The following is a 144,179-nucleotide window of genomic DNA, read 5'->3' as shown; positions in this document are numbered from 1 at the left end:
GTACGATCATATAAAATAGGACGGAGTAATAAAAGAAATAAAATAGAACATGAAGAGATTAACATAGTAATTTGGATCTAGTTGCCCCAACCATAACTTCGGAGCCTTTTTGATAAGGTAAATAATTTTATTAATAATGAAAACCCCTGTATACAAGCATTATAACAAAAAGTAGAGGACCTAAACTCAGGGATCTTGAGATTAAATGCCACCGTTTGAAATGAATCAAACCATTCAATGGCTTCTACAAATATACAAAAGACGAAAAATTTGAGGTAGATGTTGTACTCACACCCGGAGCGGAGAAGCATGACGCAGAGTTAAAGGTCAGCAGAGGAGTAACAAATGATTTTCCTAGCATCCCTGCACCATAAAGCACAGGTTGAATGAGTGGATTTAGAGAACGTTCCAAGACCTAAAAGAAACGCCGAAATTATTCACAGCCCATAAAAAGAACAAAGATAGGAACATGTAAGGATATGGCCATATGGGACTTCAGAAATGCACTCAGGAATTGAAATTTTCACACCATAAAACTATTTAAATCCAAAACCTATATTTCGCTTAAGCAAATAGAGTATAAAACAACTATTGGATTTGTTTGGAACGTAACGTAAGGGCCCACTATAAAATAACCTTCTCCCATAGATGCCATGAGAACAAATCAAACCATTATTGTATCATGGTATTGCAGCAACTACTATCAGGTACTTAGAATCAAGAAATGCTTATAACAAATAGAGTATAAAACAACTACTGAAATTGTTTGGAACGTAACGTAAGGGCCCACTGTAAAATAACCTTCTCCCATAAATGCCATGAGAACTCAAACCATTACTGTATCACGGTATTGCAGCAACTACTATCAGGTACTTAGAATCAAGAAACCTAACATACAGAATTGGTAATCGTGTCCGCATTACCGAGACAATCTTTCGCGACAAATTAATACTTTAACCGAACCTTTATACAATTAATCTTCAAATGTGTTTTTAACCATTAACTCTATTCAAATACATAATCAAGATTAAGCCTTGGTTTCATCTCATCCTACCAATTCCATATGCATCGACCCGCTACCTAAAGCCACCTTTCACTTAAACAACTACCATAAAATAGAGCAAAATCCATAGTCAATAGAGAGCAAACTCAAAATGGACAGACTTTAAGCAGCAATCTTCTCTGAAAACAATTACTCTGACCCAAACATAAGAATACCTAAACAAAAGGTAAACATCAATAGATACGCAAAGCGCGTAACTAAAAGGGATAGATTCATTGGAGGGGGGGAACCGCAACCCATTAACACCACCCCACCCCACCCCTCACCCCCACCCCAAAACACACACATAGACACACCAACTAAATACAAGAATTATCAAACTATGTGAAGGAATTGGAGAAAAAATGACAAGTAGAGCTTCCAAGGCATAAAGAGTTCACACGAATGAGTGATTCAAGAGCCAGAGCCAAGATTTGAAGTTTATGGGTTCGGGCACAGGGCCGGCCAGAGGATAAGGCCTCTAAGGCCATTGCTTTGGGCCCCATTTTCTAATTATATTATGTTTATATATTATTTTTTTAACAAAAAATTATTAAAAAGTATAGTGTAGAAACTATGAAATATTTACTCCCTCCATCTTAAAATAATTGGTATCTTTCACTTCTCAGGAGTCAATTTGATTAATATTCGAAGCTAAATTAGATTTGATTAATTCAATATATTAAAAGTTAGATATTTAAAAACTATAAGAAAAGTATTGTAAGTTGCAATTTTTCCTACATCTTAAAAATGTTAGATCAAAATGTATACGACTTGACTCTTTAGAAATGAAATATGACAAGTATGTTGGGAGGGAACGAGTATAAAAAAGAAATTCTTCGAAAATATGATTGATATTAGTGTTGGAAAAGAAAAACAAAACAATGTAATAGGAATAACTCATTCAGATCTTTACATTACCTCTGAATATAGATTTGTTGAGCCGCTCCTGTTCAGGCATATAGTTATTTTAAGTTACTGAGTTTTAGTTAATAATTTGTACATATTTATAAATACAAAGTTTAATTCAAAGTTACTAGGTAGTGCCCAACTCGTAAGTCGTAACCAAGACACTGGCTCCGCCGTGACATGAATCACAATAATTTACAGATACCAATTGGACAATCCCACAAAAAAACACCTAGAACTCCAAAACAAACAAATTAAAAAAGCTAATCAAGCAATCAATTCATAGTTAGAATTTATGAAATCTACCTTAGATTCCAGCCCTGCTTCAAGAATAAATGGGGATGTCAGGAAGAATACTCCAGCTGAGCTCAGGTAAAAGAAGAGAATCTAACGGCCAATCTCAATTGAGTTGCAAGAGTGGACCAAGCTATATGTGATGTGTGAGAATGGGACACGAAAACCAACTACGTCCTTTCGCTCCACTTGGTGTGCCTGTTTTTCAGAAATGAAAGGCTAATAAGTCCCACGAAAACAATACTCGTGAGAAAGACTCCTTTTAACTAATTTCCTCAAAATACACGCAGAAATATTAACTATGAAGGATTTTTTTATTAACTTACACTTATTTATGTATAAATTATAATTTCTCTCTATTAAATATTTATTATTTTCATTAATGATAATAAAATAGAGAAAAAATAATAAATAAGTTATAATTTCTCTCTGTTAAATATTTATTATTTTCATTAATGATAAATTTCTACTAAAAGTAAAATAGAGAAAAAATAATTAATTGTGTCTTGAATTCATTGTGCCTTGAATTTCTAAAACACCAAATAATTTGAGATAACTATTTTTAGTAACCACGATAAATAATTTGAGTCTCTACGTTCCAAAACTGGTTGTCTTAGATTCGAATTACGAGGATCAAACTAACTAATTTTCAGTGTGAGTTCAGACATAAAATATTTCATTATTTTTGAAATAAAATTTAAATAGTTAGAAACAACATAAAAGTACTACTCCTACTATTTAACATTCAAAATATTTAGAAAGTAGTTGAAAATATTATGGTTAAAAAAAATATTCTTTTGCCTGTCTAGATAGTAACTAAGATAATCTTTTTGAGACAGAATGAGTAAAAAGAAAGCCATTAAGTTAGTAGCGCCTGAGTTATCTTAATTTTTCGTTTAAATAAATAAATAATGCAAAGGGTCCCATTTGTTTTTTTGGTTTTCTCCCCAGTGTTCGGCATCTGCAGTGGAGGAAGATTTTGCACGGATTTCCCTTCAAATGTACTAGTCTTTAATTTTTGTCCTTCATATCTGTTGTTTTTTAATGAAATATTCAGACATGCTTCGCTCAATATGGGTTATGTACATTTTTATCTTCAGAATGCCACTGATCCGGCCAAATTTGCTCCGAGCGTACCATTCCCAAATTCCTGCAAGAAGCACGTTATCATCAAGAGACCAAAGAAGGAAAAGGGACGTGATGTGGCGGATGATTATGGCTTAGAGCATCCTGCTATTAAGAGGAGGATGGATAGGGATGATGGCGCCGAGGGAGGTGGGGGTGCTATGGGCCTTAGGCCGAGGGCTAATATGAAGAAAAAGTCATTTGGGACTCATTCACGATTATGTATATGTAATTTAAGTTGTATAATTTAAATAAATATTATAATTATATTTTTTGCACATGTATTTCTTAATGATGGATATTATCTTAATCTTTATTATTAACCTTTTACTAACTTGTGTAACATCCTAAACTGATTGTACAAAATAAAGACCTCTACATACTCAAAACAAAATTATGCATTAACTAAAAAATAATGCAGTTAAACCTAATTATATGTGAATAACTACTTAAGCAAAATTATGCTCTATAAAAATGGCAAAAAACTTACTTCGGACAGTTTACAACCCAAAAAAAGGCGACTTGGGATTTTAGGCTGTCTTGAACCTATAGTATTCTCCGCACAAACAAACGTCGGGTTCTATAGAAAACATTGAGGTTTTGGACTCTTGAGACATGACTAAATTTTTGCCAAAGTGTGGAGTAAGCGTGAAATGGAGAAAATGAAGAAATGGACTAAGTGTGCACAATTTTTGTGCGTTAAAGTAGTTAACTGGATCATAACGGTATCCGTCCAGTTGACTCTTTTAAGCACAAAATTTGTACGTTAAAGGTACTTTTTGTCACACACAAAAAAATTTGTCAAGTTCTTTAATTATTTTACTCTTTATTTTTTGGGTCATTTAGGTTCCGGACTCTTGGTGAAGTAGAAGTAATACGACGCTAATACGGCATTATAGTTTATGACGTGACATTAAATACGACTGTATTAAAATTTTACTATCCGCAAGTCAGTAGCAATAGTGCAATTGTCCCAAAAAATTATGCTTCTATTTCATTAATGGAAAAGCTTCATGTCCTGTAGAAATTAAATTATGTAAGCTTATTTTCTCAAACTACGCATGCATAAAAATAGCATTCAAAATAAGAGATAACTGTCTTAAATTACGTTCATATGCAAAAGATATCTTTCAGAATTAAAATAGACAAATAAACTAACAAGCCACACATGGAGAAAATTGAAGAAAAAACTGCAAAACCTAGCAAAAAAACGCAAAGAGAAAGTCAATTAATTAAAAAAGAGATCCACAGTAGTAGCATTTTTATATATTTATCAGTTGTCAATACTTTTCTCATTTAGAGCTTTCATCGAGCCAACTTTACTGACACACAAGGCCATGGAATTATGGAAGAAGTGACATAGGATTTTTGTTTATTTAATAGGAGTTTAGTAGAAGCAATTATTTCATCATATAAATAAATGAATTATTATGATAGAGACGTATGGATCCATCCTTTTAATAGGAGTTTTAAGGAATAATTATTTCTTTTATGTTGCGTCTTTGACTTTTTAAAGTGAATGAATTAAATGAAAAGAATTAGGGAGAAAAGTATGAGAACGAATATAAACAAAATCCTTAATCATAGCGGGGTATTACATCACTCCTTATTTTCAGGATTATACAAATTTATAGATAGATTTGATCTCTTTATCAGCGTACATTAGATATTCAATTTAACTATGTATACTGTGTGAATTTCATATATATTTTTTGTCGATGGACAATAGGAAAAAAATACTTTCTCAAGAAAATTGAATTAGCAAGGAAGAACAAGAATTTGATCCAATGTTCGTTACTCAAGAAAAGAAAAATGGCTCCTTATATTTGTATAGATTTAAAGCATTTCCTTAAATATATTTCTGAGCAGTTTTGGTCCTTTAAGTTTGTCAAAATTAATTTTTTTTATTTCTGTTAAATATTTAACAAACTTTATCAGTTAGATTTGACAGAATTTGAGAAAGAAAAAGTTTAGCCAGAAATAATACTTAGGAGGCGTAATTTTTGCATTTTTAGTCTATTTCTTGAGTTTGGTACACTTTTTTAGGCCGAGGTTATGCTATTTTTGGTGTCTAATGCAGCTTTTGTGTTGTAATTACTAGAATTTGATGATACTTTTTGGTTAAATTTTTTCTTATAGTTCTACTCAAATCTAACAAACTAAATTGATGAAACCAAAATTGTTCACTCTAGATAAATCTGAAGGATCAAAATAGTTCAGAAGTATATTTTAAGGGACTATTTCGAACCTACCAAAACATGAGGAGCTATTTCGAACCTACAAAAACATAAGGAACTGTTTTTCGTCATTTTTGCTTCATCATTCAGTGACAAAGCAAATGAAAAAAAAATGCAGGGATGATTTATAATATTATATTAAAAATGGCTAGAGAATCAATTTTATTGGTTTTGATAAAATTATCTCAATTCGAATAGGTTATAAGTAGAATTGGTCCCTTAATCCTCCTTTTTTTTTTTCCACTTAATGGAAGGCTAAATCATTTCATTAAGTGCATTTATTTAAATTAAGATCTAAGCATTTATTTAGTCTGAAAAAATCTTGAACAAAATCTTAATATGTTAAGATGTATTTTTGTATGAATAATTTACCTCTACTCTGTCAACAACCACCAGCTCCACACCATCCCACCTTCCTAACCCCACACACCCCTTCAACTCTGCCCCCACCCACCCCTACCTCCTTTCCACTCTTCACCCCACCACTACTAACCACCTCCGCTATCAAAACCACCACTATCACTGTCCAGTATGAACCACTCCCCCCCTCCCCCGCTCCTCCGCCCCAACCCCACCACACCATCACTAGCCATCTCTGCCATCACAACTGCCCTTACCCTCCCAACTTCCTCCCCACCCCCCACCCCAATACCCACCCACTCTCCACCCCTACGCTGCTACCCCCTCCCACTTCCCTACCACCCACCACCACTAACCACATCTCTGCCATCACAAACCGTCACCATCTCCACTGTCACCCACCATCATCGTCGCTAACCACCACCGCTGACAATCACTACTGTCAGTCGCTACCACACCTACCACTTCCATCATTATAATTATATCCACGTCCACCGTCATTGTCGCTACCACCACAACTATCAGCCACTACCATCATTGCGACCAATCTTACTACCAACCACATGTACCATCATAACTAACACCGCTGCCAACTACCATCAACACCACCGTAAACCACCACAAATTCTTTAGCCACCACCACTACCAACCGCCACCGTCACGCCAGTCAATGCAACATCAACCAGCTCCGTCATCACAACTATCACCGCCATTACAAAGCATCTCCACCGTCATTAGCGAACATAAATGTTTCATTTTTTAATAAAATAATAATTTTATTGTATTATATTTATATTTATTTCTAATATTTGGTTACTTTTTATTTGAATTGTATATTTATTATATTTAAATAAATACATTATGCACATTCAGATGTTGAAAGCAAACAGTCTTAATAATTCAGTATTCAGATCTAAAGACAACATCTGAATAATTTATATGTACATTCAGATTCAGATGTGCTAATCTTAATGAAAATAAATAAATCCTTAGTCGTTAATTGAAAAGATATTTTTGAACCGCACTTAATCAATAATGACAAAACTATTTTTGGCAAAATATTAAAATAGAGGACAAAAATTATTCCTCTCCAGCTAATAAAATAATCTTGCAAAGATCTATTGAGAGTACTAATGTCCAGAAACGGAGTAAAAAAGTGAGGGAAAAGGTAATACATGTAACCCCGGCGGGGAATCCAGTGGTTTTCAGAAAAGGACAACACGAGTTTTATGCTTTCCATTTTTGCTTTTTGAAAAACACATTCTGCTCTTTCTAATAGTAGTAATATAAAATAATTTCTAAATCAAAACCATATTGAATAAACAACACCTCTCCGATCTACACTCCACCACTGTTCCGGTGACTCAAAAACCCCATAATACCCCTAGAAAAACCATAATGCAGGAATGGCTCAGTACAGACAATCAGGGGGTACTTTAGGTATTACAAACATTGGTAGTGGCGGAGTTGTACGGAATGGCGGCGTCACATCGGATCATATCTCTGTAGGGATTCGTTCAAATAAGCATCATCACCACCGTCGATTTAAGTCGAGTAGCCGCAAGATCTCGATTGGTGCTATCATTGTTATACTCTTCGTTGCCTTTGTTGTTTCTGTCTCTGCTTTCTTTTACTTCACTTCTCAAAATACAGGTAACATTATCTCTTTTATGTTACCCATTTGTTACTATGTTGTTTTTGGGGAAATTGGAAATGCTAGATTTTGTTGGGTTTTTAGAGTTTTTTTGGGGAGTTGAAAGTTTTAGCTAACTAAGCATTGGCATATTGGATGTGCTACTCCCTCTGGTCCATTTTACTTGTCGTCCTTACTAAAAATAGATGGCCCCTCCGTCCATTTTTACTTGTCCAGTTTTGGAAAATGAAGAGATAATTTGCCATTACATACCTGTTTTACCCTTGTTATTAATTATTGGGTTGTATACTTCACTGCACGACTTTTAAAGTATGTTTGATTGATTTCAATCATTAGATGACTTAGTAACGATCAAGAGTGATATAGTAAAATTGTGATTCTATTTATGGCTCCTTAAGGGGTGCGCCAAGTTAATACAGGACAAGTAAAAATGGACAGAGGGAGTAGTTTTCATTTTAGAAAATCAAGATACAAATAGTTTTTAGTTTCCACCTTTACCCTTACTCAATAAATGTGGAGAGAGATTAATGTGGTGAAAACGAGAGTACGAATTTTGTTATACATGTATAATTTCTTCTTATATATTACCGCAACTGACTACAAATTATGTTACTATTTTGTTTTTGGGGGAAATGTGAAATGCTAGATTTTGTTGGGTTTTCGGAGTTATTTTGGGTACTATTTCATAGTTTATTTATTTATCAAAACTGGAGGTTTAATGATTTGTGCCAAAGTGGTAATGATAAATCAACGTGGCCTTTTCTGCTGTTATAAGTAGCTTGGTTTTTCGGTAGTTGAAATCGAGTTAAACTGAAGTAAGAAGATCAGTCTTTTTATTGGATATAGTTTCTTAGATTCAACTACATTTAAGTATCACTGAGTTAGGAATGTCATTTTATGACCTTATTATGAGGTTGAATGTTCACAATTGACCAGAACGCTAAGAAAATGTCGATGATTTGATAAGTAACTATGAGCATTTATTTAACAAAAATTGGGTTTATTAAGTTTTACGGTACATGTTACTTGTAGAGTATGGTGTATTAATTGACAAAACTCACTGAGTGAACTAAATGAATGCTGGAACTGTGGAGAAGCACTCTTGAGAGCAAGGGGTTTTAATTATATGGTGAGTTAAATAAGTCAAAAGTATATGCACTGCAAATTTAGTCACAAGAAAAATGAAGGTAAAGTAAGATTACACAGATTTTAGTACCTAAGTGCAGACTATTCAGATATCTAGGCTCAACCTTTAGGATGATTGACAGTGAAGAGTGCTACAGGAGTGCTTTGCTAATAAATATGCAGTGAGTTCCATAGAATGGATGTGAGAGTAGTAATATGATGTGGGAGTTAAAGCCCCAACATGTGCACGAGATATATTAGCTTCCGGGATGCATCCCAAATTAATATCCTGTCTTCAAGTATGAATCGACTTTTACTTTAAATAAGCAAGAAGGATAGTTTAATTTGAGTTTATGAAGCAAAGTATTTATCTCTGAGAAAGAATTGGCAAAAATTGGAATTATCTATGAATTTGGGTTCATGATCTAGAATTTGTGTATCTCTTGAAACTTTCCTTATCCATTTTTAGAAATTTCCGATTAGAGATGAAACATAATAAATGTAAAACTTAGATGCGCCCACAGGGATTTGGTTTAATGGTAAGAATATAGCATGTGATGTGGATTACGCGTACATCATGAGTCCGAATCCCGAGGGTAGAGGGGCGGGCCCATTATCTACCAAGTTCCAAACCATGCATGCCCTCGGGGATTTTTGGGTTACCAAAAATAAATAAATAAATGTAAAGTTAGATGCTCTAATTAACTTGTTAAAGTCAAGAATCCAAAAAAGGTTGACTATGGATGTAAATATAAAGAAACAGTTCGAACAAGCAAAATCTGCAAAATGTTTAGCTGCACCTTTTTTCATTGTTTTGGACAATTAGGCTAAAATCTTCCAGTTCCGTTTTAGAAATATATTCTCCAATATTTAGACAGTTTCCCCGTGTGCTGTTGCAGAGTTAGATAATAATCACTTTCAAGATGATGGTGATGCGGAAAATGATTCAGATTTTCTTACAAATGTGACACGGACACAAGGGAAGGTTCTCCAATTTGGACATGGTTCAGTAAGTCATGGCCGGGATTCTCGTTATTGGGATAAGGATGACAGGAGAAGGGATGATGATTACAATGAGGAGGATTTGGAGCGGAATCCAGATAGTGACTTGGATAAGGAGCAAAGTCCTCCCCATGAGAAGAGAGGTGATAAGAAGTCGCTCTCAAAAGGATTGCATCATGGTGGCAATGGTTTATACAATGAAGCTGGACGCGATGAGTTGAAAAAATATGAAGCCAAATATCAAGCTTCCTTGGAGAATGCTGGGCACTCACAAGATGGACATCATTTGACAGACCAGCAATTGGATGATGCTAACAAGGGAAAGAAAAGTGAAATGGTGGATGCTGATGATGGATATGATGATGGAATTGACTTAGAAGATGCACATACAGACGGATATGATGATGTCGGACATGAAGATTGGGATCATACTGTTGCTGCCGAATCCCAGGACATAAACGAGAGACATTCTTCCGATACACATGTTGCTGGAAATAAAAATCAAAATCATGCCAAAGAGGCTGGTAAAACATCCAAGGACTTTTCCAATGAGGAATCTTCTTCAAGTTCTCATCACTCAAAATCTAATGCAAACTCTGGACGTGTCAGCTTCATTGAAGGTCACCCCTCAAAGAAGTCTTCGTCAGAAAAGCGGCCAGTATCCAGAAGGAAGTCAAGGAAGCATGGTAATGTTATTTCCTATTTTAGTTGGTGCCCTGTGATTTTATTTTTATGATTGTTTGTCTTCAGACAATGTGTTGTACTCCTTGAGTCAACTTGATGTTTGAATTTTTTGATTTTAACATGAACAGAGAAAAGATGCGCCTGGGGACATTGGAACATTTATCATTGGGACTTGCTTAAGCGTGCTTTGCCCCTTAGTTCTTGTATAACTACCTAATAAAATATGCTCCTTATTACTTTTAAAATAAAAGATAAGGCAGTTTGATATCCAACCTCTATATGCTGGAATAGTTCTCATAGTATATATCTACAATTTGAGCTTTCTTGAGGAGGTCAATAAGAGTCTAATCTTGGATATTTTGCTAGATTTAGAGAAAGATTTTAGTTGAGTTAATCTATAGGATTGGGACATCAAGCTAATAACTGTTACTCGTAGTTAGTTGTATGCAGTCGAGGGGGAAAAAAGAAACAAGAGAGAGCTGTAGCTTTGCATCTTTATGTAAAGCATATTGAGCTGCTAATGATAGTAGTACGTCATCAGCACTTCAGATACTGTTAGTAATTTGTATAATAATCATGAAGTTAGGTATTAGAGTATATTGGTCATCAAAAATTTAGGTATTAGAGTAGACTATTATATGATAAATCTCGTCTAAGAAGTAGACTGACATTGCTCAAAAATCTCTTTGTCTAGCCATCTCACTGTACTCACTTTTCAGCCAGCTGAATCTGCTAGCTAGATGTGTGATTTCATCCTTGCTTGTCACAATCATCATGGTCTGGTGCTGGAGCGTATTAGCAGTCTTTCATGTGAAAGTCTAGATTTTTGGATCTTGACAAAGCAGCAAGCCAGGATTCAAACCCTATTTTGTCCCTTGTATGAGACATCTGTTTTCAGATTTCGGGATTTCCAAACATAAGGAATTTCTGTAATTTCTTGCATTTAGCAATTTAATATCGGAAACAGCCTCTCTTCCCCACAAAGGTAGGGGTAAGGTCTGCTTACATCCTACACTTCCCAGACCCCACTTGTGGGACAGCACTGGGTATGTTGTTGTAATACAATGAGTTTATCTGCAAAATCTTGGACATCAGCCCACCTCACCCCTTTTCACTTGGGACTTAAATAGTCATGCTTTACAATTGCAGCTTGTGAGATGAAAATTTTGAACGCTAGTGCTCTTCTTGTGGAACCTTTGGAAAGTCGAAAGTTTTCAAGGTTTTCGTTGCAGTACACGGAAACAGAGGACAAGCCTGTTGACGATGCAAACTGGGAACCAAGATTTGCTGGGCATCAGAGCCTGGAAGAACGGGAAGAGTCTTTTCTTGCACGCAATCAGAAAATAAACTGTGGTTTTGTTGGAGGTCTTGAAGGAACTTCAAGTACTGGATTTGACTTGGCAGAAGATGATGCAAAATACATTAGCAGTTGTCACATTGCTGTAGTTTCATGCATCTTCGGAAATTCAGATCGCTTGAGAATACCAGTGGGCAAAATGGTATGAACAAATTCCTTTCCCTTTTTAACCTGTACACATTTTAGTTTCATAGTTTTGGGCTGAGATAACAACTTTAGATGTTCTTTTCCAGGGATACTAACTCATGAAACTTTGTCTATGTGTATATGGGTACACACATAGCAAAATCATTTTTTCATGTTGTTACTACGAGGAACTCATGCACACTTTTGTTAAACTGGTCAAAAGCTGACAGGAGAAAAAAGAAGGTTTACTAGTAGAGTAGTGCTTAATCTCATTTAGATCCTTAGGGTAAACCCTATCAAGATGTATTCATATAAGATGTTCATATGCTTAAAGAAAAATAAAATATAACGTAGCTCCTAATTCGCATTCTCCAACTTATAAAATATTAAGCCATTGTGGCAGTTGACTAAGAAGGAATTTAGCATAGCACCCTGCACCCAACAGAAAAAGAGAGAAAAACATATAAATAGTCTCATTTTTAATAAGGCGTCTGAACTATTGCTTTGTCCGAAAAATCCAAACTACTCCCTCCAGATCAAAAAGAATGTCCATTTAGTCATTTGCACACCCCTTAAGAAAATACGTCATAGAAAAAAATAGGTATTAGACTAAACTGCCCCCAATTAAATAGGTATTGACATTTAATCACATAGCACTTAATAGGGGCAAATCTGAAAAAATAAGGTAATTCTTTCTTGATTTGATAAGTGGACACTCGTTTTGACCCAAGAAAAAAAAGGCTTAAAAAGGCTAAGTGGACACTCTTTTGATCCAGAGGGAGTAATACTTATGTAAGAAATTTTAAGTTTATTTCTGTTCCTTGAATAATTTTTACCACTAGTATATTGGTTGTAATTGTAGTCCAAACTTATCACTTCGGATACCTCCTGATTAGTAGGCTTTATGGCAGTCTGAAAGCGGGATGGAGGACTAAAAATATCACTCTTCCGTTTTTAGCAATAGTAGCTACTCTTTTGCCCTTGTTATGTGACCTTGAACTTGAAGAACCGCCCCTAAGACTATAGATATTCTCCTCAACTCCAGACGCCCTAGAAACAGTACCCCAATCAAGATCACATCCCTCATATACTAGTTCCTCTTCTTCATTTTGGGGGCATCCAATTAACCATTCATTTGCTTCGTCAATATTATCCAACAGAATTGGATCAACGGTATTGCCAACATCATAACGACGTCTCAATGTTCTATTGTACTTAATGTACACTAGATTGTTGAGACGCGATAGTTCAAGCCTATTCCTCTTTTTGGTATGAATCTGCGCATAAGTTGTAGAAACTAATTAGTAGATACTAATAATAATGTATATAGAAATTAGAATATAATAAATCTTCTTCTCACATGTTCAAACACGCTCCAATTTCTCTCGCATCCGGATGCACTACAAGTTAAACTTAATACTCTTATGGCAAGCTGTTGCAAGTTTGGAGTATGATTACCAAATACCGACCACCATTCAGCTATAAAAAAAAATTAAAGGTTTAATAATTATAAATAAGTCAAATAACTTAAGTAAAGCTATAAAAATAACTAAATCAACCCACTTACAAGGGGATGTTTTGTCTCTGTTTCTTATAGCCTGAGGCATACCAAAAGTCCCCAATGCATGTTTATACATATGAAGCTCTTTGATGAGAGCATCTTGTGTTGCATTAGGGACCATCTTATCAACACATTCAAGGTAACCTTTCCACACTTCTGTTGATAAAGTCTTATTTTGATAATTAGTGTAAAACATTCCCGGGTTCAAAACATGGCCTGCTGCATGCAAAGGTCTATGAAGTTGGTCCGTCCACCGCCGATCAATGATTTCGAAAACTTTCTCATATTGCTTCCGATCACCATGAAAACCCTTTTCAATAGCTTTTTTGGCTCTATCCATTGCTTCATAAATATAGCCCATTGATGGTTTTTTTTCTCCATCCACCAAGCGAAGCGCTACTATCAAAGGTGAACCAACTTTAAGTGCCCTAACAACATCATTCCAAAAAGATGTAGAAGTAAGATGTCTGACAACTTCTTTTCCCAAAAGTTCCTTTGCAAATCTACTTTCTGTCCATTCGGTTGAGAAGATAGTTCTCAAGTTTTTCTTTTGCATGTAAAAAGATTGCAAAGTTAAGAAGGCCGTTGCAAATCTTGTCTTAGCCGGTTTCACCAAATTTCTTTGGTTTGTATATCTTCTCATCATGTTCAACAACAATGGTCTCATTGCTATGTAAGAATGTATCTTAATGGCCTTCTGAAAAACTGTAAAAGGATTATTTCAGTAGCTAAGTAAGCTAAGTAATCAGTAATAAGCATATAGTAATATAGTATAAGCTATAAAGAAAGTTAGAGCTATTTTTTTTCACCTGAAGCATACGGGTTTATTTTGAAGATGTCACCAAACATCAAATTGATACAATGGGCAGCACATGGAGTCCAGTAAATGTGCGGGTACACACCCATTATCATGTCACCGGCTTTAACATTCTCGCTAGCATTATCGGTAACAACTTGTATAACATTTTCCGGTCCAATTTGCTTAATAGTCTTCTCAAACAAGTTGAACATCTTGGTGGAATTTGTAGATTCATCACTAGCATCGACTGACCCAAGAAACACACCACCTAATGGAGAATTGACCAAAATATTGATGATCATTTTTCCATTTCGTGCTGTCCACTTGTCCATCATAATTGAACACCCAAACTCTGTCCATATCAATTTATGTTCCTCAATAATCTCATCTATCTTCTCCACCTCTTTTTTTAGATGAGTAACTCTAATTTCGTGATAGGTAGGAGATTTCATTCCTGGGCCATATTGTCCTATGGCCTCAATGTATTTATCAAAACTTTTGTGATTTACACAATTAAAAGGGAGCCCTGCATCATATACCCATACTGCAAAAGCACTTACAGCGCGATCTCTTAGCAACTTCTTGGATGCATCAGACGCTGCCGTGCTACTGCTTCCCTTCCCCTTTGATGTTTGCGGGTAATAAAGATTCATGGGACCTTTCACATTGGCAGTCCGTGCCGTGGATGATGCATTGGATGACATTTTTTGTGTTTTTGAGGGACGAGGCCTCATTTCATCATCTTCATCAGAGAGATTAGCCAAGGATGGTTGGTGCAACATTTGAGTTTTTAACAATTGTTTACTTTCAACATACTTTTTTACTTCTTCCCTAATTTCAGGGGGACAAGTTCCACATTTTTTTACATTTCTGTAACCACCAATCAAATGTTGTTTGTGTCGAGTAATTCCTCCATTGAAAGTTTCTCGACAAAAGATACATGTGACTGAATCTTTTGTTGGGCCTTTGGCACCATAATTCCAACCTATGTCTTTTTTGCTAGCGTCCGACGATTCCATTGAATTTGAACCTACTGTTTATAATTGTATAACAAAATTTAAACAATTATTGAACAGAAAAAATAGGAGCAAAACAACCACTGTCTCACTGGTCCAAACAGAGGAAAAAACAGAGGAGAAAAAAACAGAGCAATTAACAGAGGTGAAAAAAACAGAGGGTAAAAAAACAGAGGAGAAAAAACAGAAAAAGAAGAAGAGAATAGAAGAAGGAAAAAAAAAAAACCAGAGGTGGCCGGAAATAGGCCAATTGTCGCCGGAAAAAAAAGAAAAAGAAAGAAGAAGATCAGACGAAGAAGTAGAAGTCGAAAATACAGGAGGAAGAAAGAAGAAGAACTGAAGAAAAACAAGAAGGAGAAAGAGACATACCTGAAACCTTGAAGGAGAAGAGAGGAGGAGGCAAACAAAAAACCCTAGCTGCTATTTTTATTTAAGTCCTCCACTTCTTTTAATTGTTTTTTTTTTTAAATTCTGGTCGCCTCGCCTTTCCAGCTCGCCTCGCCATGCGCCATTAGCGCCTTTTTAAGGTCTGCTCGCCATGGCCATGAAAGGCGCAACAGCCACGCCTTGCCTCGCCTCTCGCCTTTAATAACACTGGAAAAGACATGTGGAAACTACCACTAATTAATTACTGGTAGTTAGGGCAATTTTGGTACTTTGCATTTATTTAGCTTGTGTGTCAAAATTCTTCATTTATTTTTAAATTTAGTGTCCACTCAAGCACCTTCACATAAATTGAGACAAAGGAAATAATACCTTTTCTTATAAAAAGAATATCAGTCTACTATTCGGGTGCAGACCATGGAGGAGCATTATGAAGGTGTAGGAGGAGTTCAATAGCTAAATTTCATTTAGGGTAAGCATGATTAGTACAGGGTCACAGTTGGTGTGAGAGAATGTGTTGAGGCTTGCCTTCTCTCTCTTATACTTAGTTTTCAAGCCAGAGAGAGATGACAGTATAATAGATTCGACGGACTCATAAGTGGTGGATTCATTGGGATTTAAGATATTAGTAGGAATCTACTAGACTGAGGGATTGACAAATTCGAAAGCTTGGTGGAACTCCTCTATAAGCAGAACATATCACATATTGGCCCGTTTTCATGGAGATGGGAGCAAGGAGAGATGATACGTTCTCAGTTTAACTCAAACCACCATAAAAGTCGAGTTTACCATACCTATCCGTTTGGACTCGTAGGGCCCAAGAAAGATGTGCTTCTTTGCATATCGCAGCAAAGGGAGCAGTATGCCGGCTGAAAACCTGAAGAAGAGGAGGATTACTTTTGTTAGTTGGTAATTTTATGTTCGGGTGAAGATGTAGCCTCTTGCTACATTATTTGGTAGAAATGCTTGTGTCGATGATCCTGAATTAGTTTGTAGTATGGTTAGCTATATCCGGTACAATTGAAGAGGTGCTGCACAGCTGGGCCTTTATAAGAAGGAAAATAAGACATAAGGTGTTGGGATGTTGCCCCTGTAGTCCTCATGCAGGGTATATGAAAGGAGAGAAATAGGAGAGTGTTTGAAGGCTATAGGATGACCATATAAAGAATAACTTCTTGTTTCTAGTCTCTTTTTGTGTACCTATAAGGTTCATGTTTGTATAAATGATTGGGTGTCTTTTGTTGAGAATGATATCTTGTTGTAGGTTCTCTACTTTTCGACATAATGCTCGCATGTCCTTTTCCGCACATCATGAAATTATTTTCCTCATTTAATAAGTCACTTCAGATACCTCCAGTTGTGATCTCCTTAAATATATCACCCATCCGTTTATTAGCAAGACCCTTATCGTGGTTACTTTTCTTGATAAATACCCCCATCCTTTTACATCTTCTAAAGTCTATTTTCTCTAACGGTAAGTTACCTCTTAGACGAATCGAACTCCTTCCGGTCTTATATTGTCAATATCATGCTTTTAAAATTTCTGCTTTCTTCTTTTATTTGGAAACGTAAGATCCAAAAAAGAGCATGTACATGGTCTTTGCTTCAGGGCTCATGGTCTTTGCTTTAGGGCTAGCTTTTCAATTACTTTTTTCCATTTCAAAATAGATGACCATGTTTGACTCGACATAAAGTTCAAGAAAAGAAACTGTTGATACATAGGCTGTTGAAGAGTCCCACATCGGATGAAAAAGGGACGGGTGGTCTCCTTGTATGGTCTTGGGCAATCCTCCCCTCTTGAACTAGCTTTTGGGGTTGGTTAGGCCCAAGATCCATTTCTTTACAGGTATCAGAGTAGGACCCATGCCAATTCTTGTGTCATATTAAATGCCACGCTCCAGATGTCCGGCCCTGGACATGAGGTGGGGTGTTGAAGAGTCCCACATCGGATGTAAAAGTAATTGGTGGTCTCCTTATATGGTCTTGAGCGATCTCCCCTCTTGAGCTAGCTTTTGGGTTGAGTTAGACTCAAGATCCATTTCTTTACATAGGCTAAATAGATGTAACATATAAAAAGTACCCTTAAAATTAGCGCTTTCAAATACAGAAAGGTGTCATTTTCAAATAGATCTTGTGGCCTTTTAAAATAGAATAGAGGGAACATGTTTTATTCTTGAAGATACAAATGTGCAAGTGCTAGTCTGTTTACTGGAAAGTATTCATATAAAATAGAATTCTAGTTGATCATGCTGTTTGGCAGTTTCCAATCTGCTCCAGACACATTTAACACGAAGGACTGCAACTTCGAAAAATCCTTTCAGTAAATGAGCAAATGGCCAGCATATCTGTTTCTTTGCACATAATGCCCTAGGCATAGAAGAATAAATAGAGATGTGAGCCTAGAATAAATAGCCACATTAATAGTTACCATTTTCAAAAAACAAAAATAAAATAAATGGCCACATTAAGTACAGTGTTACAGATGAGATTGTGAGCCTATTTATTCTTCTATGCAATGTTCTTAAGGCTGACTGAAGGTCAAACCATAAGCCTTGCTGGTCAACATTTTACTGGTTTGGCCAGTTAATCACCGGTCAAACTGGGGTGGAATTAGATAATGCTTTTTTATTGAAAAGAATATTAGATTGGCTTTAGCAAGAGGGTGTTTTCCCCAGGTGGAGTTCCACGTCTATGCATCAAACTCGTATCTTTCTTTTGTGTATCTTTCCCTTTTATTTCACCCTGTAATTTCAACTTCATCACCCCACCAGAATCCTATCTCTCTTAACCCTATCCTCGAGCCTTTATATGTAAATGTGAGAAAATCAGACCAATATACATCTCTCCCAAACTAGCTTTGTCGATATTGACCAATAGAGCTGAGAAGGCATTTTGTTAGCACCGTAAGCAGTTTTGTCCTTGCTTTGCTCTTCTCTCTCTCACTTTTGAAATTCTCCTTCAAGATAGAGTAACTTCTTAGCCATGTTAAAAATTTGTATTTAATTTGGATCAGTCTTTATATTCAAGAATGAAACTCAAAACTGAAGGAAAGACCGAAAGAACATGAAAAGCTCAGAGAGTCACAACTGGTTCTACAGGTTTTCGGATTTTTCTGGTTTGACCATTTTTTTCTTTGTGAAAAATAGACGTGTAAGCCAACCAGTTGTGTGGCAACTTCTGTGTTAAACCAGTTACAGCACCATTTCTGAAAAACGTTGCTTCTAGCTTTTTTTTTTTTTTTTTTTTGATTAAGCACCGGGTGTCCGAGGCTCTTTGAGCCCCGACTAATCCCGGGGGTGCACAGGCCCTCGGCAAGGAGTTTCCCGCAAGTGCACCACGGGTAATTCAGGGTTTGCTTCTAGCTTATTTTGGTTAGGTTTATAATGCATCTAGAAGGGTAACTATTTTATAGAATGTAGAGTCTTTTGCGGATGACGTACTTATCAAAAGAAGAAAAGAAGGGATAGCAGACTGCTGTGATTCATCTGTTTCTGGTTCTGTAAACAGCTTTTGTAGTTGCTAAACGAGATTCTGAATTATTTTTACCTAAACTTATCATTAGCTGCATTGTATGACATTTTCTTAATTTAAATTCCTTTTCCAGGTCTCCCGTATATCAAAGAAAAATGTTTGCTTCGTTATGTTTGTGGATGAAGCTACTCTAAAAACTCTTACAGCTGAAGGTAAGATGCCAGACAGCATGGGCTTTATAGGTTTATGGAAGATCGTTGTGGTAAAGAATCTTCCTTTTTCTGATTTGCGGAGAGTGGGAAAGATACCAAAGTTATTGTCTCATCGGCTCTTTACTTCAGCCAGGTAACTGGATGCAATCTTGTATATTTGTTTGTGGTATGTTACTGCTTATATTGTTCTTGTATGATACCATGCTATCGCTAGTTAGCACCCAATATTCACTTCCAAATCAAAAAAATAATAGAACGAAGAGAGAAGGAAAAAATAAGGTTCTCAATGCTTCTAGTCGTATTTCCTCCAGTGCATCAGTATACCAGTTTCATTAACATCTTTTTTCATCTAGTCAAGAATTGGCGCGTGCTTTTTTCTAATATTAGATTGATGATAGCATCTTTTAATGGTTAGGGTTTGAGCTGGAGATTAGTCTCACTGTAGGAGCAGAACTTCAAGTCAATAATGTCTTTTTTGGGTTTAGTGTTTTTCCATTTTTAAGTGGTGAAACAATGTGTTGTTTTCACCATTTAAAAGACTTCACCACCTAAACTATGTCCGGAAAAGTCAGTTATGCGACTGCCAATGCCATAACTATTCACTATTCAGAGGATTTCTGGTGCTAACTTTAAATTAACTCATTGTTGCTCTTAACCTTAGGTAGCTATTTGCAGGATCCCATAATTTGCCTGGGTTTCTGCTTTTCCTTGTTTGCGTGGATGGAGTTGGGAAAGATATAACATAAAATGTTAATGACGCAAAATCATTTCTCAGCCTTCATCTTGCTGCTTGCCTACCCCCTTTTCTGCCCTTTCCATATTTATCCAACATGTAGTGGAGCCTTGCATACCCACTGTCATATGATTTAGACCACATTACGTGTAATAGAATGCATTATTATCTGGGAATGGTTCAGCAAACGGTGAGCGATGAGGTAATCTAACTCATTAGTGACATCTGTACTCTGTTGTGGCAAGATGGACTTTTGATGTAGTTTTAGTAACTTGCAAACTGCTCTTTTATCCTCTCTTTTGGGCCTTCCATTTCTATGCGTATATTGTTTGCTTGAACTTTCTAAATTTCTGTTCGCTTATTAAAAAGTTGAGATGCTTGGATGTAAATTGCTTATTAAGGCCCCTCTCCCTGAAGAAAGAGGAGATGAAAGGGAGAATATCTTGATAACTTGAAAAAAAAAACCCAAAACGTTTTACAAGCACTTCATTTGATATTATGCAGGTATTCAATATGGTTAGATAGCAAGCTTCGCCTGCAGCTTGATCCCCTACTCATCTTGGAGTACTTTCTGTGGCGAAAAGGTTATGAATATGCAATTTCCAATCACTATGACAGGCATTGTGTGTGGGAAGAAGTTGCCCAAAACAAGAAGCTTAACAAGTACAATCATACTGTAATAGATGAACAATTTGCATTTTACCAGGCTGATGGATTGCAAAGATTTAATCCATCTGATCCAAACAAGCTTCTTCACAGCAGTATGGTTTACTATTCCATATTTAATTTCATGCAATACCTTTCTGCTTCTGTTTTCTCATTGGCAAAATGTCGTTACATGTTTCTGACAGATGTACCAGAAGGATCTTTTATCGTGAGGGCTCACACGCCAATGTCAAACTTGTTTTCTTGTTTATGGTTCAATGAGGTTGACCGGTTTACTCCCCGTGATCAGTTGAGTTTTGCATATACATTCTATAAGTTGAGAAAGATGAATCCAGAAAAACCTTTTTATCTCAACATGTTCAAGGTGAGAAATTTAAGTCGCTTCCAATCGAAATTTTGGAAAGAGACAACCTTCCCTTTTTCCCTTAACACTTGGTATGTGCATTGTAGGATTGTGAAAGGCGAAAGATAGCTAAGTTGTTCCGTCACAGATCAGATGAGAAGAGGAATATGATCTCTCAACGTGAGACAGAGTAAAAAGCAAAGAGACCTCCTCCTGGTTTTGGGTGGATGATTCATTTTTTTGTTATATGCATCGCTATATTGTACTTGCTTGCTGGAAAGAGTTCATCGTGCCATAGCCATTGTGATTTGTCTGTTGTACATTACCAAAATTTTCTCTGGAGAACGCGATACACATCCCAACTCTAACGACTCAAAGCAATGCAAGGTGGATTCTGCTGGAAAGAACACATCACAAGCATTACAGCTTCCATTCTATTAATTTCATTGCCTTGACCAACTCCTAGTGTGAAGTAATTCTATACATTTTCGCTTGTAGCTACAGGAGTTGGTGAAATACCTGATACGATATGTATTCTTTTTGTATGAAGCAGAGTGCCAATTTATTGTTACTAATATTTGACCAATTGATACCATTACTCATATTCAATTTATAGGCTTACTGTGACGATTTTAACATTTACTATGACTCCTTGTTTGCCCCTTGTGATCGGCCGACTTACGATAAGCACTAAAGCGCACTCTACACAAATCTTCATGAATGAAAATTTTAAATTGGTGAATGATGATTAAAGGACTTCTTTAACACAATTTTGAGTGGCTAGTAAAATTTGAAGTTATATTGTTTTTAAATAAAGTTCTTTTTTAGATCGACTAAACAAGAGAGTACGATTATGACACATAAATTGGAACGTATGGGGTATAATTATATAATTGATTGATAGTTAATGAGAAAATTATGGTAAAGATGTTCGACTCTCAAATTGTAATAATGCCATACAAGGTGGAACAGATATAGAGTTCTATCTTTATACCAACCCTCACCCTTCAGAAATATACAATAGTGTAGAGTATGACTTATTTAAATTCCATTGCTTTTACCAATCATGTGGAGCAACTTATTCCTTCCTTTTAGCACCTCTTCAAATATTTGATTAACTTGTGATTCAAACTTCTCTAAACCAGCCTTTAGAGCTGTAGATTTCTGCAGAATAACATCTTTATTCCTCTTTATCTCTTCTTCATCTTCTCCATATCCCCTTTTTAACTTTTCTTTTGCTTGCATTATTGCATTCTCCATTTCTTTATACTCATAAAATCCTATTCCCCCTCTCTGTCCATCTTTGAAATATCTCTTCTGAAATTCAGTAGCAAGTTCATTCACTGAGTCTTTGAATGACTTGATTGGAAAAGAGTTACAACAAATCCTATCAACTTCCAACTTATAATTATTAGTTGGATACAAAAAAACACTTAGAAGAATGAAAGATAATAAACTCATTGCAACTCTAATAGTGTAAACCAAACTTGAACAATCCCTTTGCATTTCTTGATAATTCAAGCCACCATATTGAATTCTCTTGTTGTCCCTTTGTACTACTGATTGCATGTTGGCAAATGCTTCTGGCTGATAATTATTCAGATTCTTGATTGTAGCATCAACTGTTAAATGATACATATTGAACTTAAAACTTGATGACTTCAACATGTTACATAGTTCCATGATGTTCAAACTCTCATTCATGTACAAATTCAACAAATCATTGATCCATGTAAAGGGTACCTTTGATTTCTCCAATATGATGAGAAGAAATTCAGAGTGAAGTTTTTTCAGCAGAGTCATGGCTTGTGTGCACCATTGAAGAGTTAAAGAATTCTTGGATAGTGATAATTGGAGATTCTTGATTTCAGTGGTGAAAGAAGCAAGGAGAGCTATAGTTTCACTATTTGTAACATGAAATACACATTTTCTTTGGTGAAATGGAGAAAGACAAGCCATGAATGCCCTTCCCATTAGTTACCTATTCTAACACAAGGGAAAGATGCCAACTTTGGGAGATTATCAAGGGGTGGAGAAGTAGAGAGGAGGTGAATTAGTAAGGTGGAAAGAGATTTTTTTTTTGGTTGGGGGGGGGGGGGGGGGGGGGGTTGAGGGGGAGGATTTAGTGGAAGGAGAAAGATGTAATACATACATTCCTTGTTCGAGATTACCATCAAAACTAGCTTTTTAGAGCTTTTCCCCTTTTTTCCTTGAGAATAAAAAATGAGATTAGTTATATACTGATATTGTAAAAAAAAATAAAAAAATTCTAGGTGTAATTTAACTAGTTATAAGTTATAATTGGTTATCATTCTATTCCCCGAGTTACCTTATTAGGCTTGTTATGAAAAGTTATATTTATTGTAGGTTAGGTTAACCTGATAATTATATATACAATTAGGCCTCTTCATAACGGTCATCTTTTATAACAACTAAATTTTTTTTGGAATCGATTTTTTACGTTATGTTATTACTATATATTTTCACTATAACAACACTTCGTTATAGCAACAAAAAAGTATCTGAACAAACGACGCCGTTATAAAGGGGTCTAACGGTATATTATAAGAGCACAAAACTTATAATCATAAATATTTCGGGGTGGTCTTTAATTTTGCCCCATTTGTGGTCTTTAATTTTTGCCCTTCAGCACTTTTCGAACGACATAAGTTTAGATTTCGTTCGGCATAAGTTTATATCTCTTTCACATAATTTATGTCGCATAACTTAATTCCTATAGAACTTATGCCGAGAGCAGCAAAAGTTCAGTTTCCGGAGATAAATATTACAGAATTTATGTCGAGTGAAGCAAGTCTAGATATTTTTATTAAATGAGCAGCAGGGCTAAAAATCAAATATCAGTGCGTTTGAAGGGCAATCCGTGCAAAAAACTTCAAATAAAGAAGAATGCTTGGAGATAAAGCCAAAGCCTTGGCAAATTTTATAACTTTTGGTTAAACAAAAAGGAAATGGAAATAAACACAAGGAGGAGAAGTCACGCAATGTGGTGGGGGAAGAGGAGGATTTTACTAAGAAGGGGATTTTATCTCAAAAGGACACATATATAGAATCTATCCTTTTCCACTTGAAAAGTCCTTTTTCTTTGCTTGCTTAAACACATTTTTTTAACTTTAACGTGGCTTTTTGTCTAACTTGTGTCTTTTATTGTCTACAAATTTTGATAGGGACTTGTCACCTTTTTTCTTTTAGAAAACAGTAGTCTTTGAGTTAAAAGATTTAGCTCGGAATAAATAATTTTGATAACAATTTTTCTTATTTTTACCATTGAAATTGAATCCCATAATTTAGTTTAACGTCAAAAGTTGTACTCCGTAAGATCAGATTTGATTTTTGAAAAACAAATTTAACATATCATTATTATTTTTATCACTAAATAGAGCGAACAAGAAAATGTATTCAAGAGAATAGGTTTGACTTTTAAAAGTCAAATCTTCATATTCAAAATAGTATTACTGAGCAAAAAAAAATTGCAATTTAAGTGCTTGACATTAACTCTTGTAGAAAGGGATAAGCCTGGTAAACACAGAAAAATTATTAAAAGATAATGTTCAAGATTAAGCAAGGATTATACACAAGATTATTTATTTGTATCAAGCTTTCATGAAGTGCATTTAAAGCTTAGACCCATTCGTTCTTTTTTCTCGAATAGATTATCAGAACTTCGACGGGAATTCGAATCAAGGGCCTTTAAAATATTTTTAGGGTCAGTTGATCTCTTTTTTGAGTTGAAATGCATTCATAGATAAAGATGCTGAGCACAACTAATTTTACTCAGCCGCCATAATACTCCAATGCGTATTACTTTCATATTCATTTTTTAAAATTCAAGCATGCGTCTCTTAGCAAAGTTTCCAGTTTAGCTCTATTTGTTTAGAACTAAATTTCATCATTAGTTCTGGTTGCACATACATGATTAACTTGAGGAAGGATGAAATTCCTTTACTTTTAACTAGAGGTCTAGCCCTAAAAATGGAGAGACTTCTCGTTGAGTGTGCTTCTCTCTTTACCTTTTGCACGATTTATCATACAAATAGATTTCTAAAACTGGATGCATAAAGCAAAAAATAAAAATTGAGGAAGGACAAGCAGCTTCTTCTTGGTGTTCGTTAAACTTCTGCTTATAGAAATATTGTCATAAGTTGATGCAGAATTTACTTATTTCAGAAAGAATGACATATGCAGAAAGTAAATAGATGCATGTATTGCGTCTATTAAAAGGATTAAGTGCGCACTATCCTCGGCATTGATGAGGAGAAAGATTATAATCTGATTTTGTGGTTGATTTTAGCAATTTTCTTTTTACTTACAGGGATTCAAAACCTTCAAAAGGAAATTGAGCGTTACTTTACACAGAGTTCTTGAAAAAGGAATAATTTTCTCAAGGTAAAGTACAGGCCGCTGAAAGGGTTATTCTACAACAACCAAAGATTCTAACACTCCCTTCAATTTTTATTCTATCTTAAGTTTTTCAAAGAAAAGCTCACACGAGAGATGCGGGACTTCAGCTTAGATGATCCACCGAGTGGTCTTACTTACCATTCCCATTTCAAGTGTTGTTGAACCAACATCTAGTTGATCGTCCTTTCAAGTGTCTTCTTGAACCAATAACCTTACATGTATCTAGTTGATCTTCCTAATGCAGTTAACGTATGTGTAACTTGAGAAAGAAACAAATAGCTTGCGAAACCTGAAGAAGTAAACTAAAACATAGTTACAACATGGATTGTGTGGACTGCAATCTAGCAAATGCTTCTTCCCCCCCCCTTTTGTTTTTCTTTCTTTTGTAGCAAATGTTAGATTGCAACTTTCAGGAAGCCTCCCTTTAAGCATCTGATTAAGCACCGATGCATTAGTCCCAAAAGTCTATCTGCAACTACTTTTCTACTGCGTGATAACTTAAAATCAAGAGGATTATAGATGTGTCTTATAGATCAGTTTCTTTATACTTGATGTGTCTTCACGCTCCCATAATGCAATAAACCACAACTCCCCACAGACAAAAGGAAAAGAATGTCTGGAAAGAGAAACTGGGAATGAAAACCCTCCTTTATTTCTTCTTTCAAAACTTTCCTTACTCGTGTACCAGAAGTAAGAAAATAGCAAAGATAGTACATACCAAACCCACTGACTCTTGTGCCGAGCCATTGCAGCTAAGCTCCTTCTGGGATGTTCATTTAGAAAGCAATGCACCACTCCACTTAAATGGAACTTGGCAGATAGGAGGGACAACCATATGTCAACTGGTCCGCTGTACTTGCGCCATATGCTAGTGCTAACCTGAAAATGATTAATTACAAAGCTCCAACTCCAAAACTTAGACCACAAAGATGTGATTGGCAAAGATGCCAACCATAGTCATAAAAATGCAAAACAAATTAACATCTGAATTCTTCTAGCTATGATATTCCCAAGAAAAAGATGAGCTGAAATGAGACGAGATGGCCAGTCTGTCAGAATATATATGAGCTTAAATGAGACAAGATGGCCAGTCTGTCAGAATATATATAGTTGATGCAAAGATGTCTTATTTTGCTAGCTTTTTGGTGCAACCTGGTTATTGTACAGGATGTGGATGCAATCACAGATATAATTCGCGATCTGCACGATCTGCAGTTAGGTGATGCAAAGATGTCTTATTTTGCTAGCTTTTTGGTGCAACCTGGTTATTGTACAGGATGTGGATGCAATCACACTGGCTTAGTGTAAGCTTTTTGTATATGGCGGTTTATGGCCTTGTTTATGAAATGAAATGCATTTACTTGATCAAATAAAAAAGAATATATATAGTTGAGTTGAGATTGAGACGTACACGTAGTTGTTGATGTATGATATTCCCATAACAACTACACAACATACCCAATGGAATCCCACAATATGGGGTCTGCGGAGGGTAAAGTGTAAACAGACCTTACCCCTACCTAAGAAGGTGGAGAGGCTTTTTCCGAAAGACCTTCGGCTCAAGAGAAAGCATGGCCAAAAAACTGTCAGATAAGGACAAGCAATTCAAAGCAATATGAAAATGAAAATACCGAAAGCAAAAAAAAAAATGATAAAATGATTAGGGAAGTAGCTAGAGAGGTGTTGGGGGTCTCGAAGGGTAGTCGTGGTCGGCACCGAGGGGACTGGTGGTGGAATGGAGGAGTTCAAAAGAAGGTGGAAGCAAAACGGTGGCGTATGCGAAGTTGGTAGACAGCAAGGATGATGAAGAGAGGCAAATGAATAGGGAATTGTACAAGATGGCGAGGAAGGAGGCAAAGTTAGCGGTTACGGCGGCAAAGACAGCAACTTTTGAATGCCCGTATGCCGAACTAGAGGACAAAGGCGGGGATAAGAAGTTGTACAGACTAGCCAAGGCGAGGGAGAGGAAGGCGCGCGACTTGGATCAGGTGAAGTGCATTAAGGACGAGGATGGTAGGGTACTAGTGGAGGACGCTCTCATTAGACGGAGATGGCAGTCATACTTCCACAAACTCTTGAACGATGGAGGGGACAGAGATATTGTGTTGGGAGATTTGGAGTACTCCGAGAGGTGTCGTGATTTTGGATATTGTAGGAATATAAAGGTTGAAGAAGTTAAGGGTGTTGTTCGTAGGATAAGTAGGGAAAGAGCGACCGGGCCCGATGAGATTCCGGGGGAATTTTGGAAGACTGCAGGCAGGGCAGGTTTAGAATGGTTGACTCGACTCTTTAATGTCATCTTTAAGACGACTAAGATGCCCGAAGAATGGCGATGCAGTACAATGATTCCATTGTACAAGAACAAGGGCGACATTCAAAGTTGCAACAACTACAGAGGGATCAAGCTGCTAAGCCACACTATGAAAGTGTGGGAAAGGTGAGGAGAGGCGTGTCTATCTCAGAGAACCAGTTTGGATTCATGCCGGGGCGCTCAACTATAGAAGCTATTCATCTTGTACGGAGACTGGTGGAGCAATATAGGGAGAGGAAGAGGGACTTGCACATGGTATTCATCGACCTAGAAAAGGCATACGACAAAGTGCCGAGAGAGGTTCTATGGAGATGCTTGGAGGCTAGAGGTGTACCTGTGGCGTACATTAGGGCGATCAAGGACATGTATGATGGGGCCAAGACCAGGGTAAGGACTTTGGGAGGAGACTCAGAGCACTTCCCAGTGGTGATGGGGCTGCATCAGGGATCAGCTCTTAACCCATTTTTATTCTCCTTGGTGATCGATGGATTGACGTGGAAAATTCAAGGTGAGGTGCCATGGTGTATGTTATTTGCGGATGACATAGTCCTGATTGACGAGTCTCGCAGCGGGGTTAACGCTAAGCTGGAGGTTTGGAGACAAACTCTGGAGTCTAAAGGGTTCAAGTTGAGTAGGACCAAGACAGAGTACTTGGAGTGCAAGTTCAGTGATATAGTACAGGAAGCTGACGTGGAAGTGAAGCTTGGCACCCAGGTCATACAGAAGAAAGATAGTTTCAAGTATCTTGGGTCTATTATACAAGGAAATGGGGAGATTGATGATGACGTCACACATCGTATTGGTGCAGGATGGAAGAAATGGAGGCTTGCTTCCGGAGTGTTGTGTGACAAGAAGGTGCCACCGAAACTTAAAGGCAAGTTCTACAAAGTGGTGGTTAGACCAACTATGTTGTATGGGGCGGAGTGTTGGCCAGTCAAGATATCTCATGTTCAGAAGATGAAAGTGGCGGAAATGAGAATGCTGCGATGGATGTGTGGGCACACTAGGAGTGATAGGATTAGGAATGAAGTCATCCGAGACAAGGTTGGAATAGCCTCAGTGGAAGACAAGATGCGGGAAGCGAGGTTGAGATGGTTTGGGCATGTGATGCGGAGAGATGAAAATGCCCCAGTGCGGAGGTGCGAGAGGTTGGCCAGCGACGGTTTCAGAAGAGGTAGAGGTAGGCCGAAGAAGTATTGGGGGGAAGTGATTAGACAGGACATGGCGCATTTCCTGCTTACGGAGGACATGACCTTAGATAGGAGGGTAAGGAGGACTCATATTAGGGTAGAAGGATAGTAGGTAGTCACGTTTATCCTCCCTTAAGAGTAGTTATGTTGTTCTATAGTTTCTTGTCTCTTAATTTCTGCGAGTATCTGTTGGTTTATAATGGCTTATTTACTTTCATTGTTTTCATTTTCATAGTTATTTATAGCAGTTAATTCTCCTTTTACCATGACTTTCTTGCTTTGTTATTCCTTGCTTTCATATTGTTTTTGATACGCTTGATCATATCTAACCTTTTGTCTTGTCCTTTTTTTTTTTTTTTTTTTTTTTTTTCTCTCCTCTCTTGAGCCGAGGGTCTTTCGGAAACAGCCGCCCTACCTTTCAAGGTGGGGGTTAGGTCTGCGTACACTCTACCCTCCCCAGACCCCACATAGTGGGATTATACTGGGCTTGTTGTTTGTTTTTTTTTGTTTGATCTTATAAAAAGGGGCAGTAGCTACCACAGACAAATAAGATAATCGAAGTACAAGAAACAACCGATAAAAGCGTAAATCAAAGGACAAGAAACTATAGGGCAAAACTGTGAGTATTAGTACAAAGGGATAAGCGGACCTACTAGTCTTCTAACCTAATTTATATCCTCCATAAACTTCTATCTAAGGTCATGTCCTCGGTAAGCTGAAATTGCGCCATATCCTGTCTAATCACACTCCTCCTGAAACCGTCCATAGCTAACCTCTCACACCTCCGCACTGGGGCATCAATTTCTCTCCTCTTCACATGCCCAAACCATCTCAGCCTTGTTTCCCGCATCTTGTCCTCCACCGAGGCCACTCCCACCTTGTCTCGGATATCTTCATTCTTAATCCTATCTCTCCTAGTGTGCCCACATATCTATCGCAGCATTCTCATTTCTGCAACTTTCATTTTCTGAACGTGAGAGTTCTTGACGGGCCAACACTTTGCCCCATACAACAAAGTCGGTCTAACCATCACTTTGTAGAACTTGCCTTTAAGCTTTGGTGGCACCTTCTTATCACATAGCACTCCATAAGAGAGCCTCTATTTCATCCACCATGCACCAATACGGTGTGTGACATCATCGTCAATATCCCCGTTTCCTTGATAGACCTAAGATACTTGAAACTTCCTTTCTTTTGGATGGCCCGGGTGCCAAGCCTCACTTCCATGTCATCCTCATGTTATACGTCACTGAACTTGCATTCCAAGTACTCTGTCTTGATCCTACTCAACTTGAACCCTTTAGACTCCAGAGTCTGTCTCCAACTCTTCAACTTTGCGTTAACTTCGCTGCGAGTCTCGTCAAGCAAGACTATGTCATCCGCGAATAACACACACCATGGCACCTCACCTTGAATTTGCCGCCTCAATCCATCCATCACCAAGGAAAATAAAAATAGGCTAAGAGCTGATCCCTAGTGCAACCCCATCACAACTGAAAAATGCTCCGAGTCTTCTCCCCTTGTCCTTACCCTAGTCTTAGCTCCATCAAACATGTCCTTGATCGCCCTAATGTACGCCACATGTTCCAAGCATCTCCATAGAACCTCCTTTGGCACTTTGTCATAAGCCTTTTCTAGGTCGATGAATATTATGTGTAAGTCCTTCTTCCTCTCCCTATACTGCTACACCAGTCTTCTCACAAGATGAATGGCTTCTGTAGTTGAGCGTCCCGACATGAATCCGAACTGGTTCTCTGAAATAGACATGCCTCTACTCACCCTCATCTCCACCATCCTTTCGCACAGTTTCATAGTGTGGCTTAGCAGCTTGATACCTCTATAGTTGTTGCATCTTTGAATGTCACCCTTGTTCTTGTACACAGGGATCATTGTACTTAACCTCCATTCCTCGGGCATCTTCACCGTCTTAAAAATGATATTACACAACCCGGTCAGCCACTCCAAACCTGTTCTGCCTGCACTCTTCCAAAATTCCCTAGGAATCTCATCAGACCTGGTCGCTTTTCCCCTGCGCATCCTACAAACAACCCCCTTAACTTCCTCAACCTTAATACTCCTATAATACCCAAAATCACGACGGCTCTCAGAGTACTCCAATTCTCCAACACAATGTCTCTGTCCCCTTTTTCGTTCAAGAGTTTATAAAGTATGACTGTCATCTCCGTCTAATGAGAGCTTCTTCCACCAACACTTTACCATCCTCGTCCTTGATGTACTTCACTTGATCCAAATCACGTGCCCTCCTCTCCCTCGCTTGGTTAGCCTGAACAACTTCTTATCCCTGCCTTTGTCCTCCAGTTCTACATATAGGCGTTCAGAAGCTGCTGCTGAAACTGCTGAAACTGCCAACTTAGCCTCCTTTCTCACCATCTTGTACCTTTCCCTATTCGTCCGCTTCTCCTCATCGTTCCTGTTGTCTACCAACTTCGTATACGCCACCTTCTTTGCTTCCAACTTCTCTTGGACTTCTCCATTCCACCACCAGTCCCCTCGATGCCCCCTATGGCGACCTCTCAAGACCCCCAGTACCTCTCTAGTTGCTTTCCTAATGCAACTGGTCGTCCTATCCCACATACTGCTCGCATCCTATGAAACTAAAACAAAAAATCTACAAGTAGTACCAAAAGTAAAGAGACAGGGGAAGAACTCACAAGCTCCCAGGCCTCAACTTCTTTATGTGAAGTATCTTGCCAAAGTTTTCTGCATATAAAGAGACCACTTTATAAAAAAAGAGCTACAAAATATGGAAAATGAAGACATAAATTAGAGGTGCTACCAATGTGTTTTAACAAAGTAAACATTTCAAGGAAATTTAACTTCAAAAAAACTACTAATTCTAAGCCTTACAGCCTTGCATATTTCACTACCAAATTCTAGAAGACTAGTGGGAGAATTATACTACAACAACAATTACGCCTCAATCCCAATCCCAAGTTGGAGACAATTGTATGAACCCTCACTAACCACGTTGCCCAGTTTAAGCTCATCTCAGGCCGATAATATACAAAAATAAAAATGAAAAGAAATAAAAACTACTAAAATTCTCTATAGTTTATGCTGGTATATGAATATCTGATATGACTAAAAGACTCCAAGAATTATAGGACCTAAAGTAAATGTGCTAACATAACTATCATAATGGGAGAACTATGGTTAAGTTAATTTGTTGAATCTTGAAGAAGATTTATTATGAAGTCCTACATCTAGAGCAGAGTGTCCAACTCATCAAAGTTTTCCATGTCATACAAAATACACAACATGTTATTGGCATGTCAATCAATTTTAGATTCAACAAAAGAAAAGTAAAAAAACCCTTATAATGATGCCTGTTCAAAAAACCTAATCAAGTACAAGAGATATCAAACTAGAAAGAAACAGGATCATTATGAAACTTTGCTAGTACTTATTAAATATCACTGTCAATACTAAATAACTCTCTTCATAACATCTGCAAGAGCACTTCCAATTAATACCAAAACATAGTGACTAATTTCATTTGCAAAAGTACTACCAATGTCTACCAGAATATGATGAATAACTTACCGTACACCTTGATGAACATCTTGATGGTTACAGTGACCTGAGACTCCATAATTATCAAAAGTTATGACCTGGAAAGCAAATGTCCATGAGATGAAAAAGTGACATAAATAAGATTTCCCTCTGCTCACAAATAACCCTAAGGCAACATTTTGGATAAAAACAACAAGAAAAAACAGATATTACAGAATGAAAAAGTGACAGCAAATTTAAATAAGATTTCCCTCTGCTCAAAATAACTCTTGACTTGACTTCTTTATTTACATTGAAGGAAGAAGATTATTTTCATTCTTCAACTAGGGGGTTTTCCATTGGTTCAGTGAAATCTCTTGAGTTGATTTGCTCCTCTACCTGTAAAAGAGAACAAAAAATATTATCTATACTCATGGTGGTCAGTCTTGCCGTGGTTTATTTTGTAGTAGTTGAGCAAAGGCTTCAAAGTCATAGCCGAGATCTTGAAGCACAGATGAAATTCATCCTCTCTATGCCTTAAATTTGACTTCTTAAAGAAATATAGCCGAGATCTTAAAGTGCAGATGAAGTTCATCCGGTGCAACGTCTTAAGTTTGACTTTTTGAAAAAATATAAATTCACCCTGTACTACACTGAAGTTCGACTTCTTCAGGGTCTTCTTCGATGAAAATCTCAAGTGCCAAGTTCTTAAAGTGCGGATCAGTGTTTTGGACGGCGCGCGGCGACTAAAGGCGACAAGGGCCTGCGTCGCCTTAAGGCGCGGCGCGCGGCGAGGCGCTCGCCTTTTTGAAGTGCGGCGCCAATAAATACCAAAAAATTAAAATATTTAATTGCATATGTAAATAATCAAAATCTCACTAGCAATAACATATTAGCAAATATTTCAATTCAAAAATTAAAAGTAGATAGTAGATACTAAAAGTCTAGAACTTGAACGAGTCAATAATTCATAAGTGACAAGACAAGCAAAACAACCACTGTCTCACTGGTCCAAACAGAGAAAAAAAAACAGAGGAGAAAAAAACAGAGCAATTAACAGAGGAGAAAAAAACAGAGCAATTGTCGCCGGAAAAAAAGAAGAAGAACAGACGAAGAAGTAGAAGTCGAAAATACAGGAGGAAGAAAGAAGAAGAAAGAAGAAGAACTGAAGAAAAACAAGAAGGAGAAAGAGACATACCTGAAACTTTCCACTAAGAACTTAGTGGAGCTTTTATTTATTAAATAAAGAAAACAAATTAGTGTCAGACAACAAAACGGGAAAAGGGGACATGAAAAGAGTCCTCCACTTTATTTAACTTCTTTTAATTTTTTTTTTTTTTAATTCTGCTCGCCTCGCCTTTCCAGCTCGCCTCGCCATGCGCCATTAGCGCCTTTCTCGCCATTGGCGCGCCTTTTGAAGGTCTGCTCGCCATGGCCATGAAAGGCGCAGCAGCCACGCCTTGCCTCGCCTCTCGCCAAAGGCGAGAAGGCGCTCGCCTTTAATAACACTGGTGCGGATGAAATTCATCCTGTGCTAGCCTTATGTTTGACTTCTCGAAGAAACATAGCCGAGATCTTGCAGCGTGAATGAAAATTCATCTTGTACTATGCTTAAGTTCGACGTTTTCAGGGTCATCAGAAAATCTCAAGAAAACCAAGGTCTTAGAGCATGGATGAAATTCATCCCATCTACGCCTTAAGTTTGAATTCTTCAATAACATAACCAAATGTTGAAGCGTGGATGAAATTCATCCTGTACTACGCCTTAAGTTTGGATTCTTCAAAAGAATTCTTCTTTCCAATTAAAAAAGCACAACAAAAAGGAAACACAAGTAGAAGAAAGATGATTACCTGCCAAGACGTTTCAGATTCTGAAATCAAGTTAAAAAATTCTCCTCAATCAATTCAGTGAGATTTTAGCCAAGATTTTTTGTGAGGATGAAGCCCCTAAAGTCTAGTTTCCAACAATCCAAACGATTCTTTATTTCAGTACTTCCACATCAAGATATAAATTTTTCGTTAAGGTGCGTAATCTGAAGAACCAAACATGGCAGTCTGACGGGAAATTCCAAAAGTTACTAGGAACTATCCTGAAGGGATCTGATTTCGAATCTTGGATATGTTGTAGTCCTTTCTGTCTAGTTTCGGGAGAATCAAGCGACTTGCAATTTTAGTGTTCCTATATCAAGATATAAAACTTTTGAAGAAGCTGTGGAAATCTGAAACTGTTGGCGTGACATAACTTAAAGCTGGCTTCAAAACATCATTTGGAATGATCCTGAAGGAGCTTAATTTTGGACTTTTGGTATGTTGAGATATTGAAGTCTTGTTTCTGGGAAATCAAACAGTTCACGATTTAGATGTTTCTCCAGTAAGATATAAATTTTCTACCATAGACGTGCTTAACTGTGAAAAGAGCGACAAAAGTTCGAAAGAAAAAGGAAAAGAAGAAGAGGACTTGCTGTGAAAAAAGTGACGAGTGATGCAAAATCAAGACCAGCTCATATAGAGGTTGGGATGATGGAATTTGAGAAGGATAAGGTTTTCAAAACCAAAGAGAATTAGGTTCTCATTTCTCAAAAGTCAAGTGGAATAAGGTTTCGAAAGAGATTAATATTTCCCAGATGTGCAAGAAAATCCTAAGGGCCTCAAAATCCGATACGTATGTGGAAAACACAAAATTGCAAGAAAAAAAATTCTTTCTATCATAAAAATATTTTGAAATTTTTTCCTTTTGATAAAGGGATTCAAATCAAACTCCCGAATTACAAGTGAAAATTCAATTTTCACAAAAGAATGGAAAACAAAATTCCTTCAAGACACATAAAGGCCTAGATGGAATATTGTCTTCAACAGGAATTTCAAGGCCCGTCTTCGATTTCAACAACTCTACACCTCGACAAGTCTTGAAGTAAGGGGTGATTGTAATTTTTTGGATCCAAATCCATAAAATAACTTAGATTATATTAAGTTTTTTTATCAAGAACTTAGATTATATTAAATTCAAGATATATTAGTCCAAATAAATATTACGGACAAATATATTGGATTATTTATTTAAGTCCAATTATTTAGTTAATGGTCCGATTTTGTTGGGCTAGCCAATATGGGCTTCAAGTGATGAGCCCACTTTGTTAAGCCCAAGATGTCATCTTATCCTACAGATTCAGTTTGGCGTCACGAGCCAAATGACGTGCCACGCCATGTCAACTGAAAAAGCCAATAGGATAACCCACATGCCAAAATGACATGGTATAAGTCAAATCAAGAGGCCGATGAGAATGTGTCACATGTACAAATAACATGTTCTGGCCGATCAAAAGTGGGTTCTGTCACTCTTTTAATCTGATTGGTTGGTGATTTAAGTCAGCGAATCAAATGAAAAGAGTTTGTGCTCGTCACAACCCTTCCTCCTATAACTATAAATAAGGCTCATCATAATTCATAAAACAGACCATAATTCATAACAAGCAAGAAAGAACTCGTGGATCAAATAGTAGAAATTTCTCTACAAGCTGCAAGCATTCAAATGTTTAAGCATTCCACGATCTTCAAGCCATTAGATTAAGTACATAAAATTCAAGATCAAGCTTCAAGCCTTTGGATTAAAGACATAAAATTCAGGATCAAGCTTCAAGCCTTTGGTCAAGCTTCACTTGTACACGTGGAGTATATTTTTGGCTTTTGATTTGACTAAATGCCATGTCATTTAGCATGTAAATGATCTTATTGGCTCATTCATTTGACTTGGTGTGCCTGTCATTTGACCTGTGACATCAAATGAGCATCTAGGATAAGATGACATCTTGGGCTTAACAACGTAGAGTCATCATTTGAAGCGCAAATAAAATAACTAGGAGCCCGTTTGGATTGGCTTATAAGTTGCCTATAAGCTGTTTTCAGCTTTTTTGAGTGTTTGGCTGGCCAGCTTAAAGCCATTTTGTGCTTAAAATAAGCCCAAAAAATTAATTGGGTTTGTTTGACTTAACTTATCTAAAGCAGCTTATAAGCTGAAAACAGCTTATAAGCAGCTTTTTTTAAGCCCATCCAAACAGGCTCTAGCTCAATAAAATTGGACCATTAATTAAATTCATATTTATTGGATGGACTAATTAATCCAAATATATTAGCCCATAGTATTTATTTGGACTAATATATCTTGGAAGTTAATAGAGTCCAAGTTATTTTATGAATTTAAATTCAATAAATGTTAAATGCCTACAAATACCCCTACTTCAAGATTTGTCGAGGTGTAGATTTGTTGAAATCAAAGACCGGCCTTGAAGTTTCAGATGAAGACAATTAACAATTTTGGTTTTATGTGACTTGAATGAATGTTTTAACCGTTTAAAAAAAAAAAAAAAAAAACTGAATGTGAAACACTTGTAATTCAGGAGTTTGAATTGAATCCCTCTATTGATAAGAAAAATTCAAAACATTTTCATGATAGAAAGATTTTTTCCTTACAATTTGTGTTTTCCATATCCTAATGGGACTTTGTAGATTCCTAGAATTTTCCTTGCACAAGTGGAAAACATTATGCCCTTGAAAACCTTATACTACAAGACTTTTGAGAAGTGAGAACCTAATTCTCTTTGGCTTGAGAGATTGTATCCTCTTTGATTTTGAAAACCTTATCCTTCTCAAATTCCATCCTCCTAACTTCTACATAAAGTGGTCTTTAGTCTTGGTTTTCCATCATCCATCGAAGGCTTTCTAACAAGTAAGTCCCCTTCTTCTTTTCCTTTTTTACTTTTACACAACTAAGCACTTCTGTGGTAGAAAATTCATAACTTGCTATAGAAACGTCGAAATCATAAAACCTTTGGTATTCCAGAAACTAGATTTCAAGATCTATAACATATCCAAAATCTAGAATTAAACTCCTTCAAGATCGTTCTAGATGATCTTTTGAAGTCCGCTATAAATTCTGTCACGCCAACAGTTTCAGATTTGCACCGCTCCACCAAATGTTTTTTGTCTTGATGTAGGAATGTCTAAATCGCAAACCTCTTGATTCTCCCGAAACTAGAAACAAAGGGCTACAACATATCAAAATTGGGAGTCAAATTACTTCAGGATTATTTTGAATTTTACCTTCACATTCTGCCACGTTTAGATTTTCAGCTTGGAGCATCTTCACTAAAAAATTATATCTTGACGTAGAAGTATTCAAATTATGAATCATATTGATTGCTAGAAACTACACTTCAAGAGCTTCATCCTCACCAAAAATCTTGGTCAAGTCTAGGAAAATTTATTCAACTTGACTTCAAAATCTGAAACGTTTTGGCAGGTAACCACCTCTCTTCTACTTGTGTTTTCTTGTTGTTGTTTTTCTTCTTATTTTGTCTTTTTCTTTTTGTAGGCAAAAAAAGGGGAAAATTCTTGTTCAAAAGGATGGCCCATGCATGAAGAAACTAGTTTTAGGGTCAAAGAGACTAGTATTGTCTCCGCCTTAAGACTGACAAATTACAGCTTAAGGTGCGAGAGACTAATTGCTTCCGCCTTAAGACTGCAGATTAGAGCTCCTTTTAATAACAAACCCATGAAGCAACCAGCTTAGGGTGTGAGACTAAAATTGCCTCCACCTTGAGATTGCAAATTAGAGCTCTTGTTAATGACAAATCCATGAAGCAATCAGTTTAGGGTGTGAGAGACTCAAACTATCTCCACATTGAAACTGCAAATTAGAGCTATTTTATGAAAAATCTATGATGAAAGCAGCTCAAAGTGAAAGAAACTAAAAAAGATTGCTGCCTTATGACTGGCAAATTTGAGATCCTCTTAATGGACGAACTATGAAGAAACAGCTTAAGGTCTATCACATTAAAATTTGCACTTGTTTCGAAGGTAGTTGGTATATTTGGTAGACACCAAGTAAGGAATATGTAATCCATTGTATTGGGTTCTCTACTTAAAATCCAGAATGGTAGGCCTAAATGAAGTCATAGCGGATTCTTCCATATAAACTCCAATTAAGTAGAGGGTAAATCAAATCAAATTGATTCATGGCATCTGAAAATAGAATTATGGAAACTATATTCTTTATATTCAACCAAAATGAACAAATAATTGAAGGATATATCTTCAGATAAAAAATTTAATCTAGCGAAGTAGAAAAGCCACTTATACATGAATTCAACGGGAGGAAGCTTAAATTTAAAACAATCGAAGAAGCACAAGCTACTGAAGATTAACCGAGAAGGCCATCTTAGTTGAGCAAGATAATTACTGAAATAACTTACCAAATCAATTGCGGAATTGACAATTTCCTCCTTGATAATCTTTGACAATAACTTAGAGTTCCATGATTTGCCAAAACCATCCTAGTAAAATATAGGCATTAGAACTTTGCTCAAACATTAAGAACATAGAGATATACTATTCTGATACAATCAGAATACCTGTAGATCTGGATGGTCAAGGACTTTCACTTGCTTTTGTGGAACCTACATGAGTAAATAGAGAGCAGAAAGATCAACGACTCATATGACTAGCTTCACCAACATTTTACAAAAACTTCTGTTATAGTAATTCACAGAAATAGAGGAATGCAGGGACAATGCATGAAAGCCGACATAATAGATCACAGATCTAGCATTAGTGCATCGCCCAGATTTCTATTCAGATAAAATTCACATTACCTTAAGCACAATCGAGGCTAAATAAAGTTCTTCTTTTCTGACATTGCCCATACCATCTGCATTACCTATTTTTCAATACAATGCGACAAAGCAGAAACGAAATACTGAAAGTTAGCATCAGTAATAGACTCTTGGTTATCTAAGATAAAGATTTGCTAAAGAACAGTTCTAGATTTGTGTTCTGATCATACATAAGAAATGCAATAAATCAAATTCAGAAAGTGAACCTCGGGTTTAACAACACTGCTTCAACCGGGTTGAAAAAAATTGCTAAAGTATTTCAACTGGTTCAAAAATCAACTTTCCATTTAAGGTTTACTTTTTGCATCTTGAGACATATATACGATAACCAACACACACATGCCACTCAAAACTTAGGCATAAAAGTAATATTTGATTCAGCATCTGCAACAGAAATTGAAATATTCTAAGAGCCTTACCTGTTGACATGCATAATATGTGCAAATTACATCCTCTCGAAGAGAGATAATTAATGGTTGGAGTAAAGAACCTGCAGTATAGAGTAGAAAGCACCATAAGTCATTATCATCTTAACAGTGATGCTTTGTACATCAAATAGATACAATATTGATTACTTAATAACAAGATTTCCTAAACACTAAAAGGTCATTGTATCATATGGGGGAATTGATATCTATAGTTAGAGACACGTTAACAATCAACTAACATCAAGAGTTGTGAGCCTTCTTCCCAACTATATTTTTAACACAAGCTGCAAAGAAAAATATAGTCCAGGAAAGGATGCTTCTCTTAGAACAAGCATAAAGGAAATTTGATAAACATAAGAAAAAGAAAGGACTAGAATTTTCTTAGGTTGTAAATTTTCATGTATCAGGACATCATGTGCTTAACAAAACAAACCAAACCAAAAAGATTGAAATCATAATTTGTATAAAGACAAATCATATTTCAGTTCTTTAATGACCTATTTAACAAAGGGCCCACGAAATTTCTAGTCCACCACGTTTCAAGATGGGCTTACGAATTCATGGGACTTATTATTCTGTGATATGCGTTCAACTATAGCTCAACTAATTAAATTTTGTTTCAGCTGAGCAACTTTGCATAAGTGTATAACTAATGATACATAGGGCTCTCATAATCTTGATCAAAACTACCATATAGTTCCAAGTGTCTTAGCCTGCAACTCCAACTACAGCCATTCAAAAGTTTGCTTTGCTCAGAAAATTCATGACAGGAACAAATAACAACTTAAAGTTAAGACGTTAAACCTTACATAGACTCGTCATCAGGATGGGCAATAACCAACAAGACATTTCTCTTGCAACGAACTCCACCTGATACATAAAAAGAATATACATAATAAGAAGTGAAGCAATTAGCTGCAGAACAAACATTACAGGGAGAGTTGTATTTGTGTCTGTATTCAGATTTTAAAAGAATAGTGCATAAAAACACTGAGGCAGCCAGTAAATACAAAAGAAAACAAGAAAGACAGTTGGTAGAGAAGTCACCCCATACCATCATTTAAAACTTCAACTTGTGAGGCAGACAGAGATTCGTGGAGAATTTTGAAGAGTGAAGCCACCCACAGCATAACCAATGTAACGATGATTACTAGCCACTCCATTTAATTCTTTGCTGGCAGAACTACAGATAGCCAGAATTGTATCCGCATGTAAATCTGAAATGAGTTGTATTACTAAAACCCATTATGGTAAGTGAAATTGGTACTTCAAAAGGAGAAATCAAATACCAATAATTCAAGAAGATCATGAAGAATACCAACCATAAACCTTACAAAAAACAGTATCCACTACATCTGACCCCACTGCCTTACAAGCTTTTGTGTCAACACTTATTCAAAGGAAGTAGGATGGAATGGTTTTTTGGGTGTAATCTGGCACAAGCCTTGTGTTCTTTCTATTTATACTACTACTTACCAATTTCAAAAACCAATATAGGATGGAAAAAGCACAAGTCCTAAGAACTAGGGGCCAAAAATTGCAATTTTGTTTTTGCTCGTTACTTCCTGATGATAGGATATGGATTAAAAACGTCCACATAACTATATAATCTGAATTTACCTTCTGAGTGTCAAACGTGATAATATTCAAGAGTGGAGGTAACCACAGATAAATGGACTTTATTCTTACCGGATGACGTGATAAGACCATATATAAAGACTACAAGGTTATACCAAGAGAAGTTATGACCACCTAACAAGACGGGTGTTCTTGGATGTAAGTGAAATAGAAGAGTAGAACAGGAGATTTAGTGGGAACTAAAAAGAAAAAGCAAATAACTTCCTCCGTTTCATTTTATGTGAAGGTGTTGGACTGGGCACGAAACTAAAGAAATTAAAGAAAACTTTTGACATGTAAATCAAATATATGCAAGGTACTAAAATTATCCATTTAAATGAAGTGGTGTTGGGAGTTTACATGAAACCATAGAAGAGCTGCGATAACCCCCCCACCCCCCTCCAAAACTGATCGGATAGCTGCTTGGTTTCTATTTCCCCTTCCAAGGCTCAGTTATACAACCAAATGAAATAGAGAGGCAAAGAGCTTCTGCCCTTCATACCTCTCTATTTTACCCAGCAAAAGACTTGATTTCTCCTAAATAGCTTTCTCTCTCTTCTCTCTCCTCTACCCTCAACGGTAACATCGCCTCTCCCCCCCCCCCACCCCACCTGCCACCACATCCGGCGACCAGGTAACGCCGGCCACTTTTCCAGCCAGATTTATTTTTTCTCCTTCCCTTTTCTTCATCTCCTATTCTTCTTCTCTTCTCCTTTTTTTTTCTCTAGCTGCTGTTGGCACTGCAAGAACTCAGTCGCGCCATCGCCGGAGAATTTTCCGGCAGCCCCCTCTTTTTCCCTACTGTCTTCTTTTTTTCCTTTTTCTTCCCCCCCCCCCCCCCCCCCCCCCCGCCCTCTCTTCTCTTCTCCTGTTTCAGGTATTTGGGAACGGAATTTCAACAGTGAACAGTACCTCAGACGTTGAACAGTAACAGTGTTTTCCGGCGGCGACCAGGTTCAGTTCAACTGGAGTTGGTACCTCCGGTTGCTATATCCATTATTTGTCCATACATTTGTAGTAACATTTTGCTAACTTTAGACTTTTGAATTTATTAGTTCATACTCTTTCTTGTGGCTTTGCTTAGTGATGGTAGACTAGGGTCATGTTCTCGTTCGGGGACGGGGGCGAGGTTTAGGAGGGGTAAGTGGGTTAAAGGAGCGTCTAGGCTGAGAGTAGGTTCTTGGAACATTGGGACGTTAACGGGGAAGTCCATAGAGCTAGTTAAGATTCTTAAGAAGAGGAAGATTAATATAGCTTGTATCCAAGAGACCAAATGGGTAGGTCCTAAAGCTAAGGAGGTAGACGGGTATAAGCTGTGGTTCTCTGGTAGGTCGAAGTATAGAAATGGGGTGGGCATTTTAGTGGATAGTGAATTAAGGGATCAGGTGGTAGAGGTTAGGAGGGTCACTGATAGGATGATGTCGATTAAGGTGGTCGTTGAAGAATTCACTTTGAACATTATTAGTGCATATGCGCCACAAGCGGGCTTAGGCGAGGAGGAGAAGAGGCGCTTTTGGGAGGATTTGGACGAGTTAGCGGGAGGCATACCGCCTACTGAGAAGCTATTCGTGGGAGGTGATTTCAATGGACACATCGGGCCTATTTCGGGAGGTTATGATGATGTGCATGGAGGCTTTGGCTTCGGGGACAGAAATGGAGGAGGAGTCTCACTTTTGGACTTTGCAAGAGTTTTTGAGTTGGTGATAGCCAATTCGAGTTTCCCAAAGAAGGAGGAACACTTGGTAACCTTCCGTAGTTCGGTGGCTAAAACTCAAATAGACTTTTTACTCCTTCGGAAGGATGATAAAGGTCTATGCAAAGATTGTAAGGTCATTCCGAGTGACTATCTTACAACCCGACATAAGCTCTTGGTGATGGATTTAGGGATCAAGAGGACGAGGAAGAAGAGGGTCGTGGATGACCGTCCTAGGATCAGATGGGGTAGTTTGACCACGATTAGTGCACTGGAGATGGGAGAGAAATTGAAGGATATGGGGGCCTGGGATAGTCATGGGGATGCGACCAGTAAGTGGGATAAGACGGCTAGTTGCATTAGGGTGGTAGCAAGGGAAGTGTTGGGGGTCTCGACAGGTAGTTGTGGCCAACATAAAGGAGACTGGTGGTGGAATGGAGAAGTTCAAGGGAAAGTGGAAGCAAAGAAGGTGGCGTATGCGAAGTTGATAGAAAGCAAGGATGAGGTGGAGAAGTGGACAAACACGGAGCTGTATAAGATGGCGAGGAAGGAGGCGAAGTTGGCGGTTTCGACGGCAAAAGCGGCAGCTTTTGAACGCATGTATGCTGAACTAGAAGAGAAAGAAGGGGACCAGAAATTGTTCAGGCTAGCCAAGGCGAGGGAGAGAAAGGCACGTGATGTGGATCAAGTAAAGTGCATCAAGGACGAGCATGGCAAAGTATTGGTAGAGGAGACTCTCATTAGACGGAGATGGCAGTCATACTTCTACAAACTCTTGAATGAAGAAAGGGACAGAGACATTGTGTTGGGAGATTTAGAACATACAGGAAGGCAGCGTGATTTTGGGTATTGCAGGAGTATTAAGGTTGAGGAGGTTAGGGGTGTTGTTCGTAGGATGCGCAGGGGAAGAGCGATCGGACCTGACGGGATTCCTGGGGAATTTTGGAAGAGCGCGGGGCCGGCAGGTTTGGAGTGGCTGACTAGGTTGTTTAATGTCATCTTTAAGACGGCATTGATGCCCGAAGAATGGAGGGCGAGTGTAATGATCCCTCTGTACAAGAATAAGGGAGATATCCAGAGTTGTAACAACTATAGAGGTATCAAACTGCTAAGCCATACTATGAAAGTGTGGGAAAGGGTGGTGGAGATGAGGGTGAGGAGAGGTGTGTCTATTTCAGAGAACCAGTTCGGATTCATGCCGGGACGCTCAACTACAGAAGCCATCCATCTGGTGAGAAGATTGGTGGAGCAGTATAGGGAGAGGAAGAGAGACCTACACATGGTATTCATCGACCTAGAAAAGGCTTATGACAAAGTTCCAAGAGAGATCCTATGGAAATGCTTGGAGGCTAAAAGTGTACCTGTGGCGTACATCAGGGTGATCAAGGACATGTATGAGGGAGCCAAAACCAAAGTAAGGACAGTAGGAGGAGACTCAGAGCACTTTCCAGTTGTGATGGGGTTGCATCAAGGATCAGCTCTTAGTCCGTTTCTATTTGCCTTAGTGATGGATGGATTGACACGGCAAATTCAAGGTGAGGTGCCATGGTGTATGCTTTTCGCGGACGATATAGTCCTGATTGACGAGACTCGTAGCGGAGTTAACGCTAAGCTGGAGGGTTGGAGACATACTCTGGAGGCTAAAGGGTTTAAGCTGAGTAGGACCAAGACAGAGTACTTGGAGTGTAAGTTCAGTGAAGCACCTCAGGAGGCTGGCGTGGAAGTGAGGCTTGGTACCCAGGCCATCCAGAAGAAAAGTAGTTTTAAGTACCTTGGGTCTATTGTGCAAGGTAGCGGGGAGATTGACGATGATGTCACACATCGTATTGGGGCAGAGTGGATGAAATGGAGGCTTACTTCCGGAGTGCTATGTGACAAGAAGGTGCCACCAAAACTTAAGGGCAAGTTCTACAAAGCGGTGGTTAGACCGACTATGTTGTATGAGGCGAAGTGCTGGCCAGTTAAGATTTCTCACGTTCAAAAGATGAAAGTTGCCGAGATGAGAATGTTGAGATGGATGTGTGGCCACACCAGGAGCGACAGGATTAGGAATGAGGATATTCGGGATAAGGTGGGGGTGGCCTCGGTGGAAGACAAGATGCGAGAAGCGAGATTGAGATGGTTTGGGCATGTGAAGAGTAGAGACACAGATGCCCCAGTGCGGAGGTGTGAGAGGTTGGACACGGATGGTTTCAGACGAGGTAGGGGTAGGCCGAAGAAGTATTGGGGAGAGGTAATTAGACACGACATGGCGCAATTACAGCTTACCGAGGACATGACCTTAAATAGGAGGGTTTGGAGGACCCAAATTAGGGTAGAAGGCTAGTAGATAGTCTCGTTATCCGTTCTTATTAGTAGTCGCAGTATCGCAATATAATTTTGTGTGCTCCGATTTATGCAACTATCTGCTATTTCCTGTGCTTTGATTATCCTGTGGTATCTGTGTCGATTGCATTATTGATTTTCCATGTCGCTTTGAATTTCTTAGCCTTATCTGACTTTTTTTTATGCTTTTATGCTTTTCTTGAGCCGAGGGTCTTTCGAAAACAGCCGTCCTACCTTGGTAGGAGTAAGGTCTGCGTACACTCTACCCTCCCCAGACCCCACGATGTGGGATTTCACTGGGTTGTTGTTGTTGTTGTTGTTGTAGTGTTTGGGATCCTTGTCTTGCTCTTAATCCCAATGTATCATTCCTTTCATAAGATAGTAGTAATAGACACAACCCCACCTGGTGTCCTAAGTAAAATAACAAATAAGAGTGTTCGTGATTCCTCCGCCCCATTGCGGTGGCCTTGCCTCATAAATCCCATTAAATGTATGTAAGAATTCAAGCCTTCACATGGCTGATTTAAAGCCAAGTGTTCAGCTGTCTTTCCACTTCAAAAGTCATTCCATTTTCCAATATTACATCTTTTTCCCATATCCTGTTGTACAGTACAACAAGAACAGGGCAGCAGCTATACTAATAGATATGCTGCCATGCTTCCTCAAAAATGTGATAAGATGTAAAGGATTACTTAGGATTCACCCTTCAAACCATCGCTTATGTACTCACTTTAGTGGACTTGCTCCATCAATTTGTGCTCCTTGATGCTCATATATATCTTATTTGTTCCTACAACATATAACCAAGTTTTTCTTGGTCTTTCACCTTATACAAGGCCACAAATACGACACGTACAATCAGCTGTCACCTATAAATGGTTTTGGGGTTGAGTCACTTAACACGCTTCATTAAGATATTTAATTGGTCCAAATAAATGTCCAAAATTTACGGGGCTTTACATGACTTTAATTTGAATATCTTCATGCTTATTATCCTCGAAAAGCTCCAAACATGAATTAACATTTCATGTTGTTCATCTTGATTCAGAGTTGCATCTGTGTTTGTTCCGCTTTCTTTCCACCACACATAATTTGCTCTTTTCAAATGTTTAGTCTTGACTTGCATTCTTGAGTTTAATTTATTTAAACTCTGGAAAACGTGAAAAGAAGGTTGGTTTTGCCTTCCATTGTATTACATTTGGTTTATTACAATTTGCATTCAAATTGTTTAAGAAATGGCCCGAAAGAATACTGTGCATGTTTACCCGCAAGGGTGGCCTAGTTGGTTGAGCATGAGGCTTTCATAATGGAGGACTCAGGTTCGAAACCCCCTGCCTACGACAGCAAAGGATTTGCCTTCTGGGTCGAGCTCGTCACATGGGGCTTGCCTAGCGCGGGTTATCTCTCCCGTGTGGTTTGCGAGCTATTGCACAGGAGCTGGGTTTACCCTGTGCGTACCCAAAAGGTAGCGGCTGCGGGTTCTCATGTCATCAAAAAGAATACTGTGCATGTTTGACGACTCTGTTATAGTTCAGAGCTATAGTTAAATTTAGGTATATGTATGTATTGCTCTAAAAATCAAAGTATTCTAAGCCATTAATTTATTTGCTTTTGCTTTTCTTGTTTCGGAAACAGCCTCCCTACCTCTCGAGTTACGGGTAAGATCTGCGTACACTTTACCCTCCCCAGACCTCACACTGTGGGATTTAACTAGGTACGTTGTTGTTGCTTTTCTTGTTCCTTTCCTGACAGGAGTTTAGTCTAGTCAAATAGACCCACAATTTGAAGCAGTCCGTCATGCATCGCTACCTTTAACACAAAGCTGCTATCGGCATAGAGTGCAAATAGTTTATGCTACTTGGTTGATGTTGGATTAATTCGATTAATGGTATCTTCAGAAGTGAAGAAAAATATTTTCCAATTTCCCATGTTCGGTTGGTCAAAGTTCTGGAAAACATTTTTCTAGGAAAACAAATTCCATAAAAATGAGGAAAATGACTTCCCCAGTGGAAGTAGTGGAAGTAGGGAAAATGACTTCCCTAATGAAAGTAGGGAAAACAAGTTTTACAAGTGGCATTCCACGTTGATTGTGTCCTCCCCACCCTCCAACACACCTCATCCTGACCCCACCCAGTGTAGCACCCATCCACACACCCCTACCCCCACCACCACCTCCCATAGTATTTGTAATTTGTCTATAAATGCTTTTAGGATAATTTTTTTTGCTTACTTACCGAACACAAGAAAATAAGTAAGAAACCCCACTTATTTTCCTGGAAAACATTTTCCATTAAAAACATTTTCCTTCATACCGAACACACCCTAACTCAATTTTCAGTTCTAGATAGACTAACTGGTCACTGAACTGAAACTAATCTATCTTTTGAATAAGACCTTGTTTTAATCTAAGATATCCCATAATTACCAATCAAAAAGAGAAAACGGTAAACGTGGAAACATAAGGAATACACTTAGCCAACAGCTTTGGCCAGAGAGAGAGAGAGAGAGAGAGAGACCCTACATTCAATTAATTAAGCGAAAATTACGGTCACATACCATTCGACCATCTAGTTTACAAAATATGCACATTGTGTATGGGTAGTGTATAAAGTATACTAAATATACATACCTATACCTATAATATAAATACCTATACACTACCTATACGGCCGAATTGTATAGGCAGTGTATACTTCGGGGCGGAGCTAGGATTTTTAGGTTTCAAAAATATAAAGAAGTAAACACACGATGAAGCCAAGGGGATTCAACATGTACTATATGCAACGAGAAGCCCAGTAGAATCCCACAATGTGGGGTCTGGGGAGGGTAGAGTATACGCGGACCTAACCCCCACCTTGAAAGGTAGGGCGGCTGCTTCCGAAAGACCCTCAGCTCATTTGAGGAAAACAAGACAAAAAGTCAGATAGGGACAAGCATATCAAAAACAATATGAAAACGATGAATAACAAAAGCGAGAAAGTATGATAGAACAGTCCGGAAAGAAAGGAGCATTAGCTACCATAGATAAATAAGATAATCAAAGTACAAAGGCCCAACAAATATAAGCAGAAATCAAATGCAGAAATCAAATGGCAATAAACGAATGAGCAAAACTACAACTACTAGGGTGAAAGGATAAGCAACCTAGCCTTCTATCCTAATTTGAGTCCTCCACAACCTCCTATCTACGGTCATGTCCTCGATAAGGTGAAACTGTGTCATGTCTTGTCTAATCACCTCTCCCCAATACTTCTTCGGCCTCCCTTTACCTCTCCTGAAACCGTCAACATGTACTATATATATATATATAAAATAATTTTAACCTTGTATATATAGTGCAATTTTTCACCGAATGAACCCCCTTAGTCCAACCTAGCTCCGCCTACTTCAGCCATGTTTGGTAAACAAGATGGGCTAAGTGTACATTTAGGTAAAGTTTCCCTTCAATTAAACTATTCCTTCTATCTGTTTAAAATTTCCATGCAAATTCCCTCATTATATAGCATTATCCCTGACAGGGTTTACCATATTATGTATCTCAAAATACCACAATATAGCAGCAGATGTATTTGAAAAAAGGATCATAAAAAGACACAGAAGAATTCAAATCAGAAAAGATACATATGATAGATTCACAAATTAAAAAATAAACATGTAAAAAGGAGAAAGCAATCAGATTAAAAACAAACAATTAAATTGTTACTCATATATAACATCAATTTAATGCGTTCACAACAATCAGCGACATACAAGTGTTTACTTAAGTGTAAAGGAGTGATATTAAAAGGAATGAAAGTAATTACCTGAATATATATAAATTCGCAACACAGGAATAGAAACTGAGAAAGAGCGGGCAAGGGGAAATCGGCAGTGAGTATAGAGAAAAAAAGTGGAAAGAAAAAGAAGTAGCCAATGGGAAAAAGAGAAATCTATTTCGATTAAATTTGGGATTAGTATATCTCAGGTTGCTTTAGATTTTCAATTTTGGGATTGATAATTTTGGATCCCACGTTAAAGGTGTAATAACAATTTCAGGATTACTAATCTTGGAATAAAAAGAACAAAATGGCACATTTGCCCTTCTCCTAAGGTTTTCTTCCAATTTTTTTAAACAAAGATAAGGTTAGAATTGAAAATAAAAGTTTATCGTAATTTATCTACTTTAAATTAAATACATGTTTTATATTATACCCTGTATAATCTATTTTATCGAATTGACCAAACATCTACCAAGAAAAGTATATTCACTATATATCCTGTTGTTATTAATCTCACGATATTATTAGGAAAATTACATGGTGTAAACATTTTATACACTGGATTTACCGTACATAAATACATTTTGAACAAATTGCAATTCGTGGCTATTATTTGTATTTTGTAGAGAATAACGACTTCACAGCTCGTAAAGCATAGTCTGGTGCCTTGCTCGGTCCCTTGCCGGAGGTAATCGTATCACGCACTCCTAAATTTGGATTGTCAAGAGATGACTCGCCAATTACAACATTTGACGGTGGATATTTCTTCGTTCCAGAGCTCTGATCTGGTGATGGTTTCCCCCGTAAAGCTGACGGAGGTTTTCATGGTGCGGGTGAGTTTATTTTCAGGTTAATTTGTTCGAATCTACCAGAACCCGACCCGTTTTGTCAATGGTTCTCATCGGGAACGAAGATTATTAATGGTGTAGCTTCTGACGAGGTTTTGATTGAAAGTGAGCCCTTCCGACGAACTTTCTTCTCTTCTCTGCTATGGAGTCACATACAATGATACAGTAATTGTATTTCAATGTATCACACTTTGTATCTCATAAAATACAAGTGTGATACACCGAAATATAGTGACATACGAGTATACGTTGTATGTATCTTTAATGGCAGACGATTGTATGTTGTATGTATATATAGATCTGGGTCGTCTTCTTCTCCTTTTTCTTTGTATGTATTTATATTTTGTTGTATGAGAGAGTGAATGCAACAATATAAGTGAATCTAGAACGAATGAATACAAGTGAAAAGCGATACATGCCGGTAACAATTGATACAGTAAAGCAAATAAATATATGTGAAGTTAGAGCGAATGAATACAAATGATACAACTATTATGCGCGAACGAATACAGTTGATACACGCTCCTAGCAGAGAAAATTTAGCTACAAATTGTAATTAAGAAAACAATAGTTGCGTCTGGTGAATAGCTCACAAACTATAGTGGTTCTGAAATCCTCTTATAAGGAAAAATTACATGCTGAATTTTCTTTTTTGTATGTATCTTCCATGTATTTCGTTGTGGGAAAGACAGAATAAGTAATACAAGCTGGTAGCAATTGATACAACTTCTTGACAAAGACGGGAGTACAGAAGCACATGAGAGTAATTTCAAAACATACAACTCCATTGAACCTTGCTCTAGTAGATGTCAATGCATGTTTAGATTATGGACATGTGTCCATATGAATTTTAAAAGGATAAAATTCGATTTGATCTCTATTATTAACATTATGGCTAATAAATATTTATTAATGTAACATTGAAAAAGAAAAAAAAAAAAAGTTGAAATATATGCGGATTGCACATCAATATCAAGTCCTCTTTTCCGGGGAAAGCAAAAATTATTGCGTTGAATTTTGAAAGTTTAATCTCTTTTAATTATTTCTATTAATTGTTTATCTTAATAAAACATGATTATTTTCCACTTTAATAAATTATTTTTTTATGGCACATAAGTTACTTGAGATATCTTGTTAAAATTAATAACAAAAAAATAATATCAAAACTTTGTACTTTATTGCAAGAAACAATATAGGATAACTTTTCTTCTCTCTATATGATAATGTTTTTCTCTCTTTCAAGTGTTCCACAAGTGTGTCCAACATGATTTTCAATACCTCTATTTATAGGACTACATTGAGGAACATCAAATGGTGTCATGAATACATACGGACAACATAAATGGTGTCATGAATATGGAATTAACCATTATCGTTATGGGAATATAATGGGGTGTGCGAGTTAAACCCATAAGGGTAAGAAGTAGTGAAGGCAGGGGCGGATCGAAGTAATACTATGTACATTACTACTATATATATATAAGGGAATAGCAAGGGGTATTTGTAGTCCTCACAAAAGTTTCCAATTAATTACTTTTAGGTCCCAAATTTAGTTTTTAAGGTATTTTCTTTTTAATTGTCTCTTTTCATTACTTTACTACTATATATAAGGAATAATACCCATTTTTTATAGCCTTCATGTAATTTTTTTTGACTCTTTTTGCCCCTAATTGAAATTTTAATGGCTTTGTGAATCTTCACACATTATGATAAATTTTGAGAACTTTAAAGGACTTTTTCATGCCACTAAAAATAATAATGTTATTAAAAATGTTATAGAGGCCCCACAAAGCATACTCATACATATTGAATCTTTTATGTAGCAATATTACTAAACTTGTTTCAAATTATGTCTTTTTTCTTAAGAAGACACCTAAAGAATTATCATGTCATTCAGTTCTTTCTTAATGTAGGCTTAACTATTGAATTAAAATATTATTCTGATAATACTATTTATTATTTATTGAAATCATTTACCACTTATCATTTGCTATTTTAATTTTTTATTCGTCCATTTAGTAATTTCTTTTTAATTTTCTCCTACAATCTTATGTCGTACATGCTGGCGAACATAAGTAATTTATAAAGATTTCACTTGAGTTTGGATTAGGTTTTCAATTAAGAAAATAAATATAAGTAAACTATATCATTATTAAATACTTCAAAAATGTATTAAAAACGTAAATTACAGTCCCTCCGTCGCAATCGAAAAAAATGAAGTCCAAAGTACGGTAGTTAATTAATCAAATTTTATGTGTGCACACTGTTAACATAAAATTTATTTAATATATCAAAAGAGGAACTATAAATTATTATTTTTATATATTCTGAAAATGTTTGAAAAAATAATGTAGTTAAAGAAAATACAATTTGATTTTCAAACAGTAACAATATTAGACAATTGCAAAAATTGTATTTTTTACTTTTTTAAAAATATATTAAAATATTTTTAAAAATATCGGATAAAATAGATAAGTTTAACATGAAAAAGTTATTATGAGGTAGATTTCATAAAATGGTTTATTAAATTAAGAAAATGTAAAAAAATGTTATTTTTGAACATGCATCTATTGGAAGGTAAAAAAAAGCTTAAAGTCAGAACAATTAATTCTATTGACTTTTTAGTTTTTTTTTTTTTTTTTTTGTGTGTGATTTAATTTGAAAGAATATCTACAAAAGTTCTTGTAACATCAAGGATTTTAATTATTTATATTTATTTGTAAGTTAACTTTATTGATTTCATCAAGCAACAATATTTGCGCATCAAATATTATTGACATTAATTGAATACTGTAATTTCTTTGGTAAAAAAAAATAAGTTAGCCAATATGGATTCAATTCAAAGAAACAAATGAAATTAATTTAACATATGAAAACCCAATTTGAATCATTAGAGACTTTGATCACAAAAAATTTGAGTAAAACGGAAATTAGAAGAGCTTTCAAATATCTGTTTTTTTTTTAAAGTCTAATATATAAACTAAGAAAAATACTTTCTTTTAATTTTCAGGTACGTTTTTGTACTTTAATATTTTAAAAGTCTTTCAAAATATTAGATGATGCTACAAAAACAAAGAAGCAAGAGGAGGAAAAATTTAAAAGATATCTACAAATTTAAATCTTAACGCAGTTTGGGCCTGGGCTTTGCATGAGTCAAATGATACTAGTTTATGTATATATGTCTAAGATATATTATAAAATATTATAGTGCCACCCAAAATGAAAATGAAGACCATGATGCTAATGGTTAAGCGCTTGATTTTCCACCGTAGGGGCGCATGTTCGAACCCCTGCTACACTTCTTTTTCTTCCTTTTTTCTTTCTGATCACATGAATATTTCTACTAAGCTTAGGCTTAGGTACGACGAAGGGCAATTCCGTGAATATCACATGTTTTATGGGAAATTGGTAATCCCGTGTCATTCCTTAAGGACATGTGTATTGGAACTTTAGATAATACGTGTACTGCCAAAGTCCTGTTCTTCTCGCTTATGCTTTTGAGTTTTGTCCTTTCAATTTCATTTTTTTCTCAAATCTCTCACTCTTTGTGGCGTTCACCTTTTCAAGTGTGATTTGGTGAGTGCTCCCCAAATATTATTTTAATCTCTGCACTACCTGTTGGTAAAATCAGGTTTTGGTCTTTACTCTTTGAAAATTTTAGGGATCTTTGTTCTGTTTGAACCTGGCATGAGCTGTTTGTTAAGTAATTTATGCAAATTTTCTTTGGTTATTGCAGTTGTTCCCCTTTCCGATGAGTTCTTATTCCCTCTACTTTCTTTTTCTGCTCAATTTTGTCTCTAATCCTCTGGTTTATATACTTTGTTCATCTTCTTTGTTGGTTTTGATTTTTTAATTTCTTTTGTGATTTTAAAATTTCCTCACTACTAGGCAGTAGAAAAATAGACAAATTACAAAGTATTAACGTCCTCTTCGACATCGAGGGTTGCCATGCATATTCTCTTTGGAAAACTATTTGATGCGGTGAGAAAGCTAACCGGAAGGGAAAAAGAAAATGTAAAGCGTCCATTTTGGAAAACCATGTAGCAAGATATATTAGAAAGCCTGGAAACATAATAGAGCTAGAATAATCTTATTATTTACCTTGATTCTGATTTGCCATGCCAATTTTTCATTTGCGGCTATGAAAAAATATAACTTTTTTGTTTTCATCTCCCATCAATTTCTTGTGTTTTCATTTTTTGAACTGATTTTTGAATATGTTCAACTATGGGTAATTTGATTCAAATACATGAGTTCTTGAACTAATTTTTATCCCAGGTTGTATTTCGCACTGGTTATACGGGTGACTCAGCTATCTTCGGCTATAGGCCAACACCTCTTATCAACTTCTTACAAGAGACTAATTTTTTCCTAAATAGTTGTTTGATTCAAGTTATTTGCACTTTGTTAATTGTTACCCAGAGAGGTAATCTTGGGAATTCTTTTGCAACTTGTTGCTTGCCTAATTATAATTGTTTGTTTGGAAATGTTGCTTTATTATTACTAAGACATCAATCTCAGATATTCAACTATATATTAGAATGAGGTGGTAGTGGTAATATACTTAGCAAATGAACAAGTTTTTATTTATCTTCTCCCATTTCTCTTCCTTTTTTTTAAGCATACAATCTAAGCAAGACAGTAATTTTTTTTTAAAAAAAACTGAACAAGACAGTAAACAGTTTTCTTCTTCCATAAAAACTCCTTCTCTTCTCTCGAATCTTCTCATCTCTCTTTGTCAAATTTTAATAACTTTTCCTTGCTGCTCTCTTCCGTCATTATTTCTTTTCTTTAATTTTACAAGTTATTTTATTTTATTTAAATGGTTTAACAAAATGCAAAAGAAAAGGGTCTGCTTAGTCTTGGTTCACGCTAATTAAAAAAAAAATGCTATAGTAGCAATTATGCTTGTAAGCTTGAGTTGATGTACCTATATGAGTGTAATTTTTTCTATATAATATTTTTCAGCATAAACCGAAAAGACAAATTACCCAATCAGCAATACAAAATTGATAAAACCGATCAAACGTTTAATTACTCTATTAATTGGACCGTGTAAATTGCGATACATCTACATTTACAGCACAGTGGCACCCGAAATCTATAAATTTTGGATCCGCCTCTATAATAACTATACATCACGGAGAAAGTAATGGACATGCATATTAACTATGTATTATATTTGCAACATAGAATTAGGTCTTAATTTGAAACAAAAAATTATATTTCAGACAACTTGACTAAAACAATGTATTTCATCTAAAATAGGCCATCTCTACTTACTTTTTCCTACTTGCTCCAACATGTATAAAACATGGTCTTCACTTTTAGCTACTTAACTACAACTAAATGCATTCACATACGTCATTCCCCATACGCTACTGCTAGTCTGCCACCCATATTCAACGTAACGCAAGTTTTTTTTTTTTTTTTTTTGTTAAACATTTTATACAAAACAAAATACTACATTTAATTTTGTATGCCATACCATATTGATGCTTATTTTAACTTTTATTTAAGGCTTTTACTTAATTTTACCACACAACAAACAATCAAGCTACGTACATTGAATTTAATTATATATCTCAGGTATAATTAAAACACTTTCTGAGTTCTATTCGTTTACTTGTATAAAACAAAACCAATCAATCAAAATCAATCAATGTAGAATTAAATCAGTAGATGGCACATGCTTTTCAACTATTACGCATATAAATTGAAAACATCTCGTGACATTGACCTGTTGAATTGACAAATTCCTATAGTCTCTGGACATATATCACAAGTTACAGGCATGGCCTGGCCATGATCAGCGCTTCAATTATAGTTTTCCAGCTAATAAAAGATTCAAAATCCTTCTCTTTTAATTAATACGACAAGCATTTTCTATTACCAAATATTCACTAAATTAAAAATCCAAAACGAAAATCATGAAATACGCATTGCAACAACGTAACCCATGTCCCAATACTTGCATGCCAAACCTACACACACACGCACACACGCACAAATACAGATATATTAATTTATATAAAATTGTGTTTAATTACCCAGCTCCTTACACCTCGCCCTCTTTAGGTGGTAGAGGGGATAGTGGTGGGGGATGAGGTGGAAAGTGGGGTTTCATTGAACATCAGAAATATAAGAAAACTCAATGAAAGTAATTAATGTGCAACAAATTAAATTAAAGGAATTAAGAGATGCAAAGTATTGATCAAAGCTAAGTTTTATTGAATGAAGTTGGAGAAGCTAAGTATGAAATTACAAGAACACCTTTTTCAAGACTTTGATGAGAACCACTAAGCTTGGCCTTTTGCTTGCTTTGGAAAGATTCAAAGATTTAATACATTTAGGTTCCACCTTATCTGTATCTTTCCCACAAGTATTCCTTGTCATAATTTTGTTGGATATTTCTTCATTCAAATTCTCCCATAACATGTCCATTTTCTCCTCTTCTTCTTCATCTTCTTCAATATTCATTCTCTTCATGGCAGCAGCACCTTCTATGTATGAGAAACTCTTTCTTTGGTAATTAATGCAGTTGGCCTTATTGGAAATAAATGGAGACATGTCCAAATTTTCTTCATGATCTTCTCCTTTCGTAGAATATGCAATATTATGATCACTTGTATGGTTTTTTTCGAGGCGTCTGGAAGCAACTGACGTTGCTCGCCATAAAGGTGGTGATTCAAGGAAACGTGGCGGTGTATTGGTGATTGTTGGGAAGCTAAAATCATCTTGTGGAGGAGGAGAAGGAGAAGGAGCCATAGCTTTGTTAGCTATGGTGTCTGTAAATAAGACTATAAGTTGAGAAATTATTGGGGTGATTTTCTTTAGTGTGGAAGGTTAAGGGGTCGTTTGTATTTTTGGGGAAAAGTTTTAGTTCAACCACTTCAAACTTTGTACAAAGATATTTTCTTTTATATGATGTGAATATATTTAGGAGTGTGGGTCCTATTTTTACAACTGTTGGTACGAAAAATTGACGAATTATTTGCTTTTATACTACCACGTATTAGGGGATATTAAAGATCAAAGAAAAGAGTGTATTCTTTTGTCATTACTTGAACTAGGTAATTATCCCCATAATGAATAAATATAATTCATGCGGGTATGGACCATTGTGAAATTACAATACGAAGAGTGTGATTGACATGTTGTCAATTTTCTTGTTTCAAGTGATGGTTTTCTTTTTGCCCATTTGGGAACATCCGATAAAAAGATTCGATGGTTTTTCAGTTCGGAAAAGGGCCAAATATAGCCCTGTACTATTGGAAAAGGGTTAAATATACCTTTTGTTATACTTTGGGGCCAAATATGTCCCTGCCGTTATACTTTGGGGTCAAATATACCCCTCATCCGTTAAAGTTATCCAAAATGGACATCCGATCCTATGAGGCTGCCACACATTTGATGAGGTGGATATCACGTGGCATGCCACCTAAACACCCCTCCCCATTTTACCCCTCCCTTCTATTTGTTCTTCCATCATTAAAACCCCTCCACCACTATTGCCACCATTACTTGATTCTCCCTTCTCTTAATTCCCGCCTCCACCACCACAATCCCAATTATCAGAACAATCTCAACATCTACAGGCATCCAATTTTGCTTTACTCTCTTCATTTCATATTACTGTTTTAACCTCCATCATAGAAACCATACCCATACTTGTCTCCTTTGTTACAATGTAAACCGAAAGTGATTTATTCATTACTCTGTACATAGTCTTTATCAGTGAATATTTTTATTGAATAATAAGTAGTGCTAATTGTTAAGATGAATTTAGAAAATAAAGGACATTAACCAAAAACACACCAGTGTTAGTTTTTGAAGTTTGGAATATGGTGTTGTATCAGGAAATGATATTCTATAACATTCTATTGAATGTTGAATTCAGAATATTACAGAATAACATTCTGTTGAATTTTATTTTCCCAAAACATAATGGGATGTAACTGTTGGATTCAGAACAATGTTTTATTTGAATAATATAGAGATGATCGTAGTGGCGGTAATGGTGGTGGAGGGCAAGGAAATTTTAGTGATGGAAGAACAAATAGAGGGGAGGGGTAAAATGGGAAGGGGCGTTGAGGTGGCATGCCACGTGGTATCCACCTCATCTAATGTGTGGCAGTCACGTAGGATCGGATGTCTATCTTGGACAACTTTAATGGATGAGGGGTATATTTGGCCCCAAATTATAACGGCAGGGGCATATTTGACCCCAAAGTATAATGAAGGGTATATTTGACCATTTTCCAATAATACTGGGTATATTTGGCCCTTTTCCGTTTTCAGTTTTATAGGTGATTAAAATGATTTTAGTGTATACTAATATATTACACATTTATGAGAATAAGGGAAAAACAAAAGACAAAAGGGCAAAAAGAACAAGAACTAGCTAGTAGCTACTACATACCTAAAACACCTATATCTAAGGGATAAAAAATTAGTTGACATGAGAACAATATGTAGTTTGTGGATATGGTTATCTATGCATGAAAATTTTATATGTGTCCTTTGAATTGAACAGTGAAAATTATTAATCTCATATTTACATTTGCATCACCTATAAAATACATAGAGTCCCACTTCTCCTGCGATGACATAACAATTGTTGAAATTTCTTAAATTATACTATGCAACTATATATGAACATAATAAGATAAAATTACAAAATAAAACCCAGGCCAGACAAAGAAAAAGAAAAGGAATTCTGGAGCAATACATCTCCAGTTACTGAAGAATTGGAGATCTTTTAAATCTTTCACTAAGTTTGCTACGTTACACTTTCTTTTATTTATGGCTAATCAGATTCTAAATTGGTACAAACCTTTTCTAAAGCTCTATAAAAGGAAGAGACCACCATGGTATTGGGGGAAAAAAATAACACCAAGAGATGACTTATATCTCATTGAGCAAAAGAAGAAGAAAAAAAGAACTGACTAAAATCTGTGCAGATAAAAATATATGAGGGATTTATACGATCAACTCATGTCTTAAAAAGAAAACTTAACAGTATTTCAAATTGAGAAAAGGGCCAAATATACCCCTGTACCATTGCAAAAGGGTCAAATATACCCTTCGTTATAGTTTAGATCCAAATATGTCACTCTTCCGTTAAAATTGTCCAAGGTGGACACCAAATTTGACGTGACACTGACAACTCAGTGAGTGGACACCACGTGGCATACCACCTCACTATCCAACCCATTTACCCCCCTCTTCACCCACCACTATCATCTCTCTCCTTTTATAACCACTTCCACCATTAGCGCCACCATCTTCACCTTCACTCCCACTAAGAAAAAAAGGGCATAAGTAAATATACCAACATAAAACTTAATCCTAATTAATTAAATATTAGTACTTAGATGGATTCTTTGACTATATCAAAGGGGTGGCCAGTGATAACAGTGGTTGTGTAGTACTTCATGTAACGGCAGCGAGTCCGTCAACCTGTCAATAGATTCATTACCATTCCCTTGGTTAAATTACCACCTATTTACATCAAATTTATCTATTTGATCTAAATCTGGAGAGGAAAAAACAGTAGAGAAAAAGTGACTTTAGTTAGATTTATCTTTTATTTTATTTCATTTATTACGGCTGTTAATTTTTTGAATTAGGCCTACGATTTTTTTGGAGTTAATTATGAGCTACCAGGCAAAATGAAAATGAAAGAATCTAAGTACTAATATTTAATCAATTAGGATTAATTTTATGTTAGTACATTTACTTATGTCCTTTTTTTTTAGTGGGAGTGAAGGTGGAGATGGTGGTGCTAACGGTGGAAGTGGTTGTGAAAGGAGAGGAGATGATAGTGGTGGGTGAAGAAGGAGAATAGGGAGGGGAAAATGGATTAGGTGGTGAGGTGGCGTGCCACGTGGTGTCCACCTCACAGAGTTGTCAGTGCCACGTGGTGTCCACCTCACTGAGTTGTCAGTACCACATCAGATTTGATGTCAACCTTGGATAATTTTAACGGAGGAGGGGCATATTTGGACCCAAAGTATAACGGGAAAGGTATATTTAGACACAAAGTATAACGAAGAGTATATTTGACCCTTTTGCAATAGTACAGGGGTATATTTGGCCCCTTTCCATTTCAAATTTCAGTAACTTATGATTGACAACCCTTGTCAAAAACAGAAAAAAGGAAAGAGTTTTAAATTTAGGGGAAAGAACGTGGATTCGGCTCCCTAAAAATAAAATAATTACCCGCTCATATCTTCTTACTTTCATGCCCCCATAACTATTTACCCGAAATGCCCACAAAATTATGAACCAACATGGTATCACCCTATCTCTTCTATAACATAATGGTATCACAAAGCGCTTCTTTCATTTCTTTAAAAAAATTCATCAACCCTGTGTGAAACCCAAATGGTATATATAATCTACTGATATGGTATCATAGAGGATCATGCTCATTTACTTAAAAAATACACTTTCCTCATAAAAATCTCTATGATATCATTATCTTATATGCATATAGTGAGATGGTGTTATGGAGGACTGCTTCAATTCTTTAATAAAACACTACTTAGTCCTTCATAATACCATTATGGTATATAAATATACTGAGATAGTATCATGTAGGACTGTTTCAGTCCATCTCTTAGTCCGATATATAAATATATTGAGATGGTATCATGAAAAAAGGGTTTTGGGCGAGGAGGTACTCGGGAAAATATTTTCGGCCGACTGGGTTAAAGTAAAATTAGTTTAGGAATGTCGAAAATAGTAATTCAAAATTGTAGGAAACCAAAATTGGTTAGCAGTTGATATTTTAATTCATGTCTAGTTAGGATCTATAGTCAAATTAGTATAGAAATATTTTTTCCTGTTTTGAGTTAAAATAGGTTTCATACTATTATAGATAGGGAGCTACTAGCTATTTTCATAACAAGTAAAAACAAGAGAGATTGTGGAGATTGTAGAGAGCATTAGAGATTCATATAGTTTATTAATAAAATATTTTCTTTCAAATTGGTATCAGAGCTTCTACGATCCTGGAAAAGAATTAAAGAGCTTCCGTTGCTAGCTGGCAGCTATAACCCATATATGCTGCCCGTCCAACCAATGATTTTGTTGGCGGACATCGGGCCAATAATATGCATTTGAAAAACCGTCATGCTGAGAATGATTGAAAAAAATCGTGTAGGTTTCAAGAGGTGCAAACAAATCTGCACAAGAGGAAGGAACGACCCTCTCTAAAAATTGGAGAAGTGAGTTAGCAAAATTGAATATTGATGAGAAGTGCATCAACTATTGGAAGTTGGAGAGAAGTGCCCTAACACAACCAAGAAAAAAAATAATGGGTGTTGATGAGAAGTGTATCAACTATTGGAAGTTGGAGAGAAGTGCCCCAATACAACCAAGAAAAAAAAAATAATGGGTGTTGATGAGAAGTGCATCAACTATTGGAAGTTGGAGAGGAGTGCTCCAACACAACCAAAATAAATAAATAAATAAATAATGGGTGTTGGAGAGACGTGCTCCAACTATTGGAGGTTGGAGAGAAGTGCTCCAGCACAACTAAGAAAATAATGAAAAATTGGAGAGAAAGTGTTCCAATGATTGTGAAGGTTGAAGAGAAAGTGCTTCAACAATTGAAGGTTAGTGAGAAAGTGCATCAATAAATTGGAATATTGGAGAGAAAGTGCTCCAACAACTGTGAAGGTTGAAGAGAAGTACTTCAACAAAAATTGAAGGTTGATGATAAGTGCATCAACAGGGTTGGTGACAAGTGCATCAACGGGATTGGAGACAAGTGCTTCAATAAAATTTGGGGTTGAAGATAAGTGCTTCAACAAAAATTTGGTGTTGGTGACAAGTGCATCAACGGGGTTGAAGGCAAGTGCTTCAACAAAATCGGAAGATGATGAGTGACGGTTGAAGAGAAAATGCTTCAACAATTGATGTGATGGAAACAAGTGCCTCAACAATTTGAAGATGGTGACAAGTAGAGCAAGAATTAGATATACAATTTTGAATTAAGGGAGAATGTTGGAAATAATAATTCAAAATTGTAGGAACCCAAAATTGGTTCTGATTTGATATTTTAATTCATGTCTAGTCAGGATTTATAGTCAAATTAGTATATAAATATTTTTTCCTGTTTTGAGTTAAAATAGGTTACATACTGTTATAAATAGGGATGCTACTAGCTAATTTCATAACAAGTAAAAACAAGAGAGATTGTGGAAATTGTAGAGAGCGTTTAGAGATTCATAAAGTTTATTAATAAAATATTTTCCTTTAAATAAGATATGAGCGGATAAATATTTTACATTTTAGAGATATTTTATGTTGTTTTTCCTTAAATTTATGGACAATCATCAATCACTATCTAAAGACTACCATATGACTAACGTGATAGTTGAGATGAAGAGGGTCAAACGTTTTTGAAGCATTACTGCCGGATTTATCGGATTATTATTCATGTCATCAAGTTTCCAGTTTTCAAGAAATTTTGACCTTTTTTTTTTTTTTTTTTTGGTGTAATTTCTTTCACTTGATTTAATTAGTGTGTTTTATTACTTCAACTTTATTCATAGTGATCAGCTTTTGGCTATTATGTAAAAGAAAATTAATTTTAAAGTCAGTAACTAATTTTAACGTTCTTTTTAATTCTTGATCTTTTATCATATTTACAAGTAAATAATAATTTTCATAAACTTAACCAAGAAGTCCCCATAAAAGCATGACTAATTTCATGGATGATCAACTCAGCTTACATTTTATTGCGTTGAAATCAATAAACTACTTTTGTAAAGCAAAAAAAAAAAAAAAAAGTCACGCAAATTTTACCTAATTATCACAGAAAGTTACTAATCTATCGGAAATAACCTTGTATACGGTAAAAACCGGATGCGAGGCAAACCGGTGGAGCGAGGAGACCGACTGATCTGCCTTCTTCGTCATTGGAACAACCAAGCCCGGTGACCCGAGCATTCGTGGCCGTTGGTCCGTACGGCCGTTGGTCCGTGTAGCCGTTGGTCCTTGTGGCCGTTGCACGCGGGTCACGCGCCAGTAACGTCCTGTCCTACTCAACTGCCCACCATGCGTGTGTCAGACGGCGCTGTCAGTCTAATCCCACCAAATCCGTGCAGAGCTGTCTTTGTTGCTATTATTTTATTAGTTCACATCATATGAGACCCATGGAGGTCACACTATAAATAGAGCACATCCCCCTCCTTTGTAAGGGTTGACATCTTTTACCTTCCAAGAACATTTATAATAGAAGAGCTCATATATTGAATCTCTCTCTCAATATCTGATCCGGCCGAGGCCGTTTGTTTCCATTTACGTTGCGTTTCTTCCATTAAGTATTCAACATGACTTCTAAACGTTCATGTCCGTAGCAAATTAAGCAAATCACCGTTACTAGCCGTTTTATTACCAAATACTCACACGCTTATTTTCCGCTATCAAATATATATATCAAGATCCAAGCACATATCCTATACCCGCGTACAAATTCAATTGGTTTCCCAATTTTGGGGTAAACAGTTTGGCGCCCACCGTGGGGCTAGGATAATAGTGGTCTTTGATCTTGATCTCTATCTTACCCATCAAAATCAGAAACATCTGCTGTCCGTCTCTGAAAAAACGGACCAAATGGCTAACAGTGGGCAATCTGGTCACGTCAACAACAACGAGATCGTGGCCGAAAATGAAGGCAGCGGGCCACGAGGATTGCCAAACCCCACTGACCCTTTAAATACTAACAATTCAATTACTTTGTCCGGGACACAAGTCCGGAAAGAACCGGATACCCCGAATGATAATATTGACTTGCGTTTAATTTTTGAAATGTTGCAGGAACAGAGAGCGGCGATTGCCGAACAGGGAATCGCAATAGCCCAGCTGCAGAACGGAGGAGATAAAACGACCCCGGAAAAGGCGAAGAGTGTTGCTGAACCCAGAAAAGATGAGGCACGGATGGTTGAAAGCAATGGCTTCGGAGCTGGTCCATCCACCGAGGTTCTGAGAATGCTCGAAACGTTGGCGAAGCGGGTGGACTCGACCGAAAAAAGGGTGGAGACATACAACTCTCGGGTGGATCAAATCCCGGGGGCTCCGCCTATCTTGAAAGGGCCGGATTCAAAGAGGTACATCCAAAAGCCTTTTCCTCCCAGTGCAGCTTCGAAATTGATCCCGAAGAGGTTCAAAATGCCGGATATCGAAAAATATGACGGCACAACGGACCCTCACGAACACGTGACCTCATACGCTTGTGCTATAAAAGGCAATGATATGGAAGATGATGAAATCGAATCCGTGTTGCTGAAAAAGTTCGGGGAAACTCTGTCAAAAGGAGCATTGACTTGGTACGATCATCTGCCCGAGCATTCAATCACGTCTTTCGAAATGCTCGCCGATGCCTTCATGAAAGCACACTCCGGAGCCAAAAAGGTGCAGGCTCGAAAGGCGGATATTTTCCGTATAGCCCAAAGAGACAAGGAGCTATTGCGTGAATTTGTCAACCGGTTCCAAAGGGAACGAATGGAGCTCCCCCCGGTTCCGGAGGAATGGGCCGCACAAGCTTTCACAAAGGGGCTCAATGTTCAGAGCTCGACGGCTTCATTCAAATTAAAGGAAAGCTTGCTGGAATACGAGGCTGTGACCTGGGCGGATGTCCATAACCGATATGAGTCAAAAATTCGGATAGAGGATGACCAACTCGAGCTTCCCCCGGGGCCCGTAAAAATGAACAAAAGCTCGGAGAGATCACGAAAGAATTACGAACCGGAGGCCGGACCATCGAGGGAAAGGTATCGGCCATACTCTCGAAAACCAAGATTCAGGTCGGAAAAATCAAGGGATGGCCCGAGTCATTTCTCCGGGCGGGGGTGATAAACGGACCGAGTCCCCGGTTCAGGTATACCACCGAGGAGTCAAACGAGGAGGCCACGACTGTGAACTCGATCTTACGGATGAACTTCGCGAAAACGCGTTGGTCCGCATTGCAACCCAGAAGCAGAGAATGGGAAGGTACTGCAATCGGAGAACCAATTTTTGACATTTTTAAGTTGGGGACTTAGTGCTTTAGAAAGATACCTTGAGCACCAAGAATCCCAACGGAGGAAAACTGGGTCCGAACTGGGAAAGACCGTACAAGATAACCAAGGTAATGGGCAAAGGATCGTGTCAGCTGGAATCCGTGGACGGGCAGCGATTGTGCAACAACCGAAACGTGGCTCATTTGAAGGGACATTACTGCTAAGGTATGGACACCTCATGTTTAACCTTTTTCTTTTTTGCAGGAAGTCAAGTACCGGATAAAGTTAGGATCTAGGTCGGAAAACGCGTGTTGCACTCTTTTCCTTAGTACGGTTTTGTCCCAAAATGGGTTTTTCGACAAGGTTTTTAATGAGGCAACAAGTACAACGTGTTACTTAACAAAATAAGGACAAACGGCCGGGAACTCGGGGTCACGACCTACGAGTGGGGGCTTGATAGCGCTCGCCTGATCTTGCAGCTCGGATAAGCACTAGGGGACTTATACCCACATCGAGGTTTATCCCGGTTAATGGAAAACGGAGGAGCTCAACAAATCAAGACCGGACCTTCTGCATTAGGTTTCGGTGTAAGGACCAAACGATCATAATGAATCGTGTCCCATTCAACATTTGCTACGGCAAAACTAAGGCCCGGCCACAGCCTCCGATGTAAGGACCAAACGATCATAATGAACCGTGTCCCATTTTTCATTTACTACAACAAGGCAGAAGGAATTAAAATTCTCATATGTACAAACATTTTGCAAACGCAAAGTCATCAAAAGCTGGTATAACAAAATCTTGGGTGTCTTTCTGTTAAAAGGACTTCGCCCCGATGGTAACCGCCGTATTCCGGCACTACCCCACTCACATACTCTATATCGAGGATTGTGCCCGAAATTCGACAAAGGCGACAAGGTCACAATGACCCAAGCCAAAGCTCGGCAAATTCCCCCAAAACGGGGACTACTACATCGAAAACTTTGCCAAGGTTGAAAAAATACCGACCCTGAAGAAAATGCCTATCGTAATTCGGAGACATCTGAACTTATGAAGCATCAGATAAGTCCCACGGGCACGGTGAATTAACGACTATGAGTCGACCTGTCCTAAAACGGACCAACGATCATGACCAAAATAATGGCAAACATTCAAAACGAAGAAATAAGAAGGTAACGACGAGCTGACAGGGCCACCGGTTTCGGAAGTTATCCACTCCCCGTTACTCCGATAGATCGGAGATCCGGGAAGTGTGGGGCTATCTGTATACGGTAAAAACCGGATGCGAGGCAAACTGGTGGAGCGAGGGGACCAACTGATCTGCCTTCTTCGTCATTGGAACGACCAAGCCCGGTGACCCGAGCATTCGTGGCCGTTGGTCCGTGTGGCCGTTGGTCCGAGTAGCCGTTGGTCCGAGTAGCCGTTGGTCCGTGTGGCCGTTGCACGCGGGTCACGCGCCAGTAACGTCCTGTCCTGGTCAACTGCCCACCATGCGTGTGTCAGACGGCGCCGTCAGTCTAATCCCACCAAATCCGTGCAGAGCTGTCCTTGTTGTTATTATTTTATTAGTTCACATCATATGAGACCCATGGAGGTCACACTATAAATAGAGCACATCCCCCTCCTTTGTAAGGGTTGACATCTTTTACCTTCCAAGAACATTTATAATAGAAGAGCTCATATATTTAATCTCTCTCTCAATATCTGATCCGGCCGAGGCCGTTTGTTTCCATTTACGTTGCGTTTCTTCCATTAAGTATTCAACATGGCTTCTAAACGTTCATGTCCGTAGCAAATCACCGTTACTAGCCGTTTTATTACCAAATACTCACACGTTTATTTTCCGCTATCAAATATATATATCAAGATCCAAGCACATATCCTATACCCGCGTACAAATTCAATTGGTTTCCCAATTTCAGGGTAAACAAACCTCTCTACGCCACAAAGGTAGGGATAAAGTCTGCTTACATTCATTTGGTGCGTTGTTGTTGTTGTATCACATAAAGGTACTGGAAGAAACAAATGGGACATTTTCTTTATGATACTTAAGCAAAATTAAGTGACTTATTTGTTATACAATATTTTTAATGACTTTTTGTGATAGTTAAGATTTAATGATTTTTCGTTATAATTTATTTTAATTACTTAAGTGCAACAAAGTAAAATTAAGTGACCATCCGCGAAATTACCCCGTGAAAGCAGTTTGTTTTAGAATCAATAATCTACACTTTCTTATCCATCTTGGCACGAATTCTGTACCAATTCAAAACACAAGAATTTGATCCTAAGCCCGTCAACCGGTTCGGTTAAAACCGGTAACCGAACCGGTAAAACCGGAACCGGACGGTTAACCGGTTCCGGTTAACCGTTTAAAATATTACCGGTCCGGTTTCGATATTTTTGAAACCGGAACTAGACCGGTTAAACCGGTTTAACCGGTGAAATTAAAAAAAAAATAGCCGTTGGGCCTCACCTGTCCGTTAATGGACCGTTGGCAACGGTCCATTTGCAAAAATGGCCGTTGCCAAACAGTCATTTTATTAATTTTTGGCCCCCCAACCCCCCAAACTTTTTTTAACACTTTAACCCATCCCCCACCCCTATATAAACCCTTCTTCATTTTCATTTTAATTCACACCAATTCACTCTTCTTCATCTTTCTCTCAAATCTCAATCTCAAATCTCAATCTCTCAATTATAGTTACTTTGTAATAATTAGCCACAAAGTCTTATTATAGTTTCAACTTTCAATTATTAATTTTGCAATTATAATATTGTTGGTGGAGTTGGTGATTTTGCAACAATACGAAGTAGCTTTGGTGGATTTGCAATTCTAGCCGCCTTCACTTTGTTGGAAATTAATCCGGCAATTTGGTACCTGCGTTCCAACTCTTTTTTTTTTAAAGCAATATACACTAGGCTTGTGGGCCTAGGGATGATTTTATAAGTTTTTCTCAAAACCAAAACACATCACGTCTTTACATAGTTGCCAAAAGGCTAAGAAAAGCTAAAATTAATCTAATGAGCAAACTAGGATCTATAATAAATCCTAATCTATGATTACTAATGACCAAATAATGAAATGATAACTTAACTAATGTATCTACTTTCTCATAAAAAATCCAGCAGATCCTAAGGTCCCTCTGTGCATGGCTTGCATTATAGACTACATATGTGATGCATCAATTGCTTCCCTTAGCATGTGTTTTGCTTGTGGTATTTGCCACCAGTGTTGTACCTACAATAACAGCCTTATTGGAGGTTCCCAGTTCTTTAGAAAACCAGATCAGATCTTGATCCTCCTTGTCCATCCAATTTATTCCTCCTTGTATTATAACAAGATAAGCACCCTTCTCGGCTATTGTCATAATCACAGTAGGCTGAGCAGTTGCTAATACCACACACTGTGACATAGTCAATAGGCAAGTTAGATGCGACCTTGTATCAATGCTAGACCAAACCAAAAGCCAAACCCTTTGAGCCTTCAATCTGAATAAACATACCATAACCATATCCTTTCCATGTGACTTAGGATCAATAGTTAAGTAATATGCATCCAAACAGTCAGTGCCATACCCAATATCAGATTCATTTCCTAGCTGCTTAGGATCATTAGTGTACTTCTCTGCAGATATTAAATGGAATTCCTTCTTTGCCTGATTTACACCAGCAATCATAACACCTGCAAAACAACACACAATGTTAGTTAACAACATCACCACCATACTTTCCTCCAGGTGGATTTGAGTATGGTGGTACAAAATCCCTTCTTCCAACTGCATCATTTGTATCTCCTCTGAGTTCTAATCCTTAAATAGGGACATTGTAGTTTGTCACTATTAAAGATTTTTCTACTTGTTGAGTCCAGTTCTGCAAATGAATCCACCATTATTTCACCCTGATCAAGGGCATAATTGCTAAGTAATCAGCCAATTGGTTGCCTTCTCTAAATATGTGCATGACCTGAACCTCTGTATGTTCCATAATATCCCAAAGCTCCTCTACCATAAATAAAATGTTCCAAGGTGGTTTCCACTCCCTTTCCAATATCATCTTCATAAGCATGGAGTCTGTTTCAAGGATGAATGCGTATACATGTTTAGACAGGCAGTACCTAGCAGCCTCAAGTAGTGATCTTGCCTCTGATTCTGTATTTGTGCTTTCCTCCATTTCCTTAGCATGTGCATGAATCAGATCTCCTTTATAGTCCCTTACACAATAAGCAAAGGAACTCCTACCAGGGTTGCCCTTAGTAGCACCATCTGTATTGCACTTCCATATACCCTCTGTAGGAAACTTCCACAATACCTTAGTCACTTTCAACTTTGGCACAAAGGAATCCAAACTATGCAATATGTCAGGCCATCTGTGAGGGACATTACTAATACCTGGATTTCTTACTCTCACCAAAAGTTGGATCAAAGTTGATGCCTGATATATTACTCTTGCATCTGTCACTTTATTACTGTGCATATCTCCATTTCTTTTTTTCCACAACTCCCACACAATAATAGAAGGAACAACATAGTAAATTGCACGCATTGTAGGCCTTACCTCAGCAGTCCACCATTTCAATATTATTTGTTGCAAGTGCAGCCCTGTGATGTCAATACCTGCAGCAGTACAAAAAACTTCGTTCCAACTCTATCTTTATTTTTCGCAATTTAATTCTAGCAATTTATTTTCGCAATTTAATTTACGCAATTTAATTCTAGCAATTTAATTTGTTGTAATTTATTTTCTTGTGATTTATTTGATTGTGATTTAAATTAATTCTATTTAATAATGTCAAAGAGATTAAGACGTGGTGCCGGTAGTAGTAGTCGTATTGTTAGGGGTGCGCTTAATGAGGAAACATTTGTGGAAGAAACACCTAATTTAGGTATTGATGTTGGTGGAAATAATCCACTTTTAGGTCATGAGGCAATGCAACAACATTTTACCGACACTTTTAATGAAGACTTAGATGATGAAACACAACCCCCCGAAAATCCCATAGGAGATACATGTCCTGCACAATCACATACACAAGACAAACCACCTAGAACTCGTAAGCCAACAACTAAAGTTTGGAAATTTATGACTAAGAATAGGGAAAACCAATTAGCTACATGTACCCTATGTGGATAAGTATTTAGTTTTAAGCAAGAAACTGGTAAGGATGGTGGAACGGGTACACTAAATGCTCATATGAGAACCAAACATATAGATATTTGGGGAGAGCAAACGGGTTCAAATGTGTGTGTGTGTGGGGGGGGGGGGGGGGATTCAAATGACGATAGACCCACGAACTGGTAGAAATTTTAAGTATGACAAGAAAAAAGAACGTGTAGAAATAGCTAAAATGGTAGCTTATGATTGTTTACCATTTTCCTTTCCCTCAGGTTTGGGGTTTGTTACTTACATTCAACGTTGTTATAATCCGTTATTTGAGGGTATTCCTAAAAGTACTTGTAGAGCCGATGTTATAGATTTGTTTAAAAAATATAGATTTTATTTGCGCCATGTATTTAGTTCTTTAAATTGTAATGTTTGTCTTATCGCTGATTTGGGTCTTAGTATTAACAAGTTAGATTTTTTTGCTATTACATGTCATTGGGTTGATGACAACTGGGTTATGCAAAAAAGAATTATAGCTTTTTTATATGACGAAGGAAAAGGTCGTTACGATGGAAAATTTTTAGCCGATTCAATGTCTACTATTATGAGATTTTTTAACATTTATAGAAAAACACTTTGTATTGCTTTAGATAATGCTTCTAATAATACAAAGGCGATAGGTCTTATAAAAAGAGAACTAAACCCTCCGCTAAGAAATATTTTTCATGTAAGATGTAGTTGTCACATTTTAAACTTAATTGTTAAAGATGGTCTTGTGCATTTTGATGATTCTGTTCAAAAAGTTAGAGATGCGGTTGCGTTTCTTTTTTGTAATGCTAATAGGGAAAGAATTAGAGATTTTAAGAATGCTTGTGTGGAAAATAACCTTAGACCTAAGAAAATTCAAGTAGAAATTGAGACTAGGTGGAACTACACTTACATTATGCTTCAACAAGCATATGAGTATAGGATTCCCATACAACAAGTTCACAACAAATATAATACTGATAGTGATAATTGGTTAAATTATTCGCATTGGGAAGATGTTAAAGAATGTGTTGAACTCTTAGAAATTTTTTATAATGCAACTCTTGTTTTTTCTAGACAATTCTATCCCACGGTAACCGGAATTTTAGCCTACTTAGCGGAAATAGCTAGAGTTTTACAAGAGTATAAATATAAACCCGATTATCAAGTGGCTATTTTTGAAATGATAATCAAATTTAAGAAGTATTTTTTTCCCATATCAACTTTATTTATATTGGGTTCTCTTTTAAATCCTTGTTTAAAAGTGTCGTATACTAAAAATTTGGTTAGTCAAATTTATACATTTTTAGAAATTGAAGAGGGAGTTCAACCATCTTTAGCTGAAGCCGAACTCGCTATAGATGATGAGTTTAGAAAAGTTTTTACTCATTATTCTAGTTTGGAAAAACGTGCTACACCCGTTGCTCCACGCCCTACTACTTCTCAAAGTAGCAAAAAGGGCTTGTCGGGTTTAAAAGTTTTACATTCACAGCCAACTTCTTCTTCTACTGCAAACTTTGATGAATATAACTTTTATTTGATGTAGCCAAATGTGGATATCAAGGAACTGGATGACTTGGACGTCTTAGCATGGTGGAAGAAGTACAAGGCAAGTTATCCGGTACTTTCAAGAATGACTCGAGATATCCTTACGGTTCAAGTATCAATCGTGGCTTCGGAGAGCGCATTTAGCCAAGGAAGACAGCAAATTAGAGACCATAGACATTCATTATCCGGCTTTAGCTTGCAAGTACTAGTGTACATTTGCGATTGGATTAGATCGGAGCGACGCAACCAAAACTTAGAAGCGGAGGAAGGCGAAGAGGAAGAAATTGAAGATTTGATAGCTAGTGGACCGGACCAAATGGAAGACTTTGAAGATATTTCCATGACCGAATATGATGTGGGGGAAATTAACGAAATGGTTCAAAATTGGTGATTTTATTATTCTACTATTTTTGTACAACTCATGTATTATTTGCAAGTTAAAAAAAACTGCAACTTGCAAATAAATGTTATCCAAGAATGAATAAAATATATGGCTCATTGAGCTTTCTTCTATTTACTTGTGTTCATATTTTTACTTTTATTATGTTAGGAATATACCTAAAATATACTAAGAATATACTTATAATATACATCTACTTAAATTAAAAATTAGAAAGTTATATACTTGAAAAATAACTAAAATATATTAAGAATATACTTATAATGTATAGTATACTATAAGTATAACTTAAACATATATATATATATATATATATATATATATATATATATTAAGTTATATGCTTAAGTTATAGTGTTATACTACATATACCGAAAATATAGTAAGAATATACGTATATTCTTACTATATTTTCGGTATATGTAGTATAACACTATAACTTAAGCATATAACTTAATATATATATGTATACGAAAAACACTATTCTGTAGTGCTGATTTGCTGTTAGCCTGTTAGTCAGTAAATAATTAGACTTTAATTATAAACTTGTATAACATATGTGAATATACCTACAATATACTAATAAATACTATAATATATATATATAATACAAAAAAAAAAAAAAAAGGGTTTTAACGACTTTGAACCGGACCGGTTCCAGTTTGGGATTTCAAACCGGTAAACCGGAACCGGTTAAGCGGTTCCGGTTTTTTAACCGGAAACCGGCCGGTAAACCGGAACCGGTTAAGCGGTTCCGGTTTTTTAACCGGAAACCGGCCGGTTCCCTAACCGGTTACCGGTCCGGTTCTGGTTAACCCGGTTGACGGGTTTATTTGATCCATTATATTTAATTTTCAAAATGGAAAACGTGTCATGATTTATCACGTGAAAGACAATATGTTTTTTCTCTCTTTTCAGTTAGGGGTTCTTCAATTTATCAATCTGTATTCAATAGGACATTTTGCCTTTTGTGGACGGCAATTGTCACGTCTCATACATATTTGGACAAACCTTAAATGACTACAAGGGTTTGATAACAATAGTTGATTGGACTTTCAACTTTATGCTTTAAAGTATCTTTTTATTGCTTCTGTTTTAGGTAAATTTTACGGGTGGTGCGTAGTTTATCGCTAAAAAATCACTTTTCTATTTTATGTAACAAAAAACAAAAAAGTATTTTTTGTGTGATAAATTTAAACTTGAATCGCCATCGGTGAGATTCACCCTTTTTCTTTTTTTCTCCTTTCCACTTGTCCTTCTTGTGTACCACCATAGTACCAAATAATAGTAACTTCTCAACTAAGTCTATAATATATCGGTGTTGATTTCTCAAGTCTTTCTTGATTGGATCAGCTTAACAATCAATTCTCTAAATTAGTACATGTTTTCATGGACACAAAGGAGATCTATACTATGCGAACAAGGTCCGCAGTATGGAAGAAAGCTATAAGGCCAATCCTAATTTTGTCTACTCAGTTATTTTCTGTTTTATTTCCTGTAAACAACGCAATACACAAGGTATAGCCTCACTAAAGGAATACAATATTACATACTGAGGGAGTGAGGGTGTCAAATAAGTTGCAACAACAACATATCCAATGTAGTCCCACAACTGAGGTCTAGAGAGGGTAGAGTGTATGCAGATCTTATTCCTATCTTGGGAGATAGAGAGGTTGTTTTCGATAAAAATACCTGACGTCAAATAAGTTGGTTGAGACAAATTTGAGTGACTCAAATTGAATTGAGCTAATGAATATGGTATGATCAAACACATTCACAGTTTGTGTAACAGCCCAACCCCCTAGTGACATTGTCCGCTTTGGGCCTAGGCCCGGACAGCTTTAAAACTCGTCGCTAGGAGGTAAGGCATGCTTACTTATATACCCAGTACCTCTCTTGTGTTTTGCCAATGTGGAACTTTCCTCCTAAGCTATGTGTCACATGCATCCCTTTTTATGGACTCAGCGTCCTCGCTGAGGTTTACCTCATCGAATGAAATTTGCCTAGACTCAGCACTGAGGTTTGTCACACCTACCCGGGATTTGCCTAAGCTCAGTTGAATTTTGGCCCACCATCAACAAGGTTGACATAGGAGTGACTTTATTACCATCTGTAACAGCCCAACCCACTAGTGATATTGTTCGGTTTGGGCCTAGGCCCCACGGCTTTAAAACGCGTTGCTAGGAGGTAAGGCATGCTTACTTATATACCCAACACCTCTCTTGTGTTTTGCCGATGTGAGAATTTCCTCCTAAGTTGGGGTGTCACATATCCCTCAATCTTAAGGGATCATCCTAACACTTAATCAGTGCTCAACTTATGCCCCGAACTATGGCCTAGGCGCAACATGACACTCGGTGCCTGACTGCATGCGATCGAGGGAACCAATTGGCTGGCTGAACCAACAAGTGGTGTATACTGAATGCAGAATATAAACTTATAACATGTCGATCTACTAAAAGTCTAACTGAATAATCATAAATGCGGAAATACTGAGATATGTCTGAAAGTGTAAAGGTGTAGCCAACATGGCTAACATAAAAGCCTGCTAAACATTGACTGATTGCAACTCTAGTCTATGAAGCCTCTGAACATGAATTTGAATGCTAAATATTTACCGCGACAAGGCCCCCAACATACCTCTACTGCCTAACATGGCACGAATATGAAATAAAGATAACACCTCGAATAAATTGGGGTTCACCAATAACTGATACGTGTGAGATCCTGGCGGGCAGTTTTGTCGTCTTGTAAATCAGTACTTGCATCGTGAAATGCAGGTCTCGAGAAAAAATGGACGTAAGTAGATTTGAATTTTACTTGTACGTAAAACCAACTGAATAAATAAATGTAAAGAGATGCATGAGGGTAAAACCAGCTCAAATCAATAACATAAGGACATGAAGTAATAAAGTAACTGAAACATAGACAAACTGAATATAAGTGTCATTGAACATAATATTTTGTTTAACATGGGAGGGCCACCTCTGTTTTGTAATGAACCATATTGGGGTTCGTAATCCATTTTAACTCAGAGAATAGATATCTCAAACAATGCACCATGGGTCCTAACATGGCGGGCATCATCACCCACTATCAGGTTATATCTCAAACAATGCATCATGGTTTATAATATAGTGGGTAGCATCATCCACTACCAGGCTATGTATCATAATGCACCATGGTTCATAACATAGCAGGCAGGATCTTCCACTGCCAGTCTATATATCAAACAATGCACCATGGTTCATAATATGGTGGGTAGCCTCATCCACTACCAGGCAATGTATCATATCATCATGCACCATGCTTTATAACATGAGGGGTAGCATCATCCACTACAGGCTATGTACGTGGTATCTGCTATAGCTACTTCCGTATACACATAAAGGTGATAGTCAACCGACACTCATGGACATAGAAAAAAATGTATCACAAAAGCATATTTAGACATCACTTTTCATGTTATTGTAGGCGTTCTTGAATTTAGACATGATTGTCAATTGATACAATTACATCTCTTAAACTTTATATAATTTCGTGAATCGTGTCATGAGTTCATAAAATATAGAGTCATTATATATCATCATTATGTAAATCATAATGTAAGTGTGTAACATATAGGTTCGTCATATTTTTACCCTTTTTGAAGAAGTATCATAAGTTGAAGGATCTTTATATTATTGTTCTAACATGGATATTGGGCATTACTATCATGAGATCGACATGGAATTATGGATTAATAATAGAAATTAGATTATTAACTATTCATAAGCATTCTGGGTTTTCGTGACTGAGACTCATGGGATATCAAACACGAGTCTATACTGATTACGTACTGAGTTTACAATATTCAGAATGATAATCATGAACAACTATGAAACTATATTCTAAAAGGATAGAAGTTCTGAACTTTTCATGAACTAGGGAATAATGTCTATTTCTGATGTAATTCGTAGTAATAATGAAGAACGAGGCGTGGGGAAGATCAATAACATTACCACACGTAGAGAGTTAGCTCTAATCTAACGAGCTTAATTGCTTCTCTAACGAAGACACCAAAACCTAGCTTTTGAGCTCTTGGGAAGGATTTATCTTGGAAATCTTATGTTTGGTTGAAGAATCATGTTACTAAACATGAATTAATGTTAGAATTACTTAGGAATCATTATAGCGATCTTACCTTGACGTGGAAGGATGAGGAGAGGAGAAAAACGGCTGCGTTGGGCTTTAGAACGAAGTTGGAACGTCAAATAAATGACATTTCGAGTTAAGTGTTGAATTTATAAGATGGGGCATTTTGGACCCCCTGGCTCGCTGAGCTTAGCCTATGGCATGACTATGTTGTGCTATGAGTTGAGCTCAGCGAGGTTGCCTGTCCAAAATGTACTTAAAAAAGTTCAGGAATTTTCTCTGTTTGGTCACTACACCTCGCTGAGCTTAGCCTATGGCATGACTATGTTGTGCTATTTGTTGAGCTCAGTAAGCTCCTAGGTCCATTTCACATTTAGTCAAAATTTCACGTTTTTCTACTTTGCCAACAACGTTCAGTAAAATCGGCATAACTCCTAGTGTAGAGCTCCATTTGGGCTCCACTACATATCATTGGAAAGGTATTTCAAAGGGCTGAAATTCATGTTTTAAGTTTTCTCAAATTCCCAACGAATTTTGATGAAATCAGGCTATAAAAAACTTAGATGATTCTATCAAATCTTATGCACCTCGCTATTCGTCTTGATTTCGAGACAACTATTTCCACCCAAACTCATTTCGATGGGACTTCATATGGCTAAAATGTCACGTTAACACTCATTTAATACGTTCACAACTAACCCAGATTTATAGAATGTTACATTATCTCCCTCTTGGGATTATTCGTCCTCGAATGATGGGTCATAGTTCTTATGGTTGAACTTGCACGCATTAAGGACTTTGTTGCGTGAATACTGCACTGAATATTTACCGAGTGGCACAAATTTCTAAACTGAAGAAATACTGAACTAACTGGATACTGAACTGAATGAATGCTAAACTGACTGAGTATTGGGGAAATGTAGACTATATCATAAGGTCTGATTACTGAACTGATTGAATACGTGAATGCTGAACTGACATAACATGAGTACCTGAATACTAAACTAACATGAATATATGAATATTGAACTGTCATGAATACATGAATACGTGGAAACATAGGTATCTTAACGTGAGACGTGAATAGTGGAAACATGAACATTGCAACGTGAGACATGAATATGTGGACCATAGGTAAGGTATCATTTTGACTTAGAGTAATCTTGAGCACATGAATTATATCGAAACAAGAATGTGACATTACTTTGAGTATTTCCTTTCGTCCTCGAATAGGTACAATTACCTTGCTTCCCAATATCCTTCTAGTTCCTTCGTGCCTCATTCAACATTACCAAGATATTCACACCTTCACATGAGTTATCCCTTAGTTCTCAATTTCTAACTCGCCGGTCAAGATTAGTCACAGGGACTCTTTTATAGGTCAAATCCCTCTTAACTTTCACACTTTCAGTAGGCAAAATACATCGACGGGTCTACTAATACACTTCCTCCTTGTAGATATAGAGAATGGTCCTACCCCAAATCCCGCACCAACACACGAGGTACATTACTTATCTAAACTATCTCATTATACCCTCATTACTGAACTGAGGTTCTTCATATCTCATGCTAACCCTTCAGGTTTTCAAATATTCAACTGGACTTATCTCTCCCTTAGACCAACGGTTAAGGTCTTATACTTGCAATCCTTCTCTCTTGTTGGAATCCGACCAACTTTTCGTATCTCCTGTAATTCTTTGCACTTTACATCGCTGCCGACTTGTCACACCCTAATCATACTAGGGTGTGATGGGCACCCGACCCCATATTCGGAGTCGGGCGAACCCTCAGACTCTTATTTCATACATACTCTTTTCAGACTTTCAAATCAAATAAACATGAAACTCATAGTAAGGCTTTCAGAAACTTTCTTTCTATCATTCCCAAATCAAACAAAACCTGTAATCATATAGAATCTGTAACATATCACAAAGTGTCACATCGGCTGATGAAGCCGCCTACAAAACTGATGTTCTGTACCCACAACTCTGTCTGCAAAGTCTCTAACACAAATCAGAAATCACAACTTATATACGCTCTGACTCGGCAACACTCCGGAAGGAAGTGGAGTTCGCCAATCTCGCTGAAACACCTCCTAGCAAAGTCTTCTGCAGCATCTGGGTGTACCTGCGTGGCATGAAACGCAGCCCCCGAACAAAGGGGGTCAGTACGAAATATGTACTGAGCATGTAAGGCATAGAGTAATATGAACAGAATCACAAGCAGAATAAATAGTCCAGAAGATTAGAACTGAAAGTAAGCACGATATGCAAAGTAATAAAAACACTTACTGGAAACACAAACCATGCATGCCAAGAACGGTATCCGGTCCCTTGCGGGACCCGGGGAAATGTGGCGCCACCCTGCCTTTGGCGCCACACACATCATACTCCAGAAGATTTGCTCCGTAATCTCCGTCACACATCATAATATCACATCATATATGGTTCGGCGAACCATAAACACATCATAACACCGTAACACATCTATCTCCGGAATACATATATGGCACTCGACCCTCAAGCGGGGGACCCAGCGAACCATACGCACGAGGCATACCGGCCCGGGACTCGGTGAAAGAGGTCATGACACATGCACGAGCAGAGTAGTGAGAGACTATATGCATATAAATCAAGACTCGATAAATAAGTATACTTACTGACACATGAAGGCTCAGAAACAAGTTTCAGGTCAATCCGACTTAGTATAAGAAAGTTATGAGCGTTTGAAGTACAGAACCTTCTACGAACGTTTCAGAAGCTATTTTTGGAAAATCAGAGCAACAATCATATCAAGTATCTTTCGGATATCGTTATGGATAAAATCATATAAAGCTTTTGGAACCATATATAAGTATCAAAATGTATCAAAGACTCGAGGGAGTAATCAAACGTACTTTCATTTGAAATTCAAAACTTTAGTCATATCAATTTGTCTTTCGAGTGCCATTCGGAACATATCAAATAGATTTTCGGATATCATAGATACACGTCCAAACCATATGAAATAGCTTATGGAAGTCAAGAATATTGGTCATCCTAGTGGCTCTAAGAATAGGAATTCCTTTGAGATCACACATATACGTCATTTGCTTGTTTCATAAGGATCATGCCAAAAGAAAGAAAGGGTAAGCCTTACATACCTGCTCCACGTCCTATTAGCTACGCTTATTTGTCCCAACTTTCTTGTCTACATTCAAGAGAATTGACATAATCATTAGATTCATCGACATATACTTGTCTTCTTTCAAATGAATTCACTTATATTCTACCGAAATTTCGGCAGCATTTCCCCTGTAAATACACCATCCCCGAGAATCTAACTCGGACAATTTTAACAACAACAAACCCGAGAATGCAACTCGGCCAAATTATCAACAACAATACCAACAATCATATCTCTAACTTCAACAATTATTTCAAAGCACATTCTAACATTAACAATTCTTTCTACACAATCCGACGGCATTCCATTTATATTCAATTCAATCACATGTAATTAAGCCAATACCAATGGTCTCGCATTCAAGTACTAATCCGAAATCTTTCTAACATGATTCAAGAATACTCCAAACAATTCACATAACATTCTACTTCACCCGAGACCTTCCAAATTCAACAAAAACAATAACAACACATTTTGTTCTTTCAATTCAAACACAACACCCAACTCACAATATTCCAAACACATGTTTCACTTCTAAATTCATGAATTATTTTTACAACCTACACATTAGCAACTCTATTGTTATAATTATAAGGAACCATACTAATGTCACACTAACTTCTTCCATAATCCACAATGATTCCAACTTCATTTCAAACAATCAAACTTTCATTTTTATTATGGAATTCACAACATCAACAATCAAACTATTAAATAAAATCATTTCATCATATCTACACCATGCAATCCCATTCGACCACCACCACTATATATCTATTTCATGAATTTCATCCGTTTCTTCATGCTACAATACTTACAAATCATCCACAACACATGTAAAAGAAGATTAAATACATACCTTGTTCACTTAACTCTTCTTGCTCGGCTAGGTTCCCATCTTGCACAACAAGTGCTCTACTTACTCCAACAATTACTCCATGTTAATTAGGGCCTTCCAATTGGTGGGATTGCTAGAAGAAAATATATTTTTTTTTGACCAATTTTTCCTAGGCCCTTGCTCGGCTTCACCTTGGCCGAATGGCCTTGTGTGTTTCTCTCCTTCTCCAAGCTTCTTCATCTTTCTAAAAGATGAAGATCAATGTGTCTTATTTATCCTTTTTTTTCCCACCATTTATCCATATTTATACTTTAGTCCCTCAAGTAAGAATATGGACACATGGCCCTATTCTTTCTCTCCAAGGTTCTAAACTTTTTGTGGAGAAATATGACCAATATATCTTATATATATACACATAATTCATCTAGGTGGGCCTTAAGTTGGACGGCCACCATGGTTCATTTAAGAAATTTCTTGAATACTTTGTGAAATTCCCATTTTTGCCCTTAGCCTTCCACAATATTACCTTGAGCCACTTTGCGAATTTTCCTTTTTGCCCTTAGCCTTCCTCAATATTTCCATACTAATAATGTTCATAAATAATATTCATAAACAACTTGTATATTATTTTATTTTTTTAAAATGGCCTTGCCCTTAACTTACCACGACTATCTCGAAATATCCGAACGTATAAAATACAGGCTATAACACGACTCATCTTTCGACTCACTTCTGATAAATCTTCCTTACGAGGAAAACTGAATTACTTACATGGATTGGGAACTAATGTTTGTTTTAACTGGCATATTATGTGTTAACGACTTAAAATTTGCTCCCACTGACAGTCTTAAAGAAACCCTCTTTTTGGTAACTCTTAAGGACTATTCTTCTATAGTTTGCTCTCTTACTACCTAACTGATTTTTCCCCCACTGTCACTGTACTTCGGGTTTAACTTTAACTCTTTAGGTTCTAATACGCATTCAATATACACAAACTGTTACCCACTCCCTAGTGTTCTTCTAACTATGAAAATCAAATCGTATCTCTAATGGTTTTACTAAAATCCTCAATTCACTTTTCATAGTGAAGACATAATCTTAGGACTTATACATTCTATATAATCCTAACACAACTTCATTCACTTTTGCTTATTCCTATCATAAAATTTGTCACACCACTATATTTGGCTTACATATCTCTGTTCAAACTTACTCACTGTTCTTCTACTCATCACTTGCTAGCATCATATTCTCTTATTCTGCTCTGAACAACTAAAGTGAAACATAACATTATTTCTAACTTCCCCTCATTATCCTACCCGATTATACGATTGTATACTTATCTTTTCTGAACTATAGAAATGGATCACACTTAAGGAAATTACGTCTATCTTAAACGAAAGATTGAAATACCTAAACCCCAGCTTTTTATACACTTCAAAATTATATCGGACTATAATTGGGGAAAACACTTGCTCACATAACCTAAGAGAAAACTGCCACATCTTCTTATCTCTTAATAATATTCCCTTCTCGCAGTAACTTTCTAACATCGTACACTCTGGTTCTGATCTAAATAAACTTACACAAATTAAAACTATTCCCAAAATTTCAACATAGTCTGCTCATGGTTCTCTTGTCGTACACCATCTTCTTAGTCTCGTGCAAGGGTCGCACAAAAAATATACTGACTACTTTTGAACTTTCTGATAAGGGTTATGCTCTATTCTGTAGTAACTATGCATTTTATCTCACTTTTAATATCATCTCGAGTCTCATTCGTTACTATCAAACACTTCACAATCATACCCCAATGGAAAATCGTCCTCACGCGGGCCTTGAACCCCCTGCTAGCCTCTTGCGCATTCGATACGTACGAAATTCGATAGGAAAAGAAGGTTACTTATTGCTCTAAGCTTCATGGCAGGATCTAGAGTAGAAAGAAGTGAAATAATCCTGAAGGTCTTAGTAGTCAACTATTTACATGTGTGGCGTGCACACACACATAAAAGTGACTCTACTGGACACAGATTCATAGACTCCATAAGACATTTGAACCTAGTACCCATATACTAAGCTTTGTCACGCCCCAAACCATAGCATGGGTATAACACGACACTCGATGCCTGACTGTATGTGATCAAGCGAATCAACTGGCTGGCTAAATTAATATGTGGTGTATATTGAATGCTGAATATAAAATTATAACATGCCGATCTACTAAAAGTCTAACTGAATAATCATAAATGTGGAAATACTGAGATAAATCTGAAAGTATAAAGGTGTAGCCAACATGGCTAACACAAAGGCCTGCTAAACACTGATTGACTGCAGCTCTAGTTTATGAAACCTCTGAACATGAATTTGAATGCTAAATGTTTACCGCGACAACGCCCCCGGCATACCTCTACTGCCTAACATGCCATGAACATGAAATAAAGATAACACCCTGAATGAGGTGGGGCTCACCCATAACTGATATGTGTGAGATCCTAGCGGGTAGTCTTGTCGTTCTGTAAAGGCCAAAGTCATAGATGGACCCCTAAACTTGTCTTGATTTTTCATTTAGACTTCTTAACTGAAACGTTGACCATCTGGACCCTCGAACATAAGATAAAATGTGTCATTTGAACCCCTCGTGCCAGCTGGGCACACGCGTACAGTCCACTTGCAGTGACATGGAAAAATAGACCAGTGACATGGAATATCTGACCAATAAAAATAAGCCATGTCAACAAAAAAAATAATTTAAGAAAAATTAATTTTAAAATCTATTTAAATAATTTTAAAAAATCTGAAAAACCCAATCCATCCTCTCCGATAGCCCACTTCACCGCCGCCATTGCCGCTGCTGCCTCCGCCGCCCCCACCACCACCGCCGCCGCCACTTCAAAATCTATTTAAATAATTAAAAAAATGGTGTCGTTTTTTGTCGGAGATTTATTTAATAGATTTTGAAGCGGCGGTGGTGGTGGGGGCGGCGGAGGCAGCAGCGACAGTGGCGGCGGTGAAGTGGGCTATCGGAGAGGATAGGTTGGGTTTTTCAATTTTTTTTAATTATTTAAATAGATTTTGAAATAGAGTTTTTGTTAAAATTAATTTTTAATGATTAAAAATTAAAAAAAAAAAGATTTTTCTTTTAACTCACGCTCTGTTTAAAGCAGTGCAGTTCATGCGTGTGCCCAGCTGGCACGAGGGGTTCAAATGGTACATTTTATCTTATGTTCGAGGGTCCAGATGGTCAACGTTTCAGTTAAGAGGTCTAAATGAAAAATCATGACAAGTTCAGGGGTCCATCTATGACTTTGGCCTTCTGTAAATTAATACCTGCATCGTGAAATGCAGGCCCCGGGAAAAAAGGGGACGTAAGTACATTTGAATTGTTCTTGTACATAAAACTAACTGAATGAATAAACGTAATGAGATGCACAAGGAAAAGGGCAGCTCAAATCAATAACATAAGGACATGAAGTAATAAAATAACTGAAACATAGACATAACTGGACATAAGTGTCATTGAACACAATAATTTATTTAACATGGGGGGAGTCACCGCTGTTCTGTAATGAACCATATTGGGGTTCGTAATCCATTTTAACTCAGATAATAGATATCTCAAACAATGCACCATGAGTCGTGCCATGACGGGCAACATCATCCACTACCAGGCTATATCTCAAACAATGCACCATGGTTCATAATATGGTAGATAGCATCATTCACTACCAAGCCATGTATCACAATGCACCATGGTTCATAACATGGTGGGCAACATCATCTACTACCAGGCTATATATCAAACAATGCACCATGGTTCATAATATGGTGGGTAGCCTCCTCCACTACCAGACTATGTATCATATCATCATGCACCATGCTTTATAACATGACGGGTAGCATCATCCACTACAGGCTATGTACGTGCTATCATCTATAGCTACTTGCGTATACACATAAAGGTGATAGTCAACTAACACTCATGGACCTAGAAAATAATGTATCACAAAAGCATATTTAGACATCACTTTTCATGTTATTGTAGGCGTTCTTGAATTTAGACATGCTTGTCAATTGATACAATTACATCTCTTAAACTCAATATAATTTCGTGAATGGTGTCATGAGTTCATAAACTATAAAGTCATCATATTTCATCATCATGTAAATCATAACGTAAGTGTGTAACATATAGGTTCATCATATTTCTACCCTTTTTGAAGAAGTGTCATAAGTTAAGGAATCTTCATATTATTATTCTAACATGGATATTGGGCATTACTATCATGAGACATGGAATTATGGATTGTTTATAGAAATTAGATTATTAACTATTCATAAGAATTCTGAGTTTTCATGACCGAGACTCATGGGATATCAAACACGAGTCTATACTGATTACGTACAGAATTCATAATATTCAGAGTGATAATCATGAACAACTACGAAACTATATTCTCAAAGGGTAGAAGTTCTGAACTTTTCATAAACTAGGGCATAGTCTCTACTTCTGATATAATTCGTAGTAATAATGAAAAACTAGACGTGGGGAAGATCAATAACATTCCCGCACATAGAGAGTTAGCCTTACATACTTGTAACCGCTCCAATCTAACGAACTTAACTGCTTCTCTGACGAAGAACACCAAACCTAGGTTTTGAGATCTTGGGAAGGATTTATCTTGGAAATATTATGTTTTGGTTGAAGAATCATGTTACTAATCATGAATTAATGTTAGAATTACTTAGGAATCGTTAGAGTGATCTTACCTTGACGTGGGAGGATGAGGAGAGGAGAAAAACGGCTGCTTAGGGCTTTGGAACGAAGTTGGAACCTCAAATAAATGAAATTTCAAGTTAAGTGTTGAATTTATAGGATGGGGCATTATGGACCCCCTGGCTCGCTGAGCTTAGCCTATGGCATGACTATGCTGTGCTATGAGTTGAGCTCAGCGAGCTCACTTGTCCAAAACGTACTTAATTTTTTTTCCAGGAATTTTCTACTTTTTGTCACTACACCTCGCTGAGCTTAGCCTATGGCATGACTATGTTGTGCTATGAGTTGAGCTCAGCGAGCTCCTAGAAAATTTCACATTTTTCTACTTTGCCGACAACGTTCAATAAAACGGTCATAACTCCTAGCATAGAGCTCCGTTTGGGCTCCACTATATATCATTGGAAAGGTATTTCAATGGGCTACAACTTTTATGCTTAAGTTTTCTCAAATTCCCAATGGATTTTCACAAAATCAAGCTATCGAAAATTTAACCGATTCTATCAAATCTTATGCACCTCGCGATCCGTCTTGATTTCAAGACAACTATTTCCACCCAAACTCATCCTGATGGGACTTCATATGGCTAAAATGTCACGTTAACACTCATTTAACACGTTCACACCTAACCCGAATTTACGGAGTGTTACAGTTTGTTTGTGTCAAGATGGTTATGGACAATTTTAGCTGATCACAGTAGTTCAAAACGCATTATCCAACTCACAACCACTTTCTTCATTTTTTTTATTTGCTTGTATCTGTAATTTTCTTAATTACCAAATTAAAATAAAAATAAATATTCTTTTATTTACTTATAGAAAAAGTGGATGAACACAAATCAATCAACAAAAAACTCTCCATTTTTTGCGACAAAATTTTCGTGCAGGTGAATATGAACTATATAGGCATTAGTGTCGAAATGAATAAACGTGGGTCGTGCCTAAATTGACGTGTCCATAAACTAATCCGTCAATCTCAATTTATATGGCACATTTGATTAGGTACGGAGTTTAAGAAATAAAAGAAGACTTTTGAAATTTGTGGCGCAAAATAAGCCTTAAATATTTGTGTAGCTATAAATTATCTCATAAAGTTAAATTGTTTCTAAATATAAAAATATAACATTCTTTTTCGAACAGACTAAAAAAGAAAGCGTGCCACATAATTTGTGACAGAGGGAGTAGTTTCTTACTCAACTCGTTCCGCACCCGCAGGAGTTTGACGAATTACACTTATATGGACTAAATTTGACGCCCTTTAAAAGTGTACTCTCTCCATTCCAATTTATATGATATAGTTTGACTAGACATGCAGTTTAAGAAAGAAAGATTTTTGAAACTTATGGTCTAAAACACACCATATATAATTGCGTGACTGTAAATCATTTTATTAAGGGTAAAAGGAAAATTTTAAGTTAATTATTTTTAAATATAAAAATGTATAATCTTTTTTAAATAGACTAAAAAGAAAAATGTATCACATAAATTGAGACAGAGTGAGTAATTATTTTCACCCCACCTCAATAAATATTAATCAAGTTTTCATTGCTCTTTTCCCTGCATAAGTTGCTCTTTGCCCTCTTAATAGGACCAGTGCCATAGTCTCCATCTCAAATTTTTTATCCTCCATTCTCTTATGTTATGTCCCATGATGGGGTCACATTCTAAAACAGAGACCTATCTTTCATATGTTACTACTATTATTAGGTCATAAATTATTCCACCTTGAGAGTACCATCAAATAATGTTTATGACCAACCTTAAACTGGTATGACAAAGTGGAAAGTACAATATTTCTTCTTTTGTTAAATCCAACCAGCACCAATTTCAAGATCCTTCTTGCTAACTTGCAAAGAGAATCAGTGGCACCACATTGGTGGAATGCTTTGCTTGAAACTTGAAAGGACTCATAAATTTTGAGCTATAAAGTATTCCAAAACTCAAAAATATAAAAGCTCCAGACATATGTCAAGCAAGTCTATCCCTTAATTAATAATTGAGGGAATTGGAGCTTCCTTAAAAAATAACCAACAGTCTTAAAGCATCAACTACCTGTCTTTCATTCATTTGGACATTGTTACAAGTAAAGCTAGGAAAATAGGTACAAGAATGGGAGAGCCCCATATGATTCTCTCCATTGAAGGGCCATAAATGAATAAGGTATTCCCAAATGCATCAATTTCAAACTTCACTAAGATATTTAGAGACATTCTACAAGCACCTGCCGGAATGTCTTTCCTTAAGTTCTTGGGAGATGTCAGCTCCTATGCTACGAGTTTCTGGGGCAGTTCCACTAACAATGCAAGAACGATATACCGGTAATTGGGCTCCCACTTACACTTTGTCCTGGAGTAGTTTTATGTACAAATTAATGTAGCATGTGTAAAGCAACTATTGCATTAGCTAAAAAGCCAAACACTTTCTTCCCTCTTATTGTCGTCCACGAGTAGAGCAGGAAGGATCAATAGTTGCCGTCTCACCCATGAAAAATGCTGTGATATTCAACTGAATCTTGGCTATCGCATGGATTCTCGATGCTTAAGAGGAATGCCTTCTTGATCAGATCCTCCTTCCTCATCGTGTTTAGGATATCGCATATGTGAAGAAACTGTGAATGGAAGAAAAATTAGTTATCAACTTAAAATCCACAAAATGTGAATTGTAATAATACTAATAGTAGTTTGAAAAGATACCCTCAACTAAGTCTTTGGTTTTGTGAAGAAGAAAGGTGCCAGACAGAATGGTCACAAACCCACAGAGTTCCGTAATAATTTGAGTTGCCGTTTGGCCATTCCAGTCCTGTTACAACAGCATGAAAGACACTTTAGCAGCAGATAAGATAGTTGAAGATAGAGGATGTCTTTCAAACACAAATCGAACTTAATATTTGACTAATGGCAAATAAGCATTTCATGCTAGAAGGCATCACGCGAATGATTGCTTTATGAGATGTGCTAAAAACCCTATACCCTAATAGTGCAACTTTTGACCGTTATTGATAAACATAGGCAATTTCTTTCTCAAAAAGATTTCATAAAGCGACTAGCCTCCTGCTATTTCTACCTCATCCCACATTGGGCGGGCAAGTACACATTCTCCTGCACCATTGTCCCTCCTGATCATGTTTATCTCCTAAGTTGCTCGGACTCGGGTGCAGGTGCCCGATACGGGTGCAGATCTAGATGTCGGATCCTTCATGATCTAAAGTTTAAGATGCAGGGGTATGAATCCAGGCATGGATACAAGTGCGGGGATTCGGCTAAAAATAATTCAAATATCTAAAAGTAGTGTCACTAAAATATGCCTGGATTATGATGGACTATTTGGAAGGAAAAGACTGCACGAATTTTTGAAAGCGGGTTTGAATCTGTAATTATTATTAAGCACAAATGCATCTCCTTACCCTTTTTCTGGTGTAACATGGTTATTGCAAATGATTGGAGGTCGTGATAGATTTCTTGAGTTCATTGCACATTCATCAGTGATGACCTGTAAATATCTTTAAAGCACCTTCTGGTTGCGGAACTTTTGATACAAGAATCTTTTAATGATAAACAAACATTTGCCTAAATTATGATTCCACCCTAGATTTTGTTTTGATCTCAGAAATCATTGTATATGTCTCGAATTTCTTGACTGATTTTGGTCAAAGTACCCAAAATCGATTGACCATATCCAGTACGGATCACACGCCCACACCCATGTTGTGTCGACTAGAGTGAGGCACCGAAAGTGAAGAGTCCCCGCAACTTAGTTTATCTCTAGTTATAGGTTCAATATGCTTCATCTATGTTTCCTTTCCAAGTCTTTTATTTTTAAGCTTCATACATACCCTAGGCAACTAAATAACATGATACAAATGAGGTGGCACAATTGTCGGAAAAGATGACTAGAATCACTGACCTCCTATAACCAAGAAGCAGCCATTCAAAAAAACCATACAAGATGAAAAATAGGAGCATTTCAGAGGGGAAAAAATCATTAGGCGAGATGCTAAAGAAAATTTTCACCCTCCAAAAGAAGAGTAATCCCTTTTCAATTCTCAACCAAAAGAAAAAATCAACAATTATGCATATTTATAACGTTCATTTATCCTCGAGCTTCAGGAAATGTCGCTCATCATCTTAGAAATGGTTTCTTTAAAAAGTTTTCATTGAATCAAGTTGAACAATTCAAATCGAGCAATATCTTAAGAATGCAGCGTGTTAATGGATACAGAATTGGTAAAGAAAGTAGTTGCACCTTAAACATGATGACGCTGGCAACTATTGTGAGTGATGTGAACATTACATAGTATATTGGTGATACAAGTGCTGTGTTGAATGTATCAAGAGCCTGCATTTGAAATAAGAGGAAAAAACTGGTGTAAAGATACGAAGAACAATGATAATATATATTAAGGAAAAAAAAAAACAGAGAGAGAAACACCAGGAAGAAAACAAGGATATGCAAACAGACAAAACAATCATCAGAAATATAAATGTGCTTTAAGTAACAAATGGTCAACTTACGTAGTCAGTTAGGGAGCTCCAGAAGTTCAACAGGAAAATCAATCAATCAATCAACTAGGCTTTAATCCCGAATCGTCTATATGAATGCTTCTACCCGTTTGGGTCAATTCAGACTGATTTCATTGCAATACTAGTAAATAAGGAAAACTAGAGATTCTTTAAAGCTAGATATTCTGTAGATCTCTAAATTTCCCTAAGTAATATGCAAGTCTCTTACCAAGCTAAAAAGACTAATAGCAACCTAATCTAAGTGTAACAACGACAACTAAGCATCAATCCTGACTAGTTGGCTTTGCCTATATACAACAACAACAACAACATACCCAGTGGAATCCCACAGTGTGGGGTCTGGGGAGGGTAAAATATACGCAGACCTTACCTCCATCTCGGAAGATAGAGAGGCTGTTTTCCGAAGACCCTCGCCTCAAGAGAAAACATGATGAGAAAATGTCAGATAAGCAGAAACAGTTCAAAGCAATACGAAAATGAAACTAACGAAAGCGAAAAAGCCATGATAAAGCAGTATGAGAAAACAGAAACAGTAGCTACCACAGATAAACACGATAATTATGGTACACGGACCAACATATAGTTGCACGAATAAAAGGACAAGAAAATGAAGATCAAAACTGCAACTACTAGTACGACGGGATACGTGGGACTACCTACTAGCCTTCTACCCTAATCTGAGTCCTCCATAGCCTCCTATCTAAGGTCATGTCCTCGGTAAGCTGGAACGGCGCCATGTCCTGTCTAAGCACCTCTCCCCAATACTTCTTCGGCCTACCTTTCACACCTCCGCACAGATGCCCCAGTGCGGAGCTATATGGATTTTATAATTCCATTGTGTTCAATTCTTAGTTAAGTCTGCGTTGATTTCGAAAAATTATAGGTCCTTGTGATTCTAAATCTATGTAGTCTCTTTTTAACACTTTCAATCATCATATTGTTACACCTAAGGACCGGTCCATCTGGATACTTACGTAGGACATGGCCAACCATCTCAGACGACCTTTCTCTTATTTTTTCCCTTCTATGTGTACCCCTGATGTGATAATTTCTGATCTTTCCAATCTTGTATGACATCCATATAGTTCTACGATAATAATCCAGATTGTAGCGAAGAGGCAGTGATAAATAACAACAACAACATACCCAGTATAATCCCACAAGCGGGGTCTGGAGGGGTAGTGATAAATCTCCAGAAAGAACTCATCTCTCTGTGCTTCTATTTATCAGTAACGTTCAACATTCAGAAAACGACAGACATGGGAAGGTTTTATTTTTAGTGGAGATATTAGCTTCCTCAAGGTCATTGAGCTCTCAATTATGTGCATGTTGATTCTCTAAGAAAGGGCCCTTCCTAACAAGACTATCTGATCATCTGTAATAACTGGCAACTCGTGGATGCTCCAAGAAAGTTAGAAGAAACAAAAGACATTATTCAGCTCTTCTATATATCCACATTAGCGTTAATTGACTACTTCCCATGCTACTTCTCCCTTTTCTCCTTCTGAATGTCCAACTAAGGAGCAAAATTTTGATGGTGGCTAGCCTAGTCCAATGTATTCCAAACAAGTTTGACATAGTACATCATAGTCTATTTGCCTACCTGGCAGGAAAAAAGTAATTGGTCCACATCTTCCTAAGACTGCTTGCACATGTAACACCAGCTGACATATGTTTTCCTTGTCTTACTCCTTATTCTCTGCTGTACGGATTGTCCCTTTGGCTGCTAGCCAAGTGAAGAAGCAACCTTTCTTGTTGCTCTAGGAGACCACACTGAGGTCTGAGGTCTATAAAAAGAGAGCCTAGGCTTCTGAATTTAGTAGCTTAAGTTATTTTTTGAATAATATCCTAATGAACAAACTTCATCATATTTTACTGTAAGTCAAATTGCAACAAGATATAGGCAACCTAAGAGTCGAAGGGCATAAAGATATCACAAGTTAATGTTCAGAACTTCCACACAAAGGACGAATATATCCAATCATAAAATAATACTCCCTCCGTTTCAATTTATGCGAACCCATTTCCTTATTAGTCTGTGCCAAAAAGAATGGCCTCTTTCTATAGTTGGAAACAATTTACCTTTATGCAATGATTTATAGCCACACAAAATATATGTGACTCATTTAACACCACAAGTTTAAAAGTCTTCTCTACTTTCTTAAACTGCATGGCCAGTCAAATGAGTTCACATAAATTGAAACGGAAGGAGTACTTAACAAAAAGAACTGGTAAAGAAAAAACTGAGGATACGTTCCAATTACCTTGTTTAAGTAGTTCATTTGTGTAAACACGCATGTCATTACGACAACTGCAAAGACCCATGTTTGAGGATACAACAACTGGTTCGTCCCAGAGAATGTTAATTTTAATGCTATTCCTAGTGCCCGGACACTCATAACCTGCCAAATCATTTATGATTTTTTTTTCTTTCAAAAAACACAATTTGATCACATGGATGCAGGAATGATGCATTAATGACAAGCTTATGAAAAGGAAAAGGAGAACCCAGATGGGGGAGGGAAAAAATGGAAAGCCGAACTCCAACCAGATAGCAGAGTGCTTACCCCAATAGAACCAACGAGTGAACAAACTCCAATATAAGCAATTATATGAGTCTGTCCATATTTTGGAACATACTGGACAATGATTATGACGACCGCCACTACAATCAAAGTTGCATATAGGAGGAACGCTGCCATGAGTAAGAAATTAGCAAATTGTTGTCAGTAAAAGATTTTGATAAACTAAGCAATAAAACTTCTATGCTCGCAAAATGTCAAGAAGGTAGCTTTGTCAGCATTCAAATGCATACCAGGTTCGGTGGCAAGGTCCCAGAGTTCCTTCACAGACTCAATTTGACGTTCTTGAGGAGCATGTAGAACAATGGTTGTTGAGCCCACGACGCATAGAACACAACCAACCATTCCAAAAATATGCAGTTTTTCTCCCAATATCATATGAGCAAGTGCAGCACTGCAAAATAAAAATAAAAAAGAGGGCAGCCCGGTGCATAAAGCATCCCGCGTTAGCAGGGTCCGGGGAAGGGCCGCACCCCAAGGCATAAATAAATAAATAACTAAATGTCGCCTCTTAGGTAACAGATAGCAAAGTTGAATAATAATTTCCAGCCTTCTCTTGCCTGATAATAATACTGAGTGCACCAAGAGGTGTGACCAGGACAGCAGGTGCAAATGCATAAGCTGCAAAGTTAGCAATTTCTCCAACAATCACTGCCATAGAAGCAATGCACTCACATCAGCCCATGTTTGTCTTTTTTTTTCTTTTTCACAAAATAGAAAGGTGAGGAGAACATGGAAATGGTTAAAATACTTCAAATGAAAATAAGACAACAAGCATAGAAGCCCCATAAAAATTTCTCCTTTTTAAAGGAGAGGTGGAGGAGGCAAAAGCTTTAAGGAGATATAGCCTTTTTAAAAGCATATTGGTAGGATTTTCAGTAAATGAATAATTTTTCTTCCTATCGAGGCTTTCGAACAAGTAAACGACCACACTAGTCACACCAAAAGTAGAACAAATGTGAAGAACTGAAGAACATATACTTGCATTCAGCATCCACATTTGTTACAGAATTAAGAAAATTAGCAGATATAATGTGGCTTGAATAGTCAGAGGGACATCTTTAGGATATATTTATATCCTTAAGAGAGCCCTCACCTTCTGAAAGCCCTTCTATTCTCTCACACTAATGAAACAAAACAAGCAAAATAACACAATTACATGTTAGCACTATCTTAATAGTATGATTTGTTTTTCCTTTACTTTTAACTTCTCAACTCCTCTTTCACTCATCCTGGATCGAGAATACAAAGTTTATCCTTCCCCATTCAATAAAATTAGTTACCAAGAAAACCAGCTTATATAACATTCATGCACAATCCAATCATTAACCAGTTGAATTTTGGACCTATGCAAAGGGAGAGTTATGGGGAAAAAACATGTCCTTCATAAGCTATCAGCCAACTCAATATGCATTATTTATCCTTGACATAGATGTCTATTACCGTAAATTATCCTTTTTCTTTTACCAAGAATTTTGTGTTGCTTTTCACAAGTCAAATACTTTTTGTGACAGGGAATCTTTCCTTTTCTTTTCTTTCCCCCTTGATCATCAATTAATAGAATCGTATAAGCTGAAATAAACTGTGGTTCCCCCTTTTCTTATTCTTCTTTCTTTTCTTCCCTTTGGTGCACCCATGAGATTCTTGTTTGCATAGATAAGTGGGTGACTTTTGTAGAGAACCATATTTTGATGTAGGTTTCTCTACTTTTTGGTATACTTCTTATATGAGGGGATTCCCCCAACGTTAATAAGATTATTTACCTTATCAAAAATAAGCTGAAATCAACTGAATCTTTTTTTGTCCATATTCCTTAATAGCCAAGCTCGTTTTTTCTCTTTCCTTTGAACTATCATAGATGCCTGACCTTTATAAGGTAACAAAGAGAATTTCACCATGGCTCCATATTGTGTAAGACTTCACAAGCAATTTACACTGACTCAAAATCACAGCAAAGTATATACCGCCCCCATAACAAACCAATGTCGTCATCACTACTTTGTAGAAAATAGTCTACTAGATAGCATCTACTTCCTGAAGGAGTTTCCTTACTCGATGAACTTTATTTTCTGATACCAAGTCAGAAGTTCCATGAGTTGACTGTTTCCTTTACATTCCTTGGCAAAAAATAAATAAAAGAAAAGAAAAATGAACAAGGAAAATAAATCCCTTTTTATATAAATTAAATGTACATTTCAATTCTCATATCAATAGTCATGCCAGCTCACTAAAAGGCATTATTTTCGATCAGAGGAAAAACAGAAATCAGCACAATCCTCATATATCAGAAGATTGAATAGGATAGAATAACTAACTTGTTATCATTCCTGCCCACCATAGTGGCTCCACCAAGTAAGAATAGCCTCCAACACCTGTCATAGCATGTAAAAATAAGTAAAAGCACATTGCTACTAGTTATAAATTGAATAACTTTTAGAAGCTAACTTTGTTATTCAAGATTATGATAAAGCTTGACTTTTTAAATCCAAGACCTAAGACGAGTAAGATTGTTAAAGAGGCAACACATTGCTTATCCAACAGCTTCATAAAATATTTGAATGGCGGGCACCACCAACAATCCATTTTTCTTCTTTTTCTTTTTGATAACTGAGAAATCCCCGAGGGCTAGTGCCACACAAATCAAAACTCAACAGTTAATTGGTCTGTACTTGTCTGCGGAAGAGCTGGAACCAGTGACGTGCGCCTACCCCAGACATCACGTGTTGCGCTCTTACCACTAGACCAAAGATATGGTGACAAAATTTTCTTTACATAGGAGAATTAGGGAAGGGAAAGGGGAAATGGGACAATTCATTTTTCTTCTTATAAAGGAAACTTTTTCATGTGAAAAATTGCAGATGAAAAAAGAAGGAACGTATATGGAGCAAGCTGATTGACAATTCTACTGCAGCGCACCATTTGAAAAAAATAATAATGAAACTATAGATGAAAAACAAGTTAATGCCAAAACAACCTCAAACCCATAAATCATAGACGTATCATGAACCCACTTATTAAAAGGACCAATAAAGAAAAAAAAATGAAATACAATGGAAAAGGCTTAGTCATCACTCATTATATGCACATTGCATAGGAAAGCATGCACACTTACGCTTTCTATCCATAAACTTCACAAATAGCTTATGTAGCATTAGCTATAGATAAAGCATGAGAGTACCATGTCAAGCCAGGCACATTGGCAAGGATATGATATGTCTGAGACACTAAAGAGGTGGGAAATAAAGAAGCATTTTTCAGAAGTAGAACAAAAGGTTTTAGTATGCGCATATAATACTTTTCTTTGAAAAGACTCTGAAAAGGTAGAACACCATACTTAAGAAACCACTTTTAGAATTTTCGTGTCTTCCAAAAGCCATGGACCAAGCAATGTTTTCTGATTATTGATCGCAAATCATTAAACGGTATGTTCAAAAGACAAAAAAGATGTTCAAAAGCAATGAAGAACAGGGTATTTTTACTGCCTAATTATTTGAGTCATATCTATATTTTAACTGTAAGCAAACAAGAGTCCCACTCATTGTTAACAATGCTGAACAAATATTTTTGGCAAAGTGATGTCACAAATTTTTCATCTTTTCAGCAATTTCAGTCATTGCTATTAGGAAGCTTTGGGTATGGAACTATTAACTCCAGCAAAGCTTTCAGTAACTTCAGCAAAACCATAGAGTTAAGCAGAAAACAAAGAAGAACAAAAACTAACACCAAGAAATGAAGCTGTCCCCAAAGTAATCCATTCAACCAATTAAAAAAAGCATAAGAAGACATCACAATAAATAATTCAAACAAATTTCCAATAGTTTAATTCCATCAAAAAGACTAATAATATTAGGGGAAGAAAACAGTTCAATTTCAGACATTTCTAATGCATGGGATCAAAAACTATACAAATTCCATCTCAATTCACCAGAAACAATGCTTAACATATTAATTTTAAAGAGGGACTGAAAAATAAAAGTACCTGCCCTGATCCCAGATGAACCAGCTTTTTGAAGACCCTTTTTCTTGATAATAAAACTGGACCCTATAAACAAACTTGAAGAGAGAGCCAAGCATAGACCTTTAACATTATCAGATGATATTTGTTGTGGGTCCCCAAAGCTACCTGCCTCCTGTGAACTCCCCATATACAACTTACTTCCCACACCAACAATAAAAACAACAACAAAAAACTATTATTTTCTTGTTTTTGTGTAACAGTCAATAATCCAAAAGCTTCAGTAGAAAAGAAACTCTTTTTTGCCATTCCATCAGGAACCCATTTTCCCATGAACAATTCACCATCAAATTATTTGGTGAATTGACACAATTAACCTCCTTTATACGATGAACATCCCAATGTGATCAAGAAAGGCAGTGACAGTGGTTGGTTTTTTTTGGGGGGGGGAGACTTTGAAGAGGCAATTTTCAAACAACAAAGTGAGGAATGAAAGAGTGATGGATCGGTGGACAGAGAGAAATAAAGTGAAGAAGACAACAATGAGTCTTTAGTTTCTGTTTCTTCTTTGATCGCATGCATAACAGGAGAGAGACAAAGAGATCGATCTTACTTCCTTTGCCTTTTTCTTCTAAATAATATAATTAAAAATAATGTAATAATAATAATAATTTAAATAACATAACCTCATAAATATTTTATTTCTGAAAACGTGTTGTTTCCTCCATTATTTTATTTGTTTTATAAGTTTATTGGTTTCATAAGTACGTGTCGTTTTGTACTCCGTTTCAATTTTTTTTTATGTTACTTTCTTTTTCAGTCCGTTTAAAAAAAATGTTATTTTTTATTTTTTTGGTAATTTTTTAATTTTAACTTTTCACACGACATGTTTAAAATCACGAGATTAAAATGCATTTTATACAATCTACATATCTTTAGTTTAAGACCACTTGATGCAAAACTCTTCTTTATTTTTTTAAACTTCGTATCAAGTCAAAACTAGACAAATAATTAAATTGAAACTGAGGGAGTACCTTTTTTTTTTTTCATTTTACGTCTTACTTTAAAGAAGAAAACAATTAATTATAAAATAAATTTTCTCACAAAAAAGAATCTCTCAAAGTGCACACATAAAAAAGGTAAAACAAACAATAACGGGGTTTAGAAATATAGTGTGTACCTGTATCTTATTCCAATCTTGTAGAGAAGTAAAAGCAACACACATACCTTATTCCTATCTCGCAGAGAAGTAACAATAACACAAGCAAAGTAAAAACAGAACTGAACTAGGATTGTTTCATAGACCAAACGTCAGCTTATGTTTTCTTTTTCCGGAGAACTGACACAGATTATGGGTTAATCTGAAATTAAAATCAAGGCACTTAATTAGGAAGTGGGATGAAATAAGTGGTTTTTTGCACCTTTTTTTCAAAAAAAAAAATTATAGCCAAAGTAAGGTTGTGAAGAAAAATTCTACATAAGGTACAACTGGGTCGTTTTCACTTTTTATGAATTTAGAAGTTGAGTAAAGGAACCGAAGTATGAATAGATTATAATCCTATGTCTGGTTTGGAAATTTCAAAGAAACTTATAATGGTGCGGGTATCTGATGTCATTTCTGATGAAGTTAACTAACTTTACTAAGGTATCCATTGATACATCTTCTTTCAAGCTTAACTATCATAATCCTCATATTTATTTTAGCACTAGTTTTCAGCGTACGCGCTTTGCGCATGAACCTAATTTGACAACAAATACTATTTGGAAAAAAAGTCAGACTTAAATCCATATTTCGCCCTTTTTCCATCGCTAAATTGTTAGTAACTTAATTGCTTAAAATGCCTTTTTTTTAATTGTACTTTTTTATTTTTGCAATGTAACAAAACCTTATTGTTTCCTAGTGAATAATACTTACGTGCTTAATGCGTTGGTAAACGAATTCTAGATTAATTTGAATAGTTTATTATATAGGATTTAATGACCAAATTTTAGTTGGTTTTGAAGTCCTAAATAATAGAAGATAATTAAATATTTTAATTTTGAAAGGACTAATAGTAAATAACAATTTTGTCTGTTGTAATGTCTTCTATTGAAGTGCAAATAATTCAATCAACATATAAGCTAATGTTGTTTGCTGTTAATTCAAATCGTCCAGCATATGCATCTCGACCTTCCTGATGATACTTTAAAGCTTAAATCCTCTGAGTGACATGTTATTTAATTTTAGTTGCTAAAAATTAAATTCTTCCTTCCTAATTGAAAATATATTATTTTCATAAAATTCTTAATCCCTTCCCTTATCTGATTTAACAACAGACATATTTTACTGCACCAAAAGGTTATCTTACATGCAAAATTTTTGATAACGGAACAAAGAATTGAACTAATAACAATTTAGAATAATATTTTTGTAAAACCCTTTAAAAATATAGACTTCGAATTTGACAAAATTATAATTTTAGATTTTCCCTAATATTTCAGAGGTTTAAATCAACAAATTTTCTACATGAAATCTTTCCTTATTTGAAAAATATGTGGAAAGCCAGCCCTAATATTAAATATCCTATATAAATCATTTTCTCATTTGAATTATGAATCATGGCTATTTTGTACGATAAATAATATAAGAAAAATATCACGGAGAATAAGTATGAATGTACATATTACTTGTCCGCGACAAAAGCAGATGTTATTAAAAGATAAATGAATTAATGAAAAAATTTCAATAAAAAGAATGTAGGAGAAGTGGAATAGAATACAGGTTTACTACAATTATAAACAATTTTAAAGTATAACTACGCAAACTCAATTTTTTTTTATGAAAAACGATAACTTCAATAGCATGAAATTTAGAAAATCATTTTCTCTAAAAAAAGTTATGTTGAATAATAAAATAATTTCAAACTATCGATTATATGTTGTCCACGTGGCAGATATCAAACACTCTATTAAAGATTAATGACTAAATAGTAATGGAAGGGATCCAATCCCTTCGCCTCAGGCACAAAACAATTGAAAAAGAAATAATGAGAAATACATTCTAATTCTTAAAATAAATACTTTTTATGAACAAAACCTAAACAATAGCCTATTATGTAATGGAGAACTTTCTGTCAACATAGTGAATTTTTTGACCTCATCGTTTCAACATAGCCCCTCTTGCAAAGCCAAACTTTGAAATAAATAAATCAAAAGTTTAAAGAAAATATGCAATAAAAACTTCTTGGAAGTAGCAAGAAATCACCTGACGTGGACATAAAAGTTATCTTCTTTGGCTTAATGCAAATTGTTCTTGAACTCCAGTTGAGGCCCTATGATGTGCGATGACAGTTTCTATTGAAATCAAAAATATAAAATCAAAATTTTAGTTGATTTTAAATCACTAAATATAAGAAAAATAGTTGAATTACAATTTTGTCTAACGTAGTGAACGACATTTTTCTTAGGCTTTGTATTTTTAATAGCTTTCTAACCTCTTTTTGCCTTCGAGCTAGGAAGCAAGTAGATGAAATCAGCAGGACGAAGCAATTGATTTTGTGGTGTCAATCAACCAATCTCTGATAAAATAAGAAAATAATCAGACCATTAATCGTACAAAACAGAAAACTCTAACCTCTTTTTGCCTCCGAGCTAGGAAGCAAGTAGAAGAAATCAGCAGGACGAAGCAATAAAAATTGTGGTGTCATTCAACCAATCTATGATAAAAAAGAAAATAATCAGACCATTAATCATACAAAACAGAAAACTCTAACCTCTTTTTGCCTTCGAGCTAGGAAGGAAGTAGAATAAATCAGCAGGACGAAGTAATAAAGTTTGCGGTGTCAATCAACCAATTTATGATAAAATAAGAAAATAATCAGACCATTAATCATACATCTATCAATCATGTACATGTATAACGTATGTAAACTATAAAATATTGCATAATTGAAAACGAGCACAATCTCAAAAGAAAAGATTATCGAACATGGTTTTGAAAACTATATGCACTTTTCTAACCCTAGTGAAATTTTATTTGACACCAAAATATAAAAATATAGTGTAGTAGAATTTTATTTAACACCAAAATATGAAAATATAATGTGTAGTAACAACTTTACTTTTAAAATTTAATATAAAACAATAAAAAAATATTTATGACCCTTGTTCACCTTAGAAGCAGGGGCGGATCCACCCTTTAGGATGGGGGTGGCATGACACCCCTTCGATTAATAATTTTTTTATATACTTATGTTGTAATTTGCTTAAATTGGGTTAAATATTTGATCCTGCCACCCCCAGTCGTAAATTAGACAAAGGTGCCACAGCTGGTAGACACAAGTTTGAATCTATCTTGAATATTTTCCTACTCCCATTTTTCTTTGCGCTTTTTACTCCATTTGTACCAGTAATTCCCTTTTCGGCCCTCCCAATTTTCTATTTATCTTTTTATTATTTATATTGTCTTTCCTCTTTTCTATTATTTTATCTGTGATCTCTAGCGAGAACACACAAATAGAAACTTCAAAATCCCTTAAATTAAGCATTTCTCTTAATCTCAAATTTGTGAATATTAAAATCAAAAAACTTGGGTCTCAATGGGAATTTTGGATTGAGATCAAAATTCAATTTTTTTTTAATAATTTCTTTTGTTTATTACTCCCTCCATCCATGTTTACTTGTCTATATTTGACTTGAGACACTCTTAATAAGCAATAAATAAAATGATAAATGAATTGAAGTACTTAATAATAAGAGTAAAATAGGTATAAAATGGTAAATTATGTCTTGATTTTTCAAACTATATAACTTATAAGTAAAAGTGGACATATATTTTTAGTATAATGGACAAACAAAAATGGATGGAGGGAGTATATTATAAAAATTTATGCTATTCTATAATTGTTAAATTCAATTTAAATCACTTTACTACTTAAATTGTGATGGAAATTTTGTAAACACTGCTTAGAAAAAACATGAAATTTATGATTTATTTTTGAGAACTTGTAGTTTATCTAATTATACATTTACTTATGGGTTGTATTTACCTATTGAAGAGTTTTTCTATTATTTTGATTGGTGTCATTCCCTTATTGAAGATGTTATTTGACTTGTGCAAATTCATTTTTTAATCCCTTGGTGAAAATGTTGATTTTACTTTTATTGTTAATGGGTGTTAATAAATGTGATTCCTTGTTTAAGATGTTAATTATGTTCATTTCTTGATTTTTGAGATGTAATTTTCATAGTTGCAAATAAAAAAAAGCCTATTAAGTTGACCCGAATAAACTAAAAAGAGATGAACCCGACCCAAATACACGTTCCTAACAAGATGTACATTGAAGAAAATTATGGCACCCGCCACCTTCAAATCCTAGATCCGCCTCTGGTTAGAAGTCATGTCTTCTAAACAAAGTTGGTAACAAATTTTTATGGAAATAGAAGTCCTAAAGTTTATGGTAATTTCCGCGTGAGTGCAATTATTTTAAAAAAAAAAACTTACCTTTTTAGTTGATAATTTTGGAGAAAAAATAAATAAAAAGTCCTAAAGTTTCACGTGAGGTTCAATTTAGTCCTAAAGTTTATAGTAACTTAAATACTTCTATTATTAAAATCTTACGGTAATGAAATCCTAATGTGACTTATTGTACTTTTGCCAAAAATATATTATTTAATTATTTAGTGTAATAAATTAGATAAAAAATAGTATCTCAAAAGAAAAGGTTATTGAACATGGTTTTAAGAAGGTTTTTTTCCCATTACTAAAATTCTTTTATAGTTGTACATATCATGTTCGCCAGGATCAATGTTGGGTGTTTAGTATTTACTATTTCTGTTTTCTTGACCCTACCTAAGTACTGAACTACCACTCCCTTATTACAACCATTGTTTATTGCTTCATTTTCTTTCATGGGTATTTCCACGTGAGGTGTAATTATTTAAAAAAAACTTACCTTTTTAGTTGATAATTTTGGAGGAAAAAAATACAATGTCCTAAAGTTTATGGTAACTTAATTTCCACTTGAGTTTCAATTTAGTCCTAAAGTTTATGGCAACTTAAATACTTCTATTATTAAAATTTTACGGTAATGGAATCCTAATGTGACTAATTGTATTCTTTTGCCAAAAATATATTATTAAATTATTTAGTGTAATAAATTAAATAAAAATAGTGAAATTATTAGTTTGTCTATTGTGGAGGCTTTTAATGAAGGACAAAAAGTTCAATCAATATTTCTAAGGCCCTTCACACTTTTAATATAGTATAGATTATCGTTTTTCTAAATTTGACATTCTTTAAGTTCCTAGATGCAACTGTAGTTAATTCCCTAAAAGATCACGTTTTGATAATTGCTTCATAATATCACTTTTATTTCTTTTAGGACTAGAATATCACTCAACCATCCCCATTTTTATCAAAAAATACTAAACATTAGAAAACCCTCCTTCTCTCTTAGTTGGCATGCCATGTCACATTTCATTTTTTTTTAATAATAAACTTATGGAATAATTTCAAAAACCTCCCTCCAAATTTGTCTTTATAATAATTAGTTCCCTTTACACTAGCTTCCCTTGTTTTGATTATTTTGTAATCAAACTAATTTTAAATACTAAAAATTATTTATGTTGTTAATATACCCTTTTGTAACCTTATTTACAATGTTTAAACTTTTGACGATAATAGTTTCTCATTGATCATTAGATTTTTCCTAATTTACAACTATCTATTTTTATAGGTAATTTTTTTTTTTTGTGCTTGAAAATTTTAGTCTCAAACGCTAAAACATGAAATTGGACAACTGCGATATGAAAATTGATTCAAAAAGCTTGGACTGCATATTGCTTCATTAATTAATTTTAAAGTCTCACGCTGTATATACAATTTCCAACCCTTTTTTGTAGATATAATTATGCTCCTTCTACCAAAAAATTAGTATAAATTTTATTGCAGTTATACAACTATAAAAATTTAAAAAATGGATTATTCCTCTCACCCTCTAAATACTAAAAGCGTGATGTGTTCCATTTAGCCCAAATATTGTTATTAATAACATGATTATAAGAACAAAGAGAAATATACCGTAACACTAGAATTTAGGATTTCTTATAGTGATATTACATTAACACTAAAATTTAGGATTTCTTATTTAGATATAAGATAGTTTTAAATTTTTAGCCTAACTATTAATATAACAATCCTAACAATTTTAGGGGAGGGAAACGTTGTTCACATAATTAAGTTATAAAAGGGTAAATTTGAAATATATGGATTTCTAATTATTTAAACAGGTTTGGTTACAAAAATTGAAATAAGGTACGTTAGTGTAAATATCTCAAACCACAAGAGAACTAAGTGTTATCAAGACAAATTTGGAGAGAGGTCTATGAAATTATTCCATAAATTTATTATTAAAAAATAAAATTTTAATGTGACATGTCATGCCAACTAAAAGAGAAGGAGAGTTTTGTAATGTTTAGTATTTTTTGAGGAAAATGGGGACAGTTCAGTGATATTTTAATCCTAAAAGAAATAAAAGTGATATTAAGAGGCAGTTGTCAAAACATGAGAGACCTTTTAGGGAATTGACTCATGCAATGATTGGTTTATCAATGTAGTTATTTTAAATTCATATATCTGTATTTCAGTATGTTTTTCATGCATGCACACAAACAATAGAAATCGTGTTTATCCTTGAAATGATCATTCTAGTTTGAATCATTTTTTTAGACAAATTCGCTTTTAGTCTATTGTTTTGACTTGAATTTATTTTATGTGTAACAATCTAGTGTGCATATAATTTAATCTTGATAAAATGTTTTTTTATGATTTTCCTTAAACCTTGATAAATCTAAGAAGACCTTTTTGGTACAAAAGCAAAGAAACCATAGACCATGTCACCACCATAATCGCCTCATTGTTTTGTTTGGAAAAGTTCTACGCAGTAACTTTGATTGTCTGAGATATTGTGTGATTGAGAATATTGAAAGAAGAACGCAAAAATTTATCCAAAAGTGAGAAATTATCAATGCTCTCGTTGAGAGTCGAACTCAAGACCTCCCGCTTACTAAACGGGTGCTCTAACCAACTGAGCTACGAGAGCTGCTCTGTGCATTTATTGAATATTAAATATATAGTATAATACAGATTATAAGATTTTACTAAATTCAAAAGATTGTTAGAAAAAAAAACAAAACAAACAAAAAAGAATTATTAGAAATATTCAACAAAGATAAGTGAGAAATCTAAACATGACTCCAGCTATTTTTTTTTTATCTACCATGTATGGGTCATGTCTCATAATGCAAGTTTAAATAATAGAAAAATCCTGAATATTGATTTATTGTATCTTGTATTTGTTTTCTTCACGTGAATAGATACACTGGAATGTACATGATTTTAGAAGTTCTTTTATCATCCTTAATCATAAAAGTACTGTTTATTATCCTTTCAAAATTAAGCTCAAACTAAAGTACAAAACTTATTTCGATCAACTATAATTATTTATTTAGTAAGCGTTTAGACATGAATTTCATGATATTTTTAAAAAAGTTGTATTTGAAGTTAAAGTTGAAAAATAATAATTGAAAATTAAAATTATGTTTGAAAATGTGTTTCATGTGAAAAAAAAATATAGAAATGGGATTTTTTTGGTTACATGTTCTTCCATGGAGTACTAATATGCCATATATGAACACAATGATAAGAGTGTCAAGAAATGGTTTAAAGACCATGTTCATGAAATTTATAAACACAGTTGGGGTGTTAATTAACCCAAAGGACATCACTATGAACGCCTAATGTAATCGTCGGTTTTACAAAATGTCTTAGGAATATCTTCTCTTTATTTCGAGTTGATGATATCTTAACCTCAAATCTATCTTTCTGAAATTAGAGTGAAAATTTGACTATAATGTAAACCAATTAATTTGTTTTTAAAAAAAAAAACAACAATTATATGTCCAAATTAGTTTTAAATAGATGGAATAATTTTTTCGTAAGCGTTTGGATATAATTGAGTAATATTTGATAAAAAAATAGTTTTTGAAGTTGATGTTTTATGAGTAAAAAAATATCTTCGCTTGAATCATTCTAATGTATAATCAAATATTAAGAAAAAAACATTTCTAAACAGGCCCCTACGTCAAGAAAGATACTTTGCGTGATTTATTAATCGAAGACAAAAGACAGTAGGCCTTTGAACATTAATTAAGTGATAAGGGGAAAAAAAAGATAGTATTGAAGTCAAGTTGAAAAAGATTATTTAGAATTAGAGAAAAGGTGTAAATATACCTCTTAACTTTGCGGTTTATAGCAGATATAATCCCTCGTTAAAAAAGTGGTGTATATATATACCCCTGTCATTACACAAATGGTGCATATATATCCCCTGCTGTTACACAAATGGTGCAAATATACCTTTTTCGCTGACAGCATTTAAAAAATATATATTTAGCTTATGTTTAGTAGACTTGTTTTTCTAAAGTCACGTGGTAATTTCTTTTCCAAGTGGGTCAAGTATGGTTCATTTAAAAAAAATAAGTAGACTTATTTCTGTTAAGGCCACGGAGATTTTTTTTTTTAACAGACTCGACCTACCATACAAAAATTAAAAAAACCACATGGCTTTAAAAAAAAATCTACTAAAAAAAGGGAAAAAAACGTATATGTACATAGTAAGAGAATATATTTACAGAACATGACGATACTTTTCAGTTCACAAAATATATCAATAGCTTTCTTACAAAATCTATACAATTCAGGTAAATTAAAAAGAACAAATAAAGCACACTAAATAACGTAAGGAAACTGCTTTCCTTATTTTATCCACTTTTCTCTCCCTATTCAAAATTAAGAGATATTGTTCCCTGATTTTCTCCAACTTTTGCTCCCTTATTTTATCCAATTTTCTCTCTCCATTCAAAATAAAGAGATATTATTCCTTAATTTTCTCCAACTTTTGCTCGAAAAGTCCATTCTAATCTGTAATTCTCTCATTCAAATTTCATACAAAATCAATTTCTCGGAATGAATCAGATTCCATACAAAGTTTGTTATAATTTTTGAAATTGATATAAATCAGATTCCAGACAATGTTCATACACCAGAAAATAAATATGTATAAATTTTTTATGCAGTATGTATAACTATATAAATTCATTATAATTTTTATGTATGAAATATGTATAAAGGTTGTATGTATATTTTGATTATGATAAAGTACATATAAATTGTATAAAATCTTATCAAAGCATGTACAGATTATGAGAAAGTGTGTGTATGTGTGTGTGTGTGTGTGTGTCTATATATATATATATATATATGTATGTATGTATAACAAATTCTCCAATTGATACATACCAGATTCCATACACATTTCATACACGTCAGTTTTCAACATTTTAAGACTAATTTATATCGAATTTATTCGCATTTCATACACACTTACAACATATATCTCAAAATGATATATAGCATATTCCATACACATTTCATACAAATATTAATTTTCAATAGTTTTAAGAAACTACAGTATATATAAGTTATACAAATTTCATATTCATAGTGATCACACACATCTCAAAACAATACAAACTAATTTTTATATACAATTAATACACATGTCAGTAATGAAAATATTTCTATTATTATTGTATAAATACTTTATACACATTTCATACTAATAATTACAACACACATCTCATACACACATTTTAACTTTTTTACATGCTGCATTAAAGATTTTTTTTTTGTTCAATTTTTCATTAAACATATCATCACTCCCAGTATTCCACTGCTTAAATTCATAAGATTTTCTATTCATTATTTCCCACAAACTAAAGCCGAAGCTCAATTAAAGTCCAACAATGTAGGACTGAAAAACAAAACAATGCAGGACTGAAAAACATACAAAAATGACGATGTATAGTAACAATGGTGAAAGATTGGTTTGACGGGAACAGACAATGTTAGCTACAATCTCTGCCCTTAGCTTAGCTAAAAGGATAAAGTGAAGCTCCATCGGGAGTTGAAAATACAGAGAATTGCTATCAGACAAAAAATGTTAAAATTGGCGGAGAATTGTTCGTCGATGAAGCTAAAATCGTATCATACTAGGATAGAAGATGAATTTTAGGTCTGGAAATGGTGTCTATCAACAGCTATAGAAGGAGAGAGAGAGAATGAGAGAGATGTTTTTGAAAAGAAGAAAAAGTTAATGGAAAAGGGTCAAAATTACCCCTGAACTTTGAAAAATAGTTCATTTATACCCTTCGTTATACTTTAGGGCCAATTATACCCTTACAGTTATACTATGGGGTCAATTATACCCTTATAACTAACGGCTGTCACGTGGCATCATCCCAATCCTTCAAAATTATTTTACCCTCAAATAATTTTTAATACATTATACACATCTTTAATTTAAGACTCACTAAATTAAAAAATCTCTCTTAATTTCTTAAAACTTTATGTCTAGCCAAATTAAGACACTTAAATCGGAACTGAGATAGTAAATAATTATGTGCCTCAAAAGAACATTTCACCTTTTCTTTAAGACTTCAACCAAACAACTTTTTTTTTTTTTTTTAAATACTTTAAGAAATTAGTTAAATTTCAACTGAAATAAGAAGCAGTTGAAAATTTATAACTACCATTTTATCCTGGAAGACCTTTATGAGCTTTGATATTTTTGTTGGATGTAGTGAAGTGATAGTTTTAGAGGTCCAAATGCGTTTAACAATGTCTTCTTCAGCTCTTCCTCTTCCTTTCTCACAATCTCCATCATCTTTAGCCTTAACTCATCTCCCAAATTACTCGTCTCTCCTCAACAACACACTCACCAACCAACAACAATGCAATTCCATCGAGTCAAAACCACGTACAATTCGCTATCGTTTAAGTGAATTATGTAGACAAGGCAAACCCCATCTTGCACGCCAACTGTTCGACGAAATTCCTCAACCAACAACTGTACTTTGGAACACGATAATTATTGGTTTTGTATGTAATAACATGCCCCATGATGCTATTTTGTTTTATTCAAGATTGAAACACGTGGGTTTTTCATTGATATGCGATCAGTATACTTATTCTTCTGTCTTGAAAGCTTGCGCCGAGACGAAAAGGATTCTTGTTGGTAAAGCTGTGCATTGTCATATTTTGAGGTCTGGTATTTATCCTAGTATGATTGTGAGTAATTCTTTATTGAATATGTATTCCACTTGTTTCGCCTCAGAAAATGGTTACAACAACAACATACCCAGTGTAATCGCACAAGTGGGGTCTGGGGAGGGTAGAGTATACACAGACCTTACCTCTACCTTGAGAAGCTCGGAAAATGGTTCGGGCTGTGATTTAGTTGAAAGTGTGTTTAGAACGATGAGGAAAAGAAATGTCGTTGCTTGGAATACTATTTTTTCTTGGTATGTGAAAAGGAAGAGGTTTTCGGAAGCAGTTAGGTGTTTTGTTATGATGATGAGTTTAGGGATTAAGCCGACTGTTGTTAGCTTTGTTAATGTTTTTCCTGCTGTATCAGAAATTGGGGATATTAGAGTTGCAGATGTTTTTTATGGGTTGCTTGTGAAATTGGGTAGTGAATATGTAAATGATTTGTTTGTTGTTAGTGCTGCGATTGTTATGTATGCTGAGCTTGGTTGCGTTGATTTGGCGAGGAGAGTATTTGAGAATACTTGTGAAAGAAATACAGAGATATGGAACTCTATGATTAGCGGGTACATTCAGAACAATTTTCCTTTTGAAGCAGTTGATCTCTTTCTTGAAGCTATAGAAGCAGAGGATTCTGTTACTATTGATGATGTGACATTTGTATCTGCTCTTATGGCAACTTCACAGTTGCAGCATTTAGAGTTTGCTCAACAGCTACATGCACGTCTGATAAAGAAATGCATGGATTCACATGTTATTTCGCTAAATGCTATGATTGCCACATATTCTAGGTGTAACCGTGTTGGTGATTCATTTAAAGTTTTTAATGGAATGAAGGAAAGAGATATAGTATCATGGAACACCATGGTGTCTGCTTTGGTACAGAACGAACTTGATGATGAGGCTTTGATGCTTGTATATGAGATGCAAAAGCTTGGGGTTGCAATTGATGATATAACAATTACCATCCTGCTTTCGGCAGCATCAAATCTCAGGGACAGGGAAATTGGTAAACAGACCCATGCTTATCTTCTGAGGCACAATATTCAATTTGAAGGGATGGAGAGTTACCTGATAGACATGTATGCCAAATCTAGTATGATTAGAGAAGCACAAGCAATATTTCAGTCAAACTTCACAAACGATAAGGATCAAGCCACATGGAACGCTATGATTGCTGGAAACACTCAAAATGGATTAATTGAGCAATCCTTTGTTGTCTTCAAGGAGATGATTGAGAAGAATGTGAAACCAAATGCTGTGACCTTAGCATCAATTCTCCCATCATGTAGTCAGTCAGGAAGTACAGCAATAGGCAAGCAGCTACATTGTTTTGCAATTCGCAATTTGTTTGAGAACAATGTTTATGTTGTCTCGGCTTTGGTAGACATGTATTCTAAATCAGGAATCATTGATTATGCTGAAAATGTTTTTCTAAAATCCCCTGAGAAGAACTCTGTGACATACACAAATATGATTTTGGGATACGGCCAGCATGGGATGGGTAAGAAAGCTCTAACGTTATTCTACTCTCTGCGGCAGAATGGTTTAGAACCAGATGCTGTTACCTTTGTAGCAATCTTGTCTGCTTGCAGCTACACCGGATTGGTTGATGAAGGCCTTCAAATATTTGAGCTGATGGGTGAAGAATTCGGGATTCAGCCGTCAGCAGAGCACTATGCTTGTGTGGTTGACATGTTAGGAAGAGTTGGACGGTTGGATGAAGCTCATAATTTTGCTAAACAGTTGGGTGAAGAGGGTAATGTCTTGGGGATATGGGGATCACTCCTTGCAGCCTGCAGAGTGCATAGAAATTTTGAATTGGGGAAAACTGTTTCCAGTAAGCTGCTTGAATTAGAGGGTAGTGACAGAGTTTCTGGTTATCATGTTCTGCTTTCAAATATATATGCAGAGGAGGGGAACTGGCAGTCTGTAGATAACGTCAGAAGAGGAATGCGCAAAATGGGGTTGTCAAAGGAGGTTGGGTGTAGTTGGATTGATACTTCTGGATATCCAAACTGTTTTGTGTCTAGAGATAAGAAGCATCCTCAGTGCTGCATGATATATGATATGTTGGGATATTTAACCATCAATATGAAGGATGTTGGCTATAAGCCTAAACTTGAATTAATGGAAGAGTGGTTTTATGGGCTAGAAGAATAACAAGTTATTAGTTCTCCCACTATGTACCTATGTATTCATGACATTTTTGGACAGGATTTTGCTAGAGTTGACATGATCTTAATTTATCAGTGACCAGCTTAGCCTTTGAGATTCGAGGTAATAAAGTAATGTTTTTGCTTTTTAGTTTATTGTGAACATACTCGAGTAGGAAAATTCAGTTAGTGAAATGTATAGATGTTGCTTTATAAAGACAGATCAGTCAAGAGATTCCATTTACCTTTTTGGTGGAAAACAAGGAGTCCCAGATAGCAAAGAAAGGGGCCTATCCAAGATAAACGTCTATCAAGCTATCTGATTGACTGAAGCACATTTGAATAAGGTGACAAAGTTCTTTCCTTTGCATTAATTATGCTTGTTCTATGGTTCTGTTTTTTTTTTTTTTTTGAACTGGTTGTTTTACGGTTCTGTTTTAAACTATTGTATTGAGGATATCTTTTGATACAGAATTCCCTCAATAGTGGATGAAAGGATCAAAGAGAGTTGTAATAACACTTGCTTAGGTTGGTTCAAATAACTATAAGTATTGTCTGCTAATGTTGGTTCAGAAAACGATAAGTATTGTCTGCTAATGTTGGCTCAGGTAATTATAGTATGTGAATAGCAATGGAGTTTGCATAAATGTAGTTTTTCATTTGTGAAAATGGTTCTGAAGCTAGAATACACTCTATAGATAAGATAATCTCTGAAAAATTCTTCATTTGATTGTCGGCTTAAATTATTGGACATTGGCAAGCAAAAGCTTCTACATAATCTAGTTCTAGTAATTAGTAAGGGATTTTGTTGGCTAAATATGCTTATAGACTTGTGTCAACCAATTAATTTTTGAGTCCATAATATCTTTACTTGCCTTATTAGGCTCCACATGGTTGCTTGCAAGCTGCTTGTGGCAACTCAAAGCAGGGGCGGACCCACGTACATCCTACCGAGTGCTCGAGCACCCATTAACCCCGACGTAAATTATATATATCTGTATAGAAACTGAGTGAAAATGATACATATTAAACCAACAGCACCCATTGAATAAAATGCCCAGTGGGTGCTTCGGTTGGGAGGTTGGCTTGAAGGCCGTAATTTTGGGGAGTGTGAGGGTTCGATTCTCAAGTCACACAATTGTTTTATAACTCACAAAAAATCTTTAGCTGACATTTCCTTTTTTCCCAATATAGAGTCTTCCCTATTCTTCCTTTTTAGAACTTTCTTTGTTTACTTATACACTTAGTTTTTAATTTCCTTTTACATGTATGTAATTTCTTGTGACAAAGAGAAAGATTTCATATTTTTCTTGAGAAATTTTGACAATTTGGCTAAGAAATCCTTCAGGTTAATCATTTTTCCCAAAAAGTGAAAAATGTTTTTTTTTTTTTTAAATGATAGTAATATTTGTCGTACCTTTCTCATTAACTTTTTAAATAATCAAGATTAACTGGTTGTGCACTTGTAATATGTGATATGTACTAACTTTATACTACAAGAAGTGAGCACCCACGAGTTGGAAATCCTGGATCCGCCACTGACTCAAAGTTAGTTACTCCCTTCGTCCCGATTTAAGTATCTTAATTTGACTAGGCACGGAGTTTAAGAAATAAAGAGATACTTTTGAATCTTGTGGTTCTAAATTAAAGATGTGTATAATGTACTAAAATGTCGTTTGAATCTTGTGGTTATAAACTTGTCATGTAGGATGTTTGAATTGTCAACTTACTAAATATAGAAAGAGGCACTCTTTTTGGGACATACCAAAAAGTAAAGTAAGACACTTAAATTGGGACGGAGGGAGTGTAATTTTTCAGTTAGCAGAAGGGATAAATGGCTTAAGGGCATCACCTTGTGAAGTTTTAGGGTAACTATTTTTATTAATAATGGGAAAAGCTTTTTTGTATACCAAAAGGTAGACACATAATGTGATTCCTACAAACGACACCCAATCTTCTATACTAACTGGAATTTCATGGATGCACCAAAAAGAAACTAAGCATGAAAGGCTATTCCTCAAGTGCACATAGTTATTCCGTATCCCTTCAAAAGCTCTACATGAGTGCTAATGGCGCAACGTCTTACACTCTTCGACTTCTCCTAGATATCCAACTAGAGAGTGCCTCTTATATTCCTGGCAATGCTTCTGTTGAAGTCTTCTCTTTCTGCAAAAGATAGTTCTAGAGCTCAGTTCTACAGCAATGTGATTAACTAAAGGAACTGCATAAGTTTGTTCTGCAGACGTTGATCTTATTTGGTCATTGACGAGTTGAGCAAGGTTTTCTTACTGACTTCATTTATGCTGCATCTCTGATTAGATTTGTTGTCTAGGGTGCTCTTGAATTCGTAGGATTACAGTATAGAACTCCAACTTGCAGATTGATCAACTATTCTTTTGATGAGCTTTGCAGGTTAGTATTGTTGTTGATACATTCGGAAATGTGTTCTAAGGGTGTTCTGTGCTTAAGCCTTTCACTATACGATGATTTGTTGCGGTTTCAGTGTACCGTATCGAGTCTTATCTTGCACATAAGAAGGTGGTTGGTCCATCTTGCTACTACACTTTAGTGGTGTTGTGCGAGTGTTGGTTTATGGATGATATGTTTGATATTGCCAAGTATAGTGACACTGACGATTCATTACCAGGAAAAAATTCATTTTCTTATTAGATGTTCAGAAATGAACGAAATGACAAGATCACCCTCTCACTTGGCACTAAATGACTGAAGAAGAGCCGAGATTAAAATGATAGCTATAATTCAGAGTAAATTTATTGTGAGGCTGTTTGTCGAGAAATTCAGTTATTTTATGATGAAAACTTTGAAGAAGAAATTATAGATAAAAGAATGGGAAAATACATAATTTGCCGCAGTTGTCCCACAAGATCACACGCCTAAACTTTGCGAGGGATCCTTACGCCCTAGACTTGTTCAGAGTGGAACTTATACCCCCTCGCTACGAGAATCCCAGATTTATGTTGGATGTCATTATGCGTGCGCTTGATTCGTGTATCGCACCACTTAATCTGTCTCTCTCTTATTTTCCTTTCTTCTTCTTCCTTCTTCTTCTGTTCCTTATTTCTCCACCACAAATTTTACCATAAGAAAACTTTGCCATGGCTATATGAATAGAATATAATATTTTCGACCAAGACATTTCTTTTTGAGGAAAAAAGACACTTGAGGCTGGCTAGCAGTAGGCGATGGGATTGGAGGTAGTGAGGGTGGAGGAGGTGGACGAGGACGAGAGAGGTGGAGATAGTGAAAGCAATGGTGGAGGTTCAAGTATGTTTGGTGAGAAGAAAGAAAACAAAAGGCTAGTAGTAGGTGGTGGGGCGGAGGAGGAGGAGGGCGGAGGTGGAGGTGGTGGCATCAATGGTGGAGGTTCAAGCTGGTTCGGTGAAAAGAAAGAAAGAGAAAGAAAAAAGAAAAAGAAAGAAAACAGCTAGTAGGTGTTAGGAATGGAAGTGGTGGGGCCGAAGGAAGAGGAGGAGGACGGGGAGGTGGAGGTACTGGCAACAATGATGAAGGTTCTGATGGATTTGGTGAAGACAAAGAACAAAAAATAAAAGGGCAGCCCGGTGCACAAAGCTTCCCGCGTTAGCAAGGTTCGGGGAAGGGCCGCAACCCAAGGGGTATGATGTAGACAACCTACCCTAATGCAAGCATTAGTGGTTGGCTCGAACCCGTGAAGGTCACGCGGAGACAACTTTACTGTTGCTCCAAGGCACTTTCTTAGGGGAAAATTGAAATCTTGGCACTTTCTTATTCACAGCAAATTGAAATATTACCTAGAGGCGATGTCTTCTCAAGAGCTGAGAGCAGAGATTGTAGAAGTTGTTCCTATAAAGGACACACTGTCAACGATATATTTGCTCTGTACCTGCTGACGGGGGAGTAACTGTTGGTATTACTGGGACAGAGAAGATGCCACACAAACCTTTTCTCAATATTCTATTATGTCATTAATGATTTGTTGCATAGCATTTTGAGTCCTACTATTGGATCATTTACCTCCTGTTTGCTATGGTATCCAATTAGGTTTATTCATATTCTTCAAGGCTATGAATATTCTTTTTCTGATCAAGTATTACATATTTAGGTTGCAAAAGAATATCACATGTGGTTTTGGAAGATGGCAATTTCATTTCTTGTAGCGGGCTGTTGCTCAATCTGTGACAACGTGGCTCACCAGGTTAGTCTTTTCGTGTTGGTAGGATATTTACTTTGATAATTTAATGTTTTATTCTTGTTTCTTCAATTTTTTTTTGGTGGGGGGGGGGGGGGGGGGGGTGTTGGTGGGATGAGAAAGAGGATACTGTAAGCTAACGTGAGCTTATTTCTGTCTGTTACTGCTGGGTGATACAGTAATAATTTTCATTTTCACGCTTTGTATCTCAGTTTTGGTAATTGAATCGGAGCTCGGTGAGGATGAATCCTACGGCTGCAGCAGAGGCTCGCTATCGCTGGTGAAGAGCAATATTTGGAGGCTGTTTTGGAGGAGAAAGCTGGTTCATAACGTTTTTGGTAGAAGCAAATCTGCCGATGTATTTTTGCGGAGGAACAAGAAAATATCTGCTGGTGTATTTGTAGAAGCAACAGCCTTCTGATTCTTCTTAAGTTGCTCGAGTACCACCTGCCCAGTCTAATCTGTCACCTTTTATCTTCACCCTTGCAATCTTTTTCTTGTTGTCCAATACAACAACCTTTATTAACAAGAAACCTCCAGATATCCCAGAAGTTCACCTTTCAGAGTAATCAAAGCCTATCCTTGAGATTGCTTTTGCTCTAAGGATAGCGTGTTGTGAGAAATTGCATCTGGCAGAGATCTGAAGAAGTTCCTCGCGGTCACTGCTGATCTATGTGTCCTCTCAGTTGTAGGCAACCGCTGCAACTTCTTGACACCGTCCAACATATGTCAGTGCAATTCTTTCTGTTTTCCTGTGTTCCATTTGTATTTGCTATCTGTTCTTAACGGATACGCTTTTTCATGGTCTTCCACCCAGTGAACCCAGATTTGTGCTCAAAGTCATACAGTTCCTGCTTTTTTATAAGTGTGAAGATAAAGTGGATCCATTAGCCAAGAAAGCAGTGCAGGAAATAAAGAAACAATATGCTGACTGTCAGTATAATGTAGAGCAATAATGCCCTCATAAGCCAAGCTCTATTTTTGCCATTTCATTCGATGGAACTTCTCAGTCTATTACATTTCTTACGTTTTTGTCTTCCTCCTTCCTAATTTTAGTACACTTTGTTCTGCTGGTGATGTGCAATATCTGCTAAAATATTGCTAACACTTCTAAATTTTAAGCAATAAGTTCCAAATTCCAATCACATACTATTTGTTTTTTCAATGTGTTTGTCATTTGTGGCAACGGAACAAATATTGGCCACTCACAGTAATAGCTATACAAATTAACGTTAGCAGTACAATTTAAGAACATTCTATAAAAGCATCAGTTGTCTTTTACAAGTTAAACTAAAATGTGAAAGATTAGCATCCGCCAATAGTATCAAACTTCTACTAAAATTCAAGAATTAGACAGATCAATTTGAAAATCATATAATGTACAAATTCATCGTTTCACGGAAATGTGCCAAAATGGTAACTGGGTCAAGATTAAAAAAGAAGAAGCAGCTATTAATCTATTATACTTGTAGTACATGAACTAATTTACAAGTACATTTGGAGTATGTATAAATCTTTTTGCTAATCTCATTCCCGAGATTCAAGGCTATTTCTTTCACACTGTTGGCAAATTCAACTATTTCCCGCGCTTGAATCCCGTTCAATTCATAAACATGTGGAATCCCATATATATATCCCCAAACTAACATCATTTGATACTTTTTCTTGATCTACAGGATACATGTAGGTGACAGTAGTTTACAAGGTTACTCCAGGATAAAAGGCGATCAATCAATCAAAAACCAATTATCTTTTTCTTTTTCGTATCATAAACTAATTCGTGTGTGGACAACATCACCAATCATAGCATTGTTTCTATTTACTCCCTCCATTTCAAAATAAGTAGTGTTTTTAGCTTGAGTACACCCCTTAAGAAAACTATTCATCTCTAGAAAATAAGATGTATTTTAATAATTTACCCTTAATAAATATCTTGAAAAAAAAAATATAGCTCTTTAGTGTAGTTTCTTAGTTATATGAAACTTCTTTTATTTAAATAACGGTAAAATTGAAATATTTAAATAACGGTAAAATTGAAAGAAAAAAAATTAATGCTTTCTTGATTATGTTACACCACTTATTTAAAATAAAATGAATAAGTAAAAATATTTTACACCACTTATTTTGAAACGGAAAGAGTATCGGGAGTTATTTATTGCTCAATCTTTTTGTAATTACTTTCAACTCCTACCTATAAAAATTGCCTTCAACTCATATGATATATTTTCTACTTCCATAATGTCTTCACTAAGGTCAATTTCTAGTCGCTTCATTAATAAACTTGACATTAAAACATGCATTGAGCTTCTAAAAACATGCAAATCAATTACACATCTCAAACAAATCCATGCCCAAGTTATCATCCTCAATTTCCACAAACACATTGGCATTTTACACAAACTATTAGCCTTTACCACTCATAATAATACATTCCGAGTAGACTTAAATTACGCCAAGAAAATCTTCACTTCTTGCCACAACAGAACATTGTTTATGTACAATGTAATGATTAAAGGATATGTAAAAACAGGTCAATTTAAACAGCCCCTTTTCTTGTTTAATGAATTAAGAATAAATGGCTTATGTCCTGATAATTTTACATATCCATTTGTTTTTAAAGCAATTGGTGAGTTGAAAATGGTTAAGGAAGGTGAAAAGATTCATGGGTATGTGTTGAAATCTGGGGTTTGGTTTGATAATTATGTTGGTAATTCTGTTATGGATATGTATGGTTTGCTTGGTTGTGTTGAGAGTTTGAACAAAGTGTTTGATGAAATGCCTCAAAGAGATTCGGTTGCGTGGAATATAATGATTTGTGGGTTTGTGAGGTGTGGTAGGTTTGAGAATGCTGTTGGTGTTTACAAGAAGATGAGAGAGGAAAGTGGTGTTAAGGCTGATGAAGCGACGGTTGTGAGTACTTTGTCAGCTTGTACTGCATTGAAAAAATTGGAACTTGGTAAAGAAATTCATCGATACGTTGTTGAAGAGATTGGGGTTAGTGTTATTATTGGGAATGCATTAGTGGATATGTATTGTAAGTGTGGATGTTTGATGGTGGCTAGGCAGATTTTTGATGAGATGCCGATGAAAAATGTGATATGTTGGACTAGTATGGTGTCGGGGTATGTTAATAGCGGTCAATTGGATGAAGCTAGGGAACTTTTCGAGAGGAGTCCGATAAGGGATTTAGTTCTTTGGACAAGTATGATTAATGGGTATGTGCAGTTTAATCGTGTTAATGATGCGATGGACCTATTTCGTTCGATGCAAATGCAAAGGATTAAACCTGATAAATACACGTTGGTTGCTCTTCTCACAGGTTGTGCTCAGGTAGGAGCTTTGCAGCAAGGGGAGTGGATTCATGATTACATGAAGGAAAACCGAATAGCTGTTACTGCTGTTGTTGGTACTTCCCTTATAGAGATGTATGCAAAGTGTGGTTGCATAGAAAAATCAATGAAAATATTTGATGAATTAGAAGAGAAAGATACTGCATCCTGGACTTCAATTATTTGTGCGCTAGCCATGAGCGGGAATACTTGGAAGGCACTGGAACTGTTCTCAAAAATGGAACAAGCTGGAATTTTCCCTGATGATATCACTTTTATTGGAGTGTTAAGTGCATGTAGCCATGGGGGCTTGGTAGAGGAAGGCCGGAGATATTTCCACGCAATGAGTAGGATTTATGGGATTCAGCCAAAGTTAGAACATTATGGCTGTCTAATAGACCTACTGGGTCGTGCTGGGCTCCTAAGTGAAGCTGAAGTAATGATATCTCAGATACCCAATAAAGACAATGAGATTATAGTTCCAATTTATGGGGCTTTGCTCAGTGCCTGCAGAATTTACGGCAATGTTGATGTCGGTGAACGTGTGGCAGAACTGCTTATGGAGATTGAATCTTATGATTCTAGCACTCATACACTTCTGGCAAACACCTATGCATCTGCGGGCAGATGGGAAGATGTATCAAAGGTCAGAGGAACTATGAGAAATTTAGGTGTTAAGAAGTCACCTGGATGCAGTTCAATTGATATCAATGGAAATGTTCACGAGTTCATTGTTGGACGTTAATCAACTTGAAATGAATTTGTTGGATAGCTTCTCTTAGCTAATTCTAGGTCCAAGATCTTAGAAGTATCTGACAGTATAAAGATTCAGGTGATTTATGACTTGACTTTCTTTCTCATTAACAATCAAGTCATAAAAAATGAAGTCTGTCCTTTCTAGCAACCTGTTCTGGTTGTGGACATTATATAAAGAGTCGGACTGGTGGTTGAAGCAGATGTTTTTTCTCAACAGTTGGGTGAGAAGGGTGATGTCTTGGGGTTACCTGGATCGATCAGTGCTGCCTACTGAGTTCATAGAAATTTTGAAGCGGAGAAAGTAGTTGCCAGTAAGCTGTATGAAATAGGGGAGGAGGCCAGAGTATGCAGAGGAAAGAAATTGGCTGTCCGCCTCAGGTGTTAGAAGGGGAATGTGGAGTTAGCAGTACTTGGATTGACATATTTGGCAGTTCCGACTATTTTGTTCCTAATGATAAGAAGCATCCATGTGCTGCTAATATGCTGGGAAACTAGCGCGTAATACGAATGATGCTGGTTGTAAGTCTTAAACTCTAATGAATAGAGGAGCGGACTTATGTGGTAGCCGAATGAAAGCTTTTCGTCCCTGGACTAGGTACCTTTGTATTCACGAGTCTGTTGAAGGGTACCTTTGTATTTAATGTGGATATTCTGTAACGTAAGAGTTCAATAGAAGGTGGATTAACAGATAAAAGGGAGTTGCAGACTCGGAACTTTGCTTTTTTTATAGTACAGGGTTTTTCCGATGTCCCAATGGGAGAATGGACTACCTGTTAAGGATTAAATGCTATTACATCGTGGTAAAGGATGTTCTATAATAGAATATATTGCTGTTGGCTAAATTTCTTGAAACTTCATTCATTCAATAAGGGTTCCAGTCTATGATATTTTCATTCTTCATTTTCCAGAAGCTATCTACATTTTCTATTGTTAGACAAATCTCAAACAACATTGAAAAGACTCCTAGCAAATGTTGGACTAATGTGAGAGTACCAACAAGTCCTAGGCATAATTTCAGCTAGCTGGTACCGTTTATATGTCTACAGGCAGCTTAAAGTAGACAAGTAACTTACTTAGACCATAGACGGAGGGAGTTACTGTTTATGATTGGAGACTTGTGTGTACTTATAGTATATTATGTCTCCTTCGTTAAGTTGATATGTTACGGACTTATGATGCTTATGATATTGTTTGAGTTTAATTTAGGGTGTATTTGGTATGAACCAAAATATTTTTTGGAAAATGCTTTTTTAGTATTCTCATGTTCGATCGGTCAAAATGTTTTCGAAAACAGTTTTTCTAGACTTTCTTAGTGGGAGTAAGAAAAACAAGTTCCATAAGTGACATTCTTGATTGTCTCTCCGCACCGCCAAACACCCCACTTCCCTCAACCCCTCGCCCTCCACACCCGGTCTTCATTTTTTATAGGGGAGCACATACCCTGCCCCCCCCCCCCCCCCCTCCCCCCACACACAGCCCACAACCACCTAAGCCCCCAACCCCCTAACCAAATGCGAATCCAAATTTTCTAGAACATGGGTGTACCACTTAAAAAGAGAAAGAAAAAAATGTATGAAGTGGAAATTGATCCCTAGTCCTCTAGGTAATAACTCAATCTTCCAAGTGCACCATTTAACCTTAGCATGATTCCAACAGTTAATATTATACCAATTTTAGAAAATATATACATAAAATACCTAGTTTTAGGAAGAGATCATGGGTTCACGTGCCCCAAATTTTGCACACAAATTCGCCCCTGCCCCTAACCCCTACGCCTCTGCCCCCAAACCTCCCACCTCAACCCCCACCCACAACCCAACCTCTGCCCGCCGCACTCTTTGTCAACCCTGTTATATCCCGTATTTTTATACGTCGAGTTATTCGCAAGAGAATCGACTCAAGTTAAAGACGGGATCATTTTCGGGCACGAAACAGAAAATGTTTAATTTCCGGTCTCTATTAGAAAATGAATTGTTTATGAATTTTACTTAGTGTAAAAATATTAATGAAAAGTTGGGATTAATTTACCATGATTAGATTATTAAGTGGGGATTAAAAATTTAATTATTCATTAAACAAGTCACTAGTGCACTAAGTGGGTCCCACCAAGACATGTGGCCAAATTTAATTGGCTCAAGCCTTGAGTGGGACACTTGTCACTCCTAGGGGCTGAAAATATAGTGAAAAATATGTGCCCAAACCCTCATTTTCATCTTCCACAATAAGCTAGAGAGAGAGAGAAAACAAAAGCCATGGCATTCGGCCATGGCTAGCAAATTGGAGCTCAAATTTGTTGATCCAAAATCAGATTTTTCAAAGTATTCCAACAAGTTAGGAAGGCTATAATAACGTGGATTAGTCATTTGGAGCAACAAGAACAAGTATTAGTTCATTTCACAACTTCTAACCAAATTAAGAAGCCAACTTGTTAAGGTAAGATTTCGTTTTCTTTTGTTATAGGATTGGAGTTAATGATGTTGTAATGGATCTATTAAGTTGTATTATGTGAATTTGGAAGTAAGAAAAATTGTTTGATTAAAGTTGGCGTTAAAAGTGGGCAGATTTGGAGTTGTTTTAATTGGGTTGAGTTTGATTAGTGTTGTCATAATTATGGTATGATATTTGTAGAATATTTGTTTATGTTGAAGGGCTGGAAATATGGTTATTGACATGTATAGGGGCTGTTGTCAATGGTAAAAATTACACTCGATTCCATGTGTTTGTAATTTTGTGGAATAAAGGTCGAAAATTGTATTTCGATGTTGTAGTGTTGATGGACTGTTTTGGGTTTGCTATTGAAACGAAATTGAAGTAATTTCTTGTACATGGATGGTTGTTGTTATTAATGTTATGGATTATGTGTAAAAGGTGAAAGGAAAGTTTAAATCATGTTAGAACTTGTTGTGAAATTAGAGCAGTTTCCTTGCATATAATAGTTGATGTTGTTGTTGTTGTGGGCTGTTTTGATAAGGTTTTTGGTGGAAAATCTCATGTGATTATATGGCTATTTGAGGTTGTCATTGTTATGGTTAAATTGTAGTTAGGGGCTGTTCTTGAGGAATTGGAGAACTAAGGATAGTTAAGATTTGTATTGTGACGTTATAATGGATGGGGCTGTTTTAGAACTTGTTGTAATGTTACGATAGTTTTCTTGCATATAGAGGTTGATGTTGTTGCTGTGTTGTTGCTGATGTGAATCATCAAACTTGGAGGAAAGAAGCGTATAAAATATCGTATGCGAAGTGTGTCGATCTGCTTGGTATATTCTTAGATGTTCGTGAGATTATCGGTCACTGTTATGTGGTAAATAAGGACTGTTTTGGGGCTGTTTTGTAATGAATTTCGTGGCTGTTTGGTGATGAATTTCATGGCTGTTTTGTGATGAATTTTGTGGTTGTTTTGGGGCTGCTTGTTATAAATTTCGTGGCTGTTTTGTGGTGACATTTTGGGGGCTGTTTGTTGTAATTTCCGTGGCTGCTCTTGTTGAGTCGAAAGGCAGGGATTATAGTTATGATTATGTACAATATATGTAGTATATTTGCTGGAGTATGGGCTGTTCTTGATGGCTGGTCTAACATTGTTAAAGGGGATGGATAAACATAAGGAATTAGTGTATTAATCACTTTGTTGTTGTGGTTGTTGTACTCCATGGATGTAAAGAGAAAGAATGATAGCAATGGTGTATGTAGTGCATATGGGGCTGATTTTGTTATGTCCTTGAGTTGTGTCTTGTTATTGATGTTGTTAGTATGGGTTTGGGTTAGTATTTGAATGTATAGGCGTTGATGTTGGCTTGAAGGTAAGCCGTTGAATTGAATATTTGGAAAGTTGTCGAATGATGAAAAAGAGAGTATTAATGTAATATTGTCTTTCGGATTGGTTATTGGAGTTGCTAGGTTGGTTATTGTGGTTGTTGTTGTTGATATTGAGCGAGTTAAATTCTCGGGTTGGCCTATTTACAGGGGAAATGCTGCCGAATTTTCTGTAGAATTTAATGTTAGTTTGGAATGAATGGCTTAAGTGTCTATGTTTAATATTGGATATTCGTTGGCATATTTGTAGACCTTGGGGAGCCCGAGGCGTAGATTGGGATTTACTTTAGATTGGCTATCTTGGAGTGCGTACGAGGTATGTAAAGCGCAACCCTTCTTTCTTTTGGCATGCCTTAGTTTTCAATAGGCTATATCACGAGCCTCGAGGAAATTCCAAATTCGAAATCCGAGCACGTTATGATCCTTATATATATATTTCTTGGCATTCTTATGTATGTTGTGATGAAGTATGAACCATTATGTCTTCGAAAGCATTGATTTCCAAACTTTGTACAAAAAGATGTTTTAAAGAATTCCGTAACTACGAAATGCCATATCTTTTGCATAAAGGCTCGGATTGCTCCAATATTTTTATAGGAGTTTGCATGATGTATAATGAGTATGTTTTCCATAGGCGGGCCCGATTCGGGTCAATACCCGTCCGTGGGTCCTGCGACTTTCCTTTATGTAATTCGGATGACTTTTGAAAGAATTTGGTATGATTATCATTTCGAATTTCAAGTATGGTCATTTACTTATATTTGAGTCTATGATAATGATTTTATGCATATGGTTACTCATGACTCTGCTCGTGCGTTTTGTTATATCTTTCGCCGGTTCCCGGGCCGGTTCTGTTATCGTGCGCACTTTGATATACTCCGGAGTTATGTTGTGTTTATGGTTCACCGAGCTACTCGCAAAAGAGGGTCGGGTTCCACATATATTTGGTGTTATGCTGTGTATGGCGTTATGTTGTGATGTGATATGTGACGGGGATACGGAGATTTGAAACATTCTGGTGTTATGCTGTGTTATGGCGCCATCGACGGGCGGGCGACCATATTCTTCTGTACCCTACGCATGACTTACATATTTTTGAAAGTAAACAAATTTTGATATTTTGGATTTTTACTATGTTCTGTACTACTATTTCGTTTATGCCTCAGATTTGTCTCTGTATTTTCTGCTTTGCATACTCAGTACATATTTCGTACTGACCCCCTTTCTTCGGGGGGCTGCGTTTCATGCCCGCAGGTACAGACGCACAGTTTGGTGACCCACCAGTTTAGGACACCCTCTTCTGCTGTTTGGAGTGCTCCTCTTATTTCGGAGCCTACCTTTTGGCATATATCTTAGTTTGTACATATGTATATATTTGTTCAGGGGTACGGCGGGGCCCTGTCCCGCCATATGTTTCGGTTGGTCTGTTTAGAGGTCTGTAGACGTATTTGTGGGTGTGTGTGCCTACTTCTGTACAGATGTGTTTGTATGACCCTGTTCGTTATGGCAGCCTTGTCGGCGTGCACTTTGTATATGTTTTAGGCCGTTGCGCCATCTGTTAGCCTTGTCGGCTTTTGATACTTTTGATAGCCTTGTCGGCTTTTGATACATTTGATAGCCTTGCCGGCTTTTTGATATATGCATACGTATATGGTTGCGCTGAAATGTGTCTGATACAGTTTGATATAGTTTTGGACGACATATAGTATTTATGGCCGCATATGCTATTTATATGTGATTCGATATGGATAAGTGTGTTACGATTTGATATGTTTGTCTGTCCGGGTGTCCAAGTAGGGCACCAGTCGCGGCCCACGGGGTTGGGTCGTGACAAACCCATGCTATAGCGTTTGCGTAGATTATATATAAATGCTCTTGGATAATATTTTTTTTAAACTCACCAAACACTAGAAAATAATAAGAAAATCATTTATTTTTGAGGAAAACATTTTTCTTCGTGCCAAACACACCCTTAACATTCTATTATTCTATGTGTTCTTATAAGATGAGGATAATAGATAGTAAACAAATCCCTAGCCTTTAGTTAGGGTGTGATAAACTTTGTGTCTTGATTTTCTTTGTTAGCTATAGACCAATGTATTAATGGAATATCTATTATGAATATGGTGAGCACCATATCCATAATCAGTGGTTCTGCTTAAGGATATTAGACTTTCTAATATACGTCATTTTTAGAATTCTTTCAATGTCGATAAGTCATGTCTAGAGCCAAGTAAGTGTATTAACTATAGCTTATTTAGGAGGAGCAGGGGATATCACCTCCCCATAGCTTAGTGGATTCCAGCAAAGGCTAAAGGAGAGTGAGAAATTTGTTCTGGCCTAAAGCCTTGGTGGACAGAATTAGCTAATATATGTGGGAGATAGCATGTATTTTGTGAAATTAGTTGAGATGCAGGCAAGCTGGCCCGGACACCACAATTATCGAAATAGTATATAAACATACTCAACCCAATTGGGCAGTATAGTTAATATTCTTATGATTAACATTATTAATATCTCTCTTAAGAGGTGCAAAATATTAAAAGACAAATAATAAGAACATGAGGTAAAAACTATAATACAATGTGTGATTAGATACCAAACTGTTGGCCCAAAGATAGCAATGTCTCTAGTAGTTCTGTGGCATCAGGTCTTTCACTTGGAGAGACACTCAAGCATTGCAGAGCAATTTCAAGCAGTAAAAGCATTTGTTGATGAACTTGAACAGAATTTCCACTCACTCTGCTGTCAAGAACTTCACCCAAATCTTCATGCTGGATAATCCACTTAGCCAACTCTGTTCCTTCACTAATGGCTGGTTTCCCCGTCAGCAGTTCAAGCATTATTACCCCACAGCTATACATATTACCAGCCTCAGTCACTCTCATCACATATGCATATTCTGCATATGCAAACATTAATCATCTAGGTGGTTTAATACAAGATTTATGTGTTTTATAAATGAAGTCCCTAAAGTAACAAAGACTAAGAAAATAAAATTTAGTTCAAGATGGTTTATGGAAAAAATGGTGTCTTTGTGTTGTGGTTATCATCCTACCCAACTAGATATAATTTTTGGTTTCATATTCTCAAGATACGACGAACCTTGGTGTCATGAAGAACAATCAGACATGTGAGTGATTGTTATGTTGATAGATATAAGATTTCATGACAACACAGGAATTAAAGAACATTCAATAACTACTTATGGAACATTTGAATCACATCATTATCGCCAAAACAATGAAGGATCAGTTTACCTGGAGGAACATATCCCACTGCTACGGTAATTTGTGAAGAACTAAATGCCCTCCCAAGCTCAATATCTCCAATTAAGGGCTGGTCCAAATGTTCCATAAAGATGCTGCTTGTTGAAACATGGAGGGGGATGATCGGATCGCTGAAGAGAGAGCCTCCATGTAAGATATCCAAACCTCTACAAATGCCAACTGCTATGGCAAAACGACTTTTCCAGTCTAAAACATTGTCATCACTTCTTCCATGAAGGAGGTCAAAGAGTGTTCCATGTTGAGGGTATTCATAAAAGATATATGTAGTATCAGATTCAACAACATAAGCAAGGGGGGCCATAGTGTAGTTGCTAAGGTGACCTATATTTACAAGCCCTTGCTCGAACCTTTCCAAGCTATGCAAGATGAATGACTTCTTTCTCCTCGTAATCTTCTTGATGCAATAGTACACACCGCAAGACATCATAACCCTGTAGTATGTGTACAACTCGTTGCTTCGCATAATGTTAACTGGCCTACAAATTGCAGTCATGGCCTTGGACTGTTTGATTCGAGACTTGTAGAGCCTATCATCAGTTAACCAACAAAACTCAGTTCGATACAGGTGCTTCAAAACAAAGTACTGAATACAAATGCTTGCCATGATACCAAAACAAACGCTGCATACAACTACTAAAACTAATGATATCCTCTTTTTTGCAACTGGGGAAGGATTGATCAGATCCCTATTTCCACTTATATCAACACTGACAAAACTTCCAAACGATGGAACAACTCCAGAGAGTTGATTATTCGAAAGCACCAACCTAGTCAAGCCTCTCATTTTAGTTAGGAAGTCGGGAATCTGACCCGAGAAACTGTTGTAAGAGAGATCCAAAACTTCCAAGTAAGTCAATCTAGACAGACTAATTGGTATACGTTCTGAAAAGAGATTGTGACTTAGATTCAAAGAAATACACAGCACCTCCGGAATCTCACCCGAGAACCTGTTGTAAGAGAGATCCAAAACTTCCAATGAAGTTAATCTAGAGAGACTAACTGGTATAGGCCCTTGAAAATGATTGTGACTCAGATTCAAAGCGATTTGTAAACTCAACGGCATCTCGGGAATAGGCCCACCAAGTTGATTCCCTCCAAGTTGGAGTTCGAGCAGCTGATTTAAATTACTAATATCGATCGGAATTCGACCACTTAGTTTATTCCCCTCCAAACTAAAGTTTGTGAGATTTGTCAAACTTGACAACGATCTCGGCATGGAACCAGTCAATGAATTCCAGCTGATATTGAGCCTCTGCAATCTGTTCAACTGTGAAACATTGCTTGGAATTTCTCCAGCTAGGTTATTGGACTGAAGACTCAGTACCTGAAGATTAGATATATTACCCAACTCAACAGGAATAGGACCACTCAGCTTATTCTGGGCTAAGTTCATAAGGGCCAAGTTTTGGCACTTTCCTAATTCAGAAGGAATTGATCCACTTAGCTGGTTGTTATCTAACTCCAAGTAGGTCAAACTCTGAAAGCTTCCAAAGGAAGCAGATGGAAATGATCCATTCAAAGCATTTTGCCCCAAGCTCAACCTGATCAAATTTACCAATATGTTCGGAGGAACAATTCCTTCCAAATTATTGGAAGTAAGATCAACAAACTGCAAATTCAGTGGGGATAGCAGGTCCTGAGGAATTGTACCATTTAAATTGTTAAAACTTAGGTCCAAATTCCATAGGTTCTTGGTTAAACCAATTGGTATAATTCCAACGAAACCATTCTGATTTGCATCAAAATCTGTCAGTGTTTTGATATTCCTAAGGGATTGTGGGATTGTGCCGCTCAATTTATTGGCTGACAAGTTCAAGACTTGCAATTTGGAAAGTTCTCCTAATCTATCAGGAATTACACCAGATAGGTTGTTAAAAGACAGGTCAATCAATGTCAAGTTGCCAAAGTTCACAATTTGAGTGGAGAATTCACCTTGAAAATGATTTGCAGAAAGTTGAAGCTCCTCCAGTAGATTAAATTTTCCAAGACTGGTAGGAACTGAACCAGAAAATTGGTTTTCCGTGAGGTTCAAACTCTTAAGTGAATTCAATCCACTCAACTGCAAGTCAACTTTTCCATTCAAGTTATTACGAGACATGTCCAAAAACTCCAACTTTTGAAAACCAGTGAAAGCAGGCAAAGAACCCTCCAACCGATTCCAATTAAAGCTCAACGATTTCAATCCCCTGATTTTCCCACAACTAGTGATGAACCCATTTGGGATTGAGCTTAAATGGTTCTGGGAAACATTAAGAGACTCCAAAGTATCGAGTTGACAAATAACAGGCAAGAACTCAGAGCTAAAGATAGAAAACCTTGAAAAAGAGACTTTAGTTATGGAAGAGTAACTAGGACTGCAAGAAATACCTTTCCATGAACATGGGTCTGAACTTTTATCAGTCCCATGCCACACAAAAGAATAATTACCAATATCATTTTGAAGAATCTCATAGAGCCTAGTCATTGTGTTAATCTGATTTTGGGTCAATTGGGAAAGCACCAAATGAAAAAAGAAAGGCAAGTAGAGAATAGAAGAAAGATAGACATACTTTGCGGTCATTGTGGCTTGCATTTGGTTAGTTTTGGTTCGAAAAGTGGAGTTGGAATCACAAACATGAGTAGGCAATATGCATGCGTGCAGAAGAAGCCAGTAACAAAAGATAAAGATCAACATCAGTCTTGAAAGACCTTGACTCATGACACTGCCTCATGGGTTCCACTGTTACGAACAATTTAGATTTGTCAATTAGAATTAAATTGTAAAAGTCTTTGCACAAACTATTGTCATTATACTCCTATCAGTGTTAGGTGTGCGAACAAAGTACCACATTGGTAGCTGAAAAGAAAAAGGAGCTACTTATAACGAGTTGGATACTCTTAATGATGTGAGGCCTTTTGGGGAAAACCGTGCGGGCTTGGCACAAAGCGGACAATATCACATCATGTTAAGAGTATCACATCAGAGGTTGGTTGGAAGACTCATTTATCTCTCTCACACTAGACCAGATATAGCCTATTCAGTCAGCCTGGTGAGTCAGTTCATGCATGATCCTCGAGATCCTCATATGGAAGTTGTCTTTCGCATTTTGCAGTATCTGAAGTCTGCGCCAGGGAAAGGTCTACTTTTCTCCAGACATGGTCACCTCAAAATAGAAGCCTTTACAGATGCGGATTGGGCAGGATCGCTAGATGACCGAAGATCAACATCCGGTTACTATACACTCGTAGGAGGAAACCTAGTCACTTGGAGAAGCAAGAAGCAAAGTGTTGTTGCTAGATCAAGTGCGGAAGCAGAATAAAAAGCTATGGCTCAGGGTGTTTGTGAACTTTTATGGTTACGAAAGCTATTAGAGGAATTGAGATTGTCTGAAAAGGGAAAGATTTCCATGTATTGTGACAACAAAGCTGCAATCAGTATAGCTTATAATCCAGCCGAACAAAGCATGTTGAAATTGATCGACACTTCATCAAAGAAAAAGTTACGGATGGTGTCTTGAGTTTGTTTCATGTGTCATCAGGAAAGCAGCTAGCTGATGTGTTTACCAAAGGCCTCACCAAACAGACTTTCCATACACTAGTTTGCAAGTTGGGCATGTGCGACATCTTTGCCCCAACTTGAGGGGGAGTGTTGATTGATATAGATTTCCTAGCATAATTATAGGAGTAATTGATATAGATTGATTATGTAATGATTGTGTAATATTCTCTTTGATTATGTAATAGTCTCTTTCTTTATTTAGTTATAGGACTTATTGTATAAATACCCATTGTCATGGGATGTAAATTATCAAGAAATACAAAGAATACTTTCTCTTCTTCTTGAAATTCTACATTATGTAACCATTTGAGCAATCAACTCTCTCATTGCATTTGTTCCTCTTATTCCCCTACTTCCCAACCAATAGGAAGGTGCTAAGATTTTACTCACACCCAATGAGGTAGTTTAAACAAACATTGTTATGATTAACGCTATTAGTGTCTTTCTTAAAAGGTGTACAAAAATCTTAACCTATAATCTGTACTCCTACAATGTCTTCAATAAGGTCAATTTCTAGTCGTTTCATTGGAACACTTGACATTACAACATGCATTGAGCTTCTAAAAACATGCAAATCAATTACACATCTCAAACAAATTCATGCCCAAGTTATCATCCTCAATTTCCACAAACATATTGGCATTTTACACGAACTATTAGCCTTTACCACTCATAATAATACATTCCAAATAGACTTAAATTATGCCAAGAAAATCTTCAATTGTTGCCAAAACCCAACATTGTTTATGTATAATGTAATGATTAAAGGGTATGTAAAAACAGGTCAATTTAAACAATCCCTTTTCTTTTTTAATGATTTAAGAATAAATGGCTTATGTCCTGATAATTTTACATATCCATTTGTTTTTAAAGCAATTGGTGAGTTGAAAATGGTTAAGGAAGGTGAAAAGATTCATGGGTATGTGTTGAAATCTGGGGTTTGGTTTGATAATTATGTTGGTAATTCTGTTATGGATATGTATGGTTTGCTTGGTTGTGTTGAGAGTTTGAACAAAGTGTTTGATGAAATGCCTCAAAGAGATTCGGTTGCGTGGAATATAATGATTTGTGGGTTTGTGAGGTGTGGTAGGTTTGAGAATGCTGTTGGTGTTTACAAGAAGATGAGAGAGGAAAGTGGTGTTAAGGCTGATGAAGCGACGGTTGTGAGTACTTTGTCAGCTTGTACTGCATTGAAAAAATTGGAACTTGGTAAAGAAATTCATCGATACGTTGTTGAAGAGATTGGGGTTAGTGTTATCATTGGGAATGCATTAGTGGATATGTATTGTAAGTGTGGATGTTTGATGGTGGCTAGGCAGATTTTTGATGAGATGCCGATGAAAAATGTGATATGTTGGACTAGTATGGTGTCGGGGTATGTTAATAGCGGTCAATTGGATGAAGCTAGGGAACTTTTCGAGAGGAGTCCGATAAGGGATTTAGTTCTTTGGACAAGTATGATTAATGGGTATGTGCAGTTTAATCGTGTTAATGATGAGATGGACCTATTTCGTTCGATGCAAATGCAAAGGATTAAACCTGATAAATACACGTTGGTTGCTCTTCTCACAGGTTGTGCTCGGGTAGGAGCTTTGCAGCAAGGGGAGTGGATTCATGATTACATGAAGGAAAACCGAATAACTGTTACTGCTGTTGTTGGTACTGCCTTCATAGAGATGTATGCAAAGTGTGGTTGCATAGAAAAATCAATAAAAATATTTGATGAATTAGAAGGGAAAGATACTGCATCCTGGACTTCAATTATTTGTGCGCTAGCCATGAGCAGGAATACTTGGAAGGCACTGGAACTGTTCTAAAAAATGGAACAAGCTGGAATTTTCCCTGATGATATCACTTTTATTGGAGTGCTAAGTGCATGTAGCCATAGGTGCTTGGTAGAGGAAGGCCGGATATATTTCCACGCAATGAGTAAGATTTATGGGATTCAACCAAAGTTAGAACATTATGGTTGTCTGATAGACCTACTGGGTCGTGCTGGGCTCCTAAGTGAAGCTCAAGTAATGATATCTCAGATAACGAATAAAGACAATGAGATTATAGTTCCAATTTATGGGGCTTTGCTCAGTGCCTGCAGAATTTACGGCAATGTTGATGTCGGTGAACGTGTGGCAGAACTGCTTATGGAGGTTGAATCTTAGGATTCTAGCACTCATACACTTCTGGCAAACACCTATGCATCTGCTGGCAGATGGGAAAATGTATCAAAGGTCAGAGGAACTATGAGAGATTTAGGTGTTAAGAAGTCACCTGGATGCAGTTCAATTGATATCGATGGAAATGTGCACGAGTTCATTGTTGGACATTAATCAACTTGAAATGAAGTATGCTATTTGTTGGATAGCATCTCTTAGCTACTTCAAGGTCCAAGTTCATAGACGTTTCTGACATATAAAGGTTCAGGTGATTTATGACTTGACTTTCTTTCTCATTAACAATCAAGTCATAAAAGTGAAGCCTTAACAATCAAGTCATAAAAGTGAAGCCTTTCCTTTCTAGCAACCTGGTCCGGTTGTTGACATTATATAAAGAGTCGGACGGGTTGTTGAAGCAAATGTTTTTATCAGCAGTTGGGTGAGAAGGGTGATGTCTTGGGGTTACCTGGATCGATCTGTACTGCCTACTGAGTTCATAGAAATTTTGAACCGGAGAAAGTAGTTTCCAGTAAGCTGTATGAAATAGGGGAGGACGCCAGAGTATGCAGAGGAAAGAAATTGGTTGTCTGCCTCAGGTGTTAGAAGGGTAATGCGGAGGTAGAAGTACTTGGATTGACATATTTGGCTGTTCCGACTATTTTGTTCCTAATGATAAGAAGCATCCGTGTGCTGCTAATATGCTGGGAAATTAGCGAGTAATATGAAGGATGCTGGTTTTAAGTCTAGACTCTAATGAATGAGGAGTGGACTTATGTGGTAGCCGAATGAAAGCTTTTTCTCCCTCAACTAGGTACCTTTGTATACACGAGTCTGTTGAAGGGTCTCTGAAACATGTTGACATGCTTATAGTTAATTGGGTGACCTGCTTAGTCTCTGAGGTATGAGGTAATGCAATTGTACTTCACTTTATGTTTTAGTTTATCCTTCTTTACACACGATGCCTTTCTTTTATTAACATTTTTGCAAATTTTTCAAAAGTAGGATCAGTTTGTGAAATGGAAAATTGGTGTTCCATTGATCCCAATTCTCCCGTTACAAATGGATGGGGGACCCAGATTTCAAAGGAAGGAAGAAAATCCATGAAGCAACATCTATTAAGCTATCCGATTGACTGCAACACAATTAAATTAGGTGAGCAATCACCCCTTTTTTTTTATGACTTCATCCCCCACCCACAAAATATGTATATATATATAGAGAGAGAGAGAGAAAAACACTCATATTTTGCACTTGCACCTGTACACTGTTTATTGAGGATATTTTGTAACGTATGGTTGCAATGAAAGGTGGATTAATAGATAAAAGGGAGTTGCAGGCTTGAAACTTTGCTTTGTTTTGTAGCACAGGGTTTTCCCGTTATCCCAATGGGAAAATGGACTACCTGTCAAAGTTAAATGGAACTACTTCATGGTAAAGGATGTTCTATAATAGAATATATTGTTATGATGTGCTGTTGGCTAAATTTAGGACCGCTTCAATGCCTATAATTTGAGAGATAAAGAGGAAATCATTCAATATGTTTCTAGTCTATGATTTTTTTCGTTGTTATAGAGGGCTGACTTTGTTGCTCACAAATTTCTTGTGGCAGCTTGGACTTTAATTAATAGGGTTGGGTTGGGTTCTAAATTGGTCCAGGTTCTTAATTAGTGTTCTAATTATTTTTTTCTTAAAATTAAATTTGTCACGTCACCAAATCTCACCAAAAAATACAAAATCTGGTGAAGATGACCATTGAAGCTAATTAGGTAAAGTAAAGTGACTTTTGAAAGACAAAAAATAAAAAAATAGATGACTTTGATAGCCAATTAGCCAAAGTTACATAACCATCTAAGCAATCAACTCTCTCATTGCATTAGTTCCTCGTATTCCCCTACCTCCCAACCAATAGGAAGGTGGTAAGATTTTACTCACACCCAATGAGGTATAAACATTCTTATGATTAACGCTATTAATGTCTTTCTTAAAAGGTGTACAAAAATCTTAGAAGACAGATAATAAGGACATGAGGTAGGACACGACGCTAGAATATGTGGGATTAAATACCAAATTGTTGGCCCAAAAGTAGCAATGTCTCTAGTAGTTCTTTGGCATCGGGTCTTTCACTTGGAGAGATACTTAAGCACTGCAAAGCAAGTTCAAGCACTAAAAGCATTTGTTGATGAACTTGAACAGAATTTCCACTCACTCTGCTGTCAAGAACTTCACCAATATTTTCATGCTGGATAATCCACTTAGCCAATTCTGTTCCTTCACTAATGGCTGGTTTTCCAGTTAGCAGCTCAAGCATTATTACCCCAAAGCTGTACATGTTACCTGCCTCAGTCACTCTCATCACATATGCATATTCTGCAAATACAAACATTACATGAAAAATCATCCAGGTGTCTAAAACAATATTTTGTGAAACCTTGCAGATAATGTTGGAAATGTGGGTTTAAGGTTCAATCACATCGAACACTATCCTTCCTCTTCTTTCTATCCCAATCTTACCACTTAAAAGAACATGAACTATATGGAGTAACATGGTTAGTGAAAATTCATTTAGCCGGCCCCAACTCATTTGGGACTGAGGCGTAGTTGTTGTATAAGAACATGAACTATAAATGAAGTCCCTAAAGTAAGAAAGACTAAGAAAATAAAAGTTGGTTCGGGTTGGTTTCTGGACAATGTGGTGTCTTTGTGTTGTGGTTATCGCACTACCCAGGTAGATATAATTTTTGGTTTCATATCTCAAGATACAACGAACCATAAAGTTTCTTGATGAACAATCAGACAAAGGGATTCTTGAATCCTTACAGTACTCTCAATTGCCTTCTCAAATGTTGGTAAAATAGTATGCAAAGCGAAGTGAGTGATTGTCTAAAATTTCATGAAAAGACCGGAATGAAAGAACATTCAATAGTTACTTATTTAACAATTGAATCACATAATTATTGCAAAAACAACGAAGGATTAGTTTACCTGGAGGAACATATCCCACTGCTACAGCAAATTGTGAAGAATTAAATGCCCTCTCAAGCTCAATATCTCCGATTAAGGGCTGGTCCAAATGTTTCATAAAGATGCTGCTTGTTGAAACATGGAGGAGGATGATCGGATCGCTGAAGAGAGAGCCTCCATGTAGGATAGCCAAACCTCTACAGATGCCAACTGCTATGGCAAAACGAGTTTTCCAGTCTAAAACACTGTCACTACATCTTCCATGAAGGAGGTCAAAGAGTGTCCCATGCTGAGGGTATTCATAAATGATACATGCTGTATCAGATTCCTCAACATAAGCAAGGGGGGCCATGGTGTAATTTCCAAGGTGGCCTATACTAACAAGCCCTTGTTTGAGACTTCCAAAGCTATGCAAGTTGTATGACTTGCTCTTCCTTGTAATCTTCTTGATGCAATAGTACAAACCACAAGGCATCATAACCTTGTAGTATGCGTAGAACTCATTGCTTTGGATAATGTTAATTGGCCTAGAAATTGAAGCCATGGCCTTGGAGAATTTGATTTGAGACCTGTGGAGGCTATCATCAGTGATCCAACAAACCTGGAGGCTATCATCAGTGATCCAACAAACCTTAGTTCGGTGAAGGCTATTTAAAACAACGTACTGGATGTGAAGGCTATTTAAAACAACGTACTGGATACAAATTTTTGCAGATATACCAAAAGCAAAGCCACCTAAAACAAAGAGGAGGAGGACTATGGTTGATGACAATGTCTTTGCCTTTTTCTTATTGTATTCCAATTTTGCAACCGGGGAAGGATAGATCAGATCCCTATTTCCACTTGTATCAACATTGACAAAGCCTCCAAACGATGGAACAACTCCTGAGAGTTGATTGTTCGAAAGCACCAAAATAGTCAAGCCTCCCATTTTAGTCAGGAAGTTGGGAATCTGACCCGACAACCTGTTGTAAGAGAGATCCAAAACTTCCAATGAAGTTAAACTAGAAAGACTAATTGGTATAGGCCCTTGAAAAAGATTGTGACTCAGATTCAAAGCAATCGCTAAACTCAACGGCATCTCCGGAATAGGCCCACCAAGTTGGTTCCCTCCAAGTTGGAGTTCTAACAGGTGATATAAATTACTAATGTCGAACGGAATTTGACCACTTAGTTTATTCCCTTGCAAGTTCAAGTTTGTAAGACTTATCAAACTTGATAACGAACTCGGTATGGAACCAGTCAATGAATTCCAGCTGATATTGAGCCTCTGCAATCGGTTCAACTGTGAAATGTTGCTTGGAATTTCACCAACTAGGTTATTGATCTGAAGACTCAGTACCTGAAGATTAGAAATATCAGCCAACTCTACAGGAATAGGACCACTCAGCTTGTTTCGAGCTAAGTTCAAAAGGGCCAATTTTTGGCACTTTCCCAATTTAGAAGGAATTGGTCCACTTAGATGGTTGTTGTCCAGCTCCAAGTAGGTCAAACTTTGAAGGCTCCCAAAGGAAGCAGATGGAAATGACCCATTCAAATCATTTTGCCCCAACCTCAACCTGATCAAATTCACCGACATGTTCGAAGGAACAGGTCCCTCCAAATTATTGGAAGTGAGATCAACAAACTGCAAGTTCCGTGGAGATAACAGGTCCTGAGGAATTGTACCATTTAAATCGTTAAAACTTAGGTCCAAATTTCTCAGGTTCTTGGTTAAACCAATTGGTATACTTCCAACAAAACCATTCAGATTCGCAGCAAAACGCGTCAGTGTTTTGATATTCATAAGGGATTGTGGGATTGTGCCATTCAATATATTGGATGACACGATCAAGACTTGCAATTTGGAAAGTTCTCCTAATCTATCAGGAATTACACCAGACAGGTAGTTTAGAGTAAGGTCAATCAAAGTTAAGTTGCCAAACTTCAAAATTTGAGTTGGAAATTCACCTTGAAAAGAATTTGCAGAAAGTTGAAGTTCCTCCAAAAGATTAAACTTTCCAAGACTAGTAGGAACTGAACCAATAAATTGGTTATAACTGAGGTTCAAACTCTTAAGTGAATTCAATCCACTCAACTGCAACTCAACTTTCCCATTCAAGTTATTATGAGAAAAGTCTAAAGACTCCAACTTTCCAAAACCAGTAAAACTAGGCAAAATACCCTCCAATTTATTCCTACTTAAGTTCAACAATTTCAACCCACTAATCCTCCCACAACTAGTAATGAACTCATTTGTGATAGAGCTTAAATGGTTTTGGGAAACATCAAGAGACTCCAAAGTACTAATTTGACAAATGAAAGGCAAAAACTCAGAACTAGAAATAGAAAACAATGGAAAGGACACTTTGGTTATAGAAGAATTATCAGAATTGCAAGAAATACCTCTCCAAGAACATGGGGTTGAAATTTTATCATTACCATTCCATACAAAAGAAGTACCAGTATTATTTTGAAGCATATCGTAGACACTTCTCATGGTATTAATTTGATTTGTGGGCAATTGGGAAAAGACCAAATGAAAAAGGAAAGGCAAGTACAAAATAGAAGAAAGATAGACATACTTTGTGATCATTGTGGTTTGCATTTGGTTAATTTTTGTTCCAAGAGTGTAGCTGTGATCACAAATATTAGTAGGCAATATGCATGCACAAGAAGCCATTAACAAAAGAGAGAGATCAACATCAGTCTTGAAAGTCCTTGACTCATGACACTGCCTCATGGGTTCCACTGTTATGAACAATTTAGGTTTGACAATTAGAATTAAATTGTACAATTCTTTGCACAAGCTATTGTCAGTACTAGGGGTGCTCACGGTTCGGTTTGGATCGGTTATTTAAAATATAACCAAATCAATTTAGTCGGTTATTCAAATTGTCAAATCAAACCAAACTATATCGGTTTTTACTATTCGGTATTTGTCAGTTTTTATCGGTTTTTTCGATTTTTGTTGGTTTTTTTAAAATACATTGTAGTCACTATCTGAAACCAAACTCATCTGAAATAGAAAACTGAATATTGCCACAAAAGCTTGCCACATCTTTACTAGTTGTTATCTTTCTAAAATAAAAAATTGCCACATCTTTACTATGGAAACATGCAAAGTAGATAACAGTACTAGTGACTCACTGGTCTATAGATATAATACTCCTTGCCAGAGCTTGCTACAAACATGGAGATATGCCAAAGTAATTTTTTCAAAAGCATGGTCCAAGAGTATAAAAACATAATATAAATTGTATTTTTTTCATAAAAAAATTAAAATACACACACATATATATACAAATATAATTTTTAAAATATGTATTTATAAAGTCGGGTTGGTTCGGTTTTTTTAGACTTGAAACCAAAACAAATCAAATATAGTCAATTTTTAAATTTAAAAACCAAACCAAATCAAACCAAATAAATGTCGGATTTTTTTTCCAGTTTGGTTCGATTTTTGGGTTTTTTGTGTTCAACCCTACTATACTCCTATCAGCTGTCATTTGTACTGTATATTCATCTTACCGATATCAGGAATTGGAGGAGCTACTGGCTTGACAACCTAGTCATTTTTTCCAATTCTGTTAAGAATCTCTTAGTCACCGGGCGGGCGGGAGGGGGGGGGGGGGGGGGGGTTATCTATGGGGAGGAGTATGAGTTCATGTGCACCATTGCTCCTCTCTCTATATTATGCATAGTAATGCTATATTTGTTCGATTACTTAAATTTATATGTGTGCGCCCACGCTCAAAGATTCATATGGTGTGATGATTATTGGATGCACATTTACAAGTGAAGTAGTAACCATTCTGAGTGGGAGTTCGAATCTATGTTCAAAGGAGGGGGTCTGTTAGCAGAGCGTCGATAATCGGGTTCTTGCCTTGCATTGGTTTTTATTTCGCACTATCTGGTCACTGGTTTGAAGTTCAAATTTCATGTTTATCTTTTTTTTTTCCTTTACATTCTTTTTCTAGACGTAAGCTCGAGGTTTCAGATCTCATGTTTATGGACACATTGAAATTTCTATTCTCCTTTTGTTATCGTAAAATTTTATATAATTAAAACTAGTAGCAATGGAGGATGTAACATATAAACGCGTTCAACGGATCACAACATATTTAACACGGAATATAAGTATATATGTTAATTAACTAAAATTGCAACGACAACAGAAATGGTTTGGACCTATAATTTCAAAAGTGTAATAGATTCATGGAAAAAATCTAAAGATTGATTAAATACAAATTCTGGATTCACCTGTACGTAATAATTAAAGCACCTATATTCTTGAGTTCTTAACTATGCAAGTAATCAAGAACATATATACCACCTCCTTCCTAAAGAAAAACTTTAAACCTGCTGCCTTTGTTTTGAGTTAAATTGTAAATATCTCCTTTCACTTGATTTTGAACAAGTAAATCATAAAGCAATTATTTACACATTTTTCTGTGGAATTTTTTTTGTCACGTACTGTTTCGTATTTCAATTGTTCTATATTTGACCTCTATTTTGAAGGGGAAAAGGTCCATCTCATAAACCGTAGTTTCCAAATATCTAAATATTATTCTCAAAATGACAAGTCTATCTACATCTAATTTTACTTCATTTTTTTGTCAAATCAACTCTCGTTTAACAAAAGTGCTATAGATATTTGAGACGAAAATGGATGATATTACCTAATATACTTGATATATAAGGACGAAAATGGATGATATAAGGATACCTGCGCTCTCGGATGCTAACTCCGCATATGTGAGCTTTTGGAAGAATAACTTCATGATAAATGATTGGTGGAAAATGAAATCATGCCTAATCAGAGGTCTTGAGTTCAAATGCTAAGAATGAAGAATTTTTTCATTGATAGCCTATCTTTAAATGAGTCTTACGAGGTAGATGTTTATATTAATTGGGTCAGTAGGCACCAGATGATTATAAAGAAAAAACTTTATGATAAACGTAAAAATAACTTAGCTTGTCGGAATTTTATTTTAAAAAGTCATAAATAAAATATTTTGAATGGGGAGTAGTATCATAAGATTAAAAAGAACTTAAGTTGGGTTTTCTCCCCAATAAATCGTTTGTTTTCACTTTCAAAAAAACAATAACTTTTCAGTCTTGTCTTGAACCCGAAAATACTTTTTCTTCTACAAATTTCTGCACTCCAAACCCAAAAAAGTACTTCTGCTTTTTCAAAAGAATTTTCCTCCTATTTGCTTACTGAGAAATTCAAAATGTTTGTCATATGCAATAAAAGAAATTTCATACAATTAAAAAGTAATTACTCAAAATTACTTTAAAAAAGTGTTTTGTACGTATTGCAAATTAAAATCTTTAAATTAACATTTAAATGAAATGAGTCTCGGAAGTGGAAATAGCTATCATAAAAAAATTTTACTATGAAAAAAGCATTAATAGACCTGCATGTACGTGTTTCAAGTCAAACTTTTATATAACAACATCGTTGGATCCGAATTTTTTTGACCGTTATAGAGAATGACTGTTATAGGCAAAAATATGCATACAATCTAATATTTTATTTTTCAATGTTATAAAAAATAACAAAATTATTTAAATTTTAAATCTCAAAGATATACATACTTCACTAACTAAACATTAAAAAAAGTTAATACAATTTCAATAAACTCAAAACTGGATGTATAAAGTTTTAAGCTCTAAGACACACATTTCAAATCTACTTAAAAGTTAAATTATTTAAATACTGATGGAAGAAATTTATAATTTTAGCTTGTTTCGTAAATTCGAATCTCTTAGTGGTGATATAACACTTGAATTGACGAAGATTTTTGTTCAAACTTTCAGTAAACGGATATCCAATTGCTTTCCCTTGAAAGAATTCTAAGAGTTGAACCGTTGAATCTTCTATTCTAGTCTAAGTAGCAATAGATATTCTATTTTTATAAAAATGACTAATTAATTATTGACTTGACCCATTAAAATAAACAAGTACCCATATTAATTATTTTATTGACCCGCTCACTTGACCCGACCCATTATAAATAAACAGATGCCGGGAAGTGCAGGTTGAAGCTTATGCGGGTGCAGGGCAGGTTGCCTTTATTTTTCACTCCTAGGTCTTCATCGTTTATGCTAATGCAGAGGCAAAGTCATGGTTCTACCGTTCTAAGGACGAAGTCTGCTGTTCGATTGTATCAACTTTTCCTTGCTTTAATTGTAATTTCATTCCCTTGTTTTATAATTTTTTTTTTTTTTTTGTGTGTGTGTTGAAATAGTGAAATGATACTTCTTTGGTTGTTAAGTGTACATATCGCTTTTTGCAATAGGATGTGTTTGCAAATGCCAACATCTGAGAATTAGCTATCCAATACTATCAATTTACAATACTTGTTCGACTTAAGTGTTTTTCGATTAAACATTATTTTGCTAAAAATGAGATATCCTCTAGATAGAAAAATACTAATGAAAAGATTTACTCACCCAACGGAAGAACTTAAAATATTCATAACCTTTAAAATTATGAACTAGCAAAATAATTGAGAGAAATTAGCACGGAATGAGGGTAAATAAAAGGTCTTGGTTAATATATTTTTAGAGGGTCAGTTCAAGTGGGCGGATCAATAAAATGGTTACTTGTTTATTTCTTACAATTTTGGCTTTGAATAAAAATAAACAAAATTTAATAAAAAAAATCACTTAAATAGATTGAGTGATTTTGTAAGTGAAACACCAATAGTTGAGTGACTTTCTGAGTGAAACACTCATATTGAGTGACTTTCTGGTTAGAAAATAAAGTTGAGTGACTTTCTGAGTGAAACATCAATAGTTGAGTGACAATCTGAGATATTATATACTCCCTTTGTTTCAATTTATGTGAACTCATTTGATGGACACAGAGTTTAAGAAAGAAGAGAAGACTTAACTTGTGGTCCTAAATGAGTCACATATATTTTGTGTAGCTAAAAATCATTGCATAAAGGTAAGTGTTTCCATATATAGAAAGAGGTTATTCTTTTTAGCACGCACTAATAAGGAAGTAGGTTCACGTAAATTGAAACAGAGGGAGTAAGATATATTGAGCGTACTATTTTGTCTTTTTCGTGTTTTTGTTTTTGCAATTTTGTATATTTAAAAAAATTAAAGTAAAAGAGCTTTGTATAATTATGTATGGGCACTTTAGAACACATGCATAACTTTTTTTTTTAAAAAACAATTGAGTCTGAAGTGTCCAATAGAAACAATTTGTCATGTGCTCAGGTGCTCGATCGAAACAGGTTATAGTTCAAATATCTAATTAAAATTTACTGATAAGTTTAGAGACCATCAATGTATTCTACCAAAATGTTATAATATGAATCGTGTGTTTTCCATCTTTTTCTTTGTTATGTTGAAAAGAGAACCCAATAACTTTTGCTCAAATTCTATATTTATATTAAGATATCTATTGAATATATAATAGTAGGGTCAGTCAAATCGTCTGCGGGTACATAAACTGCTTGAATAGAGGTTATGGACCCTTCTTTGGTAGAAGTAATTCTTTCTTGTAAAGAACCCATTTCGGTACTCAGGGTCGGTTGATAACCCACAGCGGATATTTTATTGAGAACTCAGTTCCAGCATATGCAAATGGTTCCATGGCAAGAGAAGCTCATCTTTATTTGGTTGGAAACTTGACTTTGAGGGTTTTAGGGGTCGACCGAGTCAAGATGACCTCCGTTGGGAATTTCGAGGGCACGGGTGGATTTTTAGCGCATTTTTATGTTGGTATGCTTATCTAGTTTGTATACCGGGGGGGGGGGGGGGGGTCTCCGATGAGTGTCGGGTTTTGGGTCGGACATGGTGAAAAACACGATTTTGCTGGTTTCTGATGTCCCGCTTTTGCGAACATGTATTCACCTCTACGGGTCCGCCCATGCGGAACTTGCCCCCAGATGCGAAGTAATGAGGTGGTTAGTGACTCTGCGGAGGCGAGTCCGCATCCATGCGAAAATCGTTGAATCAGAAAACCCTTTTTATTTGCCAACTTTGCATCATTCCTTCCATTCACCAAAATATTAACCTAGAGAGTATTGTGAGTGAAACTGAAGAATCTCTTCGGTGAATTCATCTTGGGGTAAGTTCCTTTACCTTCTCTTGTCATTTATTTATGGTTTAAGATTAGATTTCCATGCTAGTTCCATGATTTAGATTGGGGAAGATGTTAGGATCCCTAAATTGCTTTTATGCCTTCTTTCCAATTCTAATGAGTTTTATGGGAAGATTTCTTAGATTCTAAGTTTCTAATCATTGGGGAACTAGATATTAAGTTGAATCTCTTCCTAAATTCTAGGGTTTGATTATATAGAATTTGGGGTTTTTCTTATTTGATGAAAATAATGCTAACTGGGGACTAATTGACATTGTTAATTTTGGGGTTTTTCCCGAAAGCATAGCATTATTTATATCGTTAGATTCATAGTCTAATGTAGATTATTTAATTGCTAGACTTTGATCATTCGGAGGCAATTCGAAAAGGCAAGGCCCAGATTTGAGGAGTTCGAGGCTCGTGCTCGACTTTGATGTAGGTTACGACTTACTTTCTTATAGCGAATCGCATGTGTTATGTAGTTGTTAATGGGAAAGCATGATAGGCCTTCGGGCATGGTTGTAGTGTTAAATCCACTAGGTTGGTATAATTTCTGATTATGTGGGCTTGCCGCCATTCTTTATGCACTTAACGCCTTATGGTGTACTTGACTACATGTTTGTGGTGATGCGGGACGTGTTGGTTCTATTTGTTGTATTGAGAATGGTTTCATGATATATTTCCCTGGTAGTGTTGATAATCCGTGCTAGGATTGAATTGGCTTATTCTATTGTGAATTTCGTATCATACTTATTGGCATTGTTACATATGATACTTCATTTTTGCATTCATACATAATGGAAGGGTTATGGAAATTGATTCAGAATTGAAAGAGTTATGAAAATGGTTTTGAAATGAAAAGAAAGAGAAAGATGAAAGTAACATCTGATAATTGTCATGATCTGAGGTTTATGCCGGATATGTTGATAAAGCCACGACTTGTAGTTCGTCGCGGTAGCTAGTACATGAACTCTGCGGGTCCCCCATGGGTCATGACTATTCAGGCGACAAATTCTTATACTGCCCATTGCATTGTACGACATTTGCATCTCATTTGCATTGCATCCTTCATCATCATATATTGTCTTATGGATTGTGATATGTACAGATTGAGATACTGCCCATTGCATTGCACGACTTTTGCATCTCATTTGCATTGCATCCTTCATCATCATATATTGTCTTATGGATTGTGATGTGTCGCACTTGAGTTGTGATCTATGGTTGAGGTATTTCCTTGAACTTGGCAGACTTGTGGATTAGGAGCTTCACATAGGCTATGACTTTATGATTTCGGGATATTAGTTATTTGTTGATTGTTGTTCGATTGTTTATCTGTTTACTTGTCTATTGCTGTATTTCATATGTGTTTTTTAAACTTAGCCGGCCTATGATGCTTAACAGTAAGTGTGTTGTACTGATACTACTCTTGCTGCACTTTTTCGAAATGTAGAGTTTGAGACAGGATCCACGTCGAGGCCCCAAGTTTAGCCCTGAGGCTTCTCATCCCGAGATTGGAGGGTCAACTACCTGTCAGCCTGCAGCTCCAGATCTCTTCTTGTTGTCTATTTCTTATTTCCATAGATATTAATCTCTTATGATAAGATATTTATGATATTTCTAGACTTGTATTAGGATTAGTCGTTATGTACTGTGACTTCAGTCCTTGGGGATGTATTGACTTAGTATTTTCGCACTTATGTTTATGTATGATTTAAGACTTACTGTGTTGGTGTTATTTGTTTCCACGCAATTATTACATTGATTTGGTATTAATTTAAGGGGATAGTTCGCTCATCGAGAGGAGGGTGGGGGTTAGTATGGGTGCCAGCATGATC

At 36.3% G+C, this 144,179-nt stretch overlaps 9 protein-coding genes, 1 non-coding gene and 1 pseudogene across 21 annotated transcripts in view; 4 read left to right on the top strand and 7 right to left on the bottom strand.

Moving 5' to 3' along the window:
• The window catches only part of LOC132627130 (uncharacterized), a 5,232-nt gene extending 2,756 nt beyond the window's left edge, over positions 1–2,476 (bottom strand). The window contains exons 1-2 of one of the 2 annotated variants that reach the window (XM_060342287.1): positions 2,258–2,476; positions 293–415 (exon numbers count right to left, since the gene is read on the bottom strand). In XM_060342287.1, the coding sequence (XP_060198270.1) occupies positions 293–361 (69 nt within the window). In that variant the 5' untranslated portion in view covers positions 362–415; positions 2,258–2,476. The remainder of the gene's footprint in view (positions 1–292; positions 416–2,257) is intronic. The other variant, XM_060342286.1, reaches the window with a different exon arrangement.
• Positions 2,477–7,094: 4,618 nt separating this feature from the next.
• Positions 7,095–21,721, top strand: LOC132627129 (probable hexosyltransferase MUCI70). Its single transcript, XM_060342285.1, has 7 exons — positions 7,095–7,620; positions 9,646–10,434; positions 11,582–11,931; positions 19,280–19,491; positions 20,596–20,852; positions 20,943–21,121; positions 21,208–21,721. Exons 1-7 carry the CDS (start codon positions 7,374–7,376, stop codon positions 21,292–21,294), a joined length of 2,121 nt encoding a protein of 706 aa, XP_060198268.1. The 5' UTR covers positions 7,095–7,373; the 3' UTR covers positions 21,295–21,721.
• A 3,682-nt stretch (positions 21,722–25,403) lies between these two features.
• On the bottom strand, positions 25,404–49,278 carry LOC132627128 (probable N-acetylglucosaminyl-phosphatidylinositol de-N-acetylase). Of its 6 annotated transcripts, none has more exons than XM_060342280.1 (11): positions 49,068–49,278; positions 40,684–40,864; positions 40,439–40,499; positions 39,621–39,691; positions 39,181–39,248; positions 38,941–38,985; positions 38,782–38,862; positions 32,585–32,652; positions 31,693–31,741; positions 26,238–26,398; positions 25,404–25,808 (listed from the first exon to the last, which is right to left on the bottom strand). In XM_060342280.1, the coding sequence occupies exons 2-11, from the start codon at positions 40,790–40,792 to the stop codon at positions 25,742–25,744; spliced, it is 780 nt and encodes a 259-aa protein (XP_060198263.1). In that variant the 5' UTR covers positions 40,793–40,864; positions 49,068–49,278; the 3' UTR covers positions 25,404–25,741. The 6 variants fall into 6 exon arrangements, with proteins under 6 accessions (XP_060198263.1, XP_060198262.1, XP_060198265.1 ...); XM_060342279.1 differs by having other exon boundaries at positions 40,684–40,846; positions 49,068–49,277; XM_060342282.1 differs by having other exon boundaries at positions 39,181–39,245; positions 40,684–40,846; positions 49,068–49,276.
• A 6,795-nt stretch (positions 49,279–56,073) lies between these two features.
• Positions 56,074–56,783, bottom strand: LOC132622022 (uncharacterized). Its single transcript, XM_060336533.1, has one exon. The coding sequence runs from the start codon at positions 56,636–56,638 to the stop codon at positions 56,132–56,134; it is 507 nt and encodes a 168-aa protein (XP_060192516.1). The 5' UTR covers positions 56,639–56,783; the 3' UTR covers positions 56,074–56,131.
• A 30,102-nt stretch (positions 56,784–86,885) lies between these two features.
• Positions 86,886–96,685, bottom strand: LOC132627127 (probable magnesium transporter NIPA3). The gene is made up of 9 exons (XM_060342278.1): positions 95,951–96,685; positions 94,287–94,343; positions 92,532–92,622; positions 92,205–92,365; positions 91,957–92,084; positions 91,654–91,791; positions 89,112–89,204; positions 87,563–87,668; positions 86,886–87,477 (listed from the first exon to the last, which is right to left on the bottom strand). The coding sequence occupies exons 1-9, from the start codon at positions 96,114–96,116 to the stop codon at positions 87,386–87,388; spliced, it is 1,032 nt and encodes a 343-aa protein (XP_060198261.1). The 5' UTR covers positions 96,117–96,685; the 3' UTR covers positions 86,886–87,385.
• Positions 96,686–103,933: 7,248 nt separating this feature from the next.
• Positions 103,934–104,007, bottom strand: TRNAT-AGU (transfer RNA threonine (anticodon AGU)). The gene has a single exon. It is a non-coding gene; the product is annotated as a tRNA-Thr (tRNA).
• Positions 104,008–107,506: 3,499 nt separating this feature from the next.
• On the top strand, positions 107,507–115,572 carry LOC132627126 (pentatricopeptide repeat-containing protein At3g22150, chloroplastic). 6 transcript variants are annotated; one of them, XM_060342273.1, is made up of 5 exons: positions 107,507–110,351; positions 110,446–110,574; positions 114,330–114,422; positions 114,629–115,144; positions 115,234–115,572. In XM_060342273.1, exon 1 carries the CDS (start codon positions 107,580–107,582, stop codon positions 110,232–110,234), a length of 2,655 nt encoding a protein of 884 aa, XP_060198256.1. In that variant the 5' UTR covers positions 107,507–107,579; the 3' UTR covers positions 110,235–110,351; positions 110,446–110,574; positions 114,330–114,422; positions 114,629–115,144; positions 115,234–115,572. The 6 variants fall into 6 exon arrangements, with proteins under 6 accessions (XP_060198256.1, XP_060198259.1, XP_060198258.1 ...); XM_060342276.1 differs by adding an exon at positions 112,560–112,639 and having other exon boundaries at positions 114,629–115,572; XM_060342275.1 differs by adding an exon at positions 112,547–112,639 and having other exon boundaries at positions 114,629–115,572.
• Positions 115,573–116,605: 1,033 nt separating this feature from the next.
• LOC132627125 (pentatricopeptide repeat-containing protein At1g31430-like) lies at positions 116,606–119,195 on the top strand. The gene has a single exon (XM_060342271.1). The coding sequence runs from the start codon at positions 116,655–116,657 to the stop codon at positions 118,488–118,490; it is 1,836 nt and encodes a 611-aa protein (XP_060198254.1). The 5' UTR covers positions 116,606–116,654; the 3' UTR covers positions 118,491–119,195.
• Positions 119,196–124,904: 5,709 nt separating this feature from the next.
• LOC132622015 (leucine-rich repeat receptor-like tyrosine-protein kinase PXC3) lies at positions 124,905–128,163 on the bottom strand. The gene is made up of 3 exons (XM_060336524.1): positions 126,551–128,163; positions 125,574–126,421; positions 124,905–125,215 (listed from the first exon to the last, which is right to left on the bottom strand). Exons 1-3 carry the CDS (start codon positions 128,161–128,163, stop codon positions 124,905–124,907), a joined length of 2,772 nt encoding a protein of 923 aa, XP_060192507.1.
• A 1,469-nt stretch (positions 128,164–129,632) lies between these two features.
• LOC132628876 (pentatricopeptide repeat-containing protein At1g31430-like) lies at positions 129,633–131,605 on the top strand (annotated as a pseudogene).
• Positions 131,606–133,113: 1,508 nt separating this feature from the next.
• Positions 133,114–136,904, bottom strand: LOC132622003 (probable leucine-rich repeat receptor-like protein kinase At2g33170). Its single transcript, XM_060336514.1, has 3 exons — positions 134,917–136,904; positions 134,277–134,856; positions 133,114–133,661 (listed from the first exon to the last, which is right to left on the bottom strand). The coding sequence occupies exons 1-3, from the start codon at positions 136,840–136,842 to the stop codon at positions 133,351–133,353; spliced, it is 2,817 nt and encodes a 938-aa protein (XP_060192497.1). The 5' UTR covers positions 136,843–136,904; the 3' UTR covers positions 133,114–133,350.
• Between the last annotated feature and the right edge of the window lie 7,275 nt (positions 136,905–144,179).

Source organism: Lycium barbarum, chromosome 2 (genome assembly GCF_019175385.1).
Source record: "Lycium barbarum isolate Lr01 chromosome 2, ASM1917538v2, whole genome shotgun sequence".
NCBI classification, from domain to species: Eukaryota; Viridiplantae; Streptophyta; class Magnoliopsida; order Solanales; family Solanaceae; genus Lycium; species Lycium barbarum.
This window is presented reverse-complemented; position numbering and strand designations above follow the sequence as displayed.

Bases quoted from the DNA above. Each gene is read 5' to 3' on its own strand.
- LOC132627128 (XM_060342280.1), bottom strand. From the start codon at position 40,792: ATGGAGTGGCTAGTAATCATCGTTACATTGGTTATGCTGTGGGTGGCT. The intron at 40,500-40,683 runs GTATGGGGTGAC...TTTATGTATCAG, and splicing joins AGTTGAAGTTTTAAATGATG to GTGGAGTTCGTTGCAAGAGA. The intron at 26,399-31,692 runs GTGAGTTCTTCC...AATCATTTTCAG, and splicing joins AAGTTGAGGCCTGGGAGCTT to GTTAGCACTAGCATATGGCG.
- LOC132627125 (XM_060342271.1), top strand. From the start codon at position 116,655: ATGTCTTCACTAAGGTCAATTTCTAGTCGCTTCATTAATAAACTTGAC.
- LOC132622022 (XM_060336533.1), bottom strand. From the start codon at position 56,638: ATGGCTCCTTCTCCTTCTCCTCCTCCACAAGATGATTTTAGCTTCCCA.
- LOC132622015 (XM_060336524.1), bottom strand. From the start codon at position 128,163: ATGACCGCAAAGTATGTCTATCTTTCTTCTATTCTCTACTTGCCTTTC. The intron at 126,422-126,550 runs GTTCTCGGGTGA...CTCTTACAACAG, and splicing joins TTGGATCTCTCTTACAACAG to TTTCTCGGGTCAGATTCCCG. The intron at 125,216-125,573 runs GTAAACTGATCC...TTGCATATGCAG, and splicing joins AGTGGGATATGTTCCTCCAG to AATATGCATATGTGATGAGA.
- LOC132627129 (XM_060342285.1), top strand. From the start codon at position 7,374: ATGGCTCAGTACAGACAATCAGGGGGTACTTTAGGTATTACAAACATT. The intron at 10,435-11,581 runs GTAATGTTATTT...TTACAATTGCAG, and splicing joins AAGGAAGTCAAGGAAGCATG to CTTGTGAGATGAAAATTTTG. The intron at 20,853-20,942 runs GTATGGTTTACT...TGTTTCTGACAG, and splicing joins AAACAAGCTTCTTCACAGCA to ATGTACCAGAAGGATCTTTT.
- LOC132627126 (XM_060342277.1), top strand. From the start codon at position 107,580: ATGAGCTTTGATATTTTTGTTGGATGTAGTGAAGTGATAGTTTTAGAG.
- LOC132627127 (XM_060342278.1), bottom strand. From the start codon at position 96,116: ATGGGGAGTTCACAGGAGGCAGGTAGCTTTGGGGACCCACAACAAATA. The intron at 92,366-92,531 runs GCAAGAGAAGGC...TTTATTTTGCAG, and splicing joins GCACTCAGTATTATTATCAG to TGCTGCACTTGCTCATATGA. The intron at 92,085-92,204 runs GTATGCATTTGA...TACTCATGGCAG, and splicing joins GGACCTTGCCACCGAACCTG to CGTTCCTCCTATATGCAACT.
- LOC132622003 (XM_060336514.1), bottom strand. From the start codon at position 136,842: ATGCAAACCACAATGATCACAAAGTATGTCTATCTTTCTTCTATTTTG. The intron at 134,857-134,916 runs GTTGTTTTAAAT...GATAGCCTCCAG, and splicing joins ATAGCCTTCACATCCAGTAC to GTTTGTTGGATCACTGATGA. The intron at 133,662-134,276 runs GTAAACTAATCC...TTGTATTTGCAG, and splicing joins AGTGGGATATGTTCCTCCAG to AATATGCATATGTGATGAGA.